Source organism: Engystomops pustulosus, chromosome 7, assembly GCF_040894005.1.
Source record: "Engystomops pustulosus chromosome 7, aEngPut4.maternal, whole genome shotgun sequence".
Lineage (NCBI taxonomy): Eukaryota > Metazoa > Chordata > Amphibia > Anura > Leptodactylidae > Engystomops > Engystomops pustulosus.
In genome coordinates, this window is record NC_092417.1 from 148,598,787 (window position 1) to 148,732,948 (window position 134,162).

Genomic DNA, 134,162 nt, shown 5'->3' on the forward strand with positions numbered 1-134,162 from the left:
CAGCTTTCAAGTGACTTTGAGGGGCCTAAATAATAGTAAAACCCCATAAATTACCTCACTATAGAAACTTCACCCCTCAACGTATGTAAAACAACTTCTATTAAGTCTATTAACCCTTTAAGTGTTTCACATGGGTTAAAAAATATGGACCTGCGATTTAGAAACTATTGAATTTTTTTGGAAAATACATTCATTTAGGCCAAAACTGAAATTTTCAGAATAAATTAAATGATGAAACGCACTGCAACGCTTGATGCCCAATTCCTCCCGAGTGTACTGATACCCCATATGTGGTGGTAAACTGCTGTACGGGCGCACGGCCAAGTATAGAATGAATGGAGGCGCCATTCACTGCAGATTTGTATTGTCACATTGTACAACCTATAAATTTTTATTTTTTTTGGTAATACAAACATATGAGGGCTTATTATGTACGGGATGAGATACAATGTATAGATAATTTATTTTGGGAGTCTAAAGCTTATTCATGAGATTTTATTAACTATTTCAAGGGGGACACAAACAAAATCATCAATTTTTATTTTGGATTGTTAGCATTTTTTTTCCCCCGCTCACCGTAACGTAAAAATAATATTTTATCTTTATTCTCTGGTTCACTACGATTGCGGTGATACCTCATTTATATAGTTTTTCTTATTTTTGCTTAATTTTCCTGAGCAAAACCAATATTGGAGAAAATCGCATTGTTTTTACTATTGACAACTTTTGAGGGCCATAACTTCTGTATTTTTCTGTTGTCAGATCTGGTTGAGGGCTTATTTTTTGCGAAAACAGTTGTTCTTTTCAGTCGTATCATATTAGGGAACGTAACTTTTTTTGATCACTTTTTAGAACATTTTTTGTGATGGTGTTTGATGAAAAATGTTATATTATGGGAAGTTTTCCGAGTTTTTTTTTTACGTAGTTCACCGAGCGGGTTCAATATTGATTTAGATTTATTGTACAGATTAATACGGACGCGGTGATACCAAATATGTATGTTTTTGTGTTTTATTTACTGTATATGCATTTTATGTGTTACTGGGGAGATTATGGGACTTTTATTTTATTTATTTATTTAAGTATATTATAAAAAGTTTTAATTTTTTTTTTTTAACTTTTTTACATTTTCCACATTTTGGCTTGAATAAGCGATCATCCGATCACTTATTCAAGCCTCTACACTGCAATAACCTTGTATTGCAGTGTATAGTGTAAGTAACTGAGCATGCTGCGCATGCTCAGTTACTTACAGCCGGGTCCTGCCAGGAAGGCAGGACCCGGCAAGAAGAGGAGCCGACAGCCTCGGGTCACTCGCCGGGACCCGGGGCAGCGGCAGGAGGGATCGGATCCCCCGGTAAGCACAGTTTTTCCGATCCCGGGTGTTAGTGCCGTGGCTGGGCTGTGATATCACAGCCCGACACCGGCACTAAACTGACCCGATGTCCCGAAATCTTCTTCTGACGCGGCGCCGTAGAAAGGCGTCGCGTCAGAAGAAGTACCCTTAATGACCGACGTAGAATCCCGATAGGGCGGTCATTAAGGGGTTAAAAAAGTTATTAGTACCAGAAACTTGTTTTGTAGAAATTTAGCAAAAAACAAAGCAGACATACTCACCTGCGCTCCTCTTTATTTCCATCCCGGCACTGGTCTTTTCTAATGTTGACACCCCGGGATTGACTAGACAAAAAGACTTTGCAGGCTGGGGCTCGGCCTCGTGTTTGGTCCTTCACTAGGGAATTTTTTGACATCTAATATGTTCTTTGCATTTTTTTCTGTTGTTCTTAATAAATTACTTTTGTTGGTCACAAAATGTTGTCTGTGTCTTTATTTTCAGTAATCATACAAAAGTGAGAAAGTATAAGTTCACTGTTAAAGGAAAACAAACATTTTGTTAAACAAAATACAAACCAGACTTATACACCTGCGCTCCTCTTCATTCCAATCCCGGCTTCCTTAATGTTGACATGCCTGGATTGCCTAGAAAAAAGACATAATTAGCACTATAGAGCGCAGGGAATGGGGTTAAACCTGGGAACTTTTGTCACCCCTTTGATAGTATGATATCCTCCTGGCCCTGACAACTCCCTTACTTATGTAATATAAGTACCCACCTAATTATATTCACCACCTCCAGACCACATTATTCAAAACACCCAATAGTGGATTATAGTATATGCGGTTTGGGAGGTAGCCCAGGGCCCAAGCCCTCTAGGGGACCCATGGCCACCCACAAAATTTTATACTGAGAAGGACCTTCTCCCATGAAATCCTCATACATCTGTTTCTAATCTCGATTCCTATGTACACAAGAGCATTTCAGGACCTTTGAAGGACCTCCAAAGGTCCTGAAATAACAGATTGAAAGCAAGCAGAAGGAACACATCCTCAATGAACACAATAACCCGGCCATACAGTGCCCTCTTCTTGCTGTACAGTGCGCCAATTTACTAAGATATTAATCTCCCCCCTTATTAGTTTATATACAGTGCCCTCAGACACCACATAAGGTATAGGCCACTTGCAATGGCCCTGCCAATGCGCATGGCAGAGGAGTAGTTGCGAATAAGCCCTTTTACTACTCAGAACATATAGAGGTAATTGAGCAGCGGTAGATTCTGCCTAGATAGGCAAGGGTTAAGAATGTTATCATCCAATGATGTTCCACTATTGTAACTGGAGTGTGATTGGAGAAGGAGATCACCTGACCAGGGATTAACTAAACCCTTAGTCAGGGGAGGAGTCAGTCTCTTCAGACCCAGCTCTGCTAGTGAGCAGATCTCTCAGGTCCAGCTCTCACCACATGAGGAGCTCCTAGGCCTCATCAACTACACACAGGGTGACACAGGACTAACAGGACACAGCTGCAGCTTCCAGCATTGGACACAGCTACATCCAAGCCTGCCCCTGCATCCAGGCTGGTGACCCAACTCCTGAGGTTCCTCTCCAAGATCACTCCAGTACTGCACTTGTACAGAATCGTTTGGCGTGTTGTTACCGTTGGTTGAATAAAGAACTGTAAGTTACTTTTATGCATAACATTGCCTCCCTGCTACAGTTGTATCAGCACCATCAAGGGCGCCCCGTCTATCTACCCGGGACACACACTACAGACTCTAAGGGCTGCCCCAGGGAGAACCAGTACTACAGCCTTTCACTCTACATCATTTCTTGCACACGCCACCTGCTGGAGACCTGCCAGGCTGTAGGACAGCCCTCCGGTCCCCATACCAAGCATCGTGACACTAGCGTGCCTAGGCCGCAACCGCCAGCCACTCCGGTATTCTGGGCCCCGGCTGTCTCCGGGCCCCAAGAAAAGGCTGGGCCCCGGTGGGGGATGTTGCACACTTTTTACAGAAATATTATAATATCACCGTCTAGAGGTAAAACAAATGAAATAAAACAAATTTATATTCATTTGAGAATCTAACAATTTCCAGGGTCTGCATTAGTTACCTAGTGACATAAATAGATATTGGCATCAGAATGCCTGAGTGCCCTCCAAAATGAAGCTGATTATTTTCTCTTCTGCCGCGCTGTACCCACCAAACCCATAGACAAACTAGCTTTGTGTGGGGGCACTTGATAACCTTTCCAGACCCTTCCTTTTTCCAATTGAATTGTTGATGTACAGAATAATAATCTTTCTTCATATAGCGTCGTCATATTCCGTAGCGCTTTACAAATCATAGGGGACATACACAAATATAATAACACATAAGAGAGTACGAACAGTCATATGGAGCAATAGGAGTGAGGGTCCGCTCAAAAAAACTTACAGTCTATACCGATGAGGGGGTGACACAAGAGCTTACAGTCTATGAGGATGAGGGGGTGACACAAGAGCTTACAGTCTATGAGAATGATGGGTGACACGAGCTTACAAACTATGAGGATGAGGGGGGGACACAAGAGCTTACAGTCTATGAGGATGAGGGGGTGACACAAGAGCTTACAGTCTATGAAAATGAGGGGGGGGGGGTGACACAAGAGCTTACAGTCTATGAGGATGAGGGGGTGACACGACCTTACAGTCTATGAGGATGAGGGGATGACACATGAGCTTACAGTCTATGAGGATGAGGGGGGACACAAGAGCTTACAGTCTATAAGGATGAGGGGGTGACACAAGAGCTTACAGTCTATGAGGATAAGGGGATGACACATGAGCTTACAGTCTATGAGAATGAGGGGGTGACACAAGAGCTTACAGTCTATGAGGATGAGTTGATGACACAGGAGCTTACAGTCTATGAGGATGAGGGGATAACACAAGAGCTTACAGTCTATGAGGATGAGGGGGTGACACAAGAGCTTACAGTCTACGAGAATGAGGGGGTGACACAAGAGCTTACAGTCTATGAGGATGAGGGGGTGATACAAGAGCTTACAGTCTATGAGGATGAGGGGGTGACACAAGAGCTTACAGTCTATGAGAATGAGGGGATGACACAAGAGCTTACAGTCTATGAGGATGAGGGGATGACACAAGAGCTTACAGTCTATGAGGATGAGGAGGTGACACAAGAGCTTGTTTTACAGTGCAAGGCTGGCGGCGGGGGGAGTGGGGGGGGGTTAGCTTTATTTTTCTTTTTACCTGCCCAGCACCAAACACCTGCCCTTTACACAACGATTGACATCCCTTGTAGAAAGGTGTAGAAGGAAAACCTGTGACCCAGCAGTCATGGATCTAACCTTGGTGCACAGAGAATAAAATTTACATAAAGAAGAATTTTCTCTAAGATTAAGAATTGCTGGAAATCGGCTTATAAAGTGCTGAGCACAATGCAGGATGAGTTGGAAGTAGAGATGAGCGAGCACTAAAATGCTCGGGTGCTCGTTACTCGAGCCGAACATTTCCAGATGTTCGAGTGCTCGTTTCGAGTAACGAGCCCCATTGAAGTCAATGGGAGACTCGAGCATTTTTCAAAGGGACCATGGTTCGGGAATAAAATGTGTTAATTAATTGAAAAAGAATGTCTTCTGATAAGTGATCAGATGTATGCAAACATCTGCAATCTATTCTTCACTGTTCCGCGCGTATATTATCTCCCGACAAGTTAACAGATGTGAAGAACAGTGAAGAATAGAATAAAAACAGTGAACACAGGATCATTTAAGTGAAAAACACAGTGAAGAATAGATTGCAGATGTTCTGCACATCTGCTTACTTGTCGGGAGATACGCTGTCCCGGGATCCGCTGCTCTCCGTGCCCCGCTGCTCTCCGTGCCCCGCTGCTCTCCGTGCCCCGATGTCTCCGTGCCCCGATGTCTCTGTGCCCCATGTCTCCGTGCCCCATGTCTCCGTGCCCCATGTCTCCGTGCTGCCGCTGCCGCTGCTCTCCGTGCTGCCGCTGCTCTCCGTGCCCCGATGTCTCCGTGCCCCGATGTCTCCGTGCCCCGATGTCTCTGTGCCCCATGTCTCCGTGCCCCATGTCTCCGTGCCCCATGTCTCCGTGCTGCCGCTGCCGCTGCTCTCCGTGCTGCCGCTGCTCTCCGTGCCCCGATGTCTCCGTGCCCCGATGTCTCCGTGCCCCATGTCTCCGTGCCCCATGTCTCCGTGCCCCGATGTCTCTGTGCCCCATGTCTCCGTGCCCCATGTCTCCGTGCCCCATGTCTCCGTGCTGCCGCTGCCGCTGCTCTCCGTGCTGCCGCTGCTCTCCGTGCCCCGATGTCTCCGTGCCCCGATGTCTCTGTGCCCCATGTCTCCGTGCCCCATGTCTCCGTGCCCCATGTCTCCGTGCTGCCGCTGCCGCTGCTCTCCGTGCTGCCGCTGCCCCATGTCTCCGTGCTGCCGCTGCCCCGGTGTCTCCTAGCTGCTCCCCGGTGTCTCTGTGCTGCTCCCTGGTGTCTCCGTCCTGCTCACCGTGTTCTGCAATGTGTTCTTCACACATATATATTGTTCTTCACATGCTATTTTGTTCGCGCCGTTCCGCGCGTATCTTCCGACAAGTAAGCAGATGTGCCGAACATCTGTAATCTATTCTTCACTGTGTTCTTCACTGTGTTTTTCACTTAAATGATCCTGTGTTCACTGTGTTCACTGTTTTTATTCTATTCTTCATTGTTCTTCACTGTGTTTTTTTAATTAAATGCTCGATCTCGAGCAGGGGAACTACTCGTCCGAGCAACGAGCCGTCTCGAGTACCCTAATGCTCGACCGAGCATCAAGCTCGGACGAGCATGTTCGCTCATCTCTAGTTGGAAGCTTTAGACTCCCTTCAAGAAAGCACCAAAAATCACTACCGTACATACATATGTTGGTAATATTGGTATAAATGGCTTGTGGGGTCCCTTAGAATGTAAGTCCTTTGTTCTGAACCCCCAGCTCTGCTCATAGGATTCTAGTTATGGCCCTTGCTCTGTTATATCACATCATCTTGTGCCTTATACAATTCTCTCCAGACTGAAGGGATTTTTTGTAGTAACAGACTGTGGTAATAGGTAACACATCACCAGAGAGTATAAGACATATACACAGGCATCACAGCACAGAGGAAGATAAGAAGAGGAAAGCTGCTGGGGAACGGACAGGTGAGTATGTAGTATGTAGGGTTTATGTGAAGGCCAACAATATTGGGGGGTCTGAGTGCTCCCACAATATGGTGGTATATGAGAGGGATTTGAAAATATGGGAGGGCATGAGAGGGGGCCCACAATATAGGGGGGTATAAGAGGGGGCCCAAAATATAGGGAGATATGAGTGTGGGGGGGTCACAATATAGGAGGGATTTGAGAGGGAGGCCACAATATAGGAGGTATATGAGAAGGGGCCCACATTACAGGGACATTATGGGAGGGTTAGGAGAGGGAGCCTACATTATGGGGGGTATAAGATGGGGTCCACATTTTGGGGGATATAAGAGGGGACCCACATTATGGGTGAGATATAAGAGGGAGCTCACATTATGGGGTGGGGTTATGAGAGGGGACCCACGATTTCAGGCTTATGAAATGGGGCTGCAATATAAGGGAAAGATGAGAGAGGCCACAATATAAGTAGGAGATTAGAGATCAAAATATGAGAAGGAGATGAGGGGCCACAATATGAGGAGATGAGTGGAGGCCACAATATGTTGGGGAGATGAGGGACCACGGTATGAGGAGGGAATGAGGGGCCAAGATATGAGTGGGAGGTGAAAGGTCACAATATGAGGGGGAGATGACAGGAGGCCACAATGTGAGAATGAGATGAGAGGGTCCACAATATGAAAGAGAGATGAGGGGTCACAATATGACAGGGAGGTGAGAGGTCACAATATGAGGGGGAGATGAGAGGAGGCCACAACATGAGGGGGAGATGAGGGATCACAATATGAGGGGAGATGAGAGGAGGCCACAATATGAGGGGAGATGAGGGGCCACAATAGGAGCTGGCAGAGGGACTGATTGCTTTCAATAGGTCCTACCCAATGCTGGACCTTACCTGTTTCTTACCTGTGTTCACATTATGGAGCACATTTACTAAAAACAGTGCAGTCCGTACTATGTGCAATTTGCCTGTGCAGTGTGCAAGGGGCCCCAGATTCAGGATTTCTGGTGCCCGTTCTTCTTGAATCCCACGCTTCCTGCACTGCTCCGACAGAGTGCACCAACTTTATTTTGACACGGTCCGACTGAGCACTGGAACGCCCACTAATTTGTGTCGCATGAAGACTATTGCAGCTGCACCACAAAAGGGTCATGTGCACGTCACAGCCCTTAGTAAATGTTACCCAATGGTCCACATTTATAAAAACTAGTGTAAACTACACTATGTGCAGTTTGCCTCTATATTGTGCAGAGCACGGCAGGGACTTCATGAGTCTGGCGCCCCCTGCACTACTCAGGAAGTGTGCACCAACCTGTAATTAATGTGGCACACGCTCTGGATCAGCATCTTCATGAGTCTGGCGCCCCCTGCACTACTCAGGAAGTGTGCACCAACCTGTAATTAATGTGGCACACGCTCTGGATCAGCATCTTCATGAGTCTGGCGCCCCCTGCACTACTCAGGAAGTGTGCACCAACCTGTAATTAATGTGGCGCACGCTCCGGATCAGCATTTTCATGAGTCTGGCACCCCCTGCACTACTCAGGAAGTGTGCACCAACCTGTAATTAATGTGGCACACGCTCTGGATCAGCATCTTCATGAGTCTGGCGCCCCCTGCACTACTCAGGAAGTGTGCACCAACCTGTAATTAATGTGGCACACGCTCTGGATCAGCATCTTCATGAGTCTGGCGCCCCCTGCACTACTCAGGAAGTGTGCACCAACCTGTAATTAATGTGGCGCACGCTCTGGATCAGCATTTTCATGAGTCTGGCGCCCCCTGCACTACTCAGGAAGTGTGCACCAACCTGTAATTAATGTGGCGCACGCTCCGGATCAGCATTTTCATGAGTCTGGCACCCCCTGCACTACTCAGGAAGTGTGCACCAACCTGTAATTAATGTGGCGCACGCTCTGGATCAGCATCTTCATGAGTCTGGCGCCCCCTGCACTACTCAGGAAGTGTGCACCAACCTGTAATTAATGTGGCGCACGCTCTGGATCAGCATCTTCATGAGTCTGGCGCCCCCTGCACTACTCAGGAAGTGTGCACCAACCTGTAATTAATGTGGCGCACGCTCTGGATCAGCATTTTCATGAGTCTGGCACCCCCTGCACTACTCAGGAAGTGTGCACCAACCTGTAATTAATGTGGCGCACGCTCTGGATCAGCATCGGAATGCAGAATTTTGTGGTGCTGTGGAGCAGCCCCGACACAAAACTGGAGCAAAGACTTTATAAATACATGTGCAAACAGTTTGCACCTTCTTTTCAGACAGAAACTGTTCAAATGCTTCCATGTGGGCCACTGTCTGTATAGAGATTGTGCCTTTCCACAGCCTTTAGTTTTTGAATGCGTACATAGGTGCACATTTACTAAGAGTCGCACGCTGCACTTTTATTGGACTGTGCCATTTCTTCAATGCAAAAACTATTCGCACAGGCATTTAAGAAGTGTCTGCCCTGTGATTGTGTCGCACCCACAGGGGTCATGCCATGGGACGGTCTGACTGATTCGGACTGAGCGCTGTATTTAACTTTCAGATTGTATTGCACACCTAATCTTAAAGGTGCACCATAAAAAAGATCTGACAAGCCAAGAGAGGAAATGTGCCCATCTACAAACCAAAACTGGTAATTAGTTTTAATTACTTTACCTGCTTTTCTATTTTTATTTTCAGATTTTGAATTAGTTTTATATGTGGTATAAGTTTATGCTGAATAAACCATATACTAACCTTTACATCTAATGATGGGTTCCCATATACGTTTTAACATGAATTCCCAATCTTATTTTATAATTAACATTACTGCTTCCATTCACTTTTCAAAGTATAGAAAAGTATACCAGCAAACTTCATTGAGTCACAAAGGTGTTGGAGTCCCTGGTATCATCGTTATAGCTCTTCCTCCCTCCTATGTTCCCCCTCCCTCCTACAGACATGAACTGACATGACATGGGTAGCATGGGGTCAGCTAATAACTGCAGGAGGGAGTTTAAAGAAGGGGATCAGAGATCTAGTAGAGCAGAGAGGAGATAATGATGACGATCACAGCTTTGTAACAGATGGCACGGTGAGTCGATGACGTTTCCTTGAAGAAAACAATATATCTTTTATTTAAAAATTGAGTGGAAGCAGTGATGTTAATGATAAAACCAGATTGTGAATTAGTATTAAACAGGCTATAGGGAACTGGCATTAGGTGAAAGTGTGTGATCCATTCCAGGTTCCATTTAATTATTGGATTTAGATACATAAATTCCCCTCGCTATGCAGTCTCTGCCCCTGAAATGTACAAAACACATCCATCGATTGCACCAATGTGATTTTAGTATGTTTATTAATTGTTACTCTTTACATTGTACAAGTGGTATATAATGAAGAAATTACAGAATATTGTTATTACAAATGATAAGAGACAGATAGAGTCAGATAGGAGAAGGCCTCTGTGTTACACCATGGACTATGTATGTAACATGGCTGGGTGTAAGGAGTGTTGAGATGACGGCAGACGGTCTCGGAGCTCGCCAGCATCACCGCCTATTCCTCTGATAACCTGTCACTACATGCTGTGTATAGATATATAATTTCTCTACTAGGGTGTATCCAGCAATAGAAAACATGGAATAAAAACGTACTGCTGCATGTTAGTAGCTTGAGCATATTGCAGTCAAACTGATGGATCATAGTGCGACAAAGGTATCAATAGCTTTCAAAGGGAATGCAGCCATTCGTTGTGTCCATAGTAGAACCCCTTTCCCAGGTTATGCTATACGGTCAGGTAGTACGAATCAATCGTTATTATTTTATTACATTACTGAAAACCGGAATTGATGTAGTGTAAAAACGTGGTCTAAACAGAACCATACACTGCGACAATTGAGAGCAATCGCAACCTTTGACTCCTGTGAAAGAAAGCCTAAGTTTCGCTCCGTCATCTATGATACCCTATGTAAGAGGGTTGGCACCAGCACTGGGCGCAGCAAGGCAAGTGCCAGGGCCCAGAGCTGCTGAGGGGGGGGGGCACATAAGGTTGCACATAAGGGGTTGAGGGGGCTGTATTTAATGAATCCATAGGGTGTGAGAGGGGCTTTGTATAAAATAACCATGAGGGGGCTGTTTGGTATGATAAACTAGGGAATATTTTAAGGAACAGGAGACTGTTTTAGTTTCTGAATTTTAAATGCCGCCATGTAAGTTCACTGCAAAGGGGCCTACTGAGGCTCTATCTCTAGGGGCCTACTGAAACCTGGAACCGACCCTGCCTATGTATAAACTTTAAAGATTTATTCACACATGACAGAAATCTCTCAGTATTTGCACAGATTTTATGCAGGTTCTATGTTAGGTTAATCCTTGACATTATTCCATATAGAACCTATAGAGATCTTTGTATTGTTATCTACCTTCCATACACATCCCTTCCAGTCTTGTTATTTGCACTGCCATTCCTTTGTTAAAAGTTAAAGTTAAAGGCACTTAAAGAAATATCCACATGACAGCCCACATTCCCCCGGAGAGGACAACTTATTCTCATAGATAATATCCATCGCAATACAATATAGAAGAAAACATTCATAACAATATAGAACATACAAATATTAAGTAGTGAAAGAGTGTTCCCATAGAGATTCCTGAGATCTCGCTCAATTTGGAAACATAGTCCACTAGTGAAAAAAAAGAATTCATGAAACGGGAATGACAGAAGACCAGCGGTTCTTAAATAAAGCAGCAGGACGTAGTGGATTGTGGGGCACATTTATCAGGGCTTTTGGGCAGAATTCTGGTGTACGAGCCCTGAAATAGTCACAAATCCCGGTATATGGACAGGAATTGTGACTATTTCCCTCTGTGGGTATGGAGAGATGTAAATGAGGTGCAGCCAGTGGTGCAGTGGGCCGGCGAAGGGCACCCCTGCCCCAAACCTGAGCATTGCCTATAGCCTATACCCGTTCAGGTGCAGGATAGGGCACAATTCTGCACTAAGTCTGACTTGGCGCAGAAATGTCCCGCTGCTGCAACGCATCACAGCTGCCCACTGGAGCCTTCCGATAGATCCGGCAGGTAACGGGTGCAGGGGCACCATCATACCTATGATAAATGTGCCCCATTATGTACATGAGACCCTCTCCCTTCCTAACAGATAAAATGCAGATTTGTGATACCATATACATTATATACCTGGGCACACACTCACGCACACACATAAAGTACTCAAGTAATAGGCAAGTAGTGTTATCAGTATGAGGCTGGTCATTGATCATTGAGCTCAAAGGAAGTCATTTTGGAAATCTTTTGACCTTCAGTTGCTATTTACAGAATGTCTCTAATTTTTCTACAGTTTTATGTATATTGCATTTTTTTTATTATTGCAGTAGACATTTATTCCAACAGAAGAGGCATATGTTTAAAAAGGTAACATAAAAAATTATGATACATTATTGTATGTAAAAGTTCACACTTCTTTGGAACTGTGGTTTGTAATGGGACCCATGATGAGTGTCCATTGGTTCCAGTACATTTCCTTTGTGATGTCCATCACGGGAACACTAATTAAGTGCTATTCATCATTGACCGATGTAATCAGTGATGGAGGCACTAGGGAAGTGCCTGAGGGCAAATGTGTTCTAGCTGCTCAATCAGAGATCAGCTTTCATTTTATAATCTGCTGTGGTAAAAATTAAAGCTGAGCTCTGATTGGTTGCGACAAGCAGTTTTTGCTCTTAGGCACTCACACAGTGGGGGAGGTGTAAGTGTAGCCTTAATCTTATAGGGAATCTAGTCCCTCAAAAGTGTAGAGAGTGCAACAGAGAGAACCCAAGAGGCAGACACTTTATATCTGTTAGGGTACATTACGGCCGGACAGGCACAGGTCAGCACGCTAGAGAGCCCAGGTTCGGTCCTATATTTCGCCATGCACATGGTGAGACAATGTGTGCTCACCACGAAGTGAGGGGTGCCATAGACATCAATGTGGACCAATATCCATCCGCGTATCAGTTCCCATTACGTTTGTGGGAATGAGCCCTTACACTGAGAACTATACCCTGAATGCTCCTCAAACCCTCCTCTTGCTATGTGAGGACTATAGGATTTAATCAGGAAATGTTTACAGCTGTTACTCAGAGCAGAGGTCCACAAATCATGATCACCTGTGATTGTGGTGCTATGTAGATTTCTTAGTCTGACCCTTCACCCCAGATAAGTTTACACTCTTCTTCCTATCCCCTGTACAGCACTTTACACAGTTGGTGAAGTCACACCTTTTAATGTCTTACAATTATCCTATTCTATGTCATCTCTCCTTCTCTTCTTGTGCATTTCTTCTGATCACATGGCTTTTTTAATGTGATAGAAGTATTTTTCAAAAAATATTTTTTTTTGATGATGTCCATAAACAGAAAAACACAGTGTTATAATGATCTCTTTACTTATCAGGATAGTATTACATTCATGATCAGTCATCAGTTCATGGCAGAGAATGTTGTGATCTTGCAGGAAAATCTAAGAGATTTAAAAAAATTTTAAAATGTATTTTAAATATGAAGGCTTTGCTAGTTGTCACCCTTTGTTGCGACAAGAGCAGGGGGCTTCTTCAGCTCTCTGTACTGGTGATAGGCTGGTTCTCTGGCTCAGCTCATACATTGGTTTCCTTCCCTGACACTTGTATTACAGTTTTATGCAGAAACAGAATAGAGGGTTGGTTTTGCTAGCAAGTCAGAGTGACACCAACGTAAAGGGAGTCAAAAATCTTCATGTATTGGAATGGATGAGTAAATAAGAAGGTTTTATTTAGAAAAAAAAAACACCTTACTTTGATAAATAATCCCTTTAAATAAGTTTTAAGAAGATTCTGACTGCCTGTTGCCACCACTAGAGGGCATTTAAGAGCTAACCGCATACTATAAACACAACTGACTGCAGTTTTAAAAAAAAATCCCTCTGGATCAGTATCATTGGTTTGTTGCTTACAAAATCTGTTCAAAATCCAATGAAGAAAAAAATATTGTAAGAAAAAATAGACATTTTTATATTTTCTACACAAACGTTAAATTCCTCAATCTTCAATCAAGAAATCAAGAAATTCCTTTTGCAATTCCCATTAGATTTCATTAGTTCTGCCCAAGCAGAACCATCCTCTGTAGCAGCATCTTATACTATAATGTGCACAGTTCATAAGAAAACCAGTAGAAAAGGGGGTAATTAATAGAAATCTGATTAATGACCGAATATTTGCCCTTTATTTCCAATGGAATGGATACTTTTCGACGTGCCCTGCAAAGACGGTTTGTCTAACTCTAAAGTCTCTGCAAAAAAAAAAAAATTGTTAACATAATAAAAGTTTATACATATAAAAATAATACTTTCATGCAATACTTATAGCTCTCCTCCCTGATCCACCCTTTAACTAGCGGGACAGCCGACCTCATAGGCAGCAAAGAAAAAGAAGCAAAGTGTGAAGAGATGAGATATCCATGAGATATACATACATAAATATATGAATGATATATATACATATACATATGTGCAGATATCCTCTAGCAGGTTCTTCTACTGGACTGCAGTGTTCAGACTCAGAGGCAATGGAGTTTGGTAGTGAAGACTTGTAATGTACCACATTCCCCACTAGAGGGCATCATGATAAAATGTGCTGCACTGGTATGTATACATTTATATATATTTCCTGCTGAGGTCCACGTCCTATGTCCCTCGCGTTAACAGCCAGAGGCATAAATATCTGCAGCGAGTGATTTTACAAGGCAACATGGAAATAGTTCTGCTAGTCCCCAATCTTTTCTTGACGTCGTTTCATGATTTCCTGTAGTTCGGATTCGCCTTGACTTTTCTGCAAGAGACAAAAGTGGATTAATAAAGTTTAATAATGTTAATTTCTCTGTAGTGTAAGATAAATGTGTGTTTTGTATCTAAAAGGTTTAAAGGGGTGTTCCCATTTCAGCAAATAAATGTTAATGCTTGTATAATGAAAAGTGATAAAATTTTTTAATATACTGTATCATTTCCTCGCAGTTTTCTAGATCTCTGCTTGCTGTCATTCTATAGGAAGCTTCTGTGTTTATTTCTAGTGGACAGAAATCTGACCAGGGTCACACAGGCGCACCTGTGTGACCATGGTAGGTTTCCTTTAATGCCTTTGCAGCATAGGCCATACAACGTTGCATGTTTAGATTGAGCACAGATTGAGCTATTGGCAAGAATGTAACATCAGGGGGTGCGGTCGCAACTGGGCCCAAGAAGTTGGCGAGATTTGTGTGTGCCCCAACTTTTATCTACATTGGATTATTCAGCATTGCTGATCCCCTGAGCACCCCCGAGAAGTGTGCCACCCAAATCATTTTGTTTCATCCAAGATATCTGGTTGGCCATCTCCATATTGGACTTCAGTAATTATTAATGATTGCACTTACCTCTAATTGAGACTTCTGTACAGTCAGCTGGCTGTATACCCGTGCTCCCTCTTCTCCACAAACTTTCTTCAGCTCCTCCTTATTAAGAGAGAAAAGCTGCGCCCCATTTAATATTCCCAGCTGTCCTGATGTTCTGTAAAGAAGTGATGATATCCATTAGTCTCTAAATGTCGTTTACTTTCTCCATTATATATCTGAGGCTTATTGGCCGATTAGGCATTTTTCCTACCAATTTTCCCATCCCCGAATAGGAGCACAAGTTTTTAGTTACATATTACTGCATGTTAGAATAGAAAGTATTCTTTTTGTCACTTACGCTTTACTAAAGCCTTTGGCCTCCAGCCAAGCTTTGACTTCTTCTGGTTCAGACTGGAAAGTTAATGGGACATGCACTTGCTGAGCTTTTGGTGCAGCAAAATTTCTTTTAGGTTGCTGCTGTGTCGTCAGCTTCTTCAGAAGTTCATCATTCAGTTCGTCCATATTGTGAATTATCTCTGTAAGAATAACAAAGTAGTTATCCACTGTCTCCATGATTTCCATTATTATTCTCATGATATGTTGTGTTGGCATATCTGTCATACTAAAAATGACCATCACTGTGCCGGGCACCTAAAGTATTCACACAAATGGCATTGACTGAAGGTTTTTTTTGAGCCACTTGAAAAACATTGCAGTGGCTCTGGATCAGCTCTGTGGTCCCTTGAATTTCAGTATTGGTGGGGGTCTCAGAAGTCACAACCTCACCATCATAAATAGCAATAGAGATAAGCCCTGATGCTTATACTTGACAGTCCAGCAGTTATCCAGGATCATCTCAAACATATTGGCAGAGATTCTTTATGTCTTCTCTGACAGTTTACTGCTTGAGAAATCACATAAATCTCCCCATTCCTGCCTGTTTTCAGGCTTCTCCAACCCGCACGCCACTGTGGGCATGTTGTGGTGCAAGGGCAGGCGGTCAGGGGGTGAACTCCACACCGGATAACCGGCAAAGACTTTAGCAAAAAACTCTCTCAGTTCAGATCTGGTCTACAGGTTAGAACTGCCGGAGTTTACGCCTGTATCCACTAAGAGGATGGAGCCTCTTAGTGGTTCCGAGCACTGGACCGCCAACTGGGGGGACATTCAAAATGCCAATCTTAATGAATTCCCTCGCTCAATGTAAAGCTCCATTCAAAGACTACTCATTTAAAATAGATCTATTTAAAAAAAATTGGCTGATCCAAAAGTAACTTACGCTCCTTCTTGTTGTTTGACCATCCAGCCGTCTCACTCCCCCACTTATCTCCAGCATAGCTACTGGGAATCTTGTATGCCGGGCTAATGGGTCCTCTGGGACTTACATCTCCTTTGTACTTGGACCCCGTCTGTAAAACAAACCAGGTATGTATTAGACACTGAAAATAAGGTAACAGTGGGGGTCATTTACTAAGGGCCCGATTCGCGTTTTCCCGACGTGTTACCCGAATATTTCCAATTGGCGATTTCCCCCGGGATTTTGGCGTACGCGATCGGATTGTGGCGCATCGGCGCCGGCATGCACGCGACGGAAATCGGGGGCCGTGGCCGAACAAAAACTCTACGGATTCGGAAAAAACACTGCATTTAAAAATGGAGGAACTACCTTAATAAATCCCGGCTAGACCCGAATCCAGCGCAGAGAACGCGCCGCTGGATCGCGAATGGGCCGGGTAAGTAAATCTGCCCCAGTAACTTGACATAATATCATAGTCCCTGCAAGTCTGGAATCACTTCCTACATATGGTGCTACTTGGGGACTGGAAGATGCTTCCCTTCTGCCTATTTGTGTTTCCAGGACCTTTGGAGGACATTCAAAGTTCCTGACATGGCTCTTGTGTACATGTGTATTAAGATCAGGAACAGATGTATGAGGATTTAATAGGCAAAGGCTCTCCATAGTATAAAATTTGATAGGTGGACTGTGTTGCCATGGGCCCCCTAGAAGACTTGCCTATATTTATGATCTATTTGCATTGTAGGTCATCAATATCTGATCACTGGAGGGCTGATAGACAGACCCTGCACTCGGCTTCTATTTTTCCCAATGTAAAAACGATGGCTTCTATTCACTTGACTACCACTACAATGACACAGAGTCAACTGCTTCCGACTCAATGTCTATTATTGACATCAGATAAAATAGTTGATCTTGTAGATATGTCATCAATAATATGCCCATCGCTGTTCTCCTTTAACCGCTTCAGAAGTGTTTTGATCCATTCCCAATATGACCACTCCAGAAATTATCATGATTGATTTACAACCTAGGGATAGACTTTTTGCTTTTAACAAAGCCAAAGTAAGGTTGTAGGAGGGACACTCACCACGTGGCCATCTAACTGGTCCATTTCTTCAGTAGACACTACATCAAGGATGTTGTACGGAACATATCCCTCCTGACCAATCCTGTTTCTTAATTTCCACCACTGCTTGTTATCTTCAAGAATCTTGAAAATAAGAGTTTTTTAAGGTTCCTAGAAATTCTGAATCTTAATAGGAATCTAGAATTATAGGCAAAGATTACCTCCAGGACTTCATCCTTCAGGACTGACAGTTCGGTGGCATTTCGGGCTGTGAAGTCATAACGGATTTTGGCGCATTTCTGTGGCTGTGCCGGTACTGGTGCATCGTAACTGTTTATGAAGAAGAACAAATTTATTTTGTTTTCTGAATTATTTGGCCATGTATAATAATCCTTTTTTATTGATTTGATAAATATATCATTATGCTTTATGTTGGCTTGAAAACAGTTTTGTTACATTTACCAGACTTTGCATAGTAAGTTGAGTGTTTTTACATAAGGACTTGTATCCTGCATTTTTAGCTGTCTCTCCTCTAAAGGCTTTATCTCAAATTCTCAATTGTGTCAGAGCTGCAGGGTGGAGACTAGCTGCTTGATGTCTCCCATATTCTGCACACAGAAAGTAAGGCATAATGGGGCACATTTACTTACCCGTCCGACGAAGTTCACCGACAGTGCATTGTCCAGCGTTAATGCACTCTATCGCTATTTACTAAGATCGCATGCCCGATATCCTGCATGTGTCGCTTCCCCACTCAGGTGCAGCGGAGTTCACTTTCCTTTAAGTGGTGATTGTAAGTGCTTTGGATTTGTGACACAATTTGAAAGTTAAATCCTGCGCTCAGTGCCTTCAGCCACAGGTTCACTATTCAGCATTTCCTCCATTTACTTTAGTTTGAATTGTATATCTGTTGTGCCCTTGGTTTTTGTCCTGTGTCGGATTTTTTGGACTTCTTATTTCTTATATCCATGTGACTTACTTCTATTTATGTTTACCTTGGTAATCTTATGTCACTATTATAGTGTTGTTGTTGTTGTTGTTCACTTTGGATGCTTTTCAGTAACACACTTTACAGGACTCCATTTAGGCATACACACCTGAACTGCTGTTTATATCTTGTGCTAGGAAATTGTTTATACTGCTGTGCTTTGCACGCACCTGTGGCTGTGAGTGGGTCCTTGTTATTGGCTCGGATCCACTCTGTTCTTTGTAAATATGTGTACCTGTACACTTTTTAAGTGGTTTTAAAAAACATATATGTTGGATTTTTTGTATTTTGTATATTGTAATAAAGTTGTTTTGATTTTGTTGCCTATACACACTTGCCTTTTTCTCATTGGTTCTTAGCTCATTATTTGAGTGTGTTGGCGTTTTTGGTATAACCCATTCTGTATTTGTACACACCCCACATTGTTTGGTTTATAAGTGCTTTGGATTTGTGACACAATTTGAAAGTTAAATCCTGCGCTCAGTCCGATGGCACGCCCCCCAATTTGTGTCGCATGGAAGCAGCGCAGCTGCGCCAACAAAATGATTGCTTGGGACACAATCCCAGTGCAAATACCTTTCCAAGCCGTGCAAATTCCAAAAAAAGACAAACAGACAAAATTGCAATCCGCAACTCTTAGTAAATGAGCACCAATATGTCCTATCTGTAGGTTTTAGCCCTATGGCCCCTTTCACACTGCTGTGGTGGGGACGTATATCCGGCCACAAATGGACGCAGTACGTCCTCATAGACACACGTGTGTGCGCACCCTACAGTGCACAGAAAAAGATAGAGCATGCTCGCTATGGAGAGGGGAGGGGACAGCAGCGCTCTCCCGTGCTTCAACCAGGTAAGCTCATGGCTGTGTGACTTTTGTAACCATACCTTTGTGTGTGTGGTGTTGGTAGCAGCAGGACTGTGAAAATTGCATTTATATTTTCTGGATTGTAACTGGATTCTGAGCATTCTGCACTGGTGTAGGAGATCTCTTCAGTGTACTACCATACAGGTTGTCACCTCTGCTATGAATCACTGCTATAATGTGCTTCTTTTTGGATATCACAGCAGTAACTTAGGGGGAGTAGCTGTGTTGTGTTAAGTGAAAAGATCTCATACAATAGTGCACCACAGTGCTCCAAATCCAGCTACAATCCAGGAATATGAATGCATTTTCAAAGTCCTGCTGATACTAACAACACTCATAACGGTATGGGACAAAGCTCTCCAGGGCCTGCTACCTGACACTGACTGCACCTTTGTGTGGTCAAAACTGCTGAAAACATTTGAGTTATGTAGAGACATACTAATCAGCTCCAGTAACCTCCTTTATGGGGCATATTTATCAGGGCCTCTGCACCACGTCAGCTTATTGCTAGCACTTGCGATTATTTGCCCCAATACGCCACGGCAGTGGGGCATGAAGGGGTGGGAACGGGGGCGTGCGGCCCACCCTATAATATCCCCCTATGCCTCAATTTTCTCTCATTCAGCTCCTGCTCACACCTCCCCTAGCCACTCTCTATTCTATGCAATCTGATCACTCTGCCGCCCTTATGAATGCCAGTTTAGTAGATAAGAGGGAAAAAGGAAAAAACCTCATAAGTAGAAAAAGCTGCATTTTTCTCTGATAAGCTATAACAAACTTTTACTCTACTTGTGTGCAAGAATGATTCATGGAAATAGTTTTGTAAAGTTAGTCACCAAGATAACATCATCACCCACCTGGTGAGTTTTGGGCTTGTGCTGTATTCCGGCTTTATTTCTGGAGGAAGGGTCTGTTGTTTGAATGATGGTGACCTATAGGGATTTCCGTTAGGAGGCGGAAGCTAAAAGACAATATGAGAACATTTCAGAATGATGATTTCTGTCTGCTTAGACTTTTCTATGGCCAGGTTATGAAATAAATCGTACCCTTTGTCTGGATCCAGGACTGTCTCTTCCCTTTGGTGGCTACGAAAAGATAAAGATATTTATTAAAAGGCATTGTAGTGCCAGTAAGTACTGTATATACTATAAAATAAGGTGAGTTTCCAGCTCAATTTTACTCATTTTATAAACTTACCACTAGGACGCAGCGGGGTCGCAACCTGATGACATCATTGCTGGACATTTCACTAGTGAGGGGGGGTTTCTGGACATTTCATTAGTTAGGGGGAGCTGCTGGGCATTTCATTTGTTTTCTGTGGTAAAATTAGGTGCCTTTGGCTTATATTTGGGTTGAGTATATACAGTATATAAACTGGAGGGTACTTCTGGAAGTGTACACTTGTACTGAGCAGCTATAGGGTGGAGGGAACTCACTAAATACTCATGTTATTTGATGGGTTTTGGGAGCCATCACTCCTTTTTTGTAAGATTTTAAAAATTGACATATATTTTATAGACCCAAACAGATGTCAGGAGCTCACATGAAGGGTCCTTCCAAGGGAACAGTTTTAGTTAATACTTGTATACCTTACTTCAAAAATCCAAGGCAGGGAAGCAGCACTCCGTGAAGGAAAAGTGGTAAATACAACGTTTCAGCTATCTCGATGTAGCCATTTTCAAGCCATTTTCTACATCAAGATAGCTGAAACTTTGTATTTCCGACTTGTGAAATGAAACTTTTTAGAGTGCTGCTTCCCTGCCTTGGATTTTTGATGTTTTGGGATCCTAGAGTCGGACCCTAGCAAGCCTGAACCCAACTTTTGGATTTTAATCCAGTTTCACAGTGTTGCTCCATTTTCCTAATTTTTCTGTATACCTTACTGATTAACAATCCAGATTTAATCTGGAGTTAGATGGCTAAATTGACAGATGACCATATCTCTTAACATTCTGGCAGACTCTGGTTCGTTCTGACTGTGTAGGCACTAAAAGTAAAAGTGGTAACAAGGTTTTCATAGGTGAACCTGCGGACGGACCATTTTTGGTTTTTAGTGCCATCTGAATTAGTGCCTGAATTCCGTAAGTGCTGGAGGAAGTAACATGATGTAAAAGAACAAATAATTTACAACATTTAATGACTCTCCTACCTCTTCTAGTACAAGGGGTTTAATAGACTCCATTGGTGGATGTCCCATATCCAGCTCCCAAGGTGCTCCTTGGAAAATTTCTAGTGGAGGTGTCCATCCACTGTTAAACTTTGGGATGTATTGTGGAATTATAGGTTCCCTTGGCCATTCTGCCCTGAAATAGTTAAAAGGCAAAATTTAATGAGATGCTTTAGCCACCTTAAATTGTGAAAAGTTATGAGGATAGGGCCTAGGAAAGCTGAATCTATAAAAAATTACAACTAAATAATAAACTTCTCTTCCTTTTACCTTGATTTAGTCCATCTGTCTCCCAGAGCCTCCCAGAGTTGCATCTCCTTTGGAGTTAGATGACCTCTCAGGAAGTCGGTGGCGTCCTTGGACAAGAGCGGACAAGTGATCGATCTTCCTAACTCTGGTCCTCCACAACTCTTAACTATCTACAAGAAATTTAAAATGTAAAGTGTTAACAAGGTTTTTTGACTTTAAAGTGCAAGCCCTGTGATCCGAGAAATTTGATGGCTTCTAACTTAAAGGTGTTGTTCAAGTTTTTTTTTAAAACATTGCAAGGGGATCCACTTGTCTGAAAGAAAACCCAATTAAGGGTGCATTCACATGGCCGTTTGTGGGGCTGTATATGCGACCGCAAATTTGCGGCTGCATATACATCTCCATAGATGGCAATGGTAGCCTGGCAGGGGGACGGTTCCACACATATGTGGCACCGATCCATGCCATACACAGGGAAAAGATAGAGCATGCTCAATCTTTCCGCGTGTCTGCGGCCGTGTGCCTCATTACTCTATGGAAGGAGGAGTGGTTAACTCATTCTCCTCTCCAGTTCACAGCAGTATGCCCGCCCGGTGGGCATACCGCTGTGTGTGTCTGGCCAACGTGTCTGGAATTTGTATTGCTCCCTTAAGCATCAGATTGCCTAAATAAAATTGGTAACACAAGACACACCTTTCAAGGCACATGATTTTCAGAAAATTGATCAATTGATAAAAAAATATGTGTTTTTTCCCCATACGGCTATGTTCACTTTTCGTTTTATTCATCCAGCAAAATTCCAGGAAAGCTCCCTTCATATAAGCTGAGCATTTCCATAGACTTATACTGGCAGGTAGAGTCATTTTTTTTTGCCTCCTCCTACAGTATACATTGCCTACTGTGGCAAACAAAGGGTGGAAATATGTAGCAAGCTTCGTCTTTCCATCCTGCTCCCACCTGTTTTAGGGACAAATATTTTTAGCCGAGGGGAAAGTATATCATCCATCCTTGGCCTCCGCTGAGCCTAAGCTCTGGGAGGTCCCTAGTCCCTGAGGTCCCTGATAAAACTGTCCTTATATGGACATATGCTGCCTCCTATTTTGCTGCAGGTGGTGCTGTCTGAGACAAGAAGCTCAACTTGCCTCGTGGATGGTGCACTCCTAAATTTATCCTTACAACAGAGAGCTAAAAACACAATATGAACATACCCTAAGAATAGCTTGGATCACCTTACATATAGAATCCCTTTAGTCCTTACATGTACATTTTTAGATCACTAGTAATTACCAATTCCAGTGGTCCAAACAAAAAATGGATCAGCTCAGCTGAACTGGGATTCTGAATATGTTTCCGTAACTTGGCCTGAAAAGAAATATAACAGATTTGTATTAAAGTAAGTAACAATGATTAGCAAAATTATAGAGAAAAGGCCACAGCATCCAATATGATGAAAAAAGGTTAACCTTTATTCACACAGCCATACTAAATACATTGGTTGCTGTCTTTTTTTCTTTTTTTTTTTTAGCAAAATTATAATATATACTGAATAGGATTAAAGAAAAATTATTTATCTCATTTACAACAGTAAGGGCATGACTTAGCGGAGGAACACTTTATGCCTCCTTTTCATACCATTACTGTTGGTTAATTTTTTTTCCAGTACAGGTCACATAATCTAGCCAGGGAGTACTGAATTAAAATAGTTTCTCTGACTACAGGCATAGGACCACATATGTTGCACAGTGCGACTGTGCACAGGAACGCCCCTTTATGTGCAAAATTTTGTGTTGCATCGGGTATAGTGCAGTCACGACACAAATGAGTCGTGTGCGACACAAATGTGTCTCGGACACTTCTTAAATACCTGTGCAAACAGTTTGCATGAGAAAGAATGTGCAAAGTCCAACAGAAAACAGGCGCAAGGCCCTCAGTAAATGTGAGCCATAATCTTAAATTCTGGAACCCCATGCAAATTCTCCAACACATACAATATTTGTATTACTTGTACCTTCAAGCTGAGGGATCCCTCCACCTCCCTGTGTCTGACTATCTAGATGTGACTGTAGTTTGGACTAACCATCTGTCTTTGGTAGGATAGACAACCTAATATCTACATGGGTCTCCTGACTTTGGTCGGAGAAGGATAAAAGAATGAAATCCAACTATGTGATCCTTTGCTTTGGGGGAGATTAAACGCTTCAGGCAGTGGCTTTTTCTCTTCTACCTGCTGAGAATACATGTACGTTCAAGCCAAGCATAAGTAAGGGGGTGTCAGCTGATGGTTATCTAATGTGTACAGTGTTACTAAGATAGTGTGTCTCAGTGATAGGAAAAGGAATGACAATAAATCCATTAGATGCTTGAGGTTCCTTACCAGTAGGTTGATGGCCAGCTTGATCTTCTGATAGCAGTCTATGAACTCTAGCTCAGTAGGTGGTTTGGATCTTAATGTCAGGACTCCCTCTGTGGGGAGAAAAAGCTAGTTTACTACAATTTTACTACAATTCAGATATTAGTATATTTTGTCTGATAGATGCAGATTCCATGTCATGGGCAGGGTGGTCTTGGTCTCTTCTACAGCCATAGTGAATGTAGAGGGGTCATATACACAGGACTCTCTGTTCACTACTATTGAAATTCCAAGAACATTTGGTTGTTCTCAGAGCTACGCTTACCACCTTACCATTCACTTTGGCTATGGTACCCATCAGAATGGAGGTTAATGGGAATCTGGTCTTCACATACATGCAGGTCATAGTGGGATCCATATTTATGTATAATTTAAAACATATCCCATGAATATTCCTAAATCGCTGTTAAAGGAAATCTACCATTTGATTTCATGCAGTATGAAACAAATATACCTTGAGAATACTGTAGATAAACTGAAGCAGAAACTGATGCCCTGAGCTGAGTGGTTTTGCTGAAATAACAATTATAAATTTCTGGATTGCTGCAGCCTGCCGTTGATAAGAAAAACATTACACAGAGTTTTCTGAACTGTTCAGACAGGACTAATCAATCAGCCGGATCACTCATACAAAGCAGCTGAGGCATTGTGCAACGATCGATTACTTCTGCCTATCAGGCACAACACAGTGATTGCATTAAATGGATAACTAATGTAAGATTTTTTTCATCATAACCACTCAGCTCAGGAATTAAACAAGATATGTTTCTGCATCAGTGTAGCTACAGCATTCTCAAGGTATGTTTGCTTCATAATGCATGAAATCATATGGTAGATTTTCTTTAATCAACAACCCGTGTTCAGACATATGTTGTGATGTATGTTATAGGTTGTTACCTGCCGGTCCTTTCTTTTTGTTCTTTTTGCCTTTCTTTCTCTGGTTCAGTTGACTGTACGCTTCTGCTGCTTTTTGTAGCTTTGCCACGAAAAATTCAATGTCATCCAGTGTGCAATTTAAGCATTGCTAGAATGGAAAGAGACATAAAACACCATTACTATCATTCATATAACTTCAGACAAAATCATTGCATGCATTAGAGCCTTGTAAGCGCCAGTTAAAACTGGAAACAGAACCCGGCTATGACAATCATGGGGAGAAGTATCAGAGCGACTAGTGACTACTACTGCAGATTTTATGGAGAAGAAGCATCAGCAAGTCTGAAAGCTTAGCTCATAGAGGAGCTACAATATCATATCATAGGATCCCATGTTTATTAGGGCTGATTTATATGCAGGGTGCGATCAGTCAAATTCATTCACCCCAAACTCACAACACCATGCCTTATGGTCCTTGCTTTGTACACCATCCATAGTCGCATTGTAACAGGGGCCAACCCCAAAATGTCTTGATATGCTGAAACCTTAAAGAGGTTTTCCTGGAATCAGGGCTGGCGCCAGTACTGAGCATGCCTCTGCAAGTCTAGGGGCCCATAGCTTCAGGAGGGGCCCACATATTTAATCCATAGGAGGTGAGAGGGGTTATATATATATATAAATATATGGGGCTGTTTGAGATGATAAACTAGGGAATATTTTAGGGAACAGATGGCTGTTTCAGCTTTAGAAATTTTAATGCCACCATGTGAGTTCACTTCAAAGGAGCCACTGAGACTCTGTCGCCCAGGGGCCTACTGAAACCTGGAGCTGACCTTGCCTGGAATTTTGGAAAATGCACAGGGGCTGAGGCAGAGGTGAGTGGTGCTTTCTAAGCAATAAGTGAACTCATCAGACCATGGGACATCAATTCCTGTACATCAAAAATTATGTGCCTTGTTCCAAGTAGGGCAGTTATTCAACTATTCATAACCCATTACAATTATCCAATCATCTGTAATTATTGTTCCTCCATACAGGGGACCTTCATTGGTAAGATCAATAGATCTGGATGTGAATATTAACGGAAATAAAAAATTTGTCCAAACATGAGCAGTATTTGACTCAATAAAACACTGAAATTTATTTTTACCGTTTCTTTTTCGATCTTCTTTGCCAGTGCCTCGCGCGATTCTTCGTGCTCTTGGGACATGTTACTTCTTCGATCAAACTCTAAGAAAATTTTGGAAAGTTAGTTTTCATATTGAATTTAGAATGAAAGAAGCAACAAAGAGATGGAAACAATAGGGCAATGGGGGACCGCTATGATTGGCGCATCGATTTACAATTTGTGTAAAACCCGGCATACGGTACTAGCCAGGCTTGTTGTGTATATCAAAAATACATTTTGTGCAACTGATTTATAGAACTGATTACAGGCGGTCCCCTACTTAAGAACACTCAACTTACATACGACCCATAGTTACAAACGGACCTCTGGATATTAGTAATTTATTGTACTTTAGTCCTAGGCTACAATAATCAGCTGGAACAGTTATCAAATGTGTCTGTAATGTGTCTGTAATGAAGCTTTAGTGTTAATATTGATTCTTATGACAACCCAACATTTTTAAAATCCAATTGTCACAGAGACCAAAAAAGTTATGGCTGGGATTACAATGATAAAATATACAGTTCCGACTTACATACAAGCTCAACTTAAGAACAAACCTACAGACCCTATCTTGTATGTAACCCGGGGACTGCCTGTATATGATAAGAGGTTCCATCACAGGATTTAGAATCATTCCTACAGTACATCTGGCACTTACCTATTTCACTGGCTGATGATGGGGACATGACACGGTTCTTGTTATCTCTGGTTGGCTTTGGAGCAGTGGCAGGAGGAAGAATTGATTCTCTTTGTTTGATCCTTTCCTGGTTAACCCTATGGAAAAAGGTGACAAAAATTGAGACAATACATATACCTGAGCACGAGACCAAGGCATATTTGGCAAATAGGTTAATATCCTTGTGCATTTATGTCAATGCTATGGATCAACCCCTATGTATATACAGTTAACTTTTGAAGATATAATTCTCAAAATCAATGCAAATCTTTAAAATACAGGTTGAGCAGCCCACGCTTATTAAAGGGAACCTGACACCACATTTTTTACAAATACAGCCAGTGGCAGGTTCCTATAGAGCCCTAGTAACTCCATTCTTTAAGATAAAAATTGTTTCCCTCAGATCCACATAAAATCAGAGTTATAAACTTGCCTGGTATCTATGCATCTTCAGAGGGAGTCAAGGGGGGATCACCTGATATCATGTAATAAGGGTGACATCATCCTTTACCCTCTTAACATTAGCAAACTGTACCCCATGCACATATCTGACCGCATAAAAAATCACAGCATGCCTGCATGGACTTCTCCTCCTCTCCGTGCAGGCTGCTGTGATTTCATGTGATATGATATGCTGTGATTTCATGAGATATATGCTTGGTGTACAGTTTTCTAATGTAAGAAGGCTAAAGCACCTGCAATCATGTCATCCTGGTCACATGACATTACTGCTGCACACAGAGAAAGCATGGGGAGAAGCTGCTGGAGGCCCAAGGAGGCCACACCCACATCAGCTCACTAATAGACATGCTTGGAAACGAGGTAAAATGATAAAGTTGATTATATAGGAACCTGAGGGGAACAATGTTCAGCTAAAAGAATGGTGTTAGTTAGTTATTAGGGCTCTATGGGAACCTACCTCTAGATATATTTGTGAATAATGTGGTCCCTTTAAATAAATTTTAACACACTTATTTATAAAATAACTATTTTTCATCTGGTTATGAATACTTTTAAATTAATTTTTAATTTTTAATAAAATACAGTACTTTGCAGGCCTGAAAAGGTGAAATATGAAAATGCAGGCTTACATGCAGTGATAAACAGAACTTTGCTAGAAAGTGAGGCGAGACAATAATAATTCTTGAGCTCTGAAGCAGTACTCACTTGAGGGTCTGTAGTCTCATTTTTTTTCCATGTTTAATATCCGCCAGTGCACTTTCTATATCTGCATGAACCAATTCAGCCTGTGAAAGAAGATGGACCATAAAAATGAAAGTTGTGAATAGCACAAAACTTCTGCTAGTCGACAGAAGATAGCATTATACATCTATCAGTGTAGAACCAAAATATCTACAAAATAGTCTGGCGATGGTAGAACCTCCTCTAGGTGTAGAGGATGCCCCATGTCTATGGTGATGGTAGAATCTCCTCTCCTCTAGGCGTAAAGGATGTCCCCTGTCTATAGTGATGGTAGAACCACCTCTCCTCTAGGTGTAGAGGATGCCCCCTGTCTATAGTGATGGTAGAACCGCCTCTCCTCTAGGTGTATAGGATGTCCCCTGTCTTTGGTGATGGTAGAACCTCCTCTCCTCTAGGTGTAGAGGATGCCCCATGTCTATGGCGATGGTAGAATCTCTTCTCCTCTAGGCGTAAAGGATGTCCCCTGTCTATGGCGATGGTAGAACCGCCTCTCCTCTAGGTGTATAGGATGTCCCCTGTCTTTGGTGATGGTAGAACCTTCTCTCCTCTAGGTGTAGAGGATGCCCCCTGTCTATGGTGATGGTAGAACCACGTCTCCTCTAGGTGTAGAGGATGTCCCCTGTCTATGGTGATGGTAGAATCGCCTCTCCTCTAGGTGTAGAGGATGCCCCCTGTCTATGGCGATGGTAGAACCTCCTCTCCTCTAGGTGTAGAGGATGCCCCCTGTCTATGGTGATGGTAGAACCACGTCTCCTCTAGGTGTAGAGGATGTCCCCTGTCTATGGTGATGGTAGAATCGCCTCTCCTCTAGGTGTAGAGGATGCCCCCTGTCTATGGCGATGGTAGAACCTCCTCTCCTCTAGGTGTAGAGGATGCCCCCTGTCTATGGTGATGGTAGACCCTCCTCTCCTCTAGGTGTAGAGGATGCCCCCTGTCTATGGTGATGGCAGAACCGTCTCTACTCTAGGCCTAAAAGAAGCCTTCTGTCGATGGCAATGATAGAACCACCTCTACTCTTGGTAAACAGGATGTCCCCTGTCTATGGTTATGGTAGAACCCTTTCTCTTATAGGTGTAGAGGATGCCTCCTGTCTATGGTGATGGTAGAACTGCCTTTCCTGTAGGTGTAGAGGAGGCCCCCTGTCTATGGTGATGGTAGAACAGCCTCTCCTCAAGGTGTAGAGGATGCCCCCTGTCCATGGTGATGGTAGAAACGCCTCTCCTGTAGGTCTAGAGGAGGCCCCCTGTCTATGGTGATGGTAGAACAGCCTCTCCTCAAGGTGTAGAGGATGCCCCCTGTCTATGGTGATGGTAGAACCACCTCTCCTGTATGTATAGAGGATGCCCCTTGTCAATGGCGATGGTAGAACCGCCTCTCCTGTAGGTGTAAAGGATGCCCCCTGTCTATGGTGATGGTAGAATCTCCTCTCCTGTAGGTCTAGAGGATGCCCCCTTGTTCTGGCCACAGGCCTAGGTATAAAAATCATTAAAAAGATCACCAAGGCAAAACTTTTTACTCTAGAGCCAACTTGAAGAAGGCAATTACCATTTAGAGAGAAGAGATCTTAATTTTGGCACTATACATATTGATCATCAACATGTCCCCTATATAGATATCTTGAATAAATGGCATATTGATAAATATAAATATAATTAAATATTGATCAATGCTCATTTTTGCAGTGGTTTCTGTAATGTTTTAAAAAGTTTCTACAATTCACATATTGTGGACTTACCCTCAATGGAATGAGGGTGTAGCTGTTATAATCAAATACTGTACAATGTGAAAAGTCACGCTGTACTTCCTTTTTTGTGGATATTTTTAGACTTGTATGCATTCATTTGCATAGTCAGTGCCCGTGGGAAAGAACAAAGGGCTACCTATGTTATCTACATGTACAGTATAGTAAATAGCTACTGTAAAGGAAACAAAATTAAAGTAACAGAGCAATAGACATGACCCTACTACACAACATTACTAGAGCACTTCTGTCTGAGTGCCAAAAGATATGACAAAACAGATGTCATAAGAGACCAAATTCTGCTAATGACTTTTAATGGGGTACATTTGCTCTTGACCTTTGCCGGTGGCTGCGCAGTCTTGGCTCCGAAATTAGCTCTGAAAGTCTTTATATCCAAAATCTTTGAAACACCATATGAATAAAACATATGTGCAACAAGAGACAACCACTGCTACTACTGACATTAAATGGTTAATGATCGCCTAAGGGTGGGGCACGTCTTGAAATGTGCCCTCATAAATCTGACTGCACAAGGGTTGAAGGTTGGATGAAGGATGCTTACATTGCTATAAGGAGACCAAAGTGTTGTACAGGGTTTTGTAAACCCTGGCTTATGGGACCAGGACCAGCTTTGATTTGGGATTTTGAGCTAGGATATGGACCTCACTGTTTTAGTGATGTGTTGTATCTAGAGTTGAGCGAGGATACTCGTCCGAGCTTGATGCTCGGTCGAGCATTAGCGTACTCGAAACGGCTCGTTGCTCGGACGAGTATTTTGCCAGCTTGAGAACGAGCTTTCAATTAAGGATCATTTATTGTCAATACACCATCACAGTACTACACACATTTGCGATTGATGGCAGTCAATGCAAATATACTTCTGATAAGTTAGCAGATGTATGGAAACATCTGCAATGTGTTCTTCAGTGAAGAACACACTGCAGATGTCTCCATACATCTGCTAACTTATCAGAAGACATGAGTGCAGAAAGGTGTTCTTCACAATAGTATGTGAAGAACAATATGTGTGTGGAATCTTCACACATATTGTCCTTCACATACTATTGTGAAGAACACCTTTCTGCACTCATGTCTTCTGATAAGTTACCACATGTATGGAAACATCTGCAATGTGTTTTTCAGTTCTTGGGGATTAGATACACAGAGCCCAACAGAAAGAAGTTGCAGGATGATAGGGCTGGCAATTGTAGAGTCTAGTAGGACATTGGTAATGTCTAACAGGACATTGTTGCTTCTTGTTGGGTAGAACAAACATTAATAAAGAGTTTCAATCATCTTATCAATGAACATCCTATTGGGAAATATGAGGGTTTCTGATTACACTCCCATAGCCTTTCTGTTTCATTAGCATAATTAGAAAAAAGATGATTTTAAAAGTAAGGAGGATAACAAATATAAGAAGATTACCACAGTCACGGTGCCTGGATTTATGAGAAAGTGTCATGTTTGATTTTGATGGTAGATTTCCTTTAACATGTACAGGTAGAAGTGGCCAGTGACAGTATCATTGGTAATAAGGGACCATATACTTTGCACGTTCTCATTGCACAGAGCATATTCACTTTTTTAAGTGCTCGACAAGGGCTCAAGGTACTTCAAAGCTCTAAATTCTAACTGAGTTGGGAGGTAGTCAGTGAAGTCATCTCATCCTATTCTAAAGTCCCTACAAATCAATGCAAAAGTCACAGCTTTTTGGTTAAGTCATCTCATTTCAGCACTTGAAGAAGATGTAACCTGTACAGTTTACAACACAGATATTTTCGTAACATGTCGTAACCTACATCTGTAGTTCCATAGTCTAGTTGACTTTCCAGGACCACACCTGTAATTGGTTGGAACCTTATATTTTCCAAAGTTGTTGGGTAGCAAAAATATTTCCCATTACATAAATGACCAGTGGTTTCCAATTGCTTCACCCAACATGAAATGCAATCACTATCCAATTTTCCTATTTTTTTTTTCATTAAAAAAAACTGTGAATTCCAACTAGCAGAAAGCTTTTTCTTGCTTCAATGCCACCAATTCAGTTCCCGAATTTAAGCTGCCTTTAGCTTTCAGTCAATGGTCATTTACCAATGATGTTACCTGAACTACGGACCTTTACGTTTGCTTTTTGAATCACCATATATAATAAAATACCAGGCCTTGTACCGCTAAGGGATGCTATAAAGATAAAAACTTTCCTAACAGACATTGCATAAATTGTATGAATAAGTAGCGCTGTGTGTTTACTATACATAAGGAATAACAATATTTTAGCTAGTGAATAGATTTACTTCACAACATTTCATTTGTCAACCCCAAATAAAGTAAACTCTGGCTACTCTCTCACTTTTCCCATATGTCAGGCACTGATACCTACAGTTGTGCATCTCCACCTCAGGAGACATATCAATCATATTCTGAGGCGAACACTCAGGGTGGGTTTTCCGCAAAAGATTCAGGAATCATGAAGTGGTTTCCAGGAGTCTGGAAAACTCTTAGTGGGTCGTGGCATGGGTAGGAAAGAACATACTTACCCTACTCTGACTACTAGTTCTGTGTCAATCAAATTACTCTTGTTTTTTTGGCATTGTAAATAACCAGAAGTTGTGGGGGTCGCTGGACCCACTTCTTGCAATGAGTGGCCTTCTCGGACCACTGGATAGCGCTTCATCTGACCAGACCTGCCAGAGCTATGCAGCAGCCAGAGTATGCTTTCTTATGTTTTCAACACTCTTCGCAGTCCCCTTGTTTCCCCTTGTATCATAAATTTCGGCAAAATATTGGGGCAGATTTACTTACCCGGTCCTGTCGCGATCCCCGAGGAGCGTTCTCCGATGATGATGAAGTCCGGCGCGATTCTTCAAGATCGTGCCCCCGATATCCTGCATGTGTCACTTCCCTGATGAGGTCCGCCGGAGTTCACCTTCTTCTTCCCGGTGCATGTGAATGCATTGTCTTGCGACACAATTTGAATGTTAAATCCCGTGCTTAGTTCGAATCAGTCGGGTTGTCCGTCGCCCCCCCCCCCCCCCGACATGTGTTGATTGCGTGCGCCAAAAACCCCACTTAAATGCAGCACAAATCGGAAATAGACAGGAAACCCGACGAAAATGCGCCATGCGGACCCTTAGTAAATGTGCCCCATTGTCTCCATTTATAGCCAGATGCACTGCCATGCTATGACTAAGGGTGTGTTGAGTGATACAGCTCAAGTATTGTTCTATTACTTCATAATCTTCATTATTATGGAACATACATTTTCCAGATGTTATTATTCATATTTTCCCACCTACCTCCATTTCACAGTTGAAGAAATGTATATCAGGTTTGCTTTGGTCGGGCTCCTGACATACTACAAGAAGCAAGTGAGGATATCGATGAGGACCTGAAAGGCTACGGCAGTGTTGGACAATGGCGAGCGGGAAATTTTCCAGTTCTTCCTGTTATGAAAAAGACCACAACGTGTCAGCCATTAAAACTGGATTGGCTATAGAGTCCTAGCAAACAAGGCCATTCTCTTGTTACAGGCACGGGCCAGAGATAGAAGGTTGGGTTCACATTGTACTTAAATTAACCAAATTACTCTGACCTTACACCGAACTTGCTTGGGAACACCTCATTTTAGGTCGAGGTTAAACCGACTTTGCCAAGATTATTATTAAGAATTTGGAATCATCTTTGAAAATGAACACTGTCAGCAATTATGGGAAATGTTATGTAGTAAGACTTATACCTGAGTTTCACAGTCTAGAAGGCTGATTGATGTGTTCATTACTTGAAAAACCATCTCCTGAGCCCAAATCTTATCCTTCGATTCCAACTGGAATAATTGTTTGATAGCATCTTCCACTGTGCCGAGGGAATCATTCTTGTCCATTAAAAATGTTGCCAGATGCTAAGAAAAAGAAGAGATTACAGTCACATTTAAATGCCATGTTAATTTCATGGAAGTCAAAAGACACTTCATGGCACATTACAATGATATTTTATTGACTTCTATGGGGAGATAAATATGAAGACAGGATAGTGTAGTTTGCTTTGATATCATATTTTATTACACTATATATTATCATTTTAATCCGTACAAAGTTTTGGCCTTTGACCAAAAACACAAAGAACAGCTGGACTACAAGTCACTTTCAATAAATATGTTGGACTGGAGCCCATCAGGTCAACCACAGGGAATTATTCTGTGGGCTATCCAGTATCAGTAAACAATGTGCCCATGTCTACCTTAGTTCTTTGTCCTTGTCCATAGCTCTTACAGTTAACTATCAACAAGTCCAAATGGCAAATACCAAAGATTAGTCTCTAACACTTTAGTACTACCCAGAGAACATTAATACAAATAAATAATAATAATAATTCCTTTACTTATATAGCACACACAGATTACGCAGCTCTGCACAAAGTATGTCAAATTGTTCCCTGTCCCCATGGGGCTCACAATCTAAACAACCTACCTGTTTGTTTTGGAATGTGGGAGGAAACCGGAGGACACCCACGCAAACACAGAGAGAACATACAAACTCTTTGCAGATGTTGACCTGGGTGGGATTTGAACCCAGCGCTGCAAGGCAGAAGTGCTACTCACTCAGCCACTGTGCCGCCCACCTTCTTATTTTAAAAATATTGAAGTAATTATTTATTTCCCCGGTGGTGGTGCTGTATGGAAATTGAATATTTGCTTCCAATGTCCCAATATTCACTACTAATAACTGGAGACTCAGAATTGTGATACTTTTGCCAAGAAGTCCATTGTAACATTTGTAACCTCTGCAATACCATGGCATTTATTGTCAACTGATGCCTAGAAATAAAATGTATGCTTCCATATGGAGCCAAGCCAATGCTTTAGAAAATGGTAATAAAACAACCCAATCCAGAGAGTTTAGTCCTCTTTTTAATACAAGATCCAATTTTAATAGACTTTCAAAGCAAGGGATTTTGGTAATAGCCAATGCCTTTAGCTGCGGAACCAGCCATCTGTTATTGGACCTGTAACCAGCCCAAGCTTATAATCCTAATATTATCAAACAAATGTAACATACCCCAGGCAGGAGAAGGGATGTGAGCTCCGCACCCCTCACCTGTTCTAAGCTCTATCCTTTTTTCGCTGATGGTACGGTCCGTTGACTAATACGGTCATTCAGATGGATGGCCGTATTGCCCATTCAAGTCAATGTGGCCGTGTGCTACCCCTACCAAAACAGTATGGTACGGGAACGGCCGCATTAAAAAGTTTGTCTGAAAGGGCCTAAAGCTGATTATAAGTTTATGAACCTGGTAAGATCAAAAACATACCCATATAACGTTGTGATTTTTTAGAAACTGTCTCTCTGTGTATTTATGATTCAAGATAATACGATAAAAAGGTTGTCATGTGTAATGACATTTTCCCTCGCTCATTCCCCTCCCTAAACTCTGGGATGAATGACAGCTAGGCGCTGTCATCTCTTCCAGATCTATTCTGTGTTCAACTGGAGACTGACTGATGGGCAGGTTTAACCAAAGGGGTAGGGCTTGGCTATGTTTTTGTCCTTCTGCTCCAGACAGTTGTCTTACAGCCATCTGTAAAGATAAAGAGATGACTGATCTACTGGAATGCATAGAGAGGATTTATATATTTCTCTGTTTCAAGGAGACCTACCATTTGATTTGATGCATTATGAAGCAAACATACATTGAGAATGCTGTTGCTACACTGATGCAAGATCATATCTTGGTTAATCCCTGAGCTGAGTGGTTTTGCTGATAAAACAATTATAAAATTATGATAATGAAGCTGTCTTGCTTCTGTGGCTGGTTCAGCACTTCTCCTAGCACATTTGTTATTACCTGAACCAAAGGATGGTGTAATCCCTGGGTTGTGCCTGAAGGCAGGATAATCAATTGCTGCGCCATCCCCCAGCTGCTGTGTATGAGTGATCCAGCTCAGGTTGATTATCATGTCTTGACTAACTCATGACTAAGCTCCATGTGTAATGACAAGCTCCGTGTGTAATGTGTTTATGTAGGCAGCCAGCCTGACCCAGCTTTCCCAAGGTCCTGAATTGTATATTTGTTTTTTCAGCAAAACCACTCAACTCAGGGATTAACCAAGATATCATCCTGCATCAGTGTAGCTACAGCATTCTCAAAGTATGTTTGCTTCATAATACATCAAATCAAATGGTAGGTTTCCTCCAAATTTTAATATGACATAAATCATATTAAAAATTACCAAAAAGAACCAGAGCGGCAACAAACACTAATTTGTTAAAATAATACTCTTTATTGAAAGTAAATACATAAATTCGACGTATATATCCCTCAAGTGGGAAAGTATAAATGCAATGTATGGGGGAAACAAGTAGCCCAAGATAGAAAAAAGGGCAGCACAGGAGACCAGTGGCTACCCCTATTAGCCCAGGGTCCTAATAGTATTGTTGACAATAATAGGAGGCCTGACGAAGCATTTGTGCGAAACGCGCGTCGGGGTGCATCCTTTGGCTTTCCCCTGATCTGCCCAGTGTCAGTTCACCATGTTTTCGGGTAAGTGTGCAATAGCAATATGATTTTTTCAATACTGGATGGTACCTCCGGTTTTGTGTATGGTTTACCTTTACTGCATCATTGCCACTTTATCCCCTACTTATTTGGGTCTAACATTTGACTGCATTGCTATTAGGACCCTGGGCTAATAGGGGTAGCCACTGGTCTCCTGTGCTGCCTTTTTTTCTATCTTGGGCTACTTGTGTCCCCCATACATTGCATTTATACTTTCCCACTTGAGGGATATATATGTCGAATTTATGTATTTACTTTCAATAAAGAGTATTATTTTAACAAATTAGTGTTTGTTGCCGCTCTGGTTCTTTTTGGTAATTTTGAGTATATAGTTGGAGAGACATATATGATTTGTGAAGGTGTGTAGGGGTAGGTTTGTTTTTTTTATAAATCATATTAAATTTATTTTATCATTTGTTTTATCATGTATAATGTATTTACTGTCCCTTTATGGGGTATTATAAGTCTGGCTTTGTCCAGCAGTTTATTTTTTTTTACTTGGCTTTTCTGCTGGTCAGATTTATTTTAGTGTTTTTTCCTAATTGATACATGTAGCATTTGATACATGTAGCAACACTGCAGAAAACTAGACAATGTTGTCTGTTTCTTACATATCTCATGTGGTCTCAAATCACAAAAAAACCCTACTAGACCTGTTTGGAAACATGACTCATGTGTATGTATCGTTATGTATATTCAGGTATCCATTTTCATAACAGATCTGATGAAGTATGAGCCAGTCCTCGATGGCAAAATCTGCCTGCGACATACACATTTCCACTGACATTTTTTTTTTTTAAATCCACTGTCTTTCTGGTTCTAAAGTACATAATATATCTGTGGAAAGCAACTGGAGATTGTAAGCCTGGATAAAAATGCAGATATACAGTATATTAGATATCATTATGAATATGTTGTATTGTTGAGATGTTTTATCATCAGTCCTATTCAGAGAGGACTGAAGATTTAGAAGTTGTCTCCCTCCCCTTACAATTCTATCCAAAAAGAGACTCATCTGCTTTAATTTGGGGCTGCAGCAAAAAACAAATGTCCCGCCCCCTATCTGATCGCAGTTTAAGTGGTGGAATCGTAACTATAACTTCTGTATGCAAACAAATGGAAGGCACCAAAGCATCAGCCTCGTATTTCTGTATTTTCAAATTAGATCCACAGACCTATCCTAACCCGCCTTGTTCCCTTACTCTTCACATACCCTACTTTTCAACTTTACGTGCAGATGACATTCACATTGACTACTGCATCTTGTGATGGCAACAAAACAATGGTGAATTATTAACCTGTTTACGTATATATGTATCATTAAAGACATGACCTTTAAATAGCTAAACCAAGTTTGCAAGCCCTGTTGGGTGGCACACAGGTCCACATATGTTATTGTGTCTGCTAGAGTTTTTTTCTAAGTTTGCATGAAAAATGTGTCTACGTGTCTACTTGTCACTTAAGAAAACTGTGCACTTAAAGAGGCGTGTATGCTTATTCATAGTTTATGTCTAGAATCCGACACAATTGTGTATGTTGATATTCATTGGCTCACATTTAAGTATTGCAAACTCTACTATGTGCTTGTCTCGCTAATGTGCAGAGTGCAACAGATTACTGAATACTGCCACACGGTCTTCACTGGCGTCCCCTGCACTGCTTGGGAAGTGTGAACCAACGTTTTTCGGTGCAGCCTTAACATACAGCATGCAACACAATTCTGTCGAACTGCAGTAATAAAAGTGACGCACGGTCCGACTCTGCACAGGAACGCACCTTTGGGTGCAGAATATTGTGGCGAGTCGGGCACAGTGCAGCCGTGACACAATACTGGCACAAACACTTTATTAATACACGTGCAAGCATTTTGCATGTTCTTTCAGTGAAAAGACAGACAGAAAACTGGGGCAAATATTTTAATAAATGTGGGACATTGTATAGATAGTATCATACATTTCATATATCTGGGCCACAGTGTCCATACAGGTCTGTATGACTTATACCGCTGTATACTTTGGTATAAAGGTCCCCCTGTAATAACCAAACATTTTCGTGTAGTTCACTATATTACTAGGAGTCTAGGGCACATGAGCTATAAAGTGATATATACTGTCTCCATCTTCATCTGCACATGTGTATGAGCCCAATGACACTCAATTTTACCTTCTCTAGACAACTTTGACAAGTATTCTCTATAAAGTTCCCCCCTGATAAATATCATACTGGTGGTTTCATGACCACCAAATTAGTAACAGGATACCTTTGAACGAGTCTTTTCCAGCATGAAATTACATATTTGGCATATAATCATGACAATAAAGACAATCAAGATAAAATATGTCATTTTTTTGTGGATAAACAGAAGGATAACTTAGAACGATTAGGTCCAATGGCGGGTTCTCATATGGGTGGACTCTATGGGCCATAGAAAACGTGGCTCATATAACGTGTTCCGTTATAAAAGTCAATGGCGCTCCCGGCTCATCACATGCTGGCAGCAGTGCCATTGACAGCGCATGCACAATCCTGTGTGTCATGCCAACTTTCATAGCAGAGAAAGAGGGACACAAGGTTTACGCCCCGCAGACTCTTTTTCTGCCCAACCATGATTTTTGCTCTGCCCCTAACTCCACCCTCACAGAGTATAATTCCCCCTTAGTGTCCTTCATCTACCCCTCTTTTATTGTGCCCCTAGCTCCCCCTTCGTATTAGAGCCCACTCTTATTGTGCACTATCACACAGCTCCCCCTCTTATTGTGCCCTACCAGCAGCTCCCCCTCTTATTGTACCCCCAACAGTTCCCCGACTTATTGTGCCTTCCCAGCAGCTTCCCTTTTAATTGTTCCCCCTTCTTTTGCCCCCCATATCCACCTCTTATTTTGCCTCCCCCATATCCACTTCTTATTTTGCCCCCCGCCCAGCAGCTCCTCCTCTTATTTCGCATCCTACCAACATCTCTTCCTCTTATTTTGCTCATGTGCTCACTGAGAGATCTGAGGAGGGGGGTATGTGCTGAATGCTTACTGATGAGAATGGGGGGATGTGCTGTCTGAGCTATATAGTTATAGTAATCCTTATCCAACTTGTCCCATATAATACTATAGGGTTGATGAGGGTAGATATAAGCGGTATATAAGAACTGTATATAATGAAACTGGAGGTGCCATGCATAGGAGGATTTATAGAATGAAACTAAGAGAACTGTATATGAGTGACTGTATACAGAAAAACTGTGGGGAGCTGTATATGGCGGGCTGAAAAATTAGAGGGAAGCTATATATAAATAAGAAAATTATAGAGGGCTGTAAAAAAAATAAAAATGGGCGATGTATAAATTCATTGGAGGTGCTACATACATTTGTGAAGCCCTGAAGAAAAAAAATATTAAATATGTATATCTATAAAAGAGACTTTAAATAAGAGGAAGGGATTTGTCATTTCTGGGACCCCAAGCAATGATTATGTCTTGGGACGCCCTACTGCACAGGTCTGCCATTTTGTCATATAGATTTTGTAAGCACTGAATACCCTACATGAACACAAAATAGTCATAACAATACCACCTAGGTTTTGGGAACGCATAATTTATTTTGTGCTTACATAATAAATTATGTAAACAGAAAACAGATTTTGTGTTTACAGAATGATTTATTCCGACACAGGTTTAACCTTTGTGGACACAATCTGCCTGCTGTGACACAAAATGTTATTCTGTACCTGAGAATTTCATTATTTTGCGTAATTGGGGGAGATTTATCAGAAGCGTCTGAAAGCCGAAATGCTCTAGTTGCCCATGGAAACCAATCAGAGCTCAGGTTTAATGTCATAAACAGCTATGGGAAAATGAAAGCTGAGCTCTGATTGGTTGCTATGGACAACCAGAACAATTCTGCTCTCAGACACTTCTGATTAATCTTATGTAATATTCTGTATTGTGTATTAGTGTTTGTATTGGAGTGCTGTGAAGCGACAAATTAGGAGACCCCCACCCCACCACAACACCCACATCAGCCCATTCACAGACCAGAAACACACTCCTCCCATCCTCCCCCCTGCACACACACACACAACCAGGGGATTCACTACAGGGGTAGCAGCTATAGCAGGCGCCCACAGTGTCAGTGGTCCCTGGGATCTGGGGTAGTGGATACTGTGTATATGTGTTTGTGTGGTGTGTATATATGCTATATGTCTGTATATGTATTGGATACTGTGTATATGTGTTTGTGTGGTGTGTATATATGCTATATGTCTGTATATGTATTGTATGTATGTGTGTATTTGCTGTATATGTGATGTATTTGCTGTATATGTGTGTATATGTGATGTATATGTGTGTATATTCTGTATGTGTATGTGTGTATATGTGATGTATTTGCTGTATATGTGTGTATATATTTGATGTTTATGTGTATATTCTGTATTTATATGTGGTGTGTGTATACTGCATGTATGTTTATGCTGTCTGTGTGCATATGCTGTGTATATACTCTATGCATATGTATATAAGTATATAACTGTGTATAAATGTGTGTGATTGTAACTCATATTTGTGAGTATACAAACATGCATTTTTTTTAAAGGGGAAAGGAAGGCCTACTAGAAGTCTACTATGGGTCCTTGCCTCTCCTAGTTACGCCCCTGCACACAACTACAGGGTCTCATAAACTGAAGTTGCCACACCACTACCAGGCCAAATATAGTTTGGTCATCATCTTGTCATAGTTACAGAGATGTGACCACATTTATTTTGATAAAGGTGATCCACGCAGTGATACCCCGGGATAACAGATGTTATGTGTAACAGATGTCCTGGCCAAATTCGCCATTTAACCCTTGCCATAATGTCATAAAGCCACGACAAATTATCTAAATGTTATATATTAAATTATTGTGACTTAAGTAGTACGGTTACTTAGCTACATGACTCCGGGATACACAGGACAGTTGTGCAAACATGGAAATGTGCATTATTACCCTCGGCCTATATGCACAATGAAATAAGAGGTCGAGGAGAAGGGACATTGGTGGTTTATTGGTTAACGGTAATGAACTGGTGGTGTAGGATTTATTGCAGGAGAGGTAGGTGACCCAGGTTGTTAGGAAATGCTCCTCTATTGACTCTTGATAAGCAGAGCTCTGTAGGAAGGGTCCTCTGCCAACATATCTGTGAACTTTCCTTCCTACTCGCTCCCCTAACAAAGGTCATGTCTACTCAGCACCTTTGGACAGTCCATTGCTAGGTGAAGGAGTGGCTTTGCATTGCACAAATCAACCTTTGAGCTGAATGTGCTTTTTTCTGACACTAGTATATGGATAACACACCCCGCTGTGCTGAGCTGCTTATATGTCACCTGCATGCTACCCGCTGTCACATCCAGCTACCTGCATGTCACATTATACACTCTATTAATTAGAACCCTCCTCTCCAGAGGTGAATTTGGATTATATGAAAACCTTCGATATATTAACCGATACATTTGACCACATTTATGGGCAACTGATTATATAATCTCGCACTTGTGTTCTACAGTATGATTTATCTATGTGTAACAAGCAGGAACAAATAGAAGAACAAATGATCTATCTGATATTATCACTTTTTTCTAAAAGTGCACATTCATGTCACTGTACTGGGATTTGGAGTGAGATAGTAATCTATCTATCTATCTATCTATCTATCTAACTATCCCATATCTATCTATCAATCAATCTATCTATCCCATATCTATCTATAAATCCAGTAAGTTGGCAGCACTCCAAAGTAAGTGGGCAGAGGGTGAGTCTTTTATTCTATCAGTGCAACGTTTGGTGTGGGCACACACTTTTGTCAAGCACTGGATTTATACATTGGGACCCCAGCCAAGGGGTTTACGGCTTTTTGCACCCACCCAGGTTTGTGCTGCTCTGAACTAACTATCTATCTATCTCCAACCATCTATCTATTTATCTTTTTCTATGACTGCATATATAAATAAAGATGGTTGATTCTATATGAAATTTATATCTAAACAAGTCATGCAAAATCATAAAACTGGGAAAAGATTGGAGCATATACATAAGAATATGAATAATGATCAATAATATTAACAATTATCCTTATGCTGCAGTTGTAGAATAAACTGAATCATGCATTGTATCCATTATATAACACAGAATATACTGATACAATATGAAAGGTAAAAGTATAAATTTACACAGCAACCATGTACACAGCAACCAACTATGTATCAAACTATGTCCTACCTCTTTACCCTGAACCCTAGCACATATACTGTTACAATATTAAATATACAAGTATAAACAAAGATAATTTTGTGGACCAACTAAAGAACCTATGCATAGGTTCTGCCTGCTCCTGCCTCCTTACCCTGAATCCTGGCACATATACTGATACAGTATCAAATATATTTATATCAAGTATATATTAAGTATAACTATAGACAACAAATGTGTGCACCAACTAAAGCACCTATACATACATATTGATAATTCCAGCTACGTAACAGCCTGGTCCTACCTCCTTACCCTGAACCCTGACACATATATTGATAAAGTATCAAATATATTTATATCAAGCATAAATATAGACAACAACTAAAGCACACAACTAAAGCACCTATACATGCGTATTGATAATTTCAGCTACCTAACAGCCTAGTCCTACCTCCTTATCCTCCTTACTTCAACCCTCATGCATATACTGATACAATATTAAATATATAAGTATAAATATAGACAACAACTTTGTACACAATCTAAAGCACCTATGCATGGTAACTCCTGCTATGTAACAAAGTGATCCTACCTCCTTACCTCTCCAACCCTGGCACAGAATCAGCATAAGCTTACAGCAAACTATTACTCATGTTGAGTCCTCACTCCAAAATGTCCATCATAATCCTTATCCTTATTTGCCAGCACACACTTACCTCGACATTGTACTGAGATGTTTCGTGCATGATGACATTTGAGTTGGAATATTTTTTCCTCTGTTCTGTAAAGTTAAAAAAACATACAATCTTCAGTATTATAAAGGTATATATAGTACGTCATAAAGAATGATCATATCATATCATTTGTTCATTTGGACGTACCAAAGATAGGTGGGTATCCCCATGGCGCATTTTGAAAATGATTCATTTATCCCGCAGATCTACAGGCAAGATCTGGCTATGGCTGCTGTATTGTAAGACGCACTTATAGCTGGGACGGCTGGACGTTCAACTAGATTCCTTACAGGATGCACCATCCCGATCACACCTGAACACACCTTTGTGTAGTTTAACCCCAGATTATTGGATACACCCTCTTAGGTTTCTGACAGTCTTCAACTAGACATTTCTGCAATACCTTTCACATTATGATGTTTTATGGTTGTTTTCCACATCTTTATGGCCGCCGGGTCTTGCTTGATTAGACCAGAATGGACAAAATAGAGCGTGCAGAAAATAGATCGGGCTATGAAGGGGAGGAGTTTATTTTGTCCAGCGGATCTCCCATCACAGGTGATACCTACTTTTTTTTTTTTTTTTACAGAATTAACTCCTTTCTCAAAGCAAGATGTAGTAGAACAATAGCAGCTATTGACCTATTGCGGTGGTGGTGAACCTGTGGCATGGGTGCCAGAGGTGGCACTCGGAGCACTCTCTGTGGGCACCCAGGCCATGACCCCAGTACAGAATTTCCAGACAGGACTCCTCCTGATGTCCCTGGCTAACCAAGATGTGCTGTGATCAGTGCTATTTTACTATACATCCTTAGCTGCCTAGGACTACAGGAGAAGCAAGGAGGTGCAGACAAGGCTGTGTTATTATTGGAGCTCCGGCTCTGGGCTCGCAATTCTACCTGTTCATGGGACCCTGGAAGGAAGCTACATTCATAATCTGAATTTTTCCTCTTTCTTTAAACTGTATAGGTGCTAAAAGCGGTGACCCATCACTGACCTATCGGCTAGAGCCAAATATGACTGCTGTACTTTCTGGGGGCATATGGGTACCACGATATTGGTGGTGATCCCTACCCCTTGTATCAAAATGGGACAGTCCCTATTACACCTATTATACCCGTCAGAGGCAGCATTTCACAATGGAGTATTGTATGAGCTAGCAAACCCCTCATCCAGCAAAAATTAGTGCCTACAAAGCCTTCACATACGATGTGCTGTAGACTTTGATTTTGTACTTATGCTGCATTCTGTCTTGCACTAGTCTGAACGCTGCCCTGTTTCACTCCAGGCTCTCTTAACTTAATTTCACCACATCCTTCTGTCTCTTGCTGATTTTGTTCTAGGTTGCAGATGATTAAGCTAGCTGTGTTAGCTAGATGCTTTGACAATTCACGTTGCTTCCCTTCTGGTCTCTGTTTGGATTAGATATTAGGTGGGCCAGTCCAATCACGCCTGGACCAGGGCTGTGACATCCTATAAGAAGTTCATCTGTCCTCTTTAGAGTGCCTTGCTATAAGTATTTTCTGGAGCTTGGTAGTGTATTCTTTATTGCTTAATTTAGTTTTTTTCTGTTCTCTGCCCAACTCCTAACCTTCTCCTTTACTCTTTTCCTGTTGTACATAGTCCTCTGTTTTGACCCATATTTCTATGACCTTTCTCTTGTGTTTTGTTCTGTTTTTATCTTTGTATGTCAATTTGGCACAGGAAGGTTGCCTACCATCTATTGAAGGGGTGGAAAGTAGGTAAAGACAGCTGGGAGAGTCTTCCCTTACTTTTTCTGCTGGCTGCACTTTGGCTGTCGGCAGCATTACAAACGTATTGGGGCTCATTTACTAAGGGTCCGAACGCCGCACTTTCGTCGGGTTTCCCGAATATTTCCGTTTTGTGCCGAATTGCCCCGGGATTTTGGCTCATCAGCGCCGGCTTGCATGTGACAGAAATCGTGTAAAGGGCCATTGGACAACCTGACGGATTCGGACAAACCGCGGAATTTAAAAAAGGAAGTGTGTCGCAAGATCAAGCACTTACATGCACCAGGAAGAAGCAGGTGACCTCCGACGGATCTCAGCGCAGAAGCGACAGATGCAGGAACTCGGACGCACGATCTTAGTGAATCTCGCCGGACCCGAATCCTCGTCGGACAACGCACCGCGGGATCGCGACGGGACCAGGTAAGTAAATCTGCCCCATTATCTTTACTTCACCAATGGAGCCGCAAGAAGGTTTTGTTATTGGTATATTTAGGGTGCATATGAGTTTTTGATCACATTTTGTTCTGTATTTTTAGAGTTAACAAAGAGAATAATTTTCACATTTGTTCTCCTTAGGTGTAAAAGACTGCAAGTTTTAGCTTTTTATATGTTTTTTTTAAACTTATTTTATTTTTTCACTTTTTCTCTTTCTCGCTTTCTTTTAATTTCTTATGTCTCACTGAAGGGGTTGATCATACAACTGCTTGTATAATACAATTGTAAGAGAGTGTGCCATTATATAACCCAACATCTTACATATACACAGAATTGAACTTACCAAACAGATCTTTTGCACTCATTTTGCTTGGTCCTCCACTGAAAGCAAAAGCAATAACACATTTACTGATAATACATTTTAGCTGTAGCGACAATATACAGTATAGTGTTGTACAGCATCTTCAAAACCCACAAAAGATTACGATTATAGTTTGGCGCTGCTGTCTTGCGGGGAAGCAGGGACTCCTTGCTTCATATGTCACTATGATGCAAGGGGTCCCATCTTCCATGCTATGGACGGGCCGTGAAACAGGACACTGCACGGTACATGATTCACAGACCTAACAACCACATCTGAAGTGGCGTGTAATTACATGAATCGTTTTTATATGTCAAGTCCTATAATAGCATATGACATATATGCCTCAATATTGGCCTCTGACAGAGGTACTGTATATATCATAAATATATGAACCAACAGCGCTATATGTTCTATTTTTACCAGTCTATATGAACGAGGCCATAGCATCAAATGCAATTTACTTCTCAACTGATTTATTGATTTATGACACAGTCTACTATTCATTTGCTGTGGAAACAGATGTTCACTAAACTCCAATTGAACTTGTACAGTTTTGGGAATGCAGTGTTTTTTCTATTTTTGTCTTGGAAAAGTGTCCCTATAAAAAACCCTGAGTGTGTAACATCCTCAATTTTTACTCGTGAATTTTAATATGATTTAACTAGTCACTAACTTTTCAACATACTTTGCATACATGAATACAACATTTTTTTTGTAATTTACAGCTTCTTATGAGAGCAATGTGCCATTTATCAGCCACTTTGGCCCCTATCACTCTCACACCTTCTTTCTCATCTGGTTTTTACTCTTCTGTTATACTTAGGGTTCCAATGTAGAGGGGTAACGCAGAAGGGATGTGGCTCCAGACCACTGAACTGTAGGAGAGCCCATCCGGGCCATCCTAAGCACCAGGTGGAGCGCCAGAGTAGTGGGGTCACCGGCACAGCAGCTGTTTTACAGCCTCCTTCCATCTCCTCTCTTTTACTTGTGAAGCAGTCGGGTCAGTGAGAGGAGAGGAGGGTCAGAGCACAGCAGGAGAGTATGCCATGCTCCATCAACACAGGAAGAGGAAGCTACACTGTACAGTGTATACGGTGGCAGTGCTTTGTGTGTGCCACTATATCTGGTAAATATATGTGAGAAATGTGTGTGTCTGAATGTATGTGTGTGTGAATGTGTCATTGGGGCAGATTTACTTACCCGGTCCTGTTGCGATCCAACAGCGCGTTCTCTGTGGAGGATTCGGGTCTTCCGGCGATTCACTAAGGTAGTGCGCCCGATGTCCACCAGGTGTCGCTTTTGCGCTGAAGTCCGTCGGAGTTCACTGGAGTTCACGATCTGTTGCTGGGTGCAGGTAAGCGCGTGTCAAGCGACACTTTTTTTAAAAAAAATACAGCGTTAACCCCAATGGCTGTCCATTGGGGTTTCTGACAGCCACGCCTCCCGATTTCCGTCGCGTGCGCCAAAAACCCGGGGCAATTCAGGGAAATTCGGCGCAAAACTGTAATATTCGGGTAACCCGATGGGAAAACGCAATTCGGGCCCTTAGTAAATGACCCCCAATGTGTGCATGTATCTACATGTGTGTGCCTGCATGTGTCTGTATGCTCATGTGTCTGCATGTATGTTTGCCTATGTATGTGCATACATGCATGATTGTATACATTAACCCTTTAAAGACCTGGCACTTTTTTTTTTTTTTCATTTCCATTTTTCACTCACCAAAAATCTATTATTTTTTTTTACATGTCCTGTCTTTCTCCCGTAATACGGCGCCGTGGCCATATATCACTATGGAGAGGGAAGGGGGTGAGCGGTGCTCATCCCCTCCTCCTCTTCCCAGCGCCGATGTATGCCCGCCGTACTACGGTATGGCGGGCATACATCGTGTGAATGTAGCCCTAGAGTTCCACCACAGAAGGGAATCTTTCATCAAGCTTATGTTATTTTTGGTGGAAAAACTGATAGGGTCGTAAGCAGCTTTTTCTGTTGCAAATAATGCCAGGGCATAACCCCTGAATGCAGTTGTACACTACCTTACATTGAAGCTCTATGGAGAGGTGGGTGAGCATGGCAGCTGTGCTGCTAGAGAAAGGTCACATAATGGCCAAAAATAGGGTTACAAATCATGTACATATACCAGAATACTGGTTTCTGCAAAGTTTGTTAAAAAGTAAGATGTTTAGTTAGTAGTATTTATATATTTTATTATTCATTTCCTTAGACTATAGCCCAGAAGTTGTCCATGCTCCGTCTCCAGGTGGTGTGGCCAAGTGAATAGAACATATGTTGGTGCATCTCCTCATTTATATTATTGAGTAAAAGTACTTAAAATGAAAACATAACACGTAGGGTCTTACTTGGAGGATCCATGCTTGCTCCCACTAGATCCTGACTGACTCATCGCTGCATCAGCTGCAAGAAAACACAGATCTGGTTATTCAAAGAATCCAACATGCCGGACATTGCGCCAAAGTATGTCTCAACAGTCCAGATTTATCATCCAGCATCAGACACAGTGATAAATCTGGTGCATCAGATGACTGTCTAGTTATACTCTGCAGCGGTCTAATGTATAACTCATTGATACATCTCCCCCATTGTGTATTTAATGACAATGTTCCCCAGACTTTATTACAATTCATAGCCCCAGCGCTCTTCCAATTCTCTCTCTACTACACACACATACTATATATTTCTTCCTCTTTGCTGAGGATTTGCCGCATGGCCGATCATTTCCTATAGACATAGACAGGGTGAGTACGCACACGATTCTGTTCATGTTCATGCAGTTACTGTAAGTTGCAGCTGATATTCTGCATACAATTCATGTGCATCTACCCTTAAAGCGATCCTGTCATTAGGAATGCAATTTTTGGCTGGTGACAGGTTCCAGTAGCCTATGCAATGCTGATTTTAAAAATGCTTATGTCAGCATTCTAAATCTTTTCAGTACCTTGTAAAACTTTATTTCGCATTGCCTGACTCCCTGCCATCCCCATGTGGTAAGTCCGTGGGGAAAGGTGTGCAGTTGCAACAGCCTCAGTGCCTATGCCTCATTCTGCACTCCTCCACACTCATCCAGGTCTCCCCTGTCTGCTCAATGCAGATGACAGGAAGTGGGGAGGGAGCTGGATGAGTGTGGAGTAGTGATGGGAAGTTCTGCTCTTTTCAGTGAGCTGGCTCATTAGGCTTCACTCACTGAAAAGATCCGGCTCCTAACAGCTCCCTATTAAATATTATATATCAGGGGTGGAGTCAGCCATGAAGGGGCGTGGTTTACTGAGCTTTTGGCTTCCAGGAGAAAAAGTTATGTGAAATAAAACTTTATAAAGTATAGAAATGACAGAATGTTGACAAAGGCTTTTTTTAAAATCAGTATAGCATAGGCTATTGAAAACTCATCAGCTAAAAATGACATTCTTGGTAACAAGTTCACTTTAAAGTGATATTTCTGAAATTATATCAAAGCCCCTTGGACTCTGTTCCAGTTTTACTTCCTATATCTAGTCTTAGGCATTGATAGGTTGGCCAAAAGTTCAAGGGGTTATAGGACGTCACTTCCCGATTATTTCCCCCCCCCCCCCCCAACACTTCCAGCAAGCATCGCTGCAGTTCTGGAGTTTTAATACACTTTCTTTTTTTTCTTCACCCCTTTAAGAGGCTTATGCCTCTTGATAAATTAGACGCACCTCCTGCACTGTGGATGGCAAGAACTCAAGTGTTAGCCAGCTAGGAACGGGAAAATCTAAAGAAAAGTTAGAGAAAATCCGTCTGGACGCTATAGACCTTGCCCATCCAGGCGTGCCCACTTGTTAGGGTGTTTTCGGTTTGTGGGATTAACTTGTTCTCACCTTTGAGCGTTTGAGTGTTTCTTATATAAAGATGAAGGTCGCTGTTTACATTCTTTGCATACCATCCGGAAAACCGGAGAAGGTTACAACCCGACAACACCGCTCTGGATAGATTGTGTATAGACATTCCAAAATTTAGATAACATGTTAGATAACTAAAAATAACCGATCATCCAGATAATTTCTACAATTATGGTATCCGGCATCAAGAACTTGGAAAAATATCTGAAATCTGAGATCTCTAAAACACAATCATATTGTATCCAGGAATTTTTATTAGAGCTCCCTGTTGTGTTTAGTAACTTTGCCCCAATGCCCCTCTTATAATGCCCCATGATTGTAACTGCCCTGTCCCGCACCTATTACTATAATATAACACAATAATACAAGCCGAACACCGGTGTAAAATATTAAACTTATTTCGGTAAATGAACAAACCTGACATCAAGGTGACATGTAGTGCATGGAGCTCGGGTCAGCGCAGTTCTCTGCTGACTATTTGTAATCCAAAACTTTACACAAGGAAGTTGTGACCGAAATACAGGTTCCCACCTACACAATAGACTAAGAAACTTACCATCACAATGCGTTAAAAGGGTTATTAAACTATTTATACAAGGACATTTACATAGAGGGAAATAATTGTGTTCACTGCTGACTGGATCTTCATGTTCTAGCTACTAAAAGCGATCATTGTCCCCCACCTCTTAAAGGGACAGTTAACCTAAAGGACTGATGATTAAAGAGAAAAGTAGATAAACATCAACACTGGGGAAGGAATTGTTCTATAGCCGGTGCATCGTGCACCAGATTGTGATGCCCCTCCACCCGGTGCGGAAAGAGTCTCTAGCCTCATAGTATATGTGGTGCATGATTGTGCCCCAGAATAAATTCTACATTATACCCTTTCTAGCGTAGTATCACCCTACAACCTGCACCAAGAAAAGACACAGGCTAAGGTTAATGCGCTAGGCCAAGGTGTCCCTGATTAACTCGCCTTATTGGTACTGGCAGCTTCTCGGCACTTTAAAGGTTAACTGTTGCAGAGGTGGTACCTAACAGTGCTGCCAGTGTCACAATCTTGGCAGGAGGGGAGTAAAACACAAAAATGCAAACGTCCAAAAAGGAGCAGACATTCCTAAAGATTTATTACATTTTTAATTAGAAAACAATTAAGGCAAAGGGCTTAGGCAAGGGGGTGGTGCTTATGATAAGTTGTCCCCCCCTCCTGTGTAATGGCTCTGGTGTTTATCGGGACCCCCAATAAATAATAGTCCCTCCCCCCATTGGCTTCCCATTGTATAATGACTCCTTGCTGAAGGTTTCCCCCTACCTATGGTCTACCCAACTCCCCTCCACTTATAATTCCCCTAACTTGTTATCTGTCCACTTTTAATAATCCCAAATGTTGGCCACCCTTGTACAAAGCCACTTGATTGTGGTCCAGCGACTTATAATGCTCCCATTTATAATGCCCTATGACAGTGATGGCTAACCTATGGCACTGGTGCCAGAGGTGGCACTCAGAGCCCTTGCTGTGGGCACTCAGGCCATCACCAGAGATGACTCCAGGCATCTTCCTGCAGTCCCAGACAGCCCAGGACTTGTTGTGCACAGAGCTATTTTAAAGTGACAGTGCTACCTGGGACTATTTTCTGCTTTATTGGTGTCCTCAGGGGCTGGTATCAATGAAAACGGTGACAGAGCAGGGAGTATAAATCACAAATTAAATTTCTGTGTTGGCACTTTGCGATAAATAAGCGGGTCTTTGTTGTAGTTTGGGCACTCGGCCTCTAAAAGGTTTGCCATCACTGCCCTATGACATGGGTGGCGAACCTATGGCACTCTGAGCCCTCTCTGTGGGCACCCAGGCCATCACCCCAGAATGAATTTCACCAGACAGAACTCAAAGAATCTGCCTGTAGAATCTTCCTACAATGATAGATGAATTTTCCCTCCTCCTTTCAACTGTGTTGGTGTCCTTGGGAGGCTGAAGGATTGAAAGTTGTCAAAGAACAAGGAGAAAATAAATTACTGCTTAAATTGCTGTGGTGGCACTTTGCGATAAATAAGTGGCTTTTGGTTGACGTTTGGGCACTCAGGCTCTAAATGGTTTGCCATCACTGCCCTATGATAATGCATGCCTCACTTTTACCCATATATTACTGTGAATAAAAATGCTGTGGTATGGCAGAATGGTGGGACAGGGAACTGACAGCTTCCTGCTTCACCTCTAAATTCATATGACAGTCTATAGGCAGGGATGATTTGGTATTTCTGGGAATTGAAGAAAAATGATGTCTTGGTGTCTGCCTACAACATAGCTCTGCTGAAAATAGTAATTTTCTATTAGTTTCTCACCTGCCATAGCTTTAAATTGTGTTGGCATCCTTTGGCTGTCAATACAGTTTAAAGCACAGAGAATATGGGAATAGGGAGTGTTAATGAGTTGCTGAGAATTGGCTTTATCCCATCACTATGTGTGACCCCTGATCTCTAGGACCCTAAGTAATTATCTGTACAGGCGGTCCCCTACTTAAGAACACTCGACTTACATACGACCCCTAGTTACAAACGGACCTCTGGATATTGGTCATTTATTGTACTTTAGTCCTAGGCTACAATAATCAGCTATAACAGTTAGGTTAGGTGTCTGTAATGAAGCTTTAGTGTTAATATTGATTCTTATGAGAACCCAACATTTTTAAAATCCAATTGTCACAGAGACCAAAAATGTTCTGTCTGGGATTACAATGATAAAATATACAGTTCTGACTTACATACAAACTCAACTTAAGAACAAACCTACAGACCCTATCTTGTATGTAACCCGGGGACTGCCTGTATCAATAGAATGCTTGCCGAAATGTAATACACAGTGGGGGTCATTTACTAAGGGCCCGATTCGCGTTTTCCCGACGTGTTACCCGAATATTTCCGATTTGCGCCGATTGTACCTGAATTGCCCCGGGATTGTGGCGCACGCGATCGGATTGTGGCGCATCGGCGCCGGCATGCGCGCGACGGAAATTGGGGGGCGTGGCCGAACGAAAACCCGACGTATTCGGAAAAACCGCCGCATTTAAAAACCGCAAAAGTGTTGCTTGGGGAGCGCTTACCTTCACCTGGTCCGAGGTGGTGCATTCCGGCGCGATGAGATGACTTTCAGCGCAGCAGCGCCACCTGGTGGACGGCGGAGGAACTACCTTCTTAAATCCCGGCCGGACCCGAATCCAGAGCAGAGAACGCGCCGCTGGATCGCGAATGGCCGGGGTAAGTAAATTTGCCCCAATGTATTGGTTGTGGGGAAGGAGATTATGTGACCTGGTAGAACCTGGCAGGAAATGTCCAGTTTTCCTGCAGCACCAGCAGAGGAGTAATGCAGCATTACATTCTCTATAAAGTAAATTGGATTTTTCGTACATGATGTGAGACTATAATAAATAATAACATAGAACAGGACAGTATTATATATGGGATAGGACTAAATTTATTACAGAGGGAAAAGGGAGTGTGCTTGATCAAGAATTCCTGTTAAACTTTGATAGACTGTCAGTGCTCTCAAAACCCGGTAGTTATGGGTCTGCAACATTTTCAGGGTTCAAAGTTCCGACCTGGCCCATACTACCGTGTAGTAAAAAGATGATTATCTATTGCAGCGTGTTCCCTTCTTGTTATCCGCTGACAGAGATGTGATAAGTTTCCATTTTTATGGGTGCACAGTCAATTTATGATTTATTTGCTTTTATTTATAGAGTCTTAATTATAATGGTTGTGCAATCAATGATGTGTAGCTATATTAAAAGAAATCTACCAGCAAAATCCATCCTGATAAACCAGGGACACTTACTCATAGATCCAGGCACCGTGACTATGGTAATCTGCTTATATTTGTTATCCATGTCCTCCTTCCTTGTAAAGCTAGCTTTAAAAGTATGCTAATTAGCCCAAGGGAGTCTGGAGGCGTTACCAGAGCTCCTCTGTACTGCAGTTTCACAAACTGTTACAATGAGCAGAACATGTCTCGCCCAACCCCCTGCTCTTTCCCTCCTCCCTCTGCCTGTGTAATCTAGCAGCAGCAGGAAGTTCAGGTGAAGACCTGCTCTGCTCATTGTAAAAGCCTGTAAAGCTACAGCACTTATGGTTTTGGTAACACACCCAGAGCCCTTCAGACTCATGAGCATAGTTGTAATATTTGATTTTAGAAGGAAGGAGAGCATGGATAACAAACAAAAGAAGATTACCACAATCACAATGCCTGGTTCTATGAGTAAGTTTCCTTGGTCCATCATGATGGATTTTGATGGTAGATTTGCTTTAAAGGGAACCTGTCAGCAGATATCAACCTAAGGGGTTAATGACCTATCCTTCGGATAGTCTGAATCCTGTTACTGCCAACTGATACACTGATACTAGAAGTGTAGTTATACAGCTCCATAAACTATGTAGACGCCAGGAAAAGAACTACAGCCTCTGACACATTACACGTGTCAGATTTTCAACTCCTAGTAACTTATACCCCAGCAATCTTTTTTTTCACTAAAGGGTGGAGCAGCAAGACCACTGCGGAGATAGAGAAGCACTTTACACAGCAATTACTGACATCTCCCATAGTATTAATGTTAATAATAATTCTTTATTTATATAGCGCATACATTATGCAGCGCTGCACAGAACTTGCCAAATCAGTCCCTGTCCCCAATGGGGCTCACAATCTAATCAACCTACCAGTATGTTTTGGAGTGTGGGAGGAAACCAGAGGAGCAGGAAGAAACGCATGCAAACACGGAGAGAGCATATTGGATGGAATTTTACCCATTTGTGCCACTCCACCCATTAGCGAGAACGGGACTCCCATTCTCTGCATCTCTAGGAGTCCTGTTCTGGTAATTGGTGGTGGTCCCAGCTGTCAGACCCTCACAGATCAGCTGGTTTTCTGTATCCTGTAGATAGGGAATAAATTCCAAAGCTGGTAAAACCCCTTTAATTTCATTACAGGCGGTCCCCTACTTTAGGACACCCGACTTACAGACGACCCATAGTCTAGTTTTTTTTGTCTGGATCAACAATGATAAAATATACAGCTTCGACTTACATACAAATTCAACTTAAGAACAAATCTATGGAACCTGTCTGTATTTATTTATTAATTTACCTGCACACACAAAAAAGGGTTCTATTGGAAATTGCATATAGAAATAGATATCGCAATCAGTGCTGCTATCAATAGTTTACAACATATTCCATAGTGCTGGACCCTGCTGTATCACTCACATCAGTCCTGTCTGTGCATTGTATATTCTGTTCTATCATAAAGAACTGTACACACAGACTAAACTGCTGCATAATCATCACACTGCCACAGAGGAAACCATAGATATGACCCAGACTTCATGTACTGGTTACTATGCCAGCTCTACCTGCATGATGCAAATATTAATCTCCTGAAGGGCCAGCTGTTCCAATATCACGGAACAATACTATTAGTTTGGACAGGATCGTGTAATGAATGCTCTTTTGTTTGTTTGGTTTTTTTTAATGATTATTTATGTCTCGTTGATTTTATTGTGTCCTACTAATATTATCCATGAGAACATCTAAAGGACGTCAACCACAAGGAACGAAAGACTGTATGCAAATGAGCATGAGGGGCTCCAGGCTCTATTAAAACCTATGAAGCCTGGAGCCCCTCAGGCTCATTTGCATACAGTCCTTCATCCTGGTGGTAGGTGCTCTTTAAAGGGGTTGTACCAAGATTTTTATCTTCTGTCCACTGACCATGTGAACAGGGTCCCTTTCACAATAATTGATGGAGCGGCACGGGGAGCACAAGTCATGCTGCTCCATTCAATACTATGAGGGCACCTGATATTGCAGATTATGTCCCTTAATAATAATAATAATTTTTTATTTATATAGCGCACACAGATTACACAGCGCTGCACAAAGCTTCCCAAATCAGTCCCTGTCCCCATGGGACTCACAATCTAATCAACCTAACAGTATGTTTTTGGAGTATAGGAGGAAACCGGAGTACCCGGAGGAAACCCACGTAAACACAGAGAGAACATACAAACTGTTTGCAGATGTTGACCTGGGTGGGATTCGAACCCATGACTCCAGCGCTGCAAGGCAGAAGTGCTACCCACTCAGCCTCCGTGCTGCCCTCATTGGCTATATTTATCACTCAGATAGACTATGTATGACATTGAATTTTCCAATTATTGTGATCGGCACCCAACCAATTGTTATGCTTTATAATGTTGATAGGGGATAACAATAAAACTTAATTCAACCCCTTTAATCTAAATCTATGATACATGCTACGCAATCGGGAAATCCCGAGTGATAGAGGAAGTAAATCTGAACTCTTTGATATATAGGTTTATAGTATAGTTTGGAGCAGGAGTTAATTCTCACAGGACTCCTAGAAGAGAGAGTGGGAGTCCTGCTTATACGGTGATTGACAGCCACACAATCATACAAATCAAGCCCTCGTTTATAAGCTTGATTTTGATGGTGGGTTTACAGTTATAAGAAGTTTGTGTAAATCAACTTTCTATCCTGTATCCATTGACAGCTGAAAAATAAAAGAACCTGATAAAGTGTTCAATGACTCATTTCTTTATAGAGAGTCATTACTTTGTATTACAGTTTACTGCTTCAAAGAATTAGTTATGCTTTATGGCGAGCTGTCGTGAGATCGCTCCTTTATTTTTGGAAGCCACAGATGAATAGTACAGGTAAATATGGTGGTGATACAAGCAGTTATAGTCTCCCATGTACTAGATATTACTATGCGAGTCATCCTGAGCTATCCTGAGTTTAAATATTTGCTCTACTGTCTATTTGCTTTAGCTATTGTGCTGTTTTTTAACTATGTTTGTGAAGTGCTTACATTTTAGGAGCTACTGAGAAAAAAAGACAACATGCACTTAAACATATGTATGTGACTGGATCATCTTCTTCAATCATGTCCAGATAGTCAGACCAAGACCTCAAGTTCAAATTTATAGTAGTGAATTCCTTATATGTGGAAAAGATACCTTATGGGCACTATGAGACTTCTGGGAAGTGATGCAACCGCACCCTCTGGGACCCCTTAAAGTAATGTCACAAATGCATGAGTGGGGTAGGAGCAAATGAATAATAATCAATAATCACAGGGCCTGGGGAAGATTTATAAGCCAGCATAGCCGGCTGCCAGAGTGATGTCACAAGACAGGGATGATACAAAGAATGATGTCACAGTACAGATATAATATGCACAGTGATGTCACACTATAGGGATAATACACACAGTGATGTCACACTATAGGGATAATACACACAGTGATGTCACACTATAGGGATAATACACACAGTGATGTCACACTATAGGGATAATACACACAGTGATGTCACACTGTAGGGATAATACACACAGTGATGTCACAGAAAAGATATAATACACACAGTGATGTCACACTATAGGGATAATACAGAGTGACATCACACTCAGGGATAAAACACAGAGTGATGTCACAGCGCAGGATAATACAAAGAGTGATTTCAGAACAGGGATAATACACACAGTGATGTCACAGAAAAGATATAATACGCACAGTGATGTCACACTATAGGGATAATACAGAGTGACATCAAACTACAGGGATAATACACAGAGTGTTGTCAGAATAAGGATAATACACAGAGTGATGTCACAGTAAAGGAATAATACACCCAACAATGTCACAGTACAGGGATAATACACAAAGTGATGTCACAGTACAGATATCATACACACAGTGATGTCACACTACAGGGATAATACACACAGCGATGTCACAGTACCTGGTTAATAGACACATTAATGTCACAGAACAGATATAATAAGCACAGTGATGTCACACTACAGGGATAACACACAGAGTGACGTCACACTACAGGGATAATAAACAGAGTGATGTCACAGCACAGCGATAATACACACAGCGATGTCACGGTATCCAGATAATACACATAGTGATGTCACACTACAGGGATAATAAACAGTGTTGTCAGAATAAGGATAATACACAGAGTGATGTCACAGTAAAGGAATAATACACCCAACAATGTCACAGTACCTGGATAATACACGAAGTGATGTCACAGTACAGATATCATACACACAGTGATGTCACACTGTAGGGATAATACACAGAGTGATGTCACACTACAGGGATAATACACAGAATGATGTCACATTTCAGAGATGATATACCGAGTGATGTGATAGTACATTGATAATACACACAGTGATGTCACAGTACAAGAATAAAGCACAGCACTGTCACAGATTATGATTAGAGATGAGCGAGCACTAAAATGCTCGAGTGCTCATTATTCAAGACGAACTTTTCCCGATGCTCGAGTGCTCGTCTCTAATAACGAGCCCCATTGAAGTCAATGGGGACTCGAGCATTTTTCACTGAAAGAACACATTGAAAGAAGAACACTAAAGAAGAACATATTGCAGATGTTTGCAGATGTTTTCACTGAAAGAACACATTGAAAGAAGAACACTAAAGAAGAACACATTGCAGATGTTTGCAGATGTTTTCACTGAAAGAACACATTGAAAGAAGAACACTAAAGAAGAACATATTGCAGATGTTTGCAGATGTTTTCACTGAAAGAACACATTGAAAGAACACAGTGAAGAACACATTGCAGATGTTCCCTACATCTGCTAACTTATCCGAAGGCACACATGCAGAGCGGTGTTCTTCACAATAGTATGTGAAGAACAATATGTGTGAAGAACACATTGCAGATGTTTCCATACATATTGTTCTTTGTATAAAGATCTAAGTGAATAGTCTTAATGTCACGACACGTTTCGGGCTGTGCTACCACTTTTTCAAGTGCAAAATTAGACTGATGCTGTGGGTAATGGTTATTCATGCCCAAAGTATAGGCAAAATGCACATCACAATGATATCAAGAATAGTAATAGTAACAGGAATAGTACTTACAGAAAAGTATAAAGCAGTTATGCCACAACACAGAAATTATACGAAAGTTATGTCACAGATAAAGGGTAATGCGCATAGTAGAAGAAACTTTCACCTGCTTTTTCCAAAAACACTATAGATAAAAATCATGTTAATGTAAATGAAATGTGATTTAACTATTTCCTTTAAAACACAATTCTTGGCTTTGGGATCTCAGGACATATAATGGCTTGTGTTAGCTTAGATGAGTGGTAACAACCTCTGCAGTCCTTCATTAGTCAACCTTTTGTACCTAGCTAGTAGATAAACTGTATTTATATATATTTCTCTGACGTCTGAGCTGGAATACTAAAGATCAAAAGATAAAAGACTCATTCCAAGAACAAGGTAATAAAAATCATCTGTTTAAGGAGCAGAATATGTAACATGTTCTATAATACCTTAAGGTTATGAAAAACTCTGATTCTACGTTAGTTTGTTACAGGATTTAGTTGTTTTTTTTAACAGGGCTAATCATAAAGAAAGATAATACCCCTACTGTATACATTTTCTCTATCTTTACAGTCCTATCAAGAATGAATGAAATGGAATATGTGAATTATTACTTTTCGGTAATTGATTGATTGAAATCAATTCCATCAATTCAAAGAAGATTTATTGATGGAAAAGTGAAAAGATTGTTATATGGCAATATAAAAATGAATTATTCACAAAAAGCATTTCAAACTACTATTTGGTATTACTATGGTCTTCATGACAAAATAAACTTAAAATGAGGTTTGTTTTTTTTGTTGTGAAAATTTATAATGCAGAAGTCAGTGGTAAAATAGTTGATCTTGAATTCCCTGCTTAAGTTTATGTTTAAAAAGGTCAATAATAATTATTTGTATCCTTAAAATTGAGCTGTTAAAAATTCATACTGCAAAGAAAAAAAAACAAGCCCTCATATATCAGAAACAAAAGAAGAAGAAAAAATAATAAAGAATAATTTATAGGTGTTGTACCAAATTTTATTATATAATTGTTGACAGTGACCAATTGGGGGGGGGGGTCCAGAATCTCAGCTAGTCGAGAATGTGTCCATGTGCTTGGCAAGTCACAATTAGTGTTGGACTGGCCCACCAGAGTACCAGGGGATCCTCCGGTGGGCCCAGGTTCTAACAAAGTAGTGGACCCCAGAGATACAGCAGAAGACAGCCCAATTTGGAGGAGGATTCTAGAGTTTGTTTTCTAGAAGTTAATGGAGGGTGGGCCCCAGCACAATTTATCTGGTGGGCCCAAGGAACCCCAGTTGGACACCGTTCACAATGCTCCCATATTATTGAATAGAGCACCAGGACGCATGTTCGCCTTGGCTTTTTCATTCAGTTAGTTAGAACGGAACCCCATTTCTCCAGAATGGTGGGGGTCTGTTCGTGGAATAGAAAGGGGGGTCCCAGCGCCTGGAACTCCACCATTCAAATTATGCCCTATCATTGGCTGCAGCAGTCATCTGCCCTCAAATATGATATAACCTGACAACAGCAGAAACCGCTCAGCCAGTGCTGGGACTGATGGGTCAGGTAGGTTTATTTTTTTTTTTTTTAATTGTTGATCAGCTTTCACATATAAAGAAGCTTTAAAACTTAGTTGTTCGACCTCTTTAAGTGTTTCCTTACGATACATTTTTTTCTGCTTAACATATTTGGGTTCTACATTCTGTTTTTAGTGCATCATAGTTTCTGATGTCCATATAAAACAGCACAAGAATATGAGCTTTTTACTGCTGCAGCTTTTGGTAAGTTATACTGCAGATTTTTCTTAAACATAAAATATTCAGACAAAACTACAGTCAAAATAGGAGCTGACAAATCTATGTCAAATAAACCTTGGGTGGTCACTTCGGATGTACATACTACACAGAGTGCAGGTGCGGATTATGACTGCCATGGGTCCTGGGCTGTATGAATATTATAGCCCCTACAAGTCTGGAATCACTTCCTACATATGGTACTAGAATCAAACTTCTTAGGGGATGGGGGTTTTAGAACCTTTAGAGGACCTTCAAGGTCCTGAAATGGCTCTTTTGTCCGTGTTTATCGAGAGCAGGAACAAATGTAAAAGGATTTTATGGGTGAAGGCCCATCTCAGTAGACAATTTGGTGGGTGGTTTGGGCTACCGCTATATTCTAATCCATTACTTGCAGCGTGTATTGATCTCATGGGCCAAAGTAGGAGGAAAGAAGTAAACAAATGCCAAAAGTCTATGATTGATGGCGGGGATCCTTGTCTCACACTCCTGCTCATGTATCTTGCAGAACAGTACCCACAGTCTAAAGGTAAACTGTCTTTGTACACTGGACATTTTCATCCCTTGTAAATCTAACATAGGCGTTCACTTGAAGGTAATTTGGTGAATATACTTTCAGTATAAATAGGAGCTCTGTCTGGGCAGCCACTTTCTATTCATAGGTTTTATATTTGCCTTATAAAGAAAGCTTCCAGAATTTTATGGGATTGGCAGCTTTACAAACAAATGACGAATGCTCAGCTCTTGTGTCCTGTCATGTTTCCTTGTAGTCAGTTGTATGAAAGATACTCATGAGACACCCAGTTATAAAGTTATATTATAAAGTATATTATAAAGTAAATCAGGTGATTTCTGATGCCCTATCTGAGAGTAGGGTATGATGGGAGAGAAGCTGAACAAGAGACAGCCCAAGATTACTCTGCCCACACACAGTGATCGACAGCGGAAGTCCTGATGACCGCACCTATATACAGGCAGTTAAGTTGAATTTGTATGTAAATCGGAACTGTAAATTTTATCATTGTAATCCCAGACAGAACTTTTTTGGTCTCTGTGACAATTGGATTTTAAAAATGTTGGGTTGTCATAAGAATCAGACACATTTGATAACTGTTATAGCTGATTATTGTAGCCTAGGGCTAAAGTACATAAATTACCAACATCCAGAGGTCCGTTTGTAACTAGGGGTCGTATGTAAGTCGAGTGTTCTTAAGTAGGGGACCCCCTGTACAGTGATAGTGATGACAGTGAAAGACCTGATTATCCACCTACACCCCAGAGCACCAGAATTCTCCAAGTACTGCTACAATCCTGGAATATTATTGCATTTTTCTGAGTCCTGTTTATACTAACCATACATATAGGTATAGGTATACAGATCTTAAGGGGGTGCTACCCAACACGTATATGGTCAAATCTGGTGATAGACTTCCTTTAATTAATCTTCCTCATTAGTTATAGTCCTAAGTGTTATAGAGAAGCCTACAATATGCGTGAATTTTAATTTTATACTCTCCATAGGAGATGATGAGGAAAATCTTAGTATGCATCTTGGTGCAGTAAAGGCCCCAAGACCATATACGCAATTAAACAATTTTATAAGTATTTGTACAGAACATTGACCTTCATCTCACATAGTTTATGGGTTTACAGAATGCTGAGAATGTCTTTATGGTCTCCTTGCACTTAGGTGTAGTGCTGGGGCACACCTATGTTATGTATTGGTAAACTTTGCTGCGGTTTTTGCTCTATTCGTGAATTAAATCCTTTCAAATCATGTATTTTTGTGTACAATGCATAATGATGTCATATTCTGGAAGATGCATTACATTGAGATCAGAGGGCAGTACAAATCTGACCGATATATTGTCATATACAGGCAATCCTCTACTTAAAAACACACCCGACTTACAGATGACCCCTAGTTACAAACGGACCTTTCTGCTTTTTGGATGCTGGTAATTTGCTAAACTTTTGCTACATTTGCTAATCTAATGTGTCTTCAAGGCTACTTTATTACTTTATTTCATCCTTATTCCCTTGTCAACCCAATATATTTAAAATCCAATTGTCATAGGGACCAAAAATACTGTCTGGAGTTATATTTACTAAGTATACCAGGTCAGACTTACATACAAATTCAACAAATTCTAGCCACTACTCAAAGAGTGTGAGGGTGGTCATATCCAAGGACAGCTGTCTCGTTTCTAACTGACAACATGATGACATTTACGTGAAATTATCCTCACCCATTTTTGTTAATAACATCCGATTGAGGAAATGTATCTATATGGCAGATGAATAAAAGTTAATGTTAATACCTAGATAAGAAAACCCCTTTCAGAAGAAACTTAAAGAGCCTATCCTTTATGTAACCTGGGGACAGTCTGTATGTGGGATATTGACTATGTAATAAGCTAACATTGAAAAAATGTTGACACCACAAATTACTGGCATGGATTAATCCTGGCTCTGATCCATTACAATCCAATTTGCCTAATTCCATCATTTAATTTGATGTACTTTAGATATGTTTTGATATTTTGAAATAATTTTGGTATCTGTATGATATACTATATCTGCATTGTAACCTATAATAAACCAATATTTCATAATCTAATGGCAATGTTTTACATCTTAACGCCATGATTGACCACAAAGCTATAAGATCTTATGAATGTATTTCAGATTTTTACCCCAATTATAATTTTTTCTATTATCATAACATCGATAAAGCATTAACATTCACAGTTTAAGGAGTATAAGTTATTGATCACTGGGGATTTGACCCCTGGGAGTAGTTTACGGTACTTTATATGTATAATTATATCTAGAGAAAGCTGAATACTCTTCTCCTCTTGTTAGGGAGGAGAACCATTTAAGGTTCCTCTGGCACTTTAAGTCAAGTCATGTATACAATTCTGATGGAAGGTTAAACCCCTGAGAACAGGAAACATTAAGCTGAAAGGGACATTAGTCCCCTTAGTCATCTGGTCTCAATTGCCCTGAGATTTCTCCTTTGTTTGATAAGTTACAAGGATGGAATATTAGTCATCCACAGCTCTCATTCAATGTACATATACATACACCACTAGGGGGCAGTACTGCAATGATGAAGCTCTTCAATATATAGCAATCAGTGATGATATCACCATTCAAAGCATCTTGGGTTACTGTATATGCAGTGACCTGGACATGCCCAGTATACATCTGGCAGTCTGTCACTATAGGTTTGGTCACCTGCATAGCTTAAACCCCTGTTTTCTCATATATGTACTCCCTTACCTAGTCTTTCATGCATCTTTTGTAAGCACATGTGAAGGTATAGGCCCAAGCCTAGTGTGGGAGTAGTTCATTCTCCATTTTAGATTTCCATGTGGTTTGTATAATTGTATTATATCACTTAGCCCCATTTCGTGGTAAATATTGCTAATTGCATCTGCCATTGACACTAATGTTAGTGCCCTCCCTTCTATATTACGCAATATTACTGTAATATTACATCATCTGCACATGGTCAAGCTGTGGGAGTGGATCTTCTGAATCACCTGACCTCCAGGGCCAGTCAAGGCTTTGATTGCTCTGGAAGGAGGAGTCCCAGGAGCAGCCCTCTGGATAGAGGGTCTGTAACCCTGTAGTTCTAGTGAGGACACACTTCGGTGTGTGCAGTGTGTAGACACACTTCAGTGTGTGGTCAAGTAGGTCTGTGAGGAGAAAGAGCCATAGGCCATATCCTTTGCAAGCCTGTTCATCACCCGTTTACCCAAGTTAGCAGGGATTACTACGTGCATCCTCTTTAACCGTCTGTGGGACAATACATAATATATATACAGAGCCCATAGCAAGCTGTCTTGGAAGTTTGAGGGTCATCCCGCCAGCAGCGCCAAAGTCTGTTCGTATTTAAGTACGTACCCTGTCTAATAGGAAGTAAAGTCATTGGGAGCAGGTATTCTACTCAGCTCAGGCAAGCATAGTTATTGCTAGTCCAAGCCTCTGTGAAAAGACTCCGCTCATCTGCTTCAGAAGACCACTTACCATCAGCTACACCATCCAAAACGACTGTGATCTGGATTTCTCGTGTCCTGCCAATAAAGAGCAACGGTTACCCCCGAGACTGGGCGTCTGAAGTCTTCATTGCTACAGGTACCTACGTGGGGGCGGGTAATCGGGACACACAAGGAGTGTGAGTGCCACCTGGGATTGGGGCCCATGTATTCCCTCGGATATGGACTACCACCGTGTGACACCTTAAAGGCCCAGCACCCCAAATACAATCCCGGGTCACCACATATACACTAATGCTGATGAAAGCACATTACAGTAAACAGTATGATAGAAAGGATGGTTTTTGGACCTTGATGAAATATGGAAATTGTCGAAATTTTGTGGGAGGAGTTTAGGGAAGATTCTTTTCTGTCCCATCAAGCAATGTCCATGGGGTGAAAGGGCTTCACTAGCAGCAAATAATCCTGAACTCAACCCCATGAAACAGTATTTACATGTCAGGACCTCTAATGCAACATCAGTCTCTGACCTCACAAATGCTCTTCTAGAAAAATGGGCCAAAACTCCCATGGACATCCCCAAAATCTTACAGTAAGCCTTCCCAGAAGAGTGAAGCTCTTTAAACTGCAAAGTGGAAACAACTCTATATTAAAGTTAGGGGAGGAACTTGATGGGGAGCAGAGGGTGCGGTTACAACTGGGCCCATGATACTTAGGGGCCCATAAAGTGTCACTTTTCTATATCAAAAGACTAGTACTATAAACCATACATTATAGTTAGGGCCTGGCAGAGACTTTGCACTGGGGCCCATCACCTTCAAGTAAAGTATATGGATTCAGAATGGGATGTTTAGGTGGCCCAATACTTTAAAGTCAATAATTTGTGAATCTGTCATCAGATCTCCAAATCCTAATCTGGAAAGGTAAGGAAGGGTCTTAAATTCAATGGAAGTACTTTGCCTTAGTCTCTTTATTTATGGGTTTGGGGCAGTAATTTACAATACTCGAAGGTAACCCTTTCCATGAACCCTCATTGTAAACCCATTTACATTATGTCTGCTTTATGCAAGTATCCACTATCAGATTGGGCGGTAGCCCGGGGTCCAAGACTTATAGGGAGCCCATGGCACCAAATTTTATACCGAGATGGGCCTCCACCCATGAAATCCTCATACAAATGTTCCTGCATACAATACACATGTACACAAGAGCCATTTCAGGACCTTTTTGCAGGTCCTGAAACCACAAAGCAGGCAGCAGGGACACATCCTTCATTCCCCAAGAAGCTTCTGGTAGCATATGTAGGAAGGGAATTCCATTCATGTAGGGCAGTGGTGGCGAACCTATGGCACGGGTGCCAGAGGTGGCACTCAGAGCCCTCTCCATGGGCACCCTCGCCATCACCCAAGGGCAGTGTTCACCAGACAGAACTCAAGACCTCTTGCAGTCCCAGGCAGCCCAGGACCCTGGAAGGAAGCTACAATGATAACCAAAGCTTTTTCTCCTTATTTCTACTGTATTGGTGTCCTCAGGTGCCTATACAATTTAAACATGTGACAGAGCAGGGAGTAATAAGTTACTGCTTAAATTGTCGCATCGGCACTTTGCAAAAAATATGTGGGTTTTGGATGTAGTTTGGGCACTCGGCGGCTAAAAGGTTTGCCATCACTGATGTAGGGGGTATAATATTCATACAGCCCAGGGCCCATGGCAGTCCTTATCTGCCCCTGAAGTTTGCAAATACATTGGCCTAGATATATGAAAACTGGTGCAATCTGCCTTCATACAGTTTGCTTCACTTTGTGCCAAATTTTGAATAGTGTTATACGCTCTCAATGAATCAGGTCAGATATCAGGATGTACATACAGTTGCGCCATTTTTTCTTGGGTGCAATTTGCTTCATGCTGTTGCAAGACAATTGTGATTCTATGGATAAATGTGGCGCAAACCAGCAACACACACCAACACACCCCTTTAGGGGCACAGGTTTCTAAAGTGTTGGACAAAAGGCAACCACAACACAATTCTGACACAAACACATAATAAATACATGTGCAAACTCCAAAAACAGTTTTTTTTTCATGCAAACGTAGACTAAAAACTTGCGCAGACATAAACATATATATATATATCCGCATGATAAACCATGGACACCTACATCCAGACACTGTGACTGTAATATTCTTATATTTGTTATCTATGTCCTTCTTCCTACTAAAATCAATCATTTAAATTATGCTTATGTTTATGAAGGGCTATGCGGGTGTTACCAGTGCCCCTCCATGCTGTAGCATCACAGGCTGTTACTATGAGCAGAGCAGATCTCCCCTCCGCCTGCACTTTCTGCTGCTGCTAGATTACACAGGCAGAGGGAGGGTGAGACATGTTATACTCATGGTAACGGCCTGTGAATATGCAGCACAGAGGAGCTCTGGTAAAAGCAGAGCCCTTCAGATTCATTAACACACTTATAAAAGTTGATTTTAGGAGGAAGGAGGCCATAGATAACAAATATAAGACAATTACCACAGTCACGGTGCCTGGATCTATGAGCAAGTGTCCCTGGTTTATCCATGTCGGATTTTGATGGTAGATCTCCCAGCATCCCACCTTTAAATGTCTGTCCAAAGTGAATCTTTTTTTGCACTTTTCATAACTTGTACCAAAGATTTTCAGCAGTCTCCCCCCCCCCCCCCCCCCCCCGCTTCTATCTGTATTTGTCAAAAAGACAGGAGATCCTGCTCCCCATCTAACTGTAACTCACACATATTAGAACATCACAGAGCACAGCTGTACAGCAACAGTGGTGGATGGGTTAGGGCTACAATGGGCCCTGAGCTGCATAATGATTGAGCCCCCCACACAAACACAATTATTTTCTTCCATTATGGTGAAGAATAACAGAGACCAATGGTAAAAGCAGGGGCCTAACTACAGCGGTAGCAGCCTTAGCAACTGCTATGAGGCCCGCCGTGTCAGGGGGCCCCGGCATCTGACCTAACACACTAAAGAATGGAGGATGTGCACCATTGCATTGCACATCATAATATGTATATAACAGTGCACATCTTCCACAGCGCACAGCATAAAGCGGCAGCTTAGATAAGATTTATCGGGGGAGAGAGATTAGACAGCAGAATGATGGGACTTTTATCTCTAGTTTTTCCCGTGTACTTTCCCGATGTGATCAGCAGCTACTTTGACAGATCTATGTAAGTGTATAAATATGTCAGTGCATATATGCATACAAAATATACAGTGCATACCAATATATATATTTTCTGAGGGGGTAGGGGGCCCCATTTAGAAGTCTGCTACGGGCCCTGCCTCTCCTAGTTACGCCCCTGGGTAAAAGGCTGTGCTGTGTATGCTTGTCATGTGTTATGTCGGCAACACCAATGACTTATATAACGGAGGAGGGACATTTTTTAATATGGGGGTTTGGGCAGCCTAGGGCCCTCATAGGAGCCAGAGACCCTGGGCACCCACTCATTCCGCCCATAAATCACTTTCGATTTATGCAAAGTTTGCTGAAAAGTTAGTTCACTTATTTTGTAGATGATACACTTCATAAGCTGTAAAATGGCGTCTTTAAGTACTGACAAAATTGCCTGATTACATATCGCTGCAGAGGACGTGTCCGCACTGGATTGCACAATAAAATCAAACAAACGCTGGATCCTTTTCCATGACACATTGGCCTGTAGGGCTGACAATTCTGCCTGTTTCAACTTGGCTCAACCTACCATGAAAATAGACAAAGAAACCAACTTCTTTGTAGAGGATCACATATGTTCTTTTGTTTTAAAAAAAGAAAAGAAAATAAACTTAGTTATAAAAAGCGTATATTATCCCTTCAATAATTAACCTTTGGAAACTCTAGGGTGTATTAATTATTCATGTGTTTTTCTATATTTTGGAGACTTGTTTAACACATAGGATACACATAGAGTTACATTGCACTATTCATACCCAATCCATCGATGAGTAAGAAATGGACAATATGGTCCATAAAAAAGACATTCCTGTAAAACAGAAAGCATCATTTTTGAAAGCATCTACTTTGCTTATGAGGATCTAGATGAGTGATGGTGAACCTTTTAGAGACCATGTGCCCAATTTACAGCCAAAAACCCAAGTGCTGATACAGCATTTTAATCAGCAACGTATTGCACTCTGCTCTGCCACAGTTTTCAATCGTACTGACGTCCTGCGGAGATCAATTCCATTTAAAGAAGGAGGGTAAATTTGTTTATCATTGTAGCTTCCCTCCAGGGTTCCCTTGATTAGGAAGAATCATGAAGTAGAAGGAGCTCCAATGATAATCCAGCTCTGTCCAGACCTCCATGCTCCTCCAACGGTCCCAGGAAGCTCAGGAAGTGTTGATTTATATTAGTGCTGAACGCAGCACACCCTGGACTACCCAGGACTGCAGGAGGAGGCCTTCGTTCACTCAACTTGTCTGGAAAACTGTGTGGTAGGGTGAAGGCCTGGGTACCCACAGAGATGGTTCTGAGTGCCACCTCTGGTACCTGTTCCATAAGTTTGCCACAACTTTTCTGGACTGCTATATGGATATCAATAAAACTCAGTGATGGTTTAGGTGGTATAAATAGGGGAATGGTATGGTCCACCACCATGCTGATATGCTGGTGGCTTTCACTAATGACCTAGTATTAAAAAATACTTACCCCTGATGCTCCATTTCAGCAGTTTGCATCCCAATTTATTTGCTTCTAATATCTTGTGTGACCATTGAGACCGGTGGTTGGCTACAGTGGTCATGGGACCCTTTCTACTTACGGTCCAGTAGGAACTGGAAGTTAAGACAATGGGAATGCACTGCTATAATGGGACACCACGGTTAGAAGAATATGCCTTCCTTTTAATTTAACTTATAAGTATTCTGATTAGAATTAATGCCCCTAAACAACAGGGAATGGTATGGTCCACCACCATGCTGATGTGCTGGTGGCTTTCACTTATGACCTACCTGTGGAACTTTTACCCTATTACACACATATCCAGTTCCAGAAAGCAAAATATGAAATCTTTTATTTATTTTTATAGAAGGGTTGGAGAAACGCAAGTGCCTAAGAGAGACTAAAGGCTCCTCTGGCTTCTGTATGATAAATGATTCATAGTTATGATTTGGGTAAACAGTAACTGTCAATAGTCGAATAATGAGGAAAATGCCCTATATCTCTACATATTTTATCTCCATGTAGACCATGTAGCTTAGAAATTGTTAGATTATCACCAATTTTCCTGCTGCGTGCATACACCCTACCACACAGCTTGGCATATCTCAGTTTCGTTGACCCTTGTGAGTGTTGCATGGGAAAGACTGATACTGAGCTCAACCAGACTTTTTCACCTTCTGTCAATCTATTTATCAAGAATATTTGATAATCCATCAGGTGGACACTTATTTATCTTGTGTCTAGCTTTTGCATTCTATGCAGGTCACTCATAATACAATGTAAGTGTCATAAATCTTAGCCAGCGTCACCCAACAAGGAACTGTCACAAAGAAAACCACAGTCCGAGTATAGTAATGCACCTTCAATGCATCTTTCCATTAAGTCAACACTTGTAACACTTATCATTTCCGTCTTTGCATAATGCTGCTAGTAAAGAAGAATAAATATTCACACCTCAGCTGAGATATCAGAACATGAGTCAATAAAACCTGGATAACCGAAAGCTGAAGGCTACAGCAATAAACTGGAGCATCTTATAGACTTTAAGAAGAGTTTCCACCTAGAGGCAACTTTAACATGTTGTTTTGCCTATACATTTGAGGATTTTTACAAACAATGGACTGTACCTTCCAATATTAATCATTTTTGGTGGAACCAACAATCAGTCACAGGGCAACTGGTCTGCATAAGAGGGTGGCAATAACTGTATATGGTCAATGGAATTCAAGTGTGAATTTTGGTCTTCAATGTCATGAAAAAGTGGTCAATATAGAAGATGTAGAAGCAGTGCGTTACATGATAGCAATTCCTTTATTTATATAGCGCAAACAAAACTTGCCAAATCAGTCCCCAGGACCCCAGCGCTGCAAGGCTGTAGTGCTCACCACTAAGCCACCGTGCTGCTGGATTAGTTAGCAATAGTCAAGCAATGTTCAATACATGTACAAGTTATGTAAATAGAACAAGTCTGTATGTTTTTAATCATATTGGAAACCTGCATACAAAGAACATATTCCCAATAAAAACAAATAGGCCTTTATAAATTAGTCTTTACGAAAAAGACATCAGTGTTTCGTCATGGGATTGTCTTCTTCTGAACCTGTAAATCAATACCAGAGGCTGATTTACCATTGACTGTACATAGATGAATCCCGGTGGGGTGGACAGACATGAGGCCATTGTAGGAGTTAATCCAATTGTACTGATCCTAACCCTTAAATTAGTTGTGACCAGAAAACAAGAAGAGTCAGTCTATGGGCGTTCTGCATATAACAAAAAATACGATAATTGTTCTATTCCTAAACGTAATGGTTGATGAGAACTGTGAATCTGTGGAATAGCCTGCCTCAGGCGCTTGTCACAGTAGAGACAGCAGAGAGCTTCAAGAAGGGTCTAGATGCCTTTTTTACACCTAAATAACATTGGTGGTTATGTTTTATAGAATTGTTTCCCCGAAACCCCTTCCTCATCCAATTCCTTCCTTTCCTTGGTTGCATTTGATGGACATGTGTCTTTTTTCAACCGTATAAACTGTGCAACTATGACTAATGGCTACAAATTATAATTATCATGTTAGTGAATACCATCCGTACTCATTGCTGGTTGAAGAGGTGATCTCTGGGCCTCGTCAGGCGTGAGGAGCAACATTTGCCCCTAGGTAAGCATTTTGGACACTAGACACTGATGTACTGTATTAACAGGTGCAGGATTTTGTTTAAATTATCTGGTCAATAAATGCATGCTAATTACTTAATGGGATATTCTGCTTTAAATATTTTTACATGAATGGGGAATTGTCCTCCTGCTTCAAATTTTAGCAGAGATCTTGGATCTAAGGAGAAACCTGGCCAAAAAAGGAACATCAAGGACTTTCACAGGTTGAATATATCAATAATCCAGGATTAGAATTATTAATATCAGAATAGTGGAGTCCTACACTTGGCCGTGATCAGCAGTTCCTCTAAAACTATCAGAGAACAGAGATGGATAGTGGCTGCGCTTGGTTACTATAGATAGCTCCAATTCCAATAAGTGGGAGCTAAGCTGCCATAGCCCTATTACTTAGGTTTAGGTCACCATAGATACAAAATTATACACAACTGAGGTCAACTCCTACTTTGTCAAGATTTGTGGCATCATATATGTTCCAAAACCATGTCATCTTCATTTTTCAGCTATGACTAAAATATTTTCGACTTGCACCCAGTATTTGTAATAATTTGTGATGACAAATAAGCGCTTCCGTTTCCGTCCAGTAATCATCCTATTTATCGTGGTGATAATTACTATTATATATACACTGGGTAATGAATGATAGTAAATGACTGATACAATAAATGACACAATGAAAGTAATTATTGACATAGTTAACAATTAGCTCTATTGCTGTAATTATCACCAGTATCATATACTTATTCCCACTTATTGGCCCGGATTTATAAAACAGTATGCGCCAGATTATTAAAGACTTTAATAAGGTAGGTGGTATGTGCTACACTAACATCTACATGATGATAACTCCCAACATTTTCAAGTAGAACATTGCTTGGGACGTCACAATTTTGAGTTGAGCCTGCTACATATAGGGGTAGGGGAGCTTTGAAAGTACATTGATGTAAGAGACCTAAGGTTACGCATTGATGAAGCACAGCTGTGGTCATGCAGAGATGAAGCAGAGAAGAGGCTGTGCAACGATAAGGCAGAGCTGTGGCTATGTACAGAGGAAGCAAAACTGTGCTGAAGTAGAAATTAAGAAGAGTTGTGGTTATCTTGGTGTACTTATTGGTGTAATAAGGTTGGAAGACTGGAAGAGACGTGAAGACATGTGTAGTAAGTCTCTACCCCTGGTATAATAGTGTTGGGCAACTGTTGTAGCAGAATTGAACCACTTGCATAGGAAGGATTTAAACTCAGGGAGGAGTAGACAGGGTAGCTGGATTTCAGTGGAATGCAGGTAGATAACCTGTATATTGTAAAACTCTTGTATAACCTGTAACCCCTGAACTGGGGTCAAGTAACTCCAGTAGGCAATGTCACTAGTAAGTGCAGAGTCACCATGCCAACCCATCACCCAACAAAGCATAGATGAATACAGTACAGGGAAATGGATGGGAACAGTGGAGTAACCCCATACGCTTCTACATGTCTATAGATCCACATCTATAAAACACTCATCAATTGCTTAAACCGTTTAGGAGCCAGGTAATTTATTTTGGGGTTTAATGGCTTGTACCAATTTAGGAAGTTATCCTAAATCCTAGGAGATTACAAAATGATCAGTGAGGGTCTGACTGCTGGGGCCCCCAAGCGATCTGGAGAACTGGGGTCCTGTTCTCTCTAATTGATAGAGCGGTAGGACAAGTATGTGTCCAATACCAATACATAAAATTCTATGCAAGCAATTGGCAAGTGCAGCCTTTAGGCATCTCCAGCGCTCCCATACACCGTCAATGTAAGTGTCAGAGATAATTTCCATCACTCCTATACAAATGAATGGAGCAACGGGACACCTGATAGACCCCTGTTCTCTAGAATGCTGTTCTCGTGATTGATGGGGGTTCCAGCAGTCAGACCCTCACTCATCACCTTGTTATCCCCTATCTAGTGGATAGCAGATAACTTCCTCAGTTGGCACAACCCCCCTTAAGGTCGCTTATGAGCACAGGTAACTAGGAAAAACTTTCACAAAGGTTCAAATGAGGGCAGAATTATTTTCAATGCAAAAATAGTTTAATCAAATTCAGTGACTGTCTCATGATAGGAAAATAGCGCTGCACGGTCAACGCTGACAATACTATAACTTTCATACACTGTAGTAGGTAGGTACTGTGAAGAACACCCAATATCAGGCTTTATATTAGCTCCAACTTCTGTATAGACATGACTGCAACTCAATCTGAAATGGTTAATAGTATTCACAGACTTCAAGAGAATTCTGTGAGGATTACAAAGGCAGAGTAACACAACACCTGAGCGCTTGCTCTGCACCGTGTGCCCCACGCCCCTGCTCTGTTAATATTTCATAGCATGCAGGTGTCCTTCTGTTCCTCTGCCAAAGATCCTCTGCTGCAGACATTAGGCGGAGGGGTATAAAGTTTCTCCAGCATATACCTGCCTAAATGAGGGATCTCTGCAGGTTACGGCAAACCATTCACATATGCACAAGTTTGGTTATCTTTATGCAAAAAAAAAAAAATTGGATTTTACAAATGTTGGGTTGTCATAAGAATCAGGATTAACAATAACGCTTCATTACAGACAACTTTAATAACTATTATAGCTGTTTATTGTAGCCTAGGGCCAAAGTGCAGTAAATTACCAACAGGTCCGTTTGTAACTAGGGGTCGTATGTAAGTCGAGTGTTCTTAAGTAGGGGACCGCCTGTATATGTCTCCTGATAATCTGTAAAGAAACTGCGGAATATGATGCCCTATATGAATAAGATTTTCCTATTTTTTTTATTACAGTGCATATAATAATAATTAAATTGATTTCAGTCCTGCATCTTTATCAAATCTTCAAACTATTTTTTCCTTACTGATACACATGGCGTTGAGGGCGTTTTGGTCTTTAGTTAATTTTGAAAAAAAAAAAACAAAAAGTAAAAGCAAACAGCTCTTAGCTAATTTCTACACCTTTTAGGGGGCAACCGTAGATTTGCGCCAAAATTTGTTACTCTTTTGATACCTGCACCCTTCATATCCGGATTCAGGTGATAACGCAGGGAACAGCACAGAAAAGTAGACAATGGCGAACTTTGAAGGCGTACCATTCCGTAGCACGTAGAAAGATAGGACATGTCCTATCTTTCTATGGAATACGGCGCCGTGCGCTGTGTATTCCTATGGAGAGGAGCGGGGGTGAGCAGCGCTTTCCCCCTCCTCCACTCCCCGGCGCTGATGTATGCCAGCTGTACTACGGTACGGCGGGCATACATCATGTGCATGTAGCCTAAGGGTGAAGACACACATGGCGTTTTTGGGCCGTTTTTGGGCCGTTTTTACTAAGTGCGTTTTCAGATTGTTAAAAACGCATGCGTTAAAAAACGCATGCGTTTTTGTCCGTTTTTCATTTTGCAATTTCGGAAAAACGGACAAAAACGCAAGACAAAGCGCCCTGTGTGGCGCCGGTCTAAGGGTGAAGACACACATGGCGTTTTTAGGCTGTTTTTGGTCCGTTTTTAGTTAGTGCGTTTTCAGATCGTTAAAAACGCATGCGTTTTTTGAAAACGCATGCGTTTTTGACAGGTTTGAGCAATTACCTTAATTCAAACTGGTCAAAAACGCATGCGTTTTTTAACGCATGCTTTTTTAACAATGTGAAAACGCAATAACTAAAAACGGCCCAAAAATGGCCTAAAAACGCCATGTGTGTCTTCACCCTAAGGCCCCTTCCACACTTGCGTTGCAGATCACGTCAGAGTTTGATCAGGGTGCGATCAGGGTTTGGTCAGTGAAAAACGCGCATTTTGCATCAGAGTGCAATCAGTTTTCAGTCAGAGTTAGTTCAGTGTCTCAGTTTTTCACGCGCGTTTTCAATGCAATTTCAATGCGTTTTTCACGCGCAGACTGAGCTCTATCTTTTCTATGGCAATTGATGCGTGAAAAACGCATTGGACTTGCAAGTGTCTCAGAGTGCAATGCATTTTTTGATGCATCTCCATAGACTTGTATAATGCGTTTTTCACGCAAAAAACGCGCGTGTGTGCGTGAAACAAAATGCAAGTCTGAAAACGTGCGTTAAAAACGCAAGTGTGAAAGGGGCCGAAGAGTAGCAGGAACGTATAACTGAAGCTGCTTCTAATATCTACCTTAAGGAAAATCAAAATCAAGCACAGATAAAGCAGGGAAGGTTACTCATAGATCCAGTCACTGTGGCTGTGGTAATATCATATTTGTTATCCATGGCTTCCTTCTTTCTACTTTTAAAATTATGCTAATTGCCCTGAAGGGCTCCTGAGGGTGTTACAAGAGCCCCTTAGTGCTGCAGCTTCATTGGCTGTTACACTGTGTCCTCCTCTCTCTGCACCTTCAGAAGCCCTTCATGTTCATTAGCATAATTTTACAAGGAAGGAGGCCATGAATAACAAATATAAGTAAATTACTACAGTCACAGTGCCTGGATGGACACCGCTGTGTGCTGCTCAGTCTGAGCTGTAGGGCCTCTGACAACTGGGACCCCATAGCAGCCACTATGGTTGCTACAGAGGTAGTTATTTGCCCCTAACCTAGATCCTAAGATACAAAAGTCTTCATAATGCAGTACTGATCTTGTGTACATAACCCCAGAGCCCAATTACACACATCAGACAGTGGCGATAACTAAGCTGTGTCTAATTCTCACTAATACTTTGGCTCACATAGGGCAGATGGTGTAGGGATTGTCATTAGAACGGGAAGAGTTAACTTGATAGATTTGACTTACTAGAATGTCTGGCGGTTCAGAAGGCTTCCAGTTTGTGCTGTGCTAATGCCCTGACAATACACGAACAACACAAAATACTATAGCTGAACGGTGAGTGCAAGGATTACGAGCCACGACTGAGAAGCCTTCTTTTATGTGCTACCATGCATGATCCATGAACCTTGATGTTTGGGCGGACGGAATTTTTTATGTGAATATTTAATAGTCTGGAATGTGACATTGTGCGTTGGGTGGCTGTAACATCTGTGAAAGTTTTTGGGTGTGTGACATTTTTACAGGTCTGTTTTGTATTGCTATGGAGAAGATAAGCTTGTAAGACCATCAATAACCCCTTACCTTGGACCTAGGAGGCTTCAGGCTATTTCCATTGTGTCAGACAGACGACGGACAGATAGGGACACTGTAGGTGTCACTGGGCATGTGCTATGGTCACTACGCTTAGTAATTACCACCTCTACCTCTTTCTGAATTCTTACATTCTTGTGACGCAGGTTAAATATAGGGTTCCTGTCAAGTGACTGAAGAAATACCTGAGGGGAACCTGCACTTAAAATAAATCGTCATAAGTTGTCCACATTACTGGACCTGATTCACCCGTTGACTATAATGGGTGCCATATTTTTTGCAGATCGAATAGTACTGTATGCTGCACTATTAATGGTGCCCATTCCAGTGGTGTCCCCTTTACTGCAAATTCTCAAGCCAGATATGGACAATTATCTATTGTAACCTATGTAGGTCTCCTCTTTATATGGGGAAATATGTAACATTAACATGACCATTACCCCATAAGCTGCTGTAGTTGTTATTGACCCTCTAAATCAGTGATGGCAAACCTTTTTTTTGACACTGAGTGCCCAAACTACAACTAAAACCCACATATTTTTCCCAAAGTGCCGATGCGACAATTTAAGCAGTAACTTATTACTCCCTGCTCTTTCACAGGTTCAAATTGTATAGGCACCACAAGGACACCAATACAGTAGAAAGAAGGAGAAGAAGTTTGGATTATCATTGTAGCTTCCTTCTAGGGTTCTGGGCTGCCTGGGACTGCAAGAGGCCTTGAGTCCTGTATGGCAAACTGTACCCTGGGTTGATGGCAAGGGTGCCCATGTAGAAGGCTCAGAGTGCCACCTCTGGCACCCGTGCCATAGGTTCGCCACCACCGCTCTAAATTGTACATAATGGCTACCGGCACACACGTTGGGATTTGTGGACTGAAACAACAGTTCCATAGTCCATTATTCCTAGTCCGTGTCATTGGCGTGTTAGGTCCACAGTAGAAAAGAAAGGCAATCAGCCCAAACCATGCCCATGCATGAGCACATAGAAATGTATTTGTCTGTGTACTATTCACTGAAATAATGGGAAGGACACGGACAAAAACATTGTTTATGTAGAAGGGTCATTTCACACGGGCAGATAAACCCATCTTTTATCTTTTATTATCTCTTATTGTCCTTAGGGTGTGATACCCTGTTTGTACTTATTGATATGATGGATAAATGATTGTATAAGAAGAGTTAATAATATTCTGCCAGAGCTGAAATTCTGGTTTCCATCTGCGCTACTTGTGTGATGGATCCGGTTTATCTTCTCTGCAAATGACAAGTTAGGGAAAAAGTGACTTACTGTACAGCACCTGAAGAAGACTGAGCTACACCCAGAAACTACTTCCTAGTGCCAGGGGTTAAATGCAGGGGCGAACCTAAACTCTCTGCTGCCTAAGGCGAGTTATAGAACAGGTCTCCCTCTGCCCTATCCGATAGTAATACAGGCAGTTATGTGCAGGATAGGTTCCATAGGTTTGTTCTTAAGTTGAATTTGTATGTAAGTCGAAACTATATATTTTATAATTGTAGCTCCAGACAAATAATGTTTCTGCTCCAGTGACAATTGGAGTTTCAAAATTTTTGGCTGTAATGGGATCTAGGATTATCAATAAAGCTTCATTACAGACACTTTACAGCTGATCATTGCAGCCTGGCACTTTAGTAAAGAATCAATTGACCTCCACCAGAAGGTCAGATGAATAGACATCATTTTTAAGTGTCAGGTCCTACTATGTAGCAGTTGACTGTGCTCCTGATATTTCCCTCGCCCCCTCCAAATCTTGTTGCAGATAGCGCTGCCTGAGACAAGAGGCTCAACTCGCCTCATGGCTGGAGTACCCCTACTTAAATGAATCTCTTAATTAGGATTCACATATTATGCCTTCCCCTAGGGGGCTTTTGATCTACATAACTTCAAACCAAAATCCATTGGTTTAAACAGGATGATCTGTTAGTAGTACTGAAGAATTACATGTACTATCTGCATGATGGGACACACCCAGACTCTGAACCTCCGCCCTGGCACCACTGGCAAAAAAACATATACAGTATATAAATAACAACTTAGGCTGGGCATGAGAGCAGCAAGTATTGTTACAATACGGCCGGGAATATCAGATCGTAGTGATCATTGTCACAATGTTTGGATCCCACAGATCCTATCACACATCTGACCTACTTACAAAATTCTCTCAGCTGAGACTACTCTTTGTGCACCTAGCCAAAGTCTGGATACAAACGTGCAAAACGGATGCTTCAAGTTCTGCAAAGAATTCTAATATTTTCCATTTCTGGAGTATGGTTACAGAAAGGGTCATAACTACGTCCTTGACGGTGGAATCCACTTTCTATTTAGAAAAATGCGTTTTGCATTGCGTCATCCATTGTAACAGACAATAAACAAGTCTGATCCTGTATTATACTCCATGTATTTGTTAAGGTAGGAAGATGTAGTGGACAGTTAAAAGGGACTGGAATTGGAGAATCAGACTACACAGACTCTGTTTGTTGTCTGTTACCATGGAGACACAATACCGTTAAGACAAATCTTTATTTCTACAGCACCATCATATTTTGCTGCACTTTCCAAATCATCGTAGGCATGTACAGACAAAATAATATATTACAAAGTAATAACATGGTCATATGAAACAATAGTAATGAGGGCCCGGTCCCCAAGAGCTTGCAATCTGTGATAGGTCTGCATAGGTGCAGTAGAAAACAGAAAATACATTTTAATAGGAGAATTTGGGGTACTAAACCATCATCATTTCCTTACGATGTGGGCTTATTTCTGGTGCGTACACATTTCCTCCACTTCACTGTGCATTTGTTGGATGTTGGGTGCGTGTATAGTATACCCAAGGTGTACTGCCTTGATGTTGTTAAATCAGGAAGACATCTATTAGTATTAGGGCACAAACCTAGTACAGGTAGTCCCCGGGTTACCTACAAGATAGGGTCTGTAGGTTTGTTCTTAAGTTGAATTTGTATGTAAGTCGGAACTGTATATTTTATAATTGTAGCCCCAGCAAAAAAAATTTCGGTCTCTGTGACAATTGGATTTTAAAAATGTTGGGTTGTCATAAGAACCAGGATTAACAATAAAGATTCGTTGCAGACGCATTTAATAGCTGTTCATTGTAGCTTTGGGCTAAAGTACAGTAAATTACTAATATCCAGAGGTCCGTTTGTAACTAGGGGTCGTCTGTAAGTCAGGTGTTCTTAAGTAGGGGACCGCCTGTAGTGGACAAGCATACTATGAGCATATTTGGAATATTTGCCAAATTCTTTTGACTGGATCCTCAAATTTGGATCAATTGCAAAGTTAATTTTGAATGCAGTGAGTGTAGATTTGCTGTCCAGTGTGAACACAGCCTTTACAAACATTTTTGCTCATAGTTATGCTACATTCACACGGACGTATGAAAATGGCCGTATTCGTACCGTACTATACCGTTTTTTTACGGATTACATATGGCCACATTCATTTAAATGGACAATACGTCTGACCATTTATATTGCCGTTGTTAACTCCGTTCCATACCGTACCGTATACTAGCCGCATAAAAATATAGAGCATGCCCTATTTTCTCCCGTATTTCAGTTCCGTATGCCCTAGTAGTCTAGGGGGGCGTATAAAATACGGGTTACATACGTGCTGAAAAACAGCACGTATATAGGGCCCGTAAATATGGGACTGGAGAAATCATACGTCCGTGTGAATGTAGCCTTAGGGTGCGTTTGGAATTTCTCCTTTGGCTTTCCATATACTGTAACATTTCCATATTCAGTGAGGTTTTACTCGCTCAATCACTTGTGACCAGAATCCTTTGTGGTCAGTGCGGGAGGTTTAGAACCAGTGTAAATAACACACTCCCTGTGCCCGGCTCGTGCCCTGGACAATCACTTGGCTCCGAAATTGTCTTAATATATTTATTTTACAGCGACAATGTTCAAACAGAAGCAGAAACAATAAATAACTACATCAAACAAATCTTGTAATTCATGGATGGATGGATGGACTTCAGGATTCATTATTTCATACTATATAGTTGTCTTTCAAAAACTTACTCTGAAGCATGTACAAAATATTCTGAATTTTAGAAAGCAGATATATGTGGGCTCTTAGGTGACAGTCAAGAATTCTCCAGTGGACCCTAGTATCTACTCTATTTGCATTATAAAGTCTGTTCCGATAATTTAAGCAGTGACAAAATACTTTTAGTATATAGAACATTGTTCTTCCAGAGATAATTTTAGAATGTTTTCCCTCCCATGATCCTTGAGCATTGCTCAGAAATATCGCTTAATTTAGTGGAAAGGATCAAAGTTCCTGGTTTTATGATGACATTAGTAATGAGCATGGAGCAAGCCCAATGCCCTCACCACGCCCTGACCAGGTTCGCCTGAGTTAACCCTTTACTCACAAAGGTAAAGTAAATATTACTGCAGTTTATTTCTCCAGTCTGAAAAGTGTCCACCTATGGCAACAATTCTTCCATCACGTGTGGTACAAGCCTTTATCCGCAGACAAACAGGACGCATGAGCTGCTATCACTGTGACCAGAAGCGATGATAAGAACCTGGTAAGACGTATTGATCATGTCTGTTTGGTCAGAAATGATAACATTGTAACATGTCTGATCAACCAAAGCATATTAATCCTCTCTGCCTCTTATACTAAGGAAGTGTTGACTTATTTCTCTGCCTTTCATAGATCTTACAAAACATGCCTACAGGGCTTGACTACGAATGAGGCCTGTGCACCTCCAGTAGTGGGTCCAGAGCAATAAAAGCTTATGGTGGTTTTGACCACCACCTCTGCTATTTGTAATTTCAAACGCTATTTTCGAACATTGCCAATATTTATAGGACTGAACACCTCTATGGGACCAGGAGTTGCAGCTTTGATGCTGGCAATTGTTGTCTCGTGACTTGACGGCAGCATCATAAACCTGTTGGTCCGATTCCCGGGCTATGTTCCTTAAACAGAGATTCGGCCAACATGTGGTAGCTATTCAACTGGGAAATGGCAATTATAAACTGTCCCAAAGTGTACAATGGAGTTAATTTTTTTGTTTTTCTCTTATATTTGCAACTTTTTTGACAATTTGCGTAAAAATGTATTACTTTTTTACTTTTTCCTGCACTTTTCTTTAGTGTTGCCCTCAATATATTTCTTACAACCCAGATGTGGCCATTTAAAAAAAAATGTGGTAAAAAGTCCCAAATAAACTCGACTCCTGAGTTGGCGGTAGGAAAAAGATTAGAAGGGGTTGCAAGTTTTGTGCGACTTTTTTTTTAAATAGCCAACAGGCTAAGATGCCTGTTATATTAACCAATCCCAAAACCTAAATGAAAAAAAAGATAGGTGCAAATTTCCAGACTAAACACAAATAATCCCCAATAAGTATTGAGGTATTACACGTGGGGGCACATTTATCATACTAAGTGCGCCAACGTATGATTCTATCTTTGCCCTCAGCACTCGCCAGATTTATCAGGAGGGTCCGTCTGGGGGTGCACCGCCAGAGCCACCATAGCCTGCGCCTGCCCACTGCATGACACGGCAACACCCCTTCCCTGCCCAACTTGCGAATTGGGACGAGAAGTCGCACTTCCTGACACGGCGCCAGGAATTTCAACTAAATCATGGCTTGTACGCCTATTTTACGATATGTGATGATTGTGGCCCATGGTGATTTCATTGTATAGGAATAATGCACATAGTGATGTCTCCCTGCAGATGTACAGTTTTCCGCAATAAACTGATCCTTACACTCTAATTTTTATGCAATGAAAGTTACATTATATTCCAGCAACTCCTTCCTAGTGCTTGTTTGAAGCAAATGAGTGTATTATATGCTATAAAGAGTATGAGATTGCCATTTAGTAAATAATGTATTTACAATGTATGTATTACCCTGGTGTCCTTTTAGCCATGTTGTAAATGTGACATAAGATCACTTAGGCTTCACATCTTTATTATTTTTATGCTCTTCTGCTCCACCACAGGCTAGGAACAATGATTATAATAACAGTGTCAAATCCATCACATGACTGACATAAATGGTACAGATGAACTCCATTGACTTTTATAATAAATGTCTCCATCATGGTCTGTGATCTGTAATGCAGTCTGAAAATAAGGTGTGAACGCAACCCTAACCATTTTCTGTGTTCTGAATAACTCCATGGTACTTGTAGATTGCATTTTGGAATCAGCCGAGACGAGAGCTTGATCTGCTGAAAGCAGTATGTAACTCAAGTAGAGGCGTTTGTTGTGCGGCATGTTAGCCTTTGGAACTTGTTGCTATGAGCTCTGTTTAAATATACAGAAGTTAGTTCTTTTCATGTGAGTACTAAAAAGATCTACCAGCTTTGAAGGGGTCATAAAACATGCAGGTTCCTCATATTCCAACTACAGATAGAGAGAGTTCTTCATGATACTAGTCTTGGTGCACTGCATGATACAACAATATGGGGCAGATTTACTAACCCGGTCCATTCGCGATCCAGCGGCGCATTCTCTGCCCTGGATTCGGGTCCGGCCGGGATTTATTAAGGTAGTTCTTCCGCCGTCCACCAGGTGGCGCTGCTGCGCTGAATAGGATCGGAACGCGATGGAGTTCACCGAGCCGGGCTGAGTGAAGGTAAGGGCAAGCTCCGCGACAGATTTTTTGTTTTAAATGCGGCGTTTTTTCCGAATCCATCGGGTTTTCGTTCGGCCACGCCCCCCGATTTCAGTCGCGTGCATGCCAGCGCCGATGCGCCACAATCCGATCGCGCGCCAAAATCCCAGGGCAATTAACGGGAAACCGCAAATCGGGCCCTTAGTAAATGACCCCCTATATATCACTTTTACATGGGGTGATGAACATAATACATTTCTATGAAGGTTCAATCCCTACAACCAACCTATGTAGAGATGTCCAGTGATCAACCTAAAACCCCAATGAATACTCATGTATTGGCTGAATACATCTTTTGTGTGGGCATCAAATCTTTGGCAGCTAGTAGCAGATCCCTATGTGTTAAGATGAGATGTGATGTTAATCTAACATTACATGTATGGATGGTGCTTGCTTCTGGGATTCAAGCCTATGCCACGGGATCAAAAAGGTGCAGATTTAAAGGGGTTGGTCACTTTACCTCATGTTTTTGTAATGTGAGTATGTGTTAGGCTACATTCACACTAACGTATGGGGGACGTATATACGGCCGACGTATATACGGCCGATATACGTCCCTCATAGGCAGCAATGGGCGCACGGCACCCTACGGGAGCGGTACGGTGCCGCACACGTACGGTACAGTACCGTACCGTTCCGTACCCGGGAAAAAGATAGGACCTGTCCTATCTTTTCCCATAATACGGCGCCGTGCGCCATAGGTTGCTATGGAGAGGTGCGGGGGTGAGCTGCGCTCACCTCCTCCTCCTCTCCCCGTACACTGCCGTTGCCCGCTACGGTACGGGCGGGCAATGGCAGTGTGAATATAGCCTAAGTGTGGAGGGCAGGATATTAGGTAAAGTATTTATTGATAGTTCTGCTCTGCATCATTGATATGTAAAGTGGAGCCTTCTGCCTTTTACCTCATCAGCCAGACATGATAAAATGGCCACAGATGGAGGGTCATGTGATCTTATCTGTCCATGAGCAATCGCCCTGCCAGGACCTTATGATAGTATTCTTGAATATAAGATCAAAGTCCTGGCAGGGCGAGTGCATACAATAGTGCACAAGTTGACATTGTGTCAGTATAGGTCCGGGAGCTAATCTGAATACAAACGCTTATGTCCATGAGGTGTCTGAAAATAGTAAAAATGGAAAAGAAGAAAAGCTCCATACAGCACCAGGCTGTGATTTTTTTTACATTTTGCTTTCATGGTTACAGGAGACAACTATTTTTGACCTTTAGACATGGAGTATAAACAACTAGTCTTGGCTGTAAAAGTGAAATATCATATAAGAGGGAAATGTGCCATCTCCAGACCAGCTGCTGTATAGTAATCAGTATCTTTGGCATTTATTCACATTGTTTGTATACTGGCCGCTAAATTCCACCTCACACCAAACGCCAGTTATCAATGTTTACCATCGCATCACCTGAATCTTTGTTATCTCGACCTTTACTAATGTCGCAATTATTTTTTGCCAATTTCCTTTTTGCACTAATACAGATAGAAGCACTAAATAACAGCCCAAATTTTACAGGGGCACATGCCACCTAAGAAATTTACAGCAGGTGAAGACTAGGGTTCCTTGGGCCCACCAGATAAAATTTTATCAGGAGCCCTCCATTCACAGCTACTGCTAGACTTTGGCTCCTTACACCCACCACACAGAATTTTATTTGTAGCCCTCCTTCACAACTGGTGCCAGACTAGGGCTCCTCGCACCTCCAGATAAAATTTTATTAGGAGCCCTCCATTCACAGCTAATGCCAGACTGGAGCTCCTTGCGCCCACCAGATAACATTTTATTAGGATCCCTCTATTCACCATTCACAGCTAGTGCCAGACTGGGGCTCCTTGCGTCCACCAGATAAAATTTATCATCCCCTAGAGAAGAAATATCTAGTAACTTCCAAATTAGGTTGTCTTCTGCTTTACCTCTGGGGGCCATCATTGAGTTAAAGTTTGGGCCCATTAAAGGATCCTTTGGTTCTCTAATGGGCCAGTCCAACTCCGCTTACAGCTATCTTCCAAATGGTGATCACTTGAACGCCATCCACCTCCAGTATGTAAATATGCTCTCTTTTTTACACTACTATTTTTCGAACCTCCATTGAAGTAAATTGAGAAAACCATGAATACCTGGAAACATCACTATTCACAGTGTCCACAGGCTAGGGGGCAAGACCATGTCAAGAACCATGACCATGTCAGTCTTGATATAAGATCACGGTCCATTTTGATTTTCTATTATATTCAAAGGGAAATCTCTTTCAATTAATTGATCTTCTACAAGAAGGTGATGGTTATGCCAGAATTATGGTACATGGACCTTTTTCATTATGCCGTAAGCTTTTGATGCAGCTGACTGGCATTGTTTGTTCAATTTAGTTTATTATTAATGGTTACACCCGGATCCTTCGCAGACTCATCCAATAATAACCCATTCAAGTTATAAATAGGATGTTTAACTTTAGCCATAAAATGTAAGTGTACGCTTTCCAAGGGTGGGTTTTGACTTCCATTGGGTCAACTAAGGTTCAGAAATAAAAGAGTCTGTTCATGTCGGAGGTACAGTACGTCTTTCTTTTCAACCTTGTAACTATGAACAAGCTATGTACAAAGTAAACAGTAAGACGACACTTTGTTGCCTTAATTCTCCGGTATATGTGCTCTGGCAAAACTCATGAAACATACATAATGATAGAAAAACACTGTATGAGAACTCTGTTTTAACTTGGCTAAACGCTCAGTTCATTGCGCCTTCCCAACATCTTTAAACTCTAAATTTAGACTACATGCACAAGAACATAAAATTTGTCCATATGCTATCCCTTGTTTCCATGAATGGCACACAAAAAATTGACACACTTGTGGTTCTCTGAGCGAATCACACATTTTAGGGCGCTGTCCCACGTTGCGTTCGCAAACGCAGACGCATTCAAAACCGCGCCCACCGGGGCGGTCCGCGGTCCGATCGCATCGGCGTTTCTATGGAAACGCCTGCGATCGGGAACGCAAAACACCGGCGGCTCGTACCCGATCGCAGGCGTTTCCATAGAAACGCCGATGCGATCGGACCGCGGACCGCCCCGGTGGGCGCAGTTTTGAATGCGTCTGCGTTTGCGAACGCAACGTGGGACAGCGCCCTTAGAGCAAATTGGATTCCAATTTGTCTGTCTGAGTTTGCGCCCCGGACAGTCTTTTTTACTATCATTAGTGCGTGAGCAGACCTCACATGCTGGTGACAAAACGGGCTGCAAACAACAGACATGATGGCCTAGTCGTAGTGCCATGGTCCCATGTGAGGGTCTTTTCAATGTGAGGGCAGTTTTTCAAATGTGAACATGATATCAGACACTGACCCATTGGGGACAATAAAATTCTTCACACATGCATTTGTTTTCATGCATGCTTGCCCTGCTGAGTGAAAGACGCAGCACGCTCAACTTTTGCGTACGATATGACTGAAAAACTCCCCATTCAAGTCAATGTGGGAGGTTTATCACAAATGTCTGAGGTAATTACATAACTATTCTATTGCCCATGGAAACCAATCAAAGCCCTGCTTTAGTTTTATAAACGGCTGTGGGAAAATGAAAGCTACGCTCTGATTGATTGCCATGGACAACTTATATATCTCTGCTTTTAGAGTCTCTGAAAAAAATGACTGCTTTTGCAAATAATATGAGTGCAGATGATTTTTCACTTATCTATTTATATGAAAAACGTAGATCACATTTATATGGGTTGTTTTTTTTATTGTGCATGAAAAACAAATCTCCTGGTGTATCTGTCAGCTCTGGATTCATGATAAATACCCCCCACTGTGTGTGAAAGTTGCTCATTGAAGTCAATGATTGGGGAAGATTTATAAAAAATGCTTGAGAGCAGATCTGTTCTAGTTGCCCATGGCAACAAATCAGAGCTCAGCTTTCATTTTTCCACAGCTGTTTATTAAATGGAAGCTGAGCTCTGATTGGTTACTATAAGCAACTAGAACAGTTCTCCTCTCAGATACTTGTGATTAATCTTCCAGGGTGTGTAAAAAAAATGGACTACACTAGTGTGGTATTCTTAGAAGATGAAAAAAGGTAGTTGCTCGGAGCTAGGAAATTCGGATACAACTATGATGACACTTAAAATCGGATACTAAGATAGCACTAACATTTTGACCCAAATCGCATCAAAATTGGACAATTTTTACTGACCAAAAACATCAAATTTTATACTTGATTCATAAGTCCCCAACAATGGGTTGTTTCACTCTGTAACTAAAGCTAGGATAGAAGTTAAGAAAACTTTAAAAAAAATTCTAATAAATAAGTAAAAAAAAAAAAAAAAAAAAAGGCCTCCAGGGGTCTCTTTGCAGAATATCTTTTCAGGCCTGGTCATTTTGGCGCTCAAGGGGTTGTTCCGTTTCAGTTATGTTTTAATCAGAGGTAGGGGCTGCTTTAAAAAACAAAGACCCCTCTAGCCCAGCACAGTGCTACCAGAAATCTTAATGATCCTGAGAACTCCCCTGCTTTCTTGGCAGGCTGATAGCATATACTGTACAGATCTGGATGATGTGTGAACAGGGCCTAAATTCTTATTATTTTTACATAGCCTGAAATATCCCTTTTAGCCAATACTTCCTGGAAACATGAACCAATATGGCGATAAAAACTGTCACACTGTCGCTCAATTTCTATTGAATGTCATGTATAAAAATAGGTACAAATAAGAACCTATGTATCACCTAAAAACTCCACTTATCATTGTGCTGAAGCCATGAATCAGAGTGTTCGAGCGGTTTGGGTGTTTGGGGTCAGAGGATACTACCATCACCTGCTTACTCTTCTGCCTGTCAAATTTAGGAAGCCGCTGGAACTGCTATTGGAAATAAATGAACCTTGTTGTTTTAGGCTTGGATCTGGAATTACATGGGGAATGGACTATTTATAGACAGAATTTTGCATATGTACCAAATTCAGTAAAATGGATGGGCATGTCGCTGGGCACAAATCCATGTACAAGTTATTGTAAAAGAGCATGTTATATAAAAAAGCAGAAATAGATTTGTCCTTTATTTATGAGGACAAATCACACGTGGGAGTAATTGTCTTTCCAACAGTTTTTTAAATAGTTTTTCTTTCCTTGCTGCACCTGAATTTGGGAGCAGCTTTGCCTCTAGTTACTTTTTTGGCGCAATTTGTGCCGCACACTTTGACCTGCAAAAAGCTTGTCTACGGAGCTCTATTTCACCTTCATGAATGTGGAGTTAGTTCGTTACCTAGCAATTAGTGCACCAAAAGCATGGCTCCTGCACAAAATTGATGAATACCTCCCAGTGAAAGCGTCAGTATAGAAGATGCATAGTTGGAATATACCTCTATGCACTGCAGTCCACTATCTTGAACTTTACTTTATGTTAATAATAAAATAATAATAATATTTAATAACATAACAGTAATATTTTTAAATTAACAGCCATAGAACTCTTGATTCAAATTACAAATGGCCTAATCCTGTTACCATCTCAAAGTCCCATTGTAATGGCAGAACAATCTCTCTACGTTTCTTCCCAAAGATAACCTTTAACACTGTGAATAGAGCAGGAGGAACTTATTGGATTGAACATTGCGTCCTATCTGCAGGCAGTATGTTATAGAACAGGGGGAGCTGAGAAGATTGTACATAGTGTCTTATCTGTAGCAGCATGTTATAGAGCAGGAGGAGCTGAGCAGATTGTACATTGGGGCACATTTACATACACGGTCACTGGAGTTCACATTGTCTGACTATAATGAACCGTGCAGTGATTCACTGAGATCGTATGCCCGAAATCATGCATGTTCCCCGCTCATGTCCGACAGAGTTCACCATCTTTTTAGTGGTGCATCCTAGGGCTTGCAACACAATGTAAAAGTTAAATACCGCGATCAGTCCGAATCAGTCGGACAGTCCACGTTCCCTAATTTGTGTCACATGGAAGCCAGGGCAGCTGCACCGCAAAAAGAGTTGCATGCGCAAAAACAATCCCAGCAGCACACACTTATTAAATACCTGTACAAGCCGTTTTAGACCCGAAAAAGGTGAACAGTTCGACAATAGTGCAGCGTGCGACCCTTAGTAAATGAGCCCCATTGTGTCCTATCTACAGGTATCGAGTTTTGCAGCAGGAGGAGCTGAGAAGATTGTACGTTGTGTCCTATCTACAGGTATCATGTTATAGAGCAGAAGGAGCTGAGCAGATTGGACCTAGTGTCCTATCTGCAGACAGCATGTTATGCAGCAGTAGTCACTGGGTAGGTAGATACAGAAGTATGTGGGAAAAGATTTAGCAGAACATGTCATGTATAAAATTGTATTCTTAATCAAGGGTACGGTAAACGCGGCACTTCATATATCATAAAATTGTATACTTTGTTAGTTTCCACAGTAGTCCAGTGGGTGGTCCTATTAATGATTATCGGAATTCTCTGTTTAACTGTGCATATGGAAATTGTGTGACTACTGGACTTTAAAACTTACAAATACTGGTAGGAATTTATCAATTTGGGTGCAGGATCTGTGTTTTTGGCACACAAGTTGTGCTATAATTTTTAATGGGCTGTAAGATTGTGGTACAAGGGATTAATGTTTTGGCGCAGGACCATAAAGGTCTAGAACTGTCTCTATATTTATGAAGGTGAATTAGAACTCCATAAACCAGCTTTTTACAGCTCTAAGGCCCCTTTCACACTTGCTTTTTTCACGTGCGTTTTCTGCGTGTGCTTTTGACGCGCAGAACTTGCATTGCACTCTTTTCAGACTTGCATTTTTTTTCACACACACACGCGCGTTTATTTTAACGCGCGTTTAAATCTCGACATGCTCTACTTTTGCAAGTCACGCGCGTGAAAAACGCACCATACAAGTCTATGGAGACGCATCAATCTCGCATCAATTGCCATAGAAAAGATAGAGCTCAGTCTTGATGCCATTTTACGCACATTTTCTGCGCGTGAAAAACGCATTGAAATTGCATTGAAAACGCGCGTGAAAAACTGAGACACTGAACAAACTCTGACTGAAAACTGATTGCACTCTGATGCAAAATGTGCTTTTTCACTGACCAAATCCTGATCGCACCCTGATCAAACTCTGACGTGATCTGCAACGCAAGTGTGGAAGGGGCCTTAGCATGCGCCAAAAAATGTGCGCAGGAAAAGTATTGGGTTCCCAAGCCATACCCAGATTGTGCGCCAAAAAAAAAGAATATCGTAAAACCACTGATATTTTATTAGTATTGTGCAACAGGCGCAAGGGGAAAAAAATAAAGCCAGTTTCAATATTGAATGGCCTCCATTATGTATGTTCAACATGAGGAAATTATGCATGATTTAATCTTACAAAGGACACTGATGGATCCAACAGCTTTCCTAAATTTCTTTAAAGGGGATTATCCTAAGAGTCATCTCATTGACACTAATAGAGTGTATTTAGGAGCTTTTCGACGAGGATCATCTGGACACTTGTAAAAGTGATCCTGCACAGTTAGGGTTAAGCAATGTGAAGGTTACGTAACCTCTACCTGGCATCGTAGAATGAGTGCTGTGACATTTGCATTGCCACACTCACATTCCTCAGCCTCCGTACTGGCGGCACGATCAGGGGCTCTCAATAATGGATCAGGAATTTGAAGCCATTCAAGTGTAAGGCCTTGTGTGACTAAGACTCTAATTAGCTTTGACTTATTGGCGTTTTTTGTTCCATGCATTTTTCTTGAATGTTGTGATGAATGCCCATTGTACGGAGAAGAGAGGACTAACAAGTGCGGTACATATTATCCCCATGAGTGCCTCAAACTTCCTTCCAACAGAAATTGTACACTGCGTATCGATATTAGGCAATCGCTGTAATTGAATGCTGACAATCCGGATCTAAATTTCTGCAATTTGGGATTGCCTATACCAACAATCATATGACATCATTCTTCTATGGGGAAAAAGCTAAAGTTAAGGATTTAAATACCATAGGCCATTTATTTGCAATGAGACCCTTATAGAAAAGAGGCCCAGACTCCTTGGTCCGATCCAGTTTCGGACTGGCCCATCAAAGTACCAGAGGATCCTCCGGTGGGCCCTGGCTCAACCCAATACTGACCCCCAGGGGTCCATCAGAAAACAACACAATTTGAAGGCTGCTAGAGTATGGGGGATAATGAAAAGTGGGCCCCCAGATTGATTTCTCTGTCGTGCCTAAGGAAACCCAGTCCGACACTGGTCCCATCTCCTTTGCCATTGGGATTACATGCCCACTACACAAGCCAAAGCAGATTACTGCAGGTGTTCAATATCTGTCGGTTATCAATATTCAGTCTTGGACATCCCATTTAAAGAGGACCTGTCAGGGCGATTTGGGACACTAAACTACCAACAGGTCATTATGGACTGCTGGTTTAGTTTTGCCCTTTACCAAGTCCCTCCATAAAAACTTTATACATACCTAGAAATAAACATTTTTTATTTTAATAGCTCCCACAGAGGTACTTGGTAAAGGACAATTTGGAAAACTAAACCACCAGTCCATAAGGATCTGTGGGTGGTTTGGTGTACCAAATAACCCTGAGAGGTCCTCTTTATGGTTGAAGGCAAAACAGTTGTTTAAAACTCCCATTGCGATACCACATGTCCTCCTACTACACTTACATATAAGAGTTGGTCATAAATGCATATCCCATTCTATTGAAATCTATGAAACCCCCCACAAACAAAAAAGATATATTTTTGTAAAAACATTTCATGATTTCCAAGTCAACATCAAGGGATGAAAGCTTTAGGTCCCTTTGGTTGGTAGTGGTTGGCAGGTACTGAAAAAATTTGTTTCCATGACCCATGTACTATAGCTATTAACTTGCCCTTTGTTAGGCCTCTTGTAGACGAATGTTAGGTTAGCTCACCCAGGCCATACCTAGGCATAGCATATAGCCGGTTCCAGAAAGAAGAGGGGGTGAGTGTCCCTCTACATCCATAAGAAGGCGCTCTGACATGGTTAGGTGGGCAATACGGCTACGAAATGTGGCCATATGCTACCTATGCCGTACACTTTTAATACGGATAGCACATGGCCACATTCACTTCAAACATTCTGTGCATAGGGCATAATACCAGTATTTAATCCTTCACTAATTTCTATTCAGGATTCATGGTCCAAGTACTGTAGACTGATAAGTATGCAGGGAACTACACAACAGCTTGATGTGACTGCCCATAGTAACCAAAGATTAGTTTGTTCTAATGGGCCAGATTTTCAATGCCAATATTCTCTGATATCGGGAAAAATGATTTATGTTTTACACTAATGAAATTATAGCTTCACTAAATTAATAACTGAATTTTAACTTTATATCCTTCAGGACATCAGGTCATCAAAATTAGCTTGGGGTGGAATAATTCCTGGCACCCCATCCGATCAGGTGATTGAAGTGCTTCCGCCTTTCCAGCCTATGACATCGCATCCATCTGTCACATGACCTATTTGCAGTCCTATGCTAGTGACTATTGGGCTAAACTGCAATACCATGCATATCCATTATACAATCTATGGCGCTATATCTGTTGAGTAGCGTATAGACCGCAGCACTTGGGTGTAGATTTCAGATTGTAATGTGATTCCTGAGATAGACCAAAAAATACATCACTCATCATCTCAAGCCAGCGCAGCCCAGAAAGTCACCTTAAAGGGGAATACTGGCATATTTAATATGAAATAAAATCTTGTAGTCAAAAGCGGAACGTATAATTCAGAGTAACTCCACATCCGGTCACGTGGCACAGTGCATTGTAACATATATTTTTAATATGTTCATGTTGTAAGAATGTTAATACATGTAATCTCATCATAACCCTGACATTACACAGAGCAAATACTTGCTGTAAATACGTGGCTTCACTATAATCCCTTTATATATATGTTTTTGCTGTGTGTTTGTGCCAGTGGTGCCATACAGTGCTGACTTTTATACATACATCATACCCGGTCAGTGCGGTTTTCTAGCGAGCCCTGACGCCAGGCTTTACTATCACCTTACAAAACTCCCTGCCAAAGCTTTCAGTGATGAACACAACAGAAACAGCACGGGGCACAGGTAGTGCCAGGCCCCCTCTCATGTTACTCGCAGTCCTGCCAAGGGGCCCATTAAGGTGCAGATAAAGGAAGTGACAACCTCCCCCCCCCCCCCCCCTGCATTTAAAGGGACATTACAAGTTTTGTCTATTTCATCATCCAGTTATTGTCCTGTCATTCTCCATCCCATCATCTATATGTCACTTATGGTGTCATTTATTACCGCATGCTACTAATAATCACACACATGGACTAATATATAGTTCTGCATTTGCCTTATAGATCTTCTTCAATATTCTCATTCTCTCTCTTGTCAGTCTCTTTCTATTATTATGTTATTTTAATGCTTTATGTCATTTTTCCGCAGAGAATATCCGGCATCTACTCACCGTCTTAACTTTCCTAGGTTCTCCTGCCTTGATCTGCACTCCCGTAAAATTCCAGCAGACGCAAACACACACACAAAAAAAAGTTGTCACTTGCTGCGAAGGTGGCTGTCACTTGGTCTAGATACCACTGAATCTTTGGTCGTGGTCTGATGGCAGGTGAATGTTTGACTGTGCACAAACAGAGGTGGAGTTAAACCAGAAGGACAGGTCTAGTGATCCAGGGAGGGGACGCCCACATGCCAGCCCTGTACGCTATGCCTGTGACTAGACAAGAGAATATGTGTGTGACACTGGATGAATACATGTGTTTGTTTCCATTCAGTAACATTGTTTGCATAATTAAGTTTCCAGCCAGATGTATAGAGATGATCACCTAACCCATGAAAATCTGCTGCTTACTGTATACCGTCTGTGCCTTATCCTGCTGTGACGTCAAAGCTTCACGTCAAACATTCCACCGGTTAACCTGTCGCATCGTATACGTCATGGCAAAAATTCTCGCCCTTTGTTTGCTTATTACTGCTATATGTCACTCATACTATAGGTAAAGAAAGGGAAGTAAAAGAAAGATAGTGAACTTGTCCTACAATTTCTTATACATCAATCGCTGTCATTGAACCCAGGGCCGCCATCAGGGTGGGGGTTTAGTGTGACTGTGTTCAGGGGGCCCCAAGCAGAAGAAGGGGCCCTAAGTCACACAAAACCCTCCTCCCTTTCCAGGTGAAGGGAACTCACTGTGTACACAAGAGTGGATGATCATTCTGTGGGGGGTCCACAAAATTTGCCAGTCATTGTCCCCGAACTCCTAGTGGCGGTCCTGATAGAACAAATATGGATAAGTTCATAGAGAAGATTTTGAGGAAATCAAAAACATAGCTAATTTTCTCTAAAAACAGCTGCACACCTGATATGGGTAGTATGTGGGATCCAGTCCGGGGGCGAGCGGACGGGGAGAAGGAGGAGGCAGGGCTGAGCGCCCTCCACCTCTCCTCCCTCCATAGACAGACTAGCGGCTGCAAATCTGGCAAAATATAGGACAGGAGTCGTAAAGATCTATGGGGACACTCCTGTGTGATTAAACCCTAAGGATGAGCACTACGTCACGTTAGAATTCAGAAATTCTATGTTGGCATAAACACAAGTCATACTCTTTTTTGGGGATAGGTTCTATTTTTCCTGTCTACTAATTTTGAGCATGTATATACAGGCGGTCCCCTACTTAAGAACACCTGACTTACATACAACCCCTAGTTACAAACGGCCCTCTGGATGTTGGTAATTTACTGTACTTTAGTCCTAGGCTACAATAATCAGCTATAACAGTTAGAGGCGTCTGTAATGAAGCTTTATTGTTAATCCTGGTTCTTATGACAATCCAACACTTTTTAAATCCAATTGTCACAGAGACCAAAAAGATTTTGACTGGGGTTACAATAATAAAGTATACGGTTCCGACTTACATACAAACTCAACTTAAGAACAAACCTACAGAACCTATCTTGTATGTAACCCGGGGACTGCCTGTATTTGAGTACATTGTAAAATATCAGATAAAAGTATAAGCTAGTGACATTCACAAATCAGCCCTTAGGTAATTGATAGGTCCTTATCAATATTGATAGTGTGTCCAGGGCTCCATATGATGCTGCAGAAACCAACAATCACTGTTACAAAGGTCACTTGCCAATGTGTAGTAATGCATTTCTAAACTTGACTCATCTCTGACAAAATATAACTTTTCTCGGCTCATTTTCACATGACTTTAGAGAAGATGGAATTCTAGAAAGGACATACCCTACAAGAGGCACATAGTAGTTTTATGGTGTAAAATCTGGTGACAGGTTGCCTGTACGGGTTCTTCCCATGTGAAATAGATTTCAAGCTGCTTCTGCCTGGTTCAGTCTTGCACTCACTCATTCATTTCTGCTGTTTTAAAGTATAAATGAAGAACATTTAGATGCAACATTTAGATGAAAATGTGAAAAGCTTCTCTTTTAGTTCATTCCTTGGAATATTAAAATATTTCAGTCCATACAGCCACTAGACACAATGGGGCACATTTACTTACCCGTTCCTTGGAGATCAACGAAAGTGCATTGCCCGCAACAATGCACTGTGCCACAAATCACTAAGATTGTGCACCCAATATCCTGCATGTGTCGCTTCCCCTCTCAGGTCAGTCGGAGTTCACCATCTTCTTCCTGGTGCATGTAAGTGCATTGTATTGCGACACATTTTGAAAGTTAAATCCCACGCTTAGTCCGAATCAGTCCGATCGTCTGACGGCACGCCCCCCGATTTGCGTAGCATGACAGGCAGAGCAGCTGCGCCTAAAAGGCTATATTCACACTGCCGTATGGGGGATGTATATACGGTCGATATATGTCCCCCATAGACGGCAATGGGCGCACGGCGCCCTATGGGATCGGTGCGGTGAAGCATACGTGCAGCACCGTACCGCTCCGTACCCCGTAGAAAGATAGGACATGTCCTATCTTTCTCCGGAATACGGCGTGGTGCACCATATATTCCTATGGTGAGCGGTACTCTCTCCCTCCTCCTCTCCCCCGGCACTGCCGTGTGCCCGCCGCGCTACGGTACGGCAGGCAAAGGCAGTGTGCATGTAGTCTTAAATAGAGCATATCCGCTAAATTACATAGATTGAAAAGCTGATATGGAATCTCAAATGACTTGTTCCCAAGCATAGCCGGAACTCTATCTGTCATCAGGGCTACACAAGATAACCGCACAAACAATACAAATAAAATCATTATCATAAAAGCATGAAAAGTTTTATCCGTGTAAATGTACATTCCATAATTCAGTTTTAATTCAAACAAGTTAAACAGTGTGAATAACATGAGGGGCTCATCTGAATCTGCCCACCGAAAATAAATCTGGATTATTGATATTTTTAAAAAGCAGTGTCGCCCTTGTAACCTAAATGGACCGCAACAAAAAGCCAATGCAAATGCATACTACAAGGGCCAGTTCAATGTCACTCTTCCTCTAAATGCAATCTATCTTATATTTTATTGAGAAACAAACCAAAAGATAAAGACATACATTTAAAAACATGTAAAAAATATAATATACAGTATATCCAAAGGCGGGGAACCGTGTAGGGGTCAACCGCTACACACCACTGTCCAAACACTAAATTATGCCTCCTAATTCCTCCATGGATAAACAAAATAGCCAAGAAAAAAATGGGTAAATGAGAGTATCTGTTATATGGTCATGAAGCACAACCCCATAGATCACTATGATAGCAGCAAAAATAAGAAGAGATCAGTGACCAATAAAGGTTACCAAGTATGAGAATTCATGAATGACATCAAGTGCACTGTGCTGCATAAAAAAGCAATCATTCTGTACAGTATACATCAACTATTGCAAAATTCTATGATCTGCGTGGATTTACACATAAAAAGTAATTCTCATGTGTGTGTATATAGAGAGAGATTTGTGATATAGGCTGACAGACATGACCCAAATCTCCTCCCTTCTGGAGATTATTAACTTTTTAAAGACAAAAGTTGTAGCAGGTCAGTCAGTCTTCTTTTAGTACATATCTGTATAGACCAGTGGTATAACTACAGTGATAGCAGCTGCAGTGTCAGGGGGCCCCGGCATTCTACCTGACACACTAAAGAATGGAGGACATGCACCTTAATATATATATATATATATTATGCTGCACATTGTACAGTATAATATGTATATAACAGTGCACATCTTCCACAGTACACGGCATACATATGCAGCTCAGCTTTGGGGAGAGAGGCGAGACAGCAAAATGACAAAACTAGGGATCTCTCATCTCTAATTCCTGATGTATTCTTCTCCCATGTTGTTAGCAGCTACTGGGACAGATCTGTGTAAGAGTATAAATGTGTAAACAAATATGCATATTTGTATATTTGTAGCCACTCCTAGTTACGTCCTTGGTATACACCACTAAGAGTTTCAGTCCCACCACCAATTGAGAGATTCGGATGTAACTGGACCATAATCTTCTCTGTACAACAGGGATCTAAACAATATTCTAGAGCAGTGGTGGTGAACCTATGCACAGGTGCCAGAGATATCACTCGGAGCCCTCTCTGTGGGCACTCAGGACATTGCCCCAGTGGACAGTTTGCCAGATTGACTGGAGAAATGCTACAATGATAATCCAAACTTCCCCACCATCTTTAAATGCTATTGGTATCTTGAGATAATAGATAAAGTTGGAAGATTTAGCAGAAAGTAGAGAAATAACTTGTTGCCACTTTGCGATAAACAGTTGGGTTTTGGGTAGCAATTTTGGCATTCAGTCTCTGGGTTCTATTCTTCCAAACCCGCCCAAATTGAAAAATTGATGGCAACAGGAGTATAGCTATTAACCTCAAGAAAAACTAGAAATGCTGTCATCACTAACTGCTTGCTATGGGTTGAAATGCGTTCCCTTGGTCGATGGGCCAAATAGCAGCTGGTATCTTTGCTTTTCTGGTAGGTATATAAAAAAGAAAAAGACGGTTCAGCTCACCACTCTTGTGTCTCCGTACTGTTTACTTCATGCCGATGCACGGACGTGCTGTGCAGGGACCAGTATTAACGTATAACAATGGGAAGGATAAGTCCAGCATCGGTGTAGAAGAAGGTTTATCGTAAATTAATCTTTAAAACTCCACTTTTATTAGAAAAAAAATCTTCTAAAAACATCAGAGACGTCTCATAGCATAGCAAGTCTGACGCGTTTCGGACTTCTATAGTCCTTAGTCGTAGCCTAATAGTTTGCTTCTGCACTGAGTATTTAAGCATACTGCCCTAGAAACGGAAGTACCCGCCCTTGTGCACATATGGAAATTTAAAACATGGTACAATCGAATTCTTATGCATACATTAATATATATATAGCAAATCATTTCTGTAGTTTAAACCCACGGGATAACGTGTGTTTAATGTTAATATCCAAAAGGCTTCCCGTGATTTCAAAGCCTTGGTCCAATCCCCTCCTCTTTTGGGGCGGTGCACTCTTTCTATGGGAATGACGTTTAAGGATGAAGTGTCTCCTCCATGAACTTCGTGTAAGTGTTTTGAAAGTCCTGATACGTTGGCTTGTATTTTATTAGTTTGGCTGTTGTGTCTTTTTGCTGCCGATATGTGTTCTGTAATTCTTATTTTTAACTTTCTTGTTGTACAGCCAACATATTGTGTGTTGCAATCCGTGCATGTGGCTAAATATACCACATGATCACTGTTGCAACTGACATAAGATTTTATGAGATATTCTTTGGATGTAACTATGGAAGTGAAGGTTGTGGTTTTTTGTAAAATGGTGCATAGACTGCAGCGAGGTCCTCCACATTTTGTGCTGCCTTTGTATTTTAGCCAAGTTTTTTGTGTTTGACTTTGTGTGACAAATAAGTTTGGGGATAACATATTGCCCAGATTGGATGCATTTCTGGACACAAATCTTATACCTTTGTCCAGTATTTGACATAGTTTCTCATCTTGGTATAAAATTGGTAAGTGTTTTTTTACAATACGTTTAACCTGTTCATATTGTTTGCTGTATGTTGTGCTGAATGTTATTACATCATTGTTTTTTGTATTGGGTTTTTTCTTTCTGTTGTGGAAGTATTCTGCCCTAGATTTCATACTGACATCTGTCTCTATTCTTTTTAAATGTTGTTTATTGTACCCCCGATCTTGTAATCGTTTTGATATGTTGGTTGCTGCATCTGTATACATTGTGTCATTGGAGCAAATACGTTTTGCCCTTATATATTCACCTTTAGGGAGGTTGCGAATAACATGTCAGCATGTTGTCAGCATGTACTCTCACATCTTCTCAAATATCAGTTTTGTCCAAAGGTCTTAACTTTGTGCCGTCGAAAAACGTAAATTTATATGAAACTATTAAAGATGTCAATAAATTTATACGCCTCCTAACCTTAAAAAGACATTTTTTTGATCAAGAGGACAATACTCAGGTTAAAATTGAAAATAAAAGCGTGCTTAATGTGCGGGGCCAGTCCAATTTACCGGTCAACACTATGTATCAAGAACAAACCACCATGATGCAATTGATAGAACTACAAGATAATAACATGGAGGAATACTTTCCAGCACAACAAGCTGACAAGTTTGTTACATTGTCTAATACCATGTTTTATCCTGTGAGTTCTAGAGCGACCATAATGGATCAGTTCCAACATAATATAGAAAAAGACTTGGCACGATTACAAGAACAACAAATAAACACAAAGCCAAACAATTTAACCTCTCAGGAAAACCGAGCAATAAAAGAACTACAAAACAACCCTTACATAATAATATGTGCATCAGATAAGGGGGGAACGATAACCGTTATGGACAAGGATCTCTACAAAAAAGGAATACTTGATATGTTACAGGACTCAGAAGTATATAACCCAGTACAAAAAGATCCAACTAACAAAATAAAGATACAGCTTCAAAGGATATTACAAGAAGGTGTACATTTAAATATCTTTTCACAAAGAACAGTAGAAAACATGATACCTGAGTACCCCAATACCCCCATCTTCTATGCATTACCGAAAACCCAAAAAAATGTCTTTCCCCCACCCCTGAGACCCATCATCTCAGGAATTGGGTCAATAACAGAAAAAATAGCTGCCTGGTTGGATAATATCTTACAACCGTTCGTAAAGAGAACACCGGGCTATATCAAAGATACATTTGAAGCTTTATATGCGATGGACAACTTACATTGGAAAGAAAATTACATCTGGACTACGTGTGATGTAGTAGCACTATACACATGCATTCCTCATACATTGGCAATACAAGCCACGAATCATCATCTGAGGAAATACAGTACTTTCACTATGGACCTTATCAACTACATACTGGACGTTTTACTTTTCTTACTTAAGAATAATTTCTTTAACTTTGATGGGTTTTTTTATTTTCAAAAACAGGGTTGCCCCATGGGAGCTAAATTTTCCCCCACATTAGCAAACTTGTACATGTCCTGGTTTGAAGAAATATTTATTTACAGTACTAACAATCCCTTTTCAGCCCAAATAATGTGGTACGGACGTTACATAGACGACTGTCTCCTTATATGGTCAGGCACATCAGACAGCATACAAGAATTCATACAATATCTAAACAAAAATTCATTTAATTTGAAATTTACGTTTTCCTGTTCAAAAACCTCCATATCTTTTTTAGACATTGCATTAACGGGAGACATTCTTAAACAGTGCATTCATACAAACCTGTACAGAAAATCCATATCGGGTAATACCCTTTTACATGCATCAAGCTGCCATCCGTCACATGTTATTCGCAACCTCCCTAAAGGTGAATATATAAGGGCAAAACGTATTTGCTCCAATGACACAATGTATACAGATGCAGCAACCAACATATCAAAACGATTACAAGATCGGGGGTACAATAAACAACATTTAAAAAGAATAGAGACAGATGTCAGTATGAAATCTAGGGCAGAATACTTCCACAACAGAAAGAAAAAACCCAATACAAAAAACAATGATGTAATAACATTCAGCACAACATACAGCAAACAATATGAACAGGTTAAACGTATTGTAAAAAAACACTTACCAATTTTATACCAAGATGAGAAACTATGTCAAATACTGGACAAAGGTATAAGATTTGTGTCCAGAAATGCATCCAATCTGGGCAATATGTTATCCCCAAACTTATTTGTCACACAAAGTCAAACACAAAAAACTTGGCTAAAATACAAAGGCAGCACAAAATGTGGAGGACCTCGCTGCAGTCTATGCACCATTTTACAAAAAACCACAACCTTCACTTCCATAGTTACATCCAAAGAATATCTCATAAAATCTTATGTCAGTTGCAACAGTGATCATGTGGTATATTTAGCCACATGCACGGATTGCAACACACAATATGTTGGCTGTACAACAAGAAAGTTAAAAATAAGAATTACAGAACACATATCGGCAGCAAAAAGACACAACAGCCAAACTAATAAAATACAAGCCAACGTATCAGGACTTTCAAAACACTTACACGAAGTTCATGGAGGAGACACTTCATCCTTAAACGTCATTCCCATAGAAAGAGTGCACCGCCCCAAAAGAGGAGGGGATTGGACCAAGGCTTTGAAATCACGGGAAGCCTTTTGGATATTAACATTAAACACACGTTATCCCGTGGGTTTAAACTACAGAAATGATTTGCTATATATATATTAATGTATGCATAAGAATTCGATTGTACCATGTTTTAAATTTCCATATGTGCACAAGGGCGGGTACTTCCGTTTCTAGGGCAGTATGCTTAAATACTCAGTGCAGAAGCAAACTATTAGGCTACGACTAAGGACTATAGAAGTCCGAAACGCGTCAGACTTGCTATGCTATGAGACGTCTCTGATGTTTTTAGAAGATTTTTTTTCTAATAAAAGTGGAGTTTTAAAGATTAATTTACGATAAACCTTCTTCTACACCGATGCTGGACTTATCCTTCCCATTGTTATACGTTAATTTCTGGTAGGTATGACAGGGTTGGCTGCTACAGTGGGCACAGAAATTATTTAGACCCCTTTAAATGTTTCACTCTTTGTTTCATTGCAGCCAATTGGTAAGATCAAAAAAGTTCTTTTTATTGCTCATTAATGTGCACTCTGCACCCCATCTTGACAGAAAAAAGATATTTTTTTCTAATTTATTAATGAAAACTGAAATATGACATGGTGATAAGTATTCAGCCCCTGGTGATAAGTATGCAGCCCCTTTGCTCAGTGTTGAGTGGAAGCAGCTTTGGAGCTACTACATCCATGAGTCTTCTTGGGAAGATGCAACATTTTTCACACCAGGATTTGGGGATCCTCTGCCTCTTTCTTGCAGATCCTCTCCAGTTCCCTCAGGTTGGATGGTGAATGTTGGTGGAAGCTAATTTCATGTCTCAGTTGCTCAGTTGGGTTTATGTCCGGGCTCTGGCTGGGCCAGTCAGGAATGGTCACAGAGATGTTCTGAAGCCTCTGCTTTGATATTTTAGCTGTGTGCTTAGAGTCATTGTCTTGCTGGAAGATGAACTTTCGGTCCAGTCTGCGGTCCAGAGCACTCTGGAAGAGTTTTCTATCCAGGATATTTCTGTACTTGGCCACATTCATCTTTTTTTCAACTGCAAGCAGTTGTCCTGTCCCTGAAGCCAAAAAAATACCCCATAGCATGATGCTGCCACCACCATGTGTCACTGTTGGGATTGCATTTGGCAGGCAGGCATATTCTCAACACATACTGCTTACAATTAACACCAAAAAGATCGCTCTTCACCTTATCATAGTATTGGAGTCCTTCATGTGTTGTTTTGCACACTGTATGCAGCTTTTATATATCTTGTACTGAGAAGAGGCTTCCTTTGGCACACTCTACCATAGAGCCCGACTGGTGGAGGCTGCAGTGATAGTTGACTTTGTGATTTTCTCCCATCTCCCTACTGCATCTGTGGAGTTCAGCCACAGTAATCTTGGGGTTTTTCTTTACCTCTCCCACCAAGCCTTTTCTCCCACAACTGCTTACTTTGGCTGGGCCGCCAGGTCAAGGAAGAGTTGTGGTTGCCCCAAGGATTATGGAGGCCGCTGTGCTCTTAGGAACCTTGAATGCTGCAGAAATTCTTTGTAACCTTGGCCAGATAGGTGTCTTGCCACAATACTGTATCTGTGCGCCTTGAGCAGTTCCTTAGACCTCATGATTCTCATGTGTTCTGTCATGCAATGTGAGCTGTGAGGTCTTATATAGACAGGTTTGTGACTTTCCTAATCGAGTCCACTCAGTTTAATTAACCACAGCTGGGTTCCAATGAAGGAGTAGAACCATCTCAAGGAGCAGCAGATGGAAATGAACAGCATGTGAGTTAAATATAAGTGTCACAGCAAAGGGTCTGGATATTAATAACCATGTGATATTTTTTTTGTTTGGTTAATATACTAGCAAAAGTCAAGATGGGGAGCAGAGTGTACATTAATTAGCAAAAAAAAGAATTTTTTTTATCTGACCAATTGGCTGCAATAAAACCAAGTGAAAAATTTGAAGGGATCTGAATACTTTCCGTACCCACTGTATGCTGACCTGCATATGTTCTTAATGAGAAGAGATGGAAGATGCCAGTCTTTTCCCCACTGTGAACCAGTTTAGGACTGTAGGTAAGGAGGGGGGGGGGGGGGGCTGGATTGTATGAATTTTATAGCCCATACAAGTCTGGAATCATTCCTACATATGGTACTAGGATCAAGCTTCTTGGGGAATGGAGTGGAATGGGGAATTTGTCTCTTCCGAGTGCTTTGGTTTCAATACATTTGGAGTTCCTGAAATGGCTTTTATACTTTTATGTGTATTGAGAGCAGCAACAGATAAATATGAATTTCTTGGATGAAAGTCCCAGTTAGTATACAATTTGGTGGGTAGTGTAGGTGGCCACAGCCCCCCTGGAAGGCTTGGGCCCGGGCTACTGCTCAAACCACCTATAGTATAATCTACTACTGTAGGAAATAGGTAGTACATTTATTTAACTGTGAACATAGAAGCAACAAATTACTCTATGAGACATTCATTAACTCGGACACCTCTTCCCAAGCGTTCCTACGCACACACAGTCACACAAGAAGAGACATATACAAGTTAATTACAGAGATGAATATGCTTGTACATAAGACTCTACAGATTCCCACATGTACAATGGTTAACACACCCAAAATACTCAAATCTGGCATCACAACCTATGTTTCCATTTGTAGTTCTGCATCTAATCTGTCCTTGCCGACATCCTATAATTCCAGTAAACCTTTTTTATCATTCATTTTTTGTTTACCGGTAATTTTTTTGTCTGTTTAATCCAGTAAAAAAACATTACAGATTGAGAATTTTATGAATGTCAAGAAATCACCGTTTTCTTGTTTCAGACAATGGGGCAGATTTATCAAGCTGTCTGAAAGTCAGAATATTTCTAGTTGCCCACGGCAACCAATCACAGCTCAGCTTTCATTTTACCAGTGCTCATGAATGTCTTAAAGGGGAGCTGTGATTGGTTGCCATGGGCTACTAGAAATATTCTGAATTTCAGACAGCTTGATAAATCTGCCCCAATATGTGAATAGGCTTTATTAATATATGTAAAAGAGAGGTATCAACCTCCTTTAAGCTTCAACTTTGTTTTGCATTCACAATTTGCACTGGCTTTTACCTAAAAAAACTACATCTCTAATATTAGTGACGTTTTATTCACGAGGTTTAGATCGTGCTCCATGTTTTTTTATAGCAATTTTGATATTTTTTGCTTTTTAACAGGGAATCATTTTGAAAATGTTCTTTATGTTCCTTTGCAGCTTTAGCACTTTTCATTGTAATAGTTGTTGTTCCAGTTATTTGGGCACCCTTGAATTTTTTTTCTAGCCTCTACCTTTTCCAACCTCACACCCTACTAAACTAGCATGGCGCAGAGGTCCTGATAAGTATATATGTAATTTGGACAGCACAGCAAAAGTCACAGGAACAAAACCCGCTACATAATGAACATGATTGTGATCGAGGCACCAAGTTTATATACCAATTTATCACAAAGGACTTAAAGGGGTATTCCCACAAAGATAAGTTTCTTATATGTACTCAGAATAACAAAATAACGCATTCTCATTAACACAAATTATGCTAATTAGAATCTGGTGCTCCAGGCTCTCTCAACAAAGCCATTTGGCACTCCTACTTTCCACAATTAATTCTGCCTCCTTCCTCCGCTTATCACCTCCCACTCCCTCGAAAGTGGCTTTTCTCCCTTAAGACACCGAGCAGTCGGCTGCGCTAAAGGGATCTCAAAAGTGCATGCGCAAGATTTTTCAGCGCTTATAGGCAGTTTTCTGTGGTACAAGGCCTGAAATAATCACAATTCCTGGCTAATTACCTCAACACCAAGTGGTGTGCCCAGCGGCAGAATGAACCGGAATAGTGTTCTAATTTCAGTAGCAGCTTACAGGCACAAAACAGTAGTAGAAAGATACAATCGGTACTAAAGGTGTTGTGTCTGTCACAACTGCCCGAGGTAAAATATAATAATAATAATTCTTTATTTATATAGAGCACACAGATTACGCAGCGCTGCACAGAGTTTGCCAAATCGGTCCCTGTCCCCATGGGGCTCACAATCTGATCAACCTACCAGTATGTTTTGGAGTGTGGGAGGAAACTTCCTGCTTTTTCATGACTTTTATATACATCTCATAGAGTGGCTCTCACTATGGCAAATAATATTTCCCACTGCGGTGCTCTGGTTAGGGTTGAGCCCTGACGCTATGCTGGGTCCGCCAGGCACCGTCAAGGTGACATCACATGCTAATGCTCTCTGGAAGGGATGGTAAGGCGTGGTGCACTCCAGTGGGTAATATTTCCAGAGAGTCTGGGCCTGCAGTAAACAGCTTCCTCCTTTATTGCAGAAATTCAAGTGCAAAACATTACAAGCAAAGCATAGGGCTGGCTTCTCCATTCTCCTCCCGTGACTATGCTGAAGAACGGCCTGGGCTGTATCCCCATCACAGCTTCTTCTTCTAGTTGTTCAGGTAGATTGTCAGTATTCTCCTCCAAGCTCTGTTCTCTAACTGCAAGACACTAAGGACTTGGATTGTCCTCTTTATATACTTTCTACCAGGGGAGGAATCGTTACATTTCAGAAAAAAACAATGACAAAGTGTTTTCTCATAGACTTACATAGAGTCCCCAAAAAATTCTATGGCAGCAGGACTCTAAAGTGTAAACAACTTTCCAGACAGCACCTGTCATTCTAAAGGTCAAGATGTCTGCTTGTCTGGTAAACAAGTCCGTTTTTCTCCTGCAAAACAAGTGGAAAAGCAGTGTATATTTAATGCTAGCTTCTGTGAGAGATAGAGATACATGGTCAGAAATGTCTCTCAATGTTCATTAACCCTTTTTACTAGTCTACACAGATACAGTAATAATAAACAGAATGTCTATAGCAAAACACTAAAAATTAATGGAAGTTAACCCCTGATGTAAAATAAAGTAAGAAGTGCTGACTTTGTATAGGGGAAATATTCAAATGTTCACAAATATCCAAAAAGTTCGGTTATAGTGCAACACACCCCCTTATAGTATTCCTGTGCTTGTCAATGGTGAAGCATCTGGACGACTAGTGGCGGTAGGTAAGAACACTTAATCCACAATGAATGAGATGTTCTTAAGCCTGGAAATGAATGTGTGATATAAAAAACTTGTTAACTCTTCACTTGCTGATAATAAAAGTTATGGAATATTTTATGCCCTTTGTAATAATTGGATCTTTGTATCAGAAGCCAGAAAGACATCACTGATGATTGAGCTGCTGAAAAATAACACATACAGGAGAAACACTTGGCTGGGCCAACAATGGGGCTTTTGTAGGGAACGTGAGAGAAGAAATCTGGGACATCTCTCTCATGCTTGGAATGTTCAACTTTACTTCATCTGTTTGACAAATAGGAATGCACTTTTTATGTTATGAGAGGTATTCATTCAACTATTGTAATAACTAACTAAAATAATATACTCAACCTCTGGGCATTTACTGTAGTGCTGTAGGGACATATTATAGACGATCACTGGGGTTTGTAGCTGCAGGACACGTTGTTGTTTTAACCATTGCAAATCATGGGCTAAGATGTGCAGATTATATGACATGGTAAATTACAATACCCCTCCATTTAATACCTACTGCTTCCCTGCTATGGCCTTTCTGTTGCCTGGGGTGAAATACTAAAATACACCCTCACCCCCATACAAAAACATAATAATCAAAGTTAAACTACTATTGAATCATTTACAATGAAAGGAAATCTACAATCAAAATGTTCTGTTCTGGCTACTGGGGACTCTAGTCTTACTGGCTATTGGGATACAGTTCTGGCTACTGGAGGCACTAGATTTGTTACTGGGTGCACTGTTACTTTTGGCTACTGGGAGCACTGTTCTGGCTGTTGAGGGCACTGTTACTTTTGGCTAATGGGGGCACTGTAGTTATTGGCTACTGTGGGGCACTGTGATGATTGGCTACTGAGGAGCACTGCAGCTAGGCTTATGTGGGACATTATTACTATAATGGCTACTCTTGAGCACTGTTACTAAATTAGTCATTATGGGGACCCATTTATTATATTGGCTACAGAGGAGCCCTGTTACTATATTGGCTACTGTGAAGGTCATTGTTACCATAGTGACTACTGTGAGGGCACTGTTATTATATTGGCCACTGAGGGGGTCATGTTACTATTTGGTTGCTCCTGGCCACAGTAGTGGAAAATATTATAGGCAGTGTGGGCAGTAGCCTGGGGCCTAAGTCTTCTAGGGCAGTGATGGCTAACCTATAGCACTGGTGCCAGAGGTGGCACTCAGAGCCCTTCCTGTGGGCACTCAGGCCATCACCAGAGAGGACTCCAGGTATCTTCCTGCAGTCCCAGACAGACCAGGACTAGCTGTGCACAGAGCTATTTTAAAGTGACAGCTGTACCTGGGACTATTTTCTGCTTTATTGGTGTCCTCAGGGGCTGGTATCAATGAAAACTGTGACAGAGAAGGGAGTATAAATCATAAATTAAATTTCTGTGATGGCACTTTGCGATAAATAAGTAGGTCTTGGTTGTAGTTTGGGCACTCGGTCTCTAAAAGGTTTGCCATCACTGTTCTAGGGGGTGCATGGCCACCAAAACCACTCACCAAATGTTATACTGAGAAGGACCCTCACCCATTAAATCCTCGTACATCTGTTCATGCTTCCAATACACATGTACGCAAGAGCCATTTCAGGACCTCTGAAGATCCTCCAGCGGTCTTGAAACCACACATTGAAAGCAGGTAGAAGGGACACATCCTCCTTTCCCCAAGGAGTTTGATTCTAGTATTATATGTAGGAAGTAATTCCAGACTTGTAGGAGTTAATTTCATACAGCCCAGGACCCATGGCAGTCTTAATCTGCCCCTGTCCGTCCCTTTTAATATATTGTCTACTGTGAGGGCACTGTTACTATATTGGGACTTGTGGGGACTTGGTTACTGTAGTAGCTCTATATTAGCTATTATTATACTATTACTTTGACTAATATTTTTGCCACAATATATTGGTTTATCTGGGGTCATGTGAATATATTGGCTACTGTGGGGTACTTGTCTGTGTTTATATTTGATAATGTTGGAGCACTGTTGCTATATTGGCTACTGTGGTGACCTTTTATAATATTGGCTACTTTGGGGGCCCAGTTACAATATTGGCTTCTGTATAGCCCTGTTAAATACTGTGGGGGCATAATAGTGATTGGACAGTATTAAGTTTGAAATAAGAATATGCAAAAGATAATAATAAAGTTAAAAAAAAATGTTGATGTTGCAAAATCTGTTTTTCACCAGATTAACAATCGGTGCTTGTATTACCCTTAAGTGCACAATTCTATTGCATCCAGAAGACAAGGCTAGAAGACTATAATGTTGAAAAATGTTAATAAGGTACACAGAAAAGTTAATTTAAACTTGGTTGAACTTGAAATGTGTCTTTTTTCATCCATATAAACTATGTAACTATAGGATAATTATAAATATTGTTATTCTTTATTATAGAAGGTATATTTTTTTTGTGTTCATGCGCTACACCATAGACCTCTCAGTTCCAAATAGGGCGCCTGTAATTAAAAATTTGAATCCCACCCCAGATGACAACTACATCCCACATTGTACTTAGATACCTCAGTCTGCACCACTCTCTTAATTAATCAAATGTTCGTCTTAAAAAACGCAACTATATTATTTAAGGAGGCAGCTGACACCCATTTGGTGTGGAGAGACACTATTTTTAAGAGTAAGGTTCTGCTCTGTAGAAGGTGACTGCGCCCATAATGTGTCCCCCCCCCCTTTTGCTTCAGATAGTGCTGCCTGAGGCAAGAGGCTGGTCTCGCCTCGTGGTTGTGCAGAAGGGTCATGTAGCCATGTAGTCATCACTGTGGCACCAATCTCAGTATCTTACAGACACAGATACAATTGATTACTTCAGTTTTTCAATAATAATACTCAAGTTCTGGTTTACTCAAGTACTATTTATAGCACTGGAAGGGATTTGCTAAGTGGTGAGGGGGGCCTGTAGGGTAAGTGACCTCTGTGATCCCTAGCGATGCCACTATAACTACCATCACTACTGACTTCAGTGAATGGCTCCCATGGCCACAGTATGCATGGATGTATTTTTTTTTTCTCTTACATTTGTACGGAGTAGGCTTGGTTCACACTACTGTTATATAGCTTTCCATCGTTCTCTTCCTAATTTTAGGAAGAGAAGGAAGCCCATCCACTTATTATCAGATACAACTGCGTTCTATAAATGGAACACTACATTATTGAGGACTTCCATCAGGCATCAGTAATGGAAGAAACTATTGGAAAGCTATAAAATTAGTGTGAATCTAGCTGAACCCTAAATTAAACTATAAAGAAATGTAGAAAAAACTTTTTGGCACATCCCAACAATTAAAAAACTTATAAATATTTTGGTTATCAACATGCCCAATTTAAAGGGCCTTGACTACAGGGATCCATTAGGATCCCCATTTTATGGCAATCTGAAATTAACATCTCTTAGTATTTAGGGATTAAACGCTCATAGTAAAAACATTCTCTGGCTCTGCAGAAGTTAATGATAAACCATTTGAAGGTCCTGGGCTATGTTTTCCCTTCCCCCAACTCAGGTAATTGGATACATTATTGCTTGTCTCCTTTAATACTTAGTGGCATTCCTATTAGCTATGCATGGTTGGCAGCCTATCCTAATACAACCAGGGAGCAGTGTTTGCATGGAGATGTAGGCATCCCCAGTAACCTGCTGCTGTATTCTTATTTTTATATTAGGGTTAGTATTTTCCATAATAAATTTATAATGTTTTCCATATTAATACTGTCCCAGTCAATAGATTTTATTAAAGCATCGCATTAGCTGCATTTATACAATAAGAACAATTAGGACACTGTGGACAGACTTGATAACATCCCTGTTATAGGTGCCCAAAAGTAACATATATGAGAGGCAAAGACACTGAACCTTGTCGATATATTGAGGAGATTAATTAATGTTTCAGTCTTAAGACCAGTGCAGACTTAAACTAGACAGTTCTCTGCTTTGACAGATTAATTAAAGGACATCTACCACCAGAATCAGGAATTGTAAACCAAGCACACTGACATATTGGTGTGTGCCCTCTCTAGCAGGATCTGCTCTTCTTTTAGCTTCTTATTCTCTGTTTTTTACGAAAAAAGGCTTTTGAAATTATGCAAATTAGCCTGAGGGGCTCCGGGCTCCATAGGCAGGCTTGATCCAGGTGGTAGATGTCCTTTAAGTCTCTGGCAGTTCTCTGGCGGAGAAGGCACATGAAGCTCCCCATTTTTGGGGCTTTTCAACTTGCACAGTATTTTGGGCGTGCCAGGGGGCGAGATCAGGTGGGGAGTGGGATGGGAGCAGCCCACATTTACTACAGTCTTCCCCCGAAAGCCGCGTTGTCATAATTTTACACATTCCCCCTCCATCATAACCACTCCCATGCCAGTGGTTGGAGGGGCTTGCAGATATTTTTGAAAAGCTCCTCCACACACTGGATGTCACTCGAAGCCCCGAGTCCTGTTGCTGGCAGATCACGTGACTCGTGATTCCATAAAAAAACCAGGAAACTTTATCAGGGTAAGTATAATATGTGTGGGTTTTATACTTACCTTGTAGAAGTTTTCTGTTAATGGCCAATCCCTTTAATAGTGGTCATGAGCCCAGAGCCCCTCAGGCTTTTATTCATGATTTTGAAAGTCATTTTCTTAGTAAGAAAACAAGGCAGAAGAAGCTAGAAAAGTGGACACACACCAGTATGTCAGTGTGCTTGGCTTATAATCTTTGATCATGTTATTTAATACTGCTTTATGGAAGCCTGTTACTACCTGTATTTGTGAACAATGTGGTGACAGGTTCCCTTTAACCACACACAAAAAAACTGCATCCAAATTTTTTAATTTACTTTAATTACTTTAATTTAATTTAATTTACCTAATAAGGTAGATCCAGTGGTAGCTTCCTACTAAAACCCTAAGCCCTAAGCTATATTTCCCTAATCCTATAACACTTCCTAACCTGATCTAAACTTTTATTCTACTAGGGCATGGAGCAAAAGCTACTCTATGCTCTTGTAGTTTAGGCTGTCCTGGTGCTTCTCAATGCTACTTCACGCCAATGGCTTCTTCAAGCTCTGCGCATGCGCAGTAGGCCCTTCAGTGAGCTCTGATGCTGGCACTGAGCAGGAGCAACTACGGGCAGAAGGATAGTACCAAGGATGAGGAAGGAGGTGGGAACACCATACGCTACTGGGTGTGGAGTAGCCTTTGCTCCCACAGCCCGGAGAGGAAACTCCATGCCCCAGTAGCCTCTGCCATAAATTTGCTAATTAGTGAGATGAAGTTTCGAAAGTGTTATAGGATTAGGGAATGACAGTTTAGGGCTAGGGGTATTAGTAGGAACCTACTATCAGATCTACCTTTAAGGAAAATGACCATTTGCTTTTGTGCATCATGAACTAAACATACCTTGAGAATCTTGTAGCTACACTGATGCAGAGTCATATTTTGTTTAATCCCTGAACCGAGTGGTTTTGCTGAAAAAACGATCATAAAATTATGATAATGAGGCTCTGGCGCTTCTGTGGCTGCTGTGGCGCTTCTTCATTTACTGTAATTATGTACTGCTCCAGCCTTGTCCTGCCCATCATAAGCCGAGAATAGGTCATCACTGTGTTGTCCCTGACAGGCAGAAGTAATCAATCGCTGCACCACCCCCCAACTGCTATGCATGAGTCAGGTTGATTAGTCTTGTCTGGACAGTTCAGTGAGTTCCTTGTAATGTGTTTATGTACTGCAGCCAGCAGAACCCACCTTTACTAAGATTTATAATTTTTTTTTAGAAAAACCACTCAGTTCAGAGATTAAACAAGATATGTTTCTGCATTAGTGTAGCTACAGCATTCTCAAGGTATGTTTGTTTCATAAAGCATCAAATCACATGGTAGATTTCCTTTAATAGGTAGATTCCTGATGATAGGTTTTCTTTCCTACAGGCTTCATTAAGCACCTGGTCGATGTAGTAAATTTTATATGGTGGCATATGAGGCATTACTAGCACCTTTGAAGTGTAAAAACTGTAATGGAAATGGAAGTTACTAATGTTATTCCAGCCAGTGATCTGAGTCATTGCTTGTGTTCCACACGTGAAAGGAGATGGATGGCATTGTGAGGCGTGGAGCTTGGGAGCAGTAATTAGAGAGCAGCGTGTAGATTTTTACAGTTTTAATTACTGGATAGGAAATACAATGTAGTCTTTGAGAGGATGACAGCGATAACTCATATAACTCATATATACTATATAGATGCTCACCTGGAGTGACATGACTATATAACAGTGAAAGGTATAATGTTACCATATCGCTATGTTCACAGTGTATGTATAAGTATGTACATGCTGAACATCATGACGCAATGTGATTGTGATGTCTCAATGCTATGGCATCATTGTGCACCTGACAATGATACAACCAGAAACTCTTACAACCATTGGTATCATAGCGCACACAGAACATATCATCAGTAAGGTCTCATAAGTTATTTATGAATCATAGACCCTGGGTACAAGTGGTTGGCTACAAAGATGGCGTCAAACAAAGTTTTGTCCTACTGTCCATTGCAGGAAACAGGAACTACTGGGGGATTCTCTGGCTCTAGAGATTCCCACCAGATGATTGTGATCAGATAAAGCACTCACCACATATTACCTAATCTAAGGAAAGCGATATTGCCTAGGGTGCAGGGCCGGATTAATGGAGGGGCTCCCAGGGCGCACGCCCCGGAGCCCCCACCACATTCACTTTTAAAGGGGCCCCCCAGTTTTGGAAAGTCAGCGAATCAGCTTAATTGAGTCGCTGACTGTCTCTGTGTGCGATGCGCAGCAGCCTATGGCCGACCGAAACGCACATAGGGGTCTAGGATGGCAGCTGTGGGAAAATTAAACCCAAACAGAAGGCTCAGTGATTTGACATGGAGAAATCATAGATAGGGATCAAGACTGCCAGTGATCACTATTAGTTAAAAACGAATATAAAAAAAAGTATAAAAATAATTACTCTTTAAAACTAGAACTTTGTCGCTGTGGCAATGTGCTGGTTGCAGAAGGTGCAGAGCTATTGACTGAATAGAAACTATTTGGAAGTGACCATTGGTGGACACAAGAGTCTTTGGATGCAAGTGGGTAACAGAGTGATGTGGTCATCTGATAAGCAATGAGTGTTCCCTTAAACAAAATCTGTAAATAGTTTTGACCTCAGTTTCCAGGATTATCGCTGGACTTTGTGAAACCTAAACACACCATAGAACACAGCACAGCCCCTCCCCCTGCTTTAGCTGTATATTTCAGCAGTTACTTATGGGGAAGGGGATGTGCTGTTTTCAGTGATGAGATCTCACACACCAGTGCATCAGAGTGCTCAAAGTCCAACTACAATCCTGGAATATAAATGCACTTTTACAGTCCTATTGCAAGCAACAACACATACAAAGATATGGTTACACAGATCTCCAGGGCTGCTAACAAATAATGTATGCAGCATTGTATGTTTGAAACTGCTGACAGATACCCTTTAACCCCTTATCACCGACACTAGTTTTCAGCTCAATGACCAGACTCGATTTTTCAAATCTGACATGTCTCACGATAATTGGTTATAACTTCGGAACACTTTAACATATCCGGGTGATTTTGAGAATGTTTAATCGTGACACATTGTACTTCATGTTAGTTATAAAATTTAAGTGATAAGTTTTGCGTTTCGTTCTGAAAAAAAGTGAAAATTTGGCAAAAGTTTGTAAAAATTCTTCATTTTCCAAGTTTGAAATGTTCTGGTTTCAAGACAAGATGTAAAACTACCCAAAAAGTTTGATCATTAACATTTACAGAATATCTGCTTTATGTTGGGATGATATTTTATGCTTCCGGTCATTTTTCTAGGATGTTATGAGGTGCAGAACTTTAGGTGCGATTTTTCTTATTTTCATGAAAATTGCCAAAACTCACATTTTGAGGGACAACTCAGCTTTCAAGTGACTTTGAAAGGCCTAAATAATAGTAAAACCCCATAAATTACCCCACTATAGAAAGTTCACCCCTCAACATATGTAAACCAACTTCTATTAAGTCTATTAACCCTTTAAGTGTTTCACATGGGTTAAAAAATATGGACTTGCGATTTAGAAACTATAGAATTTTTTTGGAAAATACATTCATTTAGGCCAAAACTGACATTTTCAGAATAAATGAAATGATGAAACGCACTGCAACGCTTGATGCCCAATTCCTCCCGAGTGTACTGATACCCCATATGTGGTGGTAACTGCTGTACGGGCGCACGGCCGGGGATAGAATGAATGGAGGCGCCATTCACAGCAGATTTGTATTGTCACATTGTACGACCTATACATTTTTATTTTTTTTGGTAATGCGAACATATGAGGGCTTATTTTTTATGGGATGAGATTAGAGATGAGCGAGCACTAAAATGCTCGGGTACTCGTTATTCGAGACGAACTTTTCCCGATGCTCGAGTGCTCGTCTCGAATAATGAGCCCCATTGAAGTCAGTGGGAGACTCGAGCATTTTTCAAGGGGACCAAGGCTCTGCACAGGGAAGCTTGGCCAAACACCTGGGAACCTCAGAAAAGGATGGAAACACCACGGAAATGGACAGGAAACAGCAGGGGCAGCATGCATGGATGCCTCTGAGGCTGCTTAATCGCACCATTATGCCAAAATTATGGGCAACAGCATGGCCATGACAGAGTGACAGAATGAAGCTAGATAGCATCTAAAACATCCAATAATTGACCCTGACACTATAGGGGACGGCATGCAGAGGCAGCGGCAGCAGGCTAGAGAGTGTCATGGCGACATACCCTAAATGGACTCAGGCTTCAAACCAATGGGTGGCAGAGAGGAACCAAAGGAGGTGAGCAAGAAGCGCTCAAATAATATCGGTACATGATAAAAGTTTGCCAGTATATTTTGTGGATTACACAGCAGGGTGGCGACAAAGTTAACATGGAAGCCATGAAAACAACCCAAAATTCTGCCTGACACAGCTCGTTTGATAAGGGGACCATGTATGGAGGCAGTGAACTAGTAGTAGATTAAAGGTGCTGCAGTTAAAACTATGTTAGTTGGATCTTGGCATGGAGCTGGCGCTCCGCTGCCAGGCGAGCTTTCGCCAATCCAAGCCCCTGTCTCTAGGCTACTCCCCAAACAGCACTTCTAAGAACCTTTTGTATAAGATCAAGTGTAGTAGCGTTCTTATAAGTTTAGGATATGGCGGGTGAGGGGAATGTAAACAGATGCACAAGAAGCGCTGAAATAATATCGGTAAATGATAAAAGTTTGCCAGTATTTTTTGTGGATTACACAGCAGGGTGGCGACAAAGTTAACAAGTTTGTTGTGGAAGCCATGAAAACAACCCAAAATTCTGCCTGACACAGCTCGTTTGATAAGGGGACCATGTATGCTTACAGTTCATGCCAGTCGCTGCACTGGCTGCCAGTCTCCTTTCGAATAGTTTAAAATAATAACCCTCATCCATAAAGCTCTGTATAATGCTGCACCCCCCTACCTCTCCTCTCTTATCTCAGTCTATCGCCCAACCCGTGCTCTTAGATCCGCCAGTGATCTTAGATTAACCTCTACCCTAGTGCGGACCTCCCACTCGCGTCTCCAAGACTTCTCTAGAGCTGCACCAATTCTATGGAATGCTCTGCCCTGGACTATCAGACTAATACCTAACCTCCAAAGTTTCAAACGTGCTCTTAAAACCCATTTCTTTAGGCAAGCCTATAACACTCATTAACTGCATGAAGTTTTAACTCTTCTACTAACCCGTCCTGTGTCGTCCTCCCATCTGTTATCCAGCAACCAACAGGCACCAGACTTCTCTACAGTCCCATTCACCCTGGACCTGGTATATAAGATGACGGCTGAGTGGTTCAAGCGACAGCAATTCCATTTATTATATTTTGTTCTATTCCCTAAGAAGAATGGCTTGACCATTAAATATTCTTTTACCTCGTGTTACCCCATCATCTTCATAAACCGTAAGCTCTGGCGAGCAGGGACCTCACTCCTGTTGTTCCATACAAATGTTGTGCTCTGTTACATTACATTTGTATTTGTTTCCTATGATTTGTAAAGCGCTACGGAATATGATGGCGCTATATAAATAAAGATTATTATTATTATTATGGAGGCAGTGAACTAGTAGTAGATTAAAGGTGCTGCAGTTAAAACTATGTTAGTTGGATCTTGGGATGGAGCTGGCGCTCCGCAGCCAGGCGAGCTTTCGCCAATCCAAGCCCCTGTCTCTAGGCTACTCCCCAAACAGCACTTCTAAGAACCTTTTGTATAAGATCAAGTGTAGTAGCGTTCTTATAAGTTTGGGATATGGCGGGTGAGGGGAATGTAAACAGATGCGCAAGAAGCGCTGAAATAATATTGGTAAATGATAAAAGTTTGCCAGTATATTTTGTGGATAACACAGCAGGTTGGCGACAAAGTTAACAACTTTGATGTGGAATCCATGAAAACAACCCAAATTTCTGCCTGACACACCTCGTTTGATAAAGGGACGATGTATGGAGGCAGCTATATGGACGACTTTTGGAGGTAGCAATGGAGACAACGTGTGGAGGCTGCTATGGAGACAATTTAATTTGGATAGTGCCTGTATGTGGCAGTCCCAAAAATTTTTCAAACCAGAGGAGCAGGTAGGTGGCCCTCCAGAAAAATTGAATAGATTGAGTGCCTGTATGTGGCAGTCCCAAAAAGTTTTCAAACCAGAGGAGCAGGTAGGTGGCCCTCCAGAAAAATAGAATAGATTGAGTGCCTGTATGTGGCAGTCCCAAAAAGTTTTCAAACCAGAGGAGCAGGTAGGTGGCCCTCCAGAAAAATGGAATCGATTGAGTGCCTGTATGTGGCAGTCCCAAAAAGTTTTCAAACCAGAGGAGCAGGTAGGTGGCCCTCCAGAAAAATAGAATAGATTGAGTGCCTGTATGTGGCAGTCCCAAAAAGTTTTCAAACCAGAGGAGCAGGTAGGTGGCCCTCCAGAAAAATGGAATCGATTGAGTGCCTGTATGTGGCAGTCCCAAAAAGTTTTCAAACCAGAGGAGCAGGTAGGTGGCCCTCCAGAAAAATTGAATAGATTGAGTGCCTGTATGTGGCAGTCCCAAAAAGTTTTCAAACCAGAGGAGCAGGTAGGTGGCCCTCCAGAAAAATTGAATAGATTGAGTGCCTGTATGTGGCACTCCCAAAAATTGTTTAAAACAGAGGAACGGGTCGGTGGCCCTCCAGAAAAATTAAATGCATAAAGTACTATAGCTAGAGCCAGTGGGCCCTGTCAAAAAATAGCCAGTTTCCTCTGCTTTACTGTACAAAGAGGAGGAGAAGGAGGAAAATGAGGAGGAGGAGGAGTGGATCAATTATTCAGGTTGAGCTTCCTTCACCTGGTGGAGATTGGAAATTATGAGAAATCCAGGCTTTATTCATCTTAATAAGCGTCAGCCTGTCAGCGCTGTCAGTCGACAGGCGTGTACGCTTATCGGTGATGATGCCACCAGCTGCACTGAAAACCCGCTCAGACAAGACGCTAGCGGCAGGGCAGGCAAGAACCTCCAAGGTGTACAGCGCCAGTTCGTGCCACATGTCCAGCTTTGAAACCCAGTAGTTGTAGGGAGCTGTGTGATCATTTAGGACGATGGTATGGTCAGCTACGTACTCCCTCACCATCTTTCTGTAAAGATCAGCCCTACTCTGCCGAGACTGGGGACAGGTGACAGTGTCTTGCTGGGGTGACATAAAGCTGGCAAAAGCCTTGTAAAGCGTACCCTTGCCAGTGCTGGACAAGCTGCCTGCTCGCCTACTCTCCCTCGCTACTTGTCCCGCAGAACTACGCACTCTGCCGCTAGCGCTGTCAGAAGGGAAATACTGTTTCAGCTTGTGCACCAGGGCCTGCTGGTATTCATGCATTCTCACACTCCTTTCCTCTGCAGGGATGAGAGTGGAAAGATTTTGCTTGTACCGTGGGTCCAGGAGAGTGAACACCCAGTAATCGGTGCTGGAATAAATTCTTTGAACGCGAGGGTCACGGGATAGGCAGCCTAGCATGAAATCTGCCATATGCGCCAGAGTACCAACGCGTAAGAATTCACTCCCCTCACTGGCCTGACTGTCCATTTCCTCCTCCTCCAACTCCTCCAACTCCTCTTCTTCTGCCCATACACGCTGAACAGTGAAGGACTCAACAATGGTCCCCTCTTGTGTCTCGCCAACATTCTCCTCCTCTTCCTCCTCATCCTCCTCCACCTCCACCTCCTCCGATATGCGCTGAGAAACAGACCTAAGGGTGCTTTGGCTATCAACAAGGGAATCTTCTTCCCCCGTCTCTTGTGACGAGCGCAAAGCTTCCGACTTCATGCTGATCAGAGAGTTTTTCAACAGGCCAAGCAGCGGGATGGTGAGGCTGATGATGGCGGCATCGCCACTGACCATCTGTGTTGACTCCTCAAAGTTACTCAGCACCTGACAGATATCAGACATCCACGTCCACTCCTCATTGTAGACTTGAGGAAGCTGACTGACCTGACTACCAGTTCTGGTGGAAGTTGACATCTGGCAGTCTACAATGGCTCGGCGCTGCTGGTAAACTCTGGATAACATGGTCAGTGTTGAATTCCACCTCGTGGGCACGTCGCACAACAGTCGGTGAGCGGGCAGTTGGAGGCGGCGCTGCGCTGCCCTGAGAGTGGCAGCATCTGTGCTGGACTTCCTGAAATGCGCACAGATGCGGCGCACCTTCGTGAGCAAATCTGACAGATTGGGGTATGTCTTGAGGAAACGCTGAACTATCAGATTTAACACATGGGCCAGGCATGGCACATGTGTCAGTCTGCCGAGTTGCAGAGCCGCCACCAGGTTACGGCCGTTGTCACACACAACCATGCCTGGCTTCAGGTTCAGCGGTGCCAGCCACAGATCAGTCTGCGCCGTGATGCCCTGTAATAGCTCTTGGGCGGTGTGCCTTTTATCGCCTAGGCTCAGCAGTTTGAGCACCGCCTGCTGTCGCTTAGCGACGGCACTGCTGCTGTGCCTAGAGCTACCGACTGATGGCGCCGTGCCCACGGATGGTAGTTCGGAGGAGGAGGTGGAGGAGGGGTGGGAGGAGGAGGAGGCATAGTAGGCCTGAAACACCTGGACCGAGGTAGGCCCCGCAATCCTCGGAGTCGGCAGTATATGACCAGCCCCAGGGTCAGACTCGGTCCCAGCCTCCACCAAGTTAACCCAATGTGCCGTCAGCGATATATAGTGGCCCTGCCCGGCAGCACTCGTCCACGTGTCCGTGGTCAGGTGGACCTTGTCAGAAACGGCGTTGGTCAGGGCACGGGTGATGTTGTCTGACACGTGCTGGTGCAGGGCTGGGACGGAACACCGGGAAAAGTAGTGGCGGCTGGGGACCGAATACCGAGGGGCGGCCGCCGCCATGAGGTTGCGAAAGGCCTCGGTCTCTACTAGCCTATAGGGCAGCATCTCCAGGCTAAGCAATCTGGAGATGTGGACATTAAGGGCTTGGGCGTGCGGGTGGGTTGCACTATATTTGCGTTTCCGCTCCAGCGTCTGGGGTATGGAGAGCTGAACGCTGGTGGATGCTGTGGAGGATCGTGGAGGCGACGATGGGGTTTTTGTGGCAGGGTCCTGGGCAGGGGGCTGACTATCAGCTGACACAGGGGAAGGAGCAGTGGTGTGCACGGCCGGAGGTGAACGGGCTTGTTGCCACTGAGTGGGGTGTTTAGCATTCATATGCCTGCGCATACTGGTGGTAGTTAAGCTAGTAGTGGTGGAACCCCTGCTGATCCTGGTTTGGCAAATGTTGCACACCACAGTCCGTCGGTCATCCGGTGTTTCCTTAAAGAACCTCCAGACTTCTGAAAATCTAGCCCTCGCCGCAAGAGCCCTCGCCACGGGAGCTTCACTAGTTGACACATTTGGCGCTGATGCACCAGCTCTGGCCCTGCCTCTCCGTCTGGCCCCACCACTGCCTCTTCCAACCTGTTCTGGTCGAGGACTCTCCTCCGTCTCAGAAGCACTGTGTTCACCCGGCCTATCAACCCAGCTTGGGTCTGTCACCTCATCATCCTCCGATCCCTCAGTCTGCTCCCCCCTCGGACTTCCTGCCCTGACAACAACTTCCCCACTGTCTGACAACCGTGTCTCCTCATCGTCGGACACCTCTTTACACACTTCCACTACGTCAAGAAGGTCATCATCACCCACAGACTGTGACTGGTGGAAAACCTGGGCATCGGAAAATTGCTCAGCAGCAACCGGACAAGTGGTTTGTGACTGTGGGAAGGGTCCAGAAAACAGTTCCTCAGAGTATGCCGGTTCAAATGCCAAATTTTCCTGGGAGGGGGCAGACTGGGGGGGAGGAGGCTGAGGTGCAGGAGCTGGAGGAGTGGCGATTTCGGTGACATGGGTGGACTGCGTGGAAGACTGACTGGTGGACAAATTGCTCGAAGCATTGTCGGCAATCCACGACATCACCTGTTCGCACTGTTCTGGCCTCAACAGTGCTCTACCACGAGTCCCAGTAACTTCAGACATGAACCTAGGGAGTGTAGCTCTGCGGCGTTCCCCTGCTCCCTCATAAGCAGGTGGTGTCTCACCCCGGCCAGGACCACGGCCTCTGACCCCTGCAGTAGTTGGACGCCCACGTCCCCGCCCTCGTCCTCTACCCCTAGCCCTCGGGTTAAACATTTTTAAAATGAGAGTTATAACTTTAATTTTTTTTTAACTTTTTTTTGTGTTTTTTGTTTTTTTTTGTGTTTTTGAGTTTTTAAAACCAAACGATGCTATCCTATTGCTATGGCTATTTTCTAGCCAAGTATGAAAGCACACTACTATGCCAGATGAGATGACGCAGAGTTATGAAACAAAATAAACGTAAAATAAAAAAGGAAAAATGGCAGACTGTGCCTAATTGAAATCCAACCCCTACTAAATTTTCCCACTTCGGTCTTTGCAATGGATATGTGCGTCACTAAGCGCAAAACACAGCGGTCGCAAGTCTCACTACAAATTGCTCACAATTTGCTAGTAGATGCACTGCAGCAAGTACAGCCACCAGCAGATCAACCAGAAATCAAATATATATAACACTACTGTAGGCGTAAGTAAGCCGTTTAGATTCTCCTATGGCTATTTTCTAGCCAAGTATGAAAGCACACTACTATGCCAGATGAGATGACGCTGAGTTATGAAACAAAATAAACATAAAATAAAAAAGGAAAAATGGCAGACTGTGCCTAATTGAAATCCAACCCCTACTAAATTTTCCCACTTCGGTCTTTGCAATGGATATGTGCGTCACTAAGCGCAAAACACAGCGGTCGCAAGTCTCACTACAAATTGCTCACAATTTGCTAGTAGATGCACTGCAGCAAGTACAGCCACCAGCAGATCAACCAGAAATCAAATATATATAACACTACTGTAGGCGTAAGTAAGCCGTTTAGATTCTCCTATGGCTATTTTCTAGCCAAGTATGAAAGCACACTACTATGCCAGATGAGATGACGCAGAGTTATGAAACAAAATAAACGTAAAATAAAAAAGGAAAAATGGCAGACTGTGCCTAATTGAAATCCAACCCCTACTAAATTTTCCCACTTCGGTCTTTGCAATGGATATGTGCGTCACTAAGCGCAAAACACAGCGGTCGCAAGTCTCACTACAAATTGCTCACAATTTGCTAGTAGATGCACTGCAGCAAGTACAGCCACCAGCAGATCAACCAGAAATCAAATATATATAACGCTACTGTAGGCGTAAGTAAGCCGTTTAGATTCTCCTATGGCTATTTTCTAGCCAAGTATGAAAGCACACTACTATGCCAGATGAGATGACGCAGAGTTATGAAACAAAATAAACGTAAAATAAAAAAGGAAAAATGGCAGACTGTGCCTAATTGAAATCCAACCCCTACTAAATTTTCCCACTTCGGTCTTTGCAATGGATATGTGCGTCACTAAGCGCAAAACACAGCGGTCGCAAGTCTCACTACAAATTGCTCACAATTTGCTAGTAGATGCACTGCAGCAAGTACAGCCACCAGCAGATCAACCAGAAATCAAATATATATAACGCTACTGTAGGCGTAAGTAAGCCGTTTAGATTCTCCTATGGCTATTTTCTAGCCAAGTATGAAAGCACACTACTATGCCAGATGAGATGACGCAGAGTTATGAAACAAAATAAACGTAAAATAAAAAAGGAAAAATGGCAGACTGTGCCTAATTGAAATCGAACCCCTACTAAATTTTCCCACTTCGGTCTTTGCAATGGATATGTGCGTCACTAAGCGCAAAACACAGCGGTCGCAAGTCTCACTACAAATTGCTCACAATTTGCTAGTAGATGCACTGCAGCAAGTACAGCCACCAGCAGATCAACCAGAAATCAAATATATATAACGCTACTGTAGGCGTAAGTAAGCCGTTTAGATTCTCCTATGGCTATTTTCTAGCCAAGTATGAAAGCACACTACTATGCCAGATGAGATGACGCAGAGTTATGAAACAAAATAAACGTAAAATAAAAAAGGAAAAATGGCAGACTGTGCCTAATTGAAATCCAACCCCTACTAAATTTTCCCACTTCGGTCTTTGCAATGGATATGTGCGTCACTAAGCGCAAAACACAGCGGTCGCAAGTCTCACTACAAATTGCTCACAATTTGCTAGTAGATGCACTGCAGCAAGTACAGCCACCAGCAGATCAACCAGAAATCAAATATATATAACGCTACTGTAGGCGTAAGTAAGCCGTTTGGATTCTCCTATGGCTATTCTCTAGCCAAGTATGAAAGCACACTACTATGCCAGATGAGATGACACTGAGTTATTAAAAAAATAAACGTAAAATAAAAAGTAAATGGCAGACTGTGCCTAATTGAAATCAAACCCCTAATAAATTTTCCCACTTTGGTGTTTGAGGTGGATATGTGTGTCACTAAGAGCTAAACACAACGGTAGCAAGTCCCCCTGCAAATTCCTCACAATATGGTACTAGCTGCAAATAAAAAAAAAAAAGTAGAACGTTATTGTAGCCCTAAGAAGGGCTGTTGGGTTCTTGGAGAATCACTCCTGCCTAACAGTAAGCTAATAGAACACCCTAACGCTTTCCCTGACCAGCAGCAGCTCTCTCCCTAGCGGCATCCAGACACAGAATGATCCGAGCAGCGCGGGCAGCGGCTAGTCTATCCCAGGGTCACCTGATCTGGCCAGCCAACCACTGCTATCGACGTGTAAGGGTACCACGTCATGCTGGGTGGAGTGCAGAGTCTCCTGGCTTGTGATTGGCTCTGTTTCTGGCCGCCAAAAAGCAAAACGGCGGGAGCTGCCATTTTCTCGAGCGGGCGAAGTATTCGTCCGAGCAACGAGCAGTTTCGAGTACGCTAATGCTCGACCGAGCATCAAGCTCGGACGAGCATGTTCGCTCATCTCTAGATGAGATATATAGATAATTTATGTAATTTATGATAATTTATAGATGTATAGATAATTTATTTTGGGAGTCTAAAGCTTATTCATGAGATTTTATTAACTATTTCAAGGGGCACACAAACAAAATCATCAATTTTTATTTTGGATTGTTAGCATTTTTTTTTCCCCGCTCACCGTAACATAAAAATAATATTTTATCTTTATTCCCTGGTTCACTACGACTGCGGTGATACCTCATTATTATAGTTTTTCTTATTTTTGCTCAATTTTCCTGAGCAAAACCAATATTGGAGAAAATCGCATTGTTTTTACTATTGACAACTTTTCAGGGCCATAACTTCTGTATTTTTCTGTTGTCAGATCTGGTTGAGGGCTTATCTTTTGCGAAAACAGTTGTTCTTTTCAGTCGTATCATATTAGGGAACGTAACTTTTTTTGATCACTTTTTAGAACATTTTTTGTGATGGTGTTTGATGAAAAATTGTATATTATGGGAAGTTTTTTTAGTTTTTTTTTCACGTAGTTCACCGAGCGGGTTCAATATTGTTTTAGATTTATTGTACAGATTAATACGGATGCGGTGATACCAAATATGTACGTGTTTTTGTGTTTTATTTACTTTATTTGCATTTTATGTGTTACTGGGGAGATTATGGGACTTTTATTTTATTTATTTAATCATATTATAAAAAGATTGAATTTTTTTTTTTAACTTTTTTACATTTTCTACTTCTTGGCTTGAATAAGCAATCATCTGATCGCTTATTCAAGCCTTTACACTGCAATACACTTGTATTGCAGTGTATAGTGTAAGTAACTGAGCATGCCGCGCATACTCAGTTTCTTACAGCCGGGTCCTGCCAGGAGGCGGAACCCGGCGGGGAGAGAAGCCTGCATCCTTGGGTCACTCGTCGGGACCCGGGGCAGCGGCAGGAGGGATCGGATCCCCCGGTAAGTTTTTCCGATCCCGGGTGTTAGTGCCGGGTTTGGGCTGTGATATCACAGCCCGACACCGGCACCAGCGAGACCCGGTGTCCCGAAATCTTCTTCTGACGCGCCGCCGTAGAAAGGCGTACGCGTCAGAAGAAGTACCCTTAATGACCGCCGTAAAAAGCCGATACGGCGGTCATTAAGGGGTTAAAGGAAATCTACCATTTGTTTTTATTCATTGTCAACCAAACATACCTTGAGAATGCTGTAGCTACACTGATGCAGAAACATATCTTGTTTAATCCCTGATCCAAGTGGTTTTGCTCAAAAAACAATTATAAAATTCAGGACCTTAGGAAAGCTGGGTGCAGACTGTCTTCTGTGCATAAAAGAGCTGCCTGAACTGTTCAAACAGGACTAATCAACCTGAGCTGGATGACTCTTACAAAGCAGCTGGGGGATGGAGCAGCAATAGATTACTTCTGCCTGTCAGGGACAACACAGTGATGACGTATTCTCAGCTTATCCTGGGCAGGACAAAGCTGAAGCAGTGCATAATTGGGGTAAGAGGAGAGCGCCGGGGGCAGCCACAGGAGAGCACAGAGCCTCATTATCATAATTTGTTTTTGCAGCAAAACCACTTGGTTTAGGGATTAAACAAGATATGTTTCTGCATCAGTGTTGCATAATACAAAATAGTAGATTGACTTTAACATATATACCGTCCACACCAAAGGGGAACATTTATCAGGCTCAGGCCTCCTGACGTTCATCACCTCTTGATGATCCCCTACTGCTCACATGCCCAAGATATACTAAGAGACTCTGGAACTATAGATGACGCAATAGTTCACTCCACTCCTTGGCCCACCCCATGCCCCGCCCACCTATTATGGAGGTGGCATAAGAGACATAGCTTTGCCATAACTTTTTCATTTCAACTTTTCATGGCTTGTATGCCAGAAGACAGTGGTGTAGCAACTATCCAAAAAATTCACCTGTCCCCAAGAATCTATCCATAATTCAGAACAAATGTTTTCCCCCTTAAAAGAATAGAATTTAAAAAAAAAAAAACTGTGAAATGGCAAGTGTGAATGTGGACTTCAGATGTATTTGGCAAAAACTAGAGGAACAGATAGATGTATGAAGTGTTAAAGATCGTAACTGGTTTAAGGGGTTAATCAGGAACAAGAAGGCAACCTTAGATAGAGCGCTGTATGGCTGACTGCCCATTTTGTGTTTCTTCCTCCTTTGCAGGGTGAAGTATCAGCTTTTGTAATCAGCTTGTGATGACAGACTCGGAGAGGACACCTTCAGAGCGAAAGCCGATTACCTCCAATAGGTAACACCTGAGCCTTGACATAAAGCCTCTTCAAATATGTCCCTCTTAAATATTTCAACCCAATGCTGCCCAGTCCAGCTTCTTCAATTGCAGAAGATGATATTCATGTCCGCTCCACCCCATTATCATGGCCTCTAAGGCGTTATACAAGCCAATAGGAGATATATCAGTCTAGTAATGGATAACAAATAAAGAGGGGTATCATTTGAGGGGACACCATTTGGTTGGGTTGACATTTTCCATTTTTTTATGTAGTTTTTGAAATACTGAAGACAAGGTTGTAAAAGTAGCACAATGACCTATGCAGAATTTATGATATTATTAAACCAGGCGGTTGGGCTCCTCTCTAACCTCTCGCCCTCTTCCCGTATGATGTGATAAAAGGCTGGATGTGAGCCAGAGGTCCATAGGTTTGGCATGCACAAATCTTTCTTAGGACCTGCCAAAGTTATACAGTATCAGATATTGTACAATACATAATATTCAAAGAGAACCTGTCATCAGCAATTGGACTAATAAACCACTAACAGTATATCGTCAAACAACATAACAACTTCTAGTTTTTGTGGTGAGAAGTGAGATGTAAATTGGTTGCATAAAGTCAATGAAATCATTGTGGGGAACTCTGAACACCTCCTTCTCTGTGATTGACAGAGACATCATCCATCCAGGGATCTGGTTAGTGATGTCACTAGATGCAGGACCCTCACTTACAGAAAACAGGGCTTTTTGAGGAAAAGAGAGCTTGACTTCAGTCTTAAAATATCCACCTCTTTGACTCCAATTCACATCTCACTTCAAAGTGGATTTCCTGAATGCTGCCACCACACTGGGTCATGAACATGATCTGGAAGCTGCTTAACAGCATAGTGGTTGTGGTTTATTAGGTCAATTTCGGCTGACAGGTTCCCTTTAAGTCCATATGAGCAATCAAAGGTTCACATGTTTAAGTCTAATTCTAGTGATTTAGTTAAAATGGCATCTTATTTTGCCTACAAAGTCTGTCATTATAAGGATATTTAAAAACTTTAGACAAGTAAGCGCATTATTTAGCGCTTTATACAGAGAACATATTTAGCATTTTATACAGTATCGCTGAATAGTTTTTAGTCTGCACCGCCGAATAGTTATTATAAAACTATAACACCTCACACAGCTTGATTTAAGGCTAGTAAAATATTAGAGGCTTTTGAATTTAGTGGCACAAAAGAAAATTTTAGCTCAAAGGAAATCTATCATCAGAATTAAAGGGAACCTGTCACCAATGGGCTATTTTTCCGTGGAGACAGGTTCCCATAGACACTGTAAAGTATTATGCAGACATGCCTTTATCACAGCTTTCATTGTTCATGAGGGTTCTTTAACTTTACCTGGCTCCATTTTTGCAAGTCCCGGGGGAGGCGACCTTCTGAAATCTAATGTGCACTTTTTCATTACCATATTTCGTACCCTTGGCGCCCTGGTAATCAATATTCAGTCCTTCCCCTCCCACATCCTCCGTCTGTACATCCCTCCCCCAAGACATCGGCTCCCTGCACAAGCAAACCTTGCGTGGTGAGCTTACTACCCATGCGCCACTTATTCCTCACTGAGCCTCACTCCACAATGCCAATGTGTCCCGTCCCTACGCTGTGTGACTAGGCAGAGGGGAGGTACCCAAACTGCCTAGGGAGGGGGGGAGGGATGGTCAGGGGGAGGATACGGGAGGTGGGGTCTGAATATTGATCAGCGGGGCGCCGAGGCTACGAAATATGGTAATGAAAAAGTGCAAGTAAGATTTTGAAATGGATTCTGAATATCTTTACCATAAAAAGGTCCATATACATTAGTAGTCAAATTTATTCCTTTACTTTTTATATAGCGCCAACATATTACGCAGCGATGCACAGAGTTTGCCAAATTGGTCCCTGTCCCCATGGGGCTCACAATCTAATCAACCTACCAGTATGTTTTGGAGTGTGGGAGGAAACCAGAGGAAACCCACGCAAACACAGAAAGAACATACAAACTATTTCCAGATGTTGACCTGGAGGGGACTTGAGCCAAGGTCCCGGGCGCTGCAAGGCTGTAGTGCCAACCACTGAGCCCCCGTGCTGCATAAGTCAGTGTACATTCTATATTGGAAAATGTATAATTATAACAGGTTTACAAGAAATTTGCCAAACTGAGGTTGTAGGCCAGATCATGCATGGCAGATTTTACAATGAGGTTTGATTGACAAAATCTCCTGATAACAAGGAGATCACCACAGATTTATCACAATGATGGCTTCCGAATTCCCAAATCATAATTTATAAGAATAAGACAATCTAAATGTGTGGGAAGACATGGAGTCCGGAGACATGCTGTACCAACAACATTCTTGTTTTGACACAGTTTTGGCTGACAGCGCTCATATTTCTACTTATTATAGTAACCTCCCTTCTTGGGCGTACAGCATACCATCTACAAGTCATTATCCTCTGCCATCCACTTATGAAACACATTCAATAATTAACTAGTTTCCAATGCAAAACTTTTATAAGATGCAAACATCTATTGGGTGGCCACAAAAGGTTACACTTTTTGGATGATTATGGCAGAGTTTTGGGGGGCTGTAAATTTGTCTGGAACAGCTAAAGAAGAGGGAAGAATTACGAATGCCGAAGGGAGAGCTGGACGCCAGGTTCTGGCACAGATGGTGTAGGTTCTTTGGGCCTATATTTCTTACAAATATTATTTACTTGTTAAGGGTGTTGGCCCTGTGCATTGGGGGTCCCCAACTAAATGGTGGGGGATAGATCATTGTGACCTCCACTGCTTAAAAGAACAAACTCCAGTTCACTTACACAAATTTCTGCACTGAAAGGGGCGTTCCAGTGCTCAGTCGGACTGTGCGCCATATTTACCATGCAAAGTTTGACAGAAATGTGTCGCATAATGGTGCACATTTACTTGCCTGGTCCTGTGGAGTTCACAAAAGTGCATTTTCCAATGATAATGCACTGTGCTGCGATTCACTAAGATTGTGCGCCCGATATCCTGCATGTGTCTGCATGTAAGTGCTTGATCTTGCGACACAATTTGAAAGTTAAATCGCAGCTGCGCCACAATCAGATGGCGTGCAACACATTCCCCAGTTAAATACCTGTCCTGGCGGCACAAATCCCGAAAACTCTGGAAAAAACAACGAGAGTGCAACCGTGGACCCTTAGTAAATAAGCCCCATTCTATGTTAAAGGTGAAGAATGTGCGCCTCAAATCCTGAATCTGGCACCGTCTGCACTATACACAGATTGCACATTAGACTGTAAATGTAAATGTGCCACAATCTGTCATTTTGAACAATCTAGCTCCGTTGCTCCTCCATAGAAGCAGCAGCCTGGTGTACATCATACAGCAGTAATGAGTAGTGTAGCCAATGAATTGGGCAGTCCAACCTCTCTCCAGTGCGCATCATAGACCCATAGAGAACTACTCATGGGGGGTGACTGTTATTACTAAACACACCTTTAAAGTAGAACAATACAATCCCGCTAATGGCCATTACATGATTGACAAGCTGCTCATTAAAATTCCTGTCTTGTAATTTTGTGCATTTCTAAGAATGTGAGCCAGCCCGTCCAGATCAGTGTTATTATAATGGGCATGGCATTTATGAGCGCATGTATCCTCAGCTCTGTGCTTTGTACCTTGTGTAGTTGATCAATTATGGGAAAACAAGATTTCACTAAAACTTAAAAATAACTTTTTTAAAAATATTATTACACATTTTAAAGGGGTTGGCCACTAATACTGAATGTTAAGAGAGGAAGTGTAAGATCCTAATAGGGTCCCCAACATTTTACTTACCCTGATAAAGTTTCTCTTTTGCCCCCAGCCACCAGGGGTCATAGTCCTGGTCAGGACTCGGAGTTCCTGTAACAACCCATGTCCAGCTGGCCTGCATCAGATGGAAGGGCTGTGCAGTCATTACTGTATGCATTCCCCCTCCATCAAAACCACTCCAATATCAGAGAGATACATCCACACACCCCTCCAAGCACTGATATGGGGTGGTTGTGATGCAGAGGGCGTTCCCATCCACAGGAAGCCAGCAGGACATAGGACGTCCCTGGAAGGCTGAGTCCTGCTGCTTGGGGGACATGTGACATGCAGCTCTCAGAAGCGAATGATAACCTTTATCAAAGTAAGGCTACATTCACACTGCCGTATTGGGGACGTATATACAGCTGACGTATATAATACATCGTATACACGTCCCCCATAAAGGGCAATGGGCGCAATGTCCTATCTTTCCCTGGGAATACGGCGCCATGCGCATGAATCTCTATGGAGAGGGGCTGGCGTGACGTGGTACGGAAATGCGGGCACATGTTAATGTGAATTTAGCCTAATATGGGTGACCCGAATAGGTTATTATACAAACCCTGTTAGAGTCTAGTATAAGTGGCCAACCCCTTTAAGTTGCAATATTACTTACTTTGAAGTAAATTGCAAGATGAGCCTAATGCTTCCTTCAGTCCATGACTCTATTAAGTGTAAAAACTCCTTCCCCTGTACTGCAGGGGGCAGTATATACCTGCGGGGGCTTCCTCTTAGAGCCCATATAGGGCCCTGTTGTTATTAAGATACATGTAACCCCAGGTGGCCCAGTGAAAGGAGCACATTTGGCTTTATGCCATATTTGATTGTATATTAATCGATCAATGTTGCAATGTATAAGAATATATATTGCAACACAATATTTATTCTGTTGCTACATCCTCACAACTGCCATAAATATTACTGTATATTCACACCCAAAAGGTTGGATCATCCAAGTGTCTTAAATAAGACTTACCGAAATCTGTGCTTTCCCCTAACAATGTGCATGTATTAGGTCTAGGTGATTATGAATTCATAGTGACTTAAAGGGAACCTGTCAGGGCGATTTGGCAAACTAAACCACCAACAGGTCCTTCCTTATACATTGTCCCAAATCTTCCTGTATTCTTTCCCTCTGTTACCACAGTAAAAAACAATAACAAACTTATTTCCTTCCCACAGTCCAGTGCCAGAGGGGGCACACACCAGTATGTCAGTGTTCTGGGTTTACACTCCTTCATACTGATGGTAGATATCCTTTAAAAGGTTTTTATGAGCGACATTTTTATCAAATTTTCATACTTGGTTTAAGGTCCATAACTTTCTTTTTTTGTGCAATACCATAAAAATGTTTGCATTTTTTTTTTTGTGTCACACAGGGGTAGTTAAAAATAAAAAAAAGTTATGCGGCCTTTTTTCCATTTTTACTTTTTTTGGGGGGGTAGGGGTTAAAGTTACAAAAACTGGAGAAAAGAACATTTTTTGTACTGTATAGTATATATTTTTTGAAGTTTTCAAAATAACCAATATAAATTAATTACCTAATAACCGTCGTTATTATATATGTATACTATGGGACAAACGGGGCAATTGTTTTTTTATAGTGTAGTGGGGGTTCTTTTTTTATTTTATTGGGGAATATTAATGTGTATTTTTAAATATTTATTTATATGTAATGTGTTTGTGTTTTAACTTTATGGGGCTCATTTACTTACCTGGTCCTGTCGCAATCCGGGATTCACTAAGGTCGCCCGATATCCACCAGGTGTCGCTGCTGTGCGGAGGTCCGCCGAGGTCTGCCAGTGTTCCCCATCCTCTTCCTGGTGTCAAGCGACACTTTTTTTTTTGGTTTTTCGACGGCCACGCCCCCGATTTCCGTTGCATGCAAGCTGGCACTGATGCGACACAATCCAATCGCGTGCACAATCCGATCGCGGGGGCAATTCGGCGTATATGTCCCCCATAAGGTTATAAAAGACATTGGGGGAGAGTTATCAAAAGTGTCTGAGGTAAAACTGTTCCAGTTGCCCATGGCAACCAATCAGATCTCAGCTTTCTTTTTATAAACTGCATTGTGAAGATGAAAGCTGAGCTCTGATTGGTTGCCATGGGCGACTAGAACAGTTTTGCTCTCAGACACTTCTGATAAATCTCCCCTATTGCCTCGTTCCGTTTTTTTAAAATTTTTGTTTTTTTACTTCTAGTTTTCATCTGTAAATGGGGCATCTGTAAGAGTCCCAGATATAGGGGGAAAACAACCCCCTGTGGGGGCAGATGTTTGATCAGAGCGTGACGGCTCTCCTCTGATGCTGTGACAATCGGAGAAGCAAAATACGGTAATCACAGTAGCATTAAAAACTGCAGCGACAGAGACCCACCTAAAGTCAGTGGCGCTGTTCAGTGGTTGAAAAACATGGCAGCTTTCTTCCAAAAACAGTGCCACACCTGACCATGGGTAGTGCATGGTATTGACAGGAAGCCTCATTCATTTCTATACAGCTGAGCTGCAATACCAAAACAAACCATGGTCCGGGGTGGCACTGTTTTTTGAATAAAGCAGGCATGTTTTCCAATCTTTGAACCCCTATAAGAGGTGTTTTGGGAGCCGCCTGGAGACTTTCATCAAAAGTAAAAAATGGTTTCCTGAAGAAATAATCCCCTTTGAGATCCAGGTTGGAGCTGCGCCTGTTTGCAGGCAGACATTATATAACCATGGTGGGATGGCACACTATTGCCAGAGTTCCATGCCATCTGTAAACAAATACTGAGACATCAATGGCACCAACATTGGATCCGGGGAGAAAGATGTGAGCAGTGTTTATTTTTTTCTAATATTTGCATCAGTTTTTACATATTTGTTGATATTTGGATAAGTCAGGTAAGGAGATTTCATGTCTGTTGAGGTTGATAAAAGCGAGTGCTGCCACCTAGTGGTAAATCTCCTACAGGACACATCATACTGGTAGATGTCTCCGGATTTTATCCTGTCTAGATCTGCCTTAGGTTTACATGTGCAGATGGTGCAGTGTTACATCTCCTATAAACCAGCTTTACATATTGATGACCTATCCATAAAATAGTCCATCATTATCAATCCAGTAGGATTCCGACCATTGTTCTGCACATCTCATGTCTGACCCATGTGAATATAGACCAAGAGACACCTGGTTGTTATATCACTCCAGCTCAGTGATTCTCTTACATAGTTTTACATCCACAGATTATGGGAGATTTACACACTGATATAAATATATATGACTGCAATGCGCTTTTCTCTTCCTGTTGTGTAAGTGGTTGTAGGAGGAGATTTAGTAAGAAACGTAATAAACACAAAAACCTTACAAAATCTTTCTTATTTTTAATGAAAAACAAATCTCTGTATTCAATTATCAATATACAAAAGTGAATCGATGTAAAAAAAAAAAGGATAAACATTCTGCAAAAGCATCTGATTGGTTATGCATTTAAAGGGAATCTGTCGGCATGATTTACCTACCAGAACTAACAGAGATGTTATATAGGGCTAAGCCCACACGTCACCCGTACCTTAGTTTTTATATTCCAGCTACTCCTTCTGTGCTAAAACTTCACAAACATTATAATGAGGCGGAAGTGCTTTAGGGGCTCTGACAAAGCCCCTGCAACAGTAGCTGGACCTTACAGAAGTAGCTGGTGGAGGAAGGATGTGTGTTGGTGCTGGACACCAACACAAAGGGTATAAAGGGCTCTGCTAACGCCCGCAAAGCTCTTCGCTCATCTCATTTGCATATTAATAAAGTGACGTTTTAGCACGGAAGAAGCAGAAGCTCCCCGGCTGCTAAACAATGGATCCGTGTTCTGTTTTTGCAATCCGTGAGTTATCACTGTGCAATCTATTTCTGAGCCGCAGGTCCGTTTTTGCAGATCCCCTGGCAAGTGATGTCACCAGCTTGTCCAATCCTGTTG

At 41.7% G+C, this 134,162-nt stretch overlaps 1 protein-coding gene and 1 long non-coding RNA gene across 3 annotated transcripts; one reads left to right on the plus strand and one right to left on the minus strand.

The window, feature by feature from the left end:
- Positions 1-9,859: 9,859 nt before the first annotated feature.
- EPS8L2 (EPS8 signaling adaptor L2) lies at positions 9,860-93,616 on the minus strand. Of its 2 annotated transcripts, XM_072118193.1 has the most exons (22): positions 93,432-93,616; positions 48,047-48,101; positions 45,666-45,703; positions 43,120-43,184; positions 33,372-33,533; positions 32,932-33,078; positions 27,856-27,935; positions 26,671-26,786; positions 25,992-26,071; positions 24,863-24,989; positions 23,930-24,018; positions 22,843-22,917; positions 21,577-21,725; positions 21,289-21,442; positions 20,186-20,224; positions 19,997-20,100; positions 17,508-17,616; positions 17,308-17,430; positions 16,200-16,329; positions 15,279-15,456; positions 14,963-15,095; positions 9,860-14,382 (listed from the first exon to the last, which is right to left on the minus strand). In XM_072118193.1, the coding sequence occupies exons 2-22, from the start codon at positions 48,088-48,090 to the stop codon at positions 14,317-14,319; spliced, it is 2,208 nt and encodes a 735-aa protein (XP_071974294.1). In that variant the 5' UTR covers positions 48,091-48,101; positions 93,432-93,616; the 3' UTR covers positions 9,860-14,316. The 2 variants fall into 2 exon arrangements, with proteins under 2 accessions (XP_071974294.1, XP_071974295.1); XM_072118194.1 differs by lacking the exons at positions 45,666-45,703; positions 48,047-48,101; positions 93,432-93,616 and adding an exon at positions 43,285-43,418.
- A 14,556-nt stretch (positions 93,617-108,172) lies between these two features.
- Positions 108,173-126,434, plus strand: LOC140068981 (uncharacterized). Its single transcript, XR_011848665.1, has 2 exons — positions 108,173-108,304; positions 126,287-126,434. It is a non-coding gene; the product is annotated as an uncharacterized lncRNA (long non-coding RNA).
- The last annotated feature ends 7,728 nt before the right edge of the window (positions 126,435-134,162 follow it).

Bases quoted from the DNA above. Each gene is read 5' to 3' on its own strand.
- EPS8L2 (XM_072118193.1), bottom strand. From the start codon at position 48,090: ATGAGTCAGTCAGGATCTAGTGGGAGCAAGCATGGATCCTCCAA. The intron at 26,787-27,855 runs GTGAGTACTGCT...CTTTTTCCATAG, and splicing joins ATGAGACTACAGACCCTCAA to GGTTAACCAGGAAAGGATCA. The intron at 14,383-14,962 runs GTAAGTGCAATC...TGTCTCTTGCAG, and splicing joins TACAGAAGTCTCAATTAGAG to AAAAGTCAAGGCGAATCCGA.